This window comes from Sphaeramia orbicularis, chromosome 10 (genome assembly GCF_902148855.1).
Source record: "Sphaeramia orbicularis chromosome 10, fSphaOr1.1, whole genome shotgun sequence".
NCBI classification, from domain to species: domain Eukaryota; kingdom Metazoa; phylum Chordata; class Actinopteri; order Kurtiformes; family Apogonidae; genus Sphaeramia; species Sphaeramia orbicularis.
In genome coordinates, this window is record NC_043966.1 from 21,740,127 (window position 1) to 21,884,305 (window position 144,179).

Sequence of the window (144,179 nt, forward strand, 5' to 3'; positions counted from 1 at the left end):
TAGGCCATTTTCAGACTGCGTATGCGAGTCAGTATCTGACTACATTGGTCCCGAAAGTCCACTTACTTTTATCAATGTGTATGCAAATGTTTCATGTATGAGTACTCTACTCAAGTCCAGCTGAGAAGGTAGTCCTGGGCACAGACTGTGTGGATTCCAGTACAGAACGTTGCAGTGTGAAAGCAACTGTACCCGAGACCGGAAGTGACCTAATCACCACTCTGACAATAGAAGTGACCTAATCACCATAAGACCATAGACAGTGCTACTGGTGTCTCCTGATGAAGCCTTGGATCCACGTGGCATGGCTTCAAGGGATGATTTGCAACTGCTAGCATCATGCTGCTAACGTTACCCTGAGAACCTATCTAGCTGAAAAATATTTTGATCTAAATTTAGGGGAGACTGAGTGAAAGAGGGTAATTGCGGTCCCGTAGCAAATTGTTTGTCCAAACAAGGTTGCTGTAGCGAGTCGTAAAAGATGGCCGACCGAGATAAATACTTCTACGTATGCATGACTCACATCGTCCACAGACTCAAAGCATCCACACGGGCTCGCCTTATCCTCAAACATGCTAACCAGTGGCAGCTGCTCGTCTTTCAGACAGGGGAAGCTAATTTTTGGCTTACATCAATAAATTTGTCAAGTTATTTAAACATAAATTCGGCCCTCCGTTCCTTTTTAAGAAAATGGTCAGTGACCTTATCGTACCAAGTAGGCGTCTTGTCAGGTGTTGATTTGCCCTGCTGTTTAATTCAAAGTTTCTCCTCATAAGGAAGACTATCAAATGGCTTTGCCAAAATTAGGTCGACAACATTAGCAGTCTGCCATCATGTGCACCTCGCTAGATAGCTAGTTCATTCCGACTTAGCCAACAGTATGACTGGTTTAACTATCTACAAAACGATATTAAACTAGAACAAGAAATGATTAAATTATCTAACTGAAACAAGAAAACATTGAAATTATGTTAAATTGAAACAAGGAAGTACAATGAGTGTGTTTTATTCACTGTGCAAGAAATGAACAAGTAATTTCATAGTGGTTTCTCTGATTTCACAGCAGAATGTGCGACGGTATTAAACCGAACTGTGTCAGTGAAGGAGTAGATCTCAAAATAGCTTTCAATCAAACGGGATTCAGCCTTTCGACTGATCATCCAATCAGCACGTGGGATTCTGGCGTCCAGCCCGGTCGAGCTCCGCCCACAGCTCCATTCACTCCCAGAGATGCCCGGCGTCCGGGGGCGGGACAACATCGTGGCATTTATCCAATTACCGTCAAGTTTTGAGGCAATGAAAAAAACTGTTCCACTCAGTCCCATTGAAGCCCAGAGACGTCTACGGACAAATGCACTGAGCAGAGGTCGAATGAGAAAACAGCGCAACGGGAATGGATGAGAAGTGAACAACATCACGTCCGTTGATTTGTGATAAAGCTGATTCTGAACGAACTCATCTGTGAGATGAACGTGTTCTAACACATTTGTAGTCAATGAAATGTCAACACAACTGAACATATTTAACCATTTAATTTTCATAATTTTAGGGGAAGCCAGGCTTCCCTTGCAGTCTATGAGAAATCGCCTCTGATGCTAACAGATAGAAAAGTATTGCCTCTGTACAGAACAGTTGCTTAGGTTGATGACATAAGGGTTTGTCTCTTCCGCATTTATTGGATAGCTACAGAATTCCTTCCACACCACCTCCTCTCAGCCCTGTAATACTCACTCCTTCTCGGGCACAGGCCATGGTATGTACTTGTGAACACAACATCTGCAGGAAAGGTGTGATCGTATTCAGGTACAGCATGGATCCAGATACCCAGTCTGAAAACAGCCATAGAGAGAAGTAAGAAATTTTGTATACATATAAATCTATAATTAAAATTAAAATGTAATATTTACATATTTACACTGTGGTTGCACATGCACATGGTGTGATATGGGGGATGGGGGTTTTACCGAGAACTGTTATAAAGTCTGATGGCTATGGGCAGGAATGACCTTCAGTATTGCTCCTTCTTGCACTGAAGGTGTAGGAGTCTAGTGCTGAAGAAGCTGAAAGAACTAAAAAACACAAAGGAAAAGCAATCATAAGAGAGAGCTACTGCAACTCGCGGCCACTCGTGCAGCGATATTTTGGATTATGCCTGTAGTTGCATTAATTTGTTGCCTGGAGCTTGTACTGACGATGGGAAAGTGGGACCGCTGCATCAGGTCTTCACCATTACATCCCAAAGATTCTCAATGGGGTTCAGATCTAGACTTTGTGATGTCCATTCCATGTGTGAAAATGATGTCTCGTGCTCCTGAGCCACTCTTTCACATGCTGGATGTAGCCGTTGATTCCTGGCATTGTACAATATTGATGCTCTCTATCAAACTGATGGTTGATTAAGAAATAACAAGTTGCTTATTGCATTAAATAACTTGTTGCAGCTAAAACATATTAACCACTGCAGTAACTATCCAAAGGAAGGCTCTTAAGTAGTTACTTTTTTTGACCAGGCTAATGTTAATGTTGCACTTATTTCAATTCTATTCTCTGTTATGCTTGGACTAAATGGTCGCAGCTGGGTTTCCAAACAGGTACTACATATCTAGTGGAGCCTGTGTTTATGTTTTGCAGTGTTGTGGATGTTATATATCAAGCTCTTTGTTATTGGCTGCCATCATTCATCATCCAAGTGATATTATGTATGTATTGTGTTACTGCCAGCATTTTTCAAATCACAGTAATGTGACTGTTAATTTGTGGTTGAGATGAAATGCATTTCTCCACGCACGTGTCACGCTGAGAACAATAATGGATAGATTAATTCTTACATGTGAATAAAAGAGAAAGATGTGAGTTCAATGGGAGACATGGGAGTCCAGAAAATGAATTTCAAACATTGTTTCAACTTAAAGACTTTTTCAGTTTAAGACATGATGGCATAATTTGGCTTTTTTTTTTTTTTTCCTCAATATACCGTGCATTTAAAGCCATATAACATGTGACACCGCTCAAAAAATATGTAGATCTGAGCCCTCCTGAGGCTTTCCTAATCTAACTGTGCCAAATTTCTCATCTCTTTCAACATTTTGCTGCAACAAATTAAGTTCTTGGGGAGGATGATTTGTACTCCCTTTCTTTAATAAAAAGGCAAAGTAAGCACATTTTGAGTAAGTCTGACTCCCAAGTCTAATTCTTTTTCTAATTCTCTCCAGGTCAAGCATCAATAAACGAACAGTGGCTGTACTTCACAATCCATTTCCCTTGAATCAGATAACTGAACTCTGAATGTGAAGCAACATGCATTTTCTGTTTGTTTTGTAAATGGATTTTTCATGTACATTCAGTTTGTTTGTAGCATGACTACTATGGCATTGTAATTAGCAATCTACTGTTGAGTAACCACCATTTTATTAGAATGAAGACTGCATTTAGATTGTGATTAGTGGATTTCATTTTACTTTCCATTCTTCTTTTAATGTAACCACATTCACATGAAAATGCTGTGGATTCATCATCAGCATCTGATGAGTTGACTGAAATTAGTTATTAACTAGAAGTGCATGAAGAGAAAGGCCAATGATGCACTCGTCTTCTCATTCGAAAATAGCCTATTACTAAACCACAAAACAAGCACAAATTAACGCCTATGTTTTCCTCATTTTTGACAGTCTGTATTTTAACTAACCTCCTTAACCAATAGTAACAAAGGTCTTCTTTTTATAATTTTCAATTTAGGTGATTTTTTTTAAAACATCATTCTACAGTCTAAATTCTCCTGAGTCTTTTGTTAAAGACAATGACAATCATTGCCGGGCTCCTCTGGTTTTTGTTGATTTTTTTTTTTTTTTTTAGTGATCTTTTCCAAAATTGATGGGGTTTGACCTTGCCCCATGTCCCACCCCTCCACCAAGTTTCACTAAAATCAGCAGTTCAGTAAAAACAAATAAACAAACAAATACACTAAATGGCTTTAGTTTGGTATAATCTGCAGTTATTTTAGACCAATGTTTGGGGGGTGTGGGGGTGACAAATTTTAAGGTACGATCACAGGCCAAATTTTAATAGGTTTTCTGACATCCTACAGATAAAACCACAAAATTGACAAAACAAATGGTGCCAGCCACAACAAACCCTGGCCCTCACATGTATTGTAGCTTATTTTGGCGTCAATCCAGCTGTTGTCATTATGTCTATGTGTGTGTTGATGTCAGCATATCAACTGCCTATAAAATAAGACTTTGAAAATTCATAAAAAATTTGAACTTTGACCTACTTTTTCCAAAATGTAATGAGACCTATTCTAGATCACTGGCAATCTTTAAACCCAATTTGGGATGCATTGAACCAATAGTTTTGCAGCTAGAGTCTTAACAAAAAAACTAACTGAACCAAAAACAATACCCCTTGCCTTCCCTTAGGAGGGTGGGGTAATAATAATCAATAGTAATGGATGATGATGGTTGTTAAATTTAATCAGTCAGTTTATATTTTGGGGATTTATGGGGATATACAGTACTTGCAGAAACAAAACATAGTATTCGTAATCATATTTTGATTAGACTATACCTATAATTTTGTTAAAAAACAATCGCTGTCTATTTGTTTCCACAGAATGAGCTTTTTATATCAACAGTGTTGGAACTTCAAAAATTGTGGTGGCATTTTTCAAGTGTTTTTTTTTTTGTCTTTGTTCCAATTTATAGCAGGTGGCATCCATCACTAATTTGCATTTATGTCTCTTACTACATACTACAGTATATGTGTCTTAATGTAGACTCCATTTATTGTCCCTTTGAGGAAAAGCCTGTGGCGGACAAAACATTGCACTTTTTAATATGTTTAACATTTTTATGTCCATTGTAGATGCCACTATGCCGCTAAATCTCACAGTTTTTTCATGTGTGTAAGAAAGTTAACATTGCATTATCAAAATATAGTTGTTTATCCTTTTGGCTTATATGCATGCCCCTAAACTACTGTGGATTAACCTCATACCAGATGATGTAAAGAGTTCACAGTCCTCATCTACCTCTGTATAGACCTAAACTATGATATAATGGTGTGCTACATCATGGAGTCAAGCCATGGGCCAATATAATATATTATGGTATAATAAATTAGGCCTTAATGTAAAATCACTGCAGAGAAAGCCATTTGAAACTTGTGCAAATCTATGCTGGATGATGAATAATTACAGTGAGATATGATGGCCTCTCTGTATCACTGCAGCAGCACACCTCTACTTGAATGCTTAAAGCAGCTCTGCTTCACCCACTGCAACTAAACAAAAGGTAAAGACTGACAAAGAGGCCTAACCACTGAGCACAACAACAGTCACATGTGATAGCTTACGTAAACAATGTCATAAAGAGATAAATCCATAATGGGACTGATGTTCATTAAGCATCACATGCAGCACATCCAAGCAAAATCTAAAAACCAGCCCTGACAAACGTCCAACGCTCCCACTGTGCAGTCATAGGCTGATAAACAAACATCTAACCACAAAGAGGCCATGAAAAAGAGTTTTACCTTTAGAGGAGTTTCTTATTGTCTCTGTGTTGGTGAACTCTGATCAATCAAATCCCCTTGTTCCAAACCCCCCCCCAAAAAAAACCCCACCAATTTAGTTTCTGTAGCAAGTGATGACAGCTCATTCACTCAGTTATGGGTCGTGCCATTGATTTTTGGTGTCTCCAGTGTCACTGTTGTTAATAGCAAAGACTTACGTATAACTTGTTTGTATTGATAAGTAACCCTGCTCTTCATTTCTGAGCTGAACAGCAGTCCAATCACTCTTTTAAGTGTAGATTGAATCCACACTGCTGTCATGGCCGTGTAGGTGAGGCTGATGTGGTCATTCTTTCAGCCTGTCGTCACTCCTGCCCTGCTGTGACTTCCATCTGATCTGTTTTATCTGCCCCACTAGAGCTGTCATTTGCCAGTCTTGCCAAGCAAAGACTATTTCCGTGGCTGATGACAGTGCTGATGCCAGTGGTGGGACTAATGTGTCTGGTCTACGTTACACTATCTTTGTTGCTGATGTCTGTAGATGCTCTTGGCTGTGATGCTAACTGATGACAGTACCTGTTGCTGGTGAGGGAACTGTGTCATAGACATTTCTCTCAGATCCATACAGAGTGCAAGACAGTCTGTAAGGTTATTCCCCAAGCAGATGCCAACAAGCACACTGTATATCAGGCAACACATCTGTTTTCCTGTCTCACCAGGGATAGCGGTGATATTTCCAAGTTTGGTAAAAGAGACTGTCCAAAGTTCTAGACAGGTATTAGTTCAAGACAATTCTAATTTCAAATTCTTCATTTCAGTTCCTTCAGCGTACAGACTGGGGGTGTCAAACTTATCTGGGTGTTGCACATGTCTGAGTTACCATGGAGAAAACAGGAACATAGACACAAGGGGGGGGGTTGTAAGAAAACGACAACATAGATACTGGTACATACTAACTAGGTGGACAAGAGCTGGGGCACCGTTAAAGGGGGGATAAACATGGCAAATTCAGTGGGTCCAGCATTCCCGGGGGGCCTATAGAGAAGTGGAGGTGGTCCAGTGGATACAGGTTAGAACAGTGGTTCCCAACCTTTTTTGGCTCGTGACCCCATTTTAACATGACAAACTTCTGGTGACCCCAGACATTCAAAACAGAGACTTTTTTTTTTTTTTTCAAAAATTAATTTGTTTTTGATCATGTAATAGTTTGCTATACTGTGTTGCAAATAAACATTAATTTTAGACGATATTTAGTCTATATAATGTATATTATTATGGACGGAGGCAGAGAAGCCAGGTGTAGATTAGTGCACAAAGTGAGAATTTTATTTTCCTTGGTCAGGATATGTACAGTCAGTCCAGCTTGGATTTACAAGGCTGACAATTAATACTGAACACACAATAACTCAAACTATGAATTATGAAAGAGCTGCAGCATCTGAAACCAACAACAACTAGAAGCACTCGGAGAGCGCAGACCTCCGCCAAGGCTGATCAGTGGCCCCCCCTGTGGGCCCCCCCACCCCCGATCACCACCAAAATTGAATCATTTCTTCCTTATCCCATTTCCAACAAACCCTGAAAATTTCATCAAAATCTGTCCATAACTTTTTGAGTTATGTTGCACACTAACGGACAGACAAACAAACAAACAAACAAACAAACAAACAAACAAACAAACAAACAAACAAACAAACAAACAAACAAACCCTGGCAAAAACATAACCTCCTTGGCAGAGGTAATGAACATTTGAAAGATAAACAGTACCACATTGGGATTGTCTCTCTCAACTCCCCATATATTTTTTATTTGCAATTTTTTTGGGTTTGTTTTTATCGATTACTAGAAATTTCAGGCGACCCCATTTGAATTCCAGGTGACCCCATGTGGGGTCCCAATCCCAAGGTTGAAAAACACTGGGTTAGAAGTTGTGAAAATTTCGTGTACAATCAGCCGTATAATAGAGGGACAGATGTCGGGAGTCAGATGTTGAAAGCATGTTAAGCCCCCCCCGCCCCCGGTCCATAATGTTTGCCTTTCATGGGGCCCACAATTGGTAGCGACGCCCCTGGACATGAGCACTACATTTCCATTACAACTGCACAGGTTGAGGTTTCACCCACACAATACGTACAGTTTTGGCTCATTTTAACATAGGCTAGTTCTAAAGGCAAACCAACAAACCATGTGATTACCTCCGCCAAGGAGGTTATGTTTTTGCCAGGGTTTGTTTGTTTGTCTGTCCGTTAGTGTGCAACATAACTCAAAAAGTTATGGACAGATTTTGATGAAATTTTCAGGGTTTGTTGGAAATGGGATAAGGAAGAAATTATGAAATTTTGGTGGTGATCGGGGGTGGGGGGGCCCACGGGGGGGGCGCAGACCAGAAAATTTCATCAAAATCTGTCCATAACTTTTTGAGTTATGTTGCACACTAACAGACAGACAAACAAACAAACAGACAGACAAACAAACCCTGGCAAAAACATAACCTCCTTGGCGTGGGGGGGCCCACGGGGGGGGCCACTGATCAGCCTTGGCGGAGGTCTGCGCTCTCCGAGTGCTTCTACTTTTATCTACGGAGCAAAAGCATGACAACTTAATTTGACGCATACGTAATAGTTATTTTGATGCTGCTGAAGTTGGTCCCTGGACAGCAGGGGATCTAAACAAGAGTTTTAGGGACTTGAATTAGATTCTATGCATCTGTTTTTAAGTTAAAGAAAGACAGTACTTAAAGCCTTGACACATGGGCATTTTCTTTCTTTCTTTGTATTGTATGATGAGGAAAAAAATATTAGACCATCAAAAGTAATCAGAAACAATGGTTATGCAATCAAGTACTAACTCCTGTGTGTATCATGTGACTAAAACAGACAGAAAAGAAAACATGGACGACTTAAAGCATTGTTTTTACAATGCCATAGCTATTGATGTAAGAACTGAAGTGATTTTGGTTATTATCAAGAAAACATGAAAAATGTCTAGATATCAGCTCTTAAATTAAACTACTGTGAGCTATTTTTGTTGTTATCATATTTGTCCAAACAAATGTACCTTTAGTTGTACCAGGCCTTAAAATGAACAAGAAATTGAAGAAAACAAGGGTGGTCTAATAATTTTTTCCACAACTGTATATTTTTGGAACTGGTTTTGTCCCCATTTTTACATACAAAACAAAAATGACTTGGTGAGAAATGTGACAGAAAGGGTTTGTTTCAGAATGGGGTTACTTTTTCTAGTTTTTCCACACAATTGGTGAAGTTATCAAGCAGTAATATTGTACATAACAAACATCACATGCAGTCAGGGGCAAACATTTTGATTGTTTTCGCCTCCGGTGACTCAGTGTTATTAGTCAAAGGAATAAAAATTTGATTGGAAATGTGTAAAGCACTATCCTCAAACAGCTAGGACAGGGTCAGGATAGTTTACCAATGATATTCTGAATAAAGACTCAAGATGGTAATCTGTGGGTGTAAACATGTCATGGCCTTGGAGTCTATGAAAGGAGACATGAGTTTGATCTGTTTGAATGGCTTCAAATAGAAGAAATGGCTCAGTTCACTGAGTAAACAACTATTTGGTGAAATTTGTGTTTGATTCACTACTGTCAGATGACCTCTATGATGATCTTTATCAATTTATCAAGAGACTAGCATTTTAAGACCATTGACCAAACACAGATGCATTTTAACATTTTTTTTCTTATTTTTTATTTACCTTTATTTTATAAAGAAGTTCCATTCAGATTAGAAATGTCTTTTGCAAGGGAGACCTGGCCAAGGTAGCAGCCATACAGACTCAAAACTATATAAAACAGAAACATAATTCACAATGAATAAAATAGAACAACAAATATTCAACCATAACGGCCTCAAGAAAAACATTGACATTCCTCCTTCACAGCATTCTCCATAATGCTTTTGAAATCATTAACAGAGATGAATATTTGTAGTTGAAGAGTTTTTTTTTTATTTATTTTATTTTTAAATCTCTTTACTTCTTTATAGTCACAAAACTGGAAGTGTAAATAACCACTTACCAAAGATATTTCTAATCTCTCCCATCACATCTAAGAAATCATCCATGTTGTACCACAAGACAAACGTCGTAAACTTTAAGAGAATGTTGAGCGACATCAGGGGGGTTTACACGATTGGCTGTGAGGGATCCACTGAAGCAGAAACCAGCTACAGGTTAGTTATTACATTTTCATTGATTAGCCACTGTGCTTTCATCAACAGTGAAACAGGTCAGATTGGAATCCTTCGTCCTCAGTCTAAATATCATTGAATCTTCTGTTGGACGTTGAGTTGCTATCAGGTCGACAGCGTCATGTTTAACCATCATCGTCACTGGTTGAGCTGATGCTGAGACAATGCAAATGTCTCTGGACCACTGTTGAAAATTTGCATTGCCACTAGTTGGAATAATAGTCAGTGCTTCTTTTTATGCTCTTACATCTATGCTATGACCAGGCACTTATATTATTAGTGAGTGAATTACATCATAGAAGTGTTTTTAGAACTCCAAATACACATGATTATGATTATGTGAAGTATCATGCCTTCTTCTGCCCTGATGGATTTGCTTCCCCTAGATGTCAGAAGCTATGTATCTAGAGTTTTTTTCTATTCTCAGAATCCTAAAGCTGTTTTTCTTTTGTCTATATTGGAAACTAAAGGATAACTGATGTGCAGTGCCATTTTTATACCAATGAAACAAGGAATATTTGTGTTGCAATCATAAAATACAGCAGCTTCCAACAACAACAATGACTTTTACAGGGTTTATCATCCGATTTATATTTGTCTTAAATAACTTGTGTTGTATGACTTTTCTTCCTTTTCTGCTTCCTGAGAAACCTGAAATAAGTTGTAATTACCCAGGCTTGTGTTTTATTACTATACTGATGCATCACGTACACTCAAATTTCTCATTTCCTGCTACTCAATTAGGTGAAGTGCATCCCATATTTTTTGCAAATGAGGTATCCTGTTTGAATTTTGGCCTCTGAACTGTTTTCAAACATATACACGTCTCATTTTCCTTCCATATATATTTTTACCCTCCCAAAACTAAAATTATAAAATGCTTGCGACCACTGATCTGAATAAATATCCTTTGAAAATAATTCTCTGATGGTTCACACGTAAGATGGAGGTTTTCCTCATGGGAGAAGCTTTTACGGAGTTTTTCAAAGTGATACAAGAAAAAGCTATCATTTGCATTTCTTTGGTATGAGCTGTGACCAAGGATACTGTGCCTCTGAAAACAACACTTCCTGTGACATTCCACAGTTTGATTCTCTGCAGTAACCTTGGCAATTGCCTCAATCACTGTGAATTAATTCCAGTCATGCCACTCCCTCCCCCTCCCCTGAGTTGTATCGGGCCCATGCATCGTACTACTGGCCCTGATTCTCCCTGAATACCAGCCAAGCCCAACGATTTTGAGGTCCCCAGGCCCCTATTGGTATCTGTCTGCCTCCTCTCCAAAATGGGCCAGTTCTTTGTCTGCGAACACTTTTTAGCTGCCAGACTGTGGCAGATTCAGACCTTTTTTTATTTCCCATACCCACAGGTGATGTCAAAGTGTGAGGGATTTCTTTGTTTGATAGTGTTAAGCCCTGCAGAGTTTTTTGTATTTTTTATTTTTTTTAAATTTACATTGGTGCATAACGTGTGTGTGTGTATGTGTGTGTGTGTGTATACACTGCAGTGGGACCGATGCTTGAATAAATATACATTTAATGGCTTTTGTTTTCATAGAACTCGAAGGATGAAACATTCACAGTGGCAGTTACACAATGATGTATTCTTAATAAACACAATAAAACTGTTAAGCATGGCATTTAGGCCTGAATAAAAAAACAAAGCTTATGTTGGTTCAAAAGAAATTTCTTATAACACTAGTTGCTTTTCCATTGGATATCTGCACAAAACTTTACCAATATTTACTAAATGTCAGAAAAACACAAGTGCGTAATGTTGGTTTTTCCATTAAATCACAAATGCAGTGATTTGTTTATTTATTATCACGAGATGACACTAGAAGTCATTCCATAAACATGGCGTCAAACGTGAATATGGTGCTGATTTACAGATATATTCATTATAATTACATATTACCCCTCTATCTCGTACTAAATTAAAAAATGATTGGGTTTCCTGGTGTGTCCACACATACCGCGACATGTTTCTTCTTCTTCGCTTGTTGTAACGTATGTCAACATCCATTTTTTTAATTCACCCGTCTCTAGTTGTGAAAAAAGGTCTTTGTATTGCAGTTTTGCATGATATACCATTTGTGCTACGTCCGAAAAACCACCTCTTGCCAGCGCAAAAACCTTTAATCAAAAAATGAGACTTTTGGCAAAATTTTCATTTTTCTGTTAGGTAAATTTTTATGCCCAAGTTATATTTGCACAATTTAAGGGTCAATGGAAAAACGACTAGTGTCATCATTTGGTGATTAATAGCAGCAGTGTGCATTTGTATTTCTGGATAAATGTACAAAATATGATACTACTTTTTTTTTAAGAACACTCAACATGATCACTGCCTACAGTCTGAATTCAGAGCCCCACTGGCAAACAGCAACTGCATCCTCCTATTGTTTGTTGAAAAAGGTTTTATGAAACATAATTGAGTATAGTCACATCACAGCAAGGTCACGGTTTCAAACAAGTATTCTTTTTGTTCTTGCATGCTCTCAGTGGCTGTGTGGGTTTTCTTTGGGTATAGTCCAAAGACATGTGGCTTTGGTAAATTCGACACTATAAAATTGTCTGTAGATGTAAATGCGACTGTGTATGTATGCGTTGTCTGTTTTTGTTAGCGCTGTGATTTATGGGTTGCGTCTCTAGGGCAGATACTGTCTGTGTCTGTGCTGCATCAGGCTCCAATCCCCCCTTGACCCTCAACAGGAAGAACAGGAGAGATTTGAAGAATTGGAAAAATAACAAGTCCTGCATTTTTGTTATATGTTGGATATGTATGCGTTAAAAGAACTACTTTTTTTTAATAGAGTAAAACACATGATATGTCCTTTAGAGTCCATTGTTGGTGATTCCTTTCTCTACAAAAACATGAATAATAAACTGTGTATTCTGTATGGATTTTTGTCACTGAGAAATGATGTATGTATGCCTATGTAAAGGAACTATGACTGGGAGGAAGGGGGGGTGGGGGTGGGGGTGAGTTTATGGTAGGAGGTTGTCTTGGACCAAAGGCATCTGTCTGGGAGTGGCTGTAATTGGCTGTAGTGTGTGGCGTCTCATTAATATGGAGCCCAGGGGAAGGAGACAACCAACTTCCTCCCCCTGTGTTTGGTTGTTTGACTGTATCTCCATTGATGCTAAACGTAGTGCTCCCAGGGCACCTCATGCCTGTTGCCTGCTTCGTTAAAACCAAGAAAATGAATATTAATGTCACACAGACTGAAAGCTGCAGTAGCAAGAGGGGGTCGTCACTCTGAAGGCTGTTACTGACGATTTCTGGGTGTACTTAATAGAGTCTATTCAGGAGAACCGATCCTCTAGTAATGCATGCTCTATCAACATGCAAGTGCTGTTGACACCTTATTTCCCTATCAGTGGGGGATCTTGGTAAATATACGGTATGGGAGAAGTAGCCAGGAAATATAACATGAGAAAATATGACTCATATGTTACTTTTAATGGCTACATGGAAAGACAGTAGCCATTTTTACACAGAGATCCCAGAAAAAAAAAGGTGAGATGGTGATCCCACCTTTTTGCCACCACTGACTGATTTCCACAGCCAATCCAAAGGATCCAACAAAGGTGAGACAGGCTGGACTTTTACACAGTGGACCTGCTTTTCGGAGTCAAAGTAGCATTGACGCAGCGCATAGTGTGACGTATAACTTGCGTGTCGGAAATACCCCAAGCATAGCGGTGCTGGCTTTCAAAACAACAATGGAGGATGAACAGAGCACAGCGATGTTTATTGTAGCAGCGAAGATTTAGGCTACATTCAGACAGCAGGTCTTCATGCACAATTTGGATTTTTTTTTTGTGAAATCCAGTTTTTTGCGTGCTTGTTCATATAACAAATTAAATGCGACTTCTATCAGTTCTTAGCGCTGTGTTTACAGAAGTAAATATGGATGCATCTCATATCGGCGTGTGTGTAGCACTGATAAAGTTTTTCTACAACCGAAGCCAGCACCATTACACTCAAATAATTTTAAGTAGAAAATTAAAAAAGAGGAGAGCCAGGTTTTTTGCTATGGCCTTTTGTGGTGCAATGGCTGCTACTTCTGTACAACGGAGTACTTGGATGCGGAGTCGGAGTCAGGAGTGGTGGGATAGTGATGTTAGCGGCTTCACTGACACAGACTTCATTTATAATTTTCAAATGACAAGAAGAATGTTTAAATATATTTGTGACCGCCTCTCTGTAACACCCTCACAACAAGACACTCCTCTCTGGCGACCTATATCTGTTCGCAAGCGTGTTGCAGTTGGGCTGTACTGGCATTTCAGTGACATAAAGGTCGGATCAATGTGACCTGGCTGTTCAGACTCACGCCGCATTGCAAAATATCCAATATCTATCAGATTTAGGACCACATATGAAAGTGGCCTGGGTCGGATTTGAAAAAATCGAATTTGTGCCATTCAAACTGTCTTTAACAGATCGGATACAGGTCAAACAGCAGCAAAAAAATCGGATTTGGGCCACATTTGGCTACAGTCTGAACGTATCTGTAGTAATTCAGATCTCCCCAGTTCGACATCTTTCTGGTCATGTAGATGTTTGTTTACTGTTCACGGCCCGCGCTCATTTTTAAATCCCCTCGGCGCAGGGGTCGATGCGCAGAACGAGGGGTGTTCCTTTCACATTGCGTTCCGGAACCATGATTCCACCTTTATCATGGCTCTCTTACTACCTCCAGAGGTCTTCCAAAGCCACGATAAAGGTGGAACCAAATATCCCACCATTTTGTTTGCACCGACGTGGTTTGGGAATAAAGGTGAAATATTCCCAGAGCAGAAGTGCTGTATAAAAGGGACGAGTGAAAGAAAGTGTTTGCATTCTAATACACAGAGCAATGTGAAATAAGTTTTACAGACTTCTTCAAAGGTAGTCTTGATCTTGGGAAAGCTGCAAAAAATGTTTTTAATCATTACATTATTACATTTGCTGCTGTCTGTTTTCACATTACCAATACTAGTCATAATCAACACCAGTGAAACAAGCAACCAGACCAATGAAGGTGATGAACTTGTCAGACTAACGTGACATAGACTGGATCAGAATCTCCCAGAATGCTATTGATTTTTTTTTTTTTTTTTCTTTTTTTTGTTAGCACCTCACCTCAAGGACATGCACAGATTCCTACATTTAGTTACCTGCTGTCTGCTAACTCTGTCTGCATTCAAACTCAAGAATTCAGCGAACACCTGAATTTTTAAGGGCGTGAATCTGCAATGCAGCAGTCAGTCTTAAAAAGTTGAGCTATGTGTGAACTTCAAAAAACTGATTGCTTCACTGAGGGCAGAACACCATGTTTAACTTGTGTTATATATCTATTCTTTCCAAGTGTCTGCTGCCTGTAATCAGTATACAGCACTGAAGAGTTTGTTGCAAATAAGAGACTATACTTCCAAACCTTACAGCCACAAACACTGATACAGAACAACAAAATAGAACAGTTCCTCAGATGTCATGTGAACATTTGACAGTATGTGAGTTAAGTTAGGAGTAAGTGACTCCAGTGTAGCATTGTTATATTATATACTACAAACACCTCATTAATGTAAAGGTGAAAAGACTGTTCCAAACTACTAACGCATCAGTCCCTCCACCAGACTGCTATCTGTTAACAATGAGCTGATGAATTATTAATTATAGAATACATAGAATCTCACAAGGGAGCTACTCTATATCTTCTGAGCAGACAACCACATAGGGATATTCAAGGTCAAATAAAATAGGTTTCATTGCAAGCTGTGTGAGGATAAAGACACTGGAAAATACTTATAATTGGTTTAAAATGCTGCAATGTGGAAGGCTCCCTACTAGCCCTGCGGTCATATCGTCTCTTTCCAGTTGAATTTCAACTGCATTAACAAAACTTCAATTAACCATCAGGGGTTCGTCTTCTGGCTCACCTTCCTAATCTAGTTTGATGGAAGCAGTTAAAGAATCAGCAGAGCCAATTTATACTGCTGCCACCTTCGTAGTGAATGAGAGCAGATGATACATGTAGTCATCATAACAGTGATATTCTTTAACTGTCACACAAAGTCTGCAAAGCTACCTGCAGACCGCACTGTAGCCATCATCATGTAGTGTCACACTTTCTTAACCCCTTCTCTCTCTTTTGCTTCCCCAGTAATTTGTTGCTCTATAAACACTGCCTGGTGTAAACCTGATGTCACACTGGTTAATAGGATCTGACCCCTGATGTTTAAATTATTAAGGTACTTTGAAGAGAGAAACCCAACAAGCCTCCCTAATTGATACACCCACACACAAACACACAGTGCTGTGAAAGTTGTGCAGTTCTCCAGCATTGCAGACGTTTCTCGGGCCTATTGCCATTCTTCTCCCAGCAAATTGGAGGATTTTAATGAGCGACCACCCTGTCTCTCTAACATTGTCTGCGGCACAGCCATCCACAGCTGGACTTTAGGGTCTGAAAGACCTTCCATTATGTCCCCACAGTAAATGAGATGAACTGCAGTAATAGATTTTCTTTCAGTACAAGATGAGTTCTTTTCTCTAATAAGTTTCCTTTGCAAATTTTACAAATCACTACACATCACTAACTACACTTTGGATACTTTGCATTAATATTTATTTAAAATAATCATGAATCTTGTAAATTATATTAATAAAAAAGACTGTAAAATAACCTTTAAATTTGAGCCACCATTAAATCACTCTATGTCCTTAAATGTGGCTTGAATGTAAAATTACTGATCAACACATACAGTGTCAGTGCCAGTTAAGTTCAGCACTTTTCACATTGATTTTATTTCTTTTTTTTTGCCAACAGAAGCAGTTTCACTTTTGAAAAAACTGGCTCACTTTAGAATCCTAAATATGCTGGGTAAAATAATCATCTCATCAATAACATATCAATTTTGTTTGCTTCAGCCATAAGACTGTAATTCTACTCCATCTTTTTCCTCGAGGGGTATGTTCGGAGCACTTTAAGGACTTGAGGGTCCACCGCCCAGAAAGCAACAATGAGCCGAATGTCATTTGTGAGTCCCATGGTGCGTAGGTAATAACATAATAGCATAATTGCCACACTTTCTTGAAAGTAATCTTTTAGTCTTTATTGGCACAATTGCTCTCAAATATCATACCACAGCTAAACTATGGCGTACAAATTGTGAGGTGTTTTTATTGCTGTCATGGCTTTTGTCTGTTTTGCACAGAATAAGAGCTGCTCTGAAGGGCATTTTCATGGAACAGGGATTTGATGTCTCTTTTAGAATGTGATGCAGACAATACCGGAGCACAGTCGCACTGTAAATCACAAATAAATAAGTAGGTGAGCAAGTACATAAAGAAATAAATGGGGTCTTACCACATATAGTACATACCCCATGCTGCTGTGGTCAGTAAGAAGAAAATAATCTGTTTGACTCAGTTGTTTCTTCAAATTTCACAACCACCCACAGTAAAATGTTTAAAGTTAGAGTCCTTATTAAGTTTTAATCAAAAGAATTTCATTATTTTAGTCTGAACTGAACAACAGTTTCTGACCTTACACCTTTTTTTCTATTCATATAGTACAGTAATGAATTCTCAAGTAAATCTCTCTCAACTGTTTGACTGCAGAGTTTCTTGTGCCTTTCTTCATAGGGTGAACAGCTTTCCGGTTACTTCTATAAGGGCCAATAGCTTCAACATTTTTATGCTAAATCTTCAGCAACCATCTGCTGCTGTCTGTGTACATGTGTCGCTGTGTAAATTAGTGTAAATTAAATAGCAGGAATTGTCACATCATGAATAAACGGGAAATATCTCATTAGCATGTGTCAGCGTGATGGACATTAAATAACTTCAGCAAATTACTTCAGAGGACGTGACAAAAAGCAAGAGCTCACCTGTAAGACATTAGACTAAAATGAGCACCAGTCATACCTCTTAAAATATAACAGTAAACCAAAGCATAGTCATAATAAAACAGCAATAGTGATAAACATAGAATACTAAAATCTGAAATACAAATATTTTATTCCTAGGTGTTAACAGTTAAAACCATTTAACTCCATAAAATCACTCACAGACCTGAAACCTCTCAGATCAGAACTATTAATCAGTAAGGAATGGTCATGTTTTAATTTTAATTCATTAATCTTCATTATTTCAGTGGAAACACTTCTTGTCAATATGTGGAACATAAAAGTGAAGGGGTTCTTGCAACTGTCAATTTGTCAAGCAAGGTACGAGTGATTTAATACTCCCTCCATATGCTTAATCATGTAAACACACAAACATGGTGGTGATTTGTTGGCTGCCAGTCTTGCCCACATTCAGGGTGAGCCAGTGGATGGATCAAGCCAGCTGGATGTTCCAGCTCCAGTTTCACTTTAAAACCATTAATCCAGGCCTGTCTTTGTGTATTTGCTTTGTTGTTATTTGAAGGAAAGGGGGGAAAAAATCCTAAAGTGTTTCATTTTGCTGCATCTTCAGAACATTATGTATATTTTCACTGAATGCTGGATTTTGCAGTGCCAAAACAAACCCACACATTTGGACCTTTTTCCATAATAATGTTTAAAGGAGGTGCATACATTTGTGCTGTAAACCTTTTGGTTAAATATAACTATACCAATATAACAGTGTGAAATAAGTAAAAATCACTGCTAACTTGCATAAAATAAATAAAATAATCTGAATCTATCTGCAGAGTATGACATAAAATGTGTAATTAATCATAACTTGTTTTCTGGCCAGAATGCGAACATTTTTTTCTGTGCATAAGAAAAATAATAATAATAATAATAATAATAATAATAATAATAATAATAATAATAATAATAATAATAATAATAATAATAATATATGTGTGTGTGTGTGTGTGTGTATACAGGTGTGTGTGTGTAGGTGTGTGTGTGTGTGTGTGTATAGGTGTATGTATGTATGTGTGTATGTATATGTGTGTGTGTGTCATTTATATATGTATATTTGTTCATTTCAAGCCATATAAAATAAAAGCAGAGGTGATGTTGAATAAACCATTTATATTCTACATCCATGCCAAGTGTGAATATGTATGAGTTATGCACTCAAACTCCATTGTTGTCTATTTATGTAAAGTAGTGTGAAGAGCCAGGTTCAAGTACAGGTATATTCAAAACATATTTAGAGCTAGCTTAGGTGCTACAGTTCAGACTCTGTCAATTCACAGTGCATGAAATGCTTGCAAATTCACAAATACTGTATATCCAGGTGATGACCTGCACTGTGTAGAATAGATGTAACCTGCTATAGCACTGGAGGTTTCCTACATTACATCTGCGTCTTTACGTCAGTTAGACACATGTTTTCTACACTGTAAGAAAATTCATCAGCTACCTGTAAATATCTAATGTCAATAATCCATTTTTTATGATAAAAAGTCTGAAAAATTTGGCAGTAGGTGATATGTTTTATCTAATGCTGTCAAATGCTCAAAATTTTTAATCAGATTAATCACAGAGTTGCTGTGGACTAATTTCGATTAATCACTATTGAATATCATTCATTTTTAATCTATATTAACCGTGTTTCATTTTGCATGCGCAAACAGACTCAAGAAAGAAGGGAATAAATATGCACTTAAAGTGTTTATTAAACACCTTCAACAGTTTCTGTAAAACAACTTGAAACAACTGTTCCATATTGTTTTTTTGTCCTCATATTTCCATCCAGAGGAACGTGTTGTTTAGCGTCTTCCATCTTTATGGGTTGGTTCTGCTGCCTGTTACAACCGGATCAACTGCCCATTTGCGCATGTGTGACGATAACTCTACTTGGACAAACTGCCCCAAATGTGTTGTCAGAGACATTCAGAGTCATTCTGCGCTGCAAATGGATTAGTTATGTTCAAATTTTTAAGCAGATTAATCATGATGATGGATTAATCCGCGTTAATTTTGACAGCCCTGGTTTTATCCTGTATGTGCATCTGTATGTTGCAATCAGTTTTTGACACTTATACCAGTGTTTCTCTGCAGCTTTTGATGGAAAGGGGAGTCATTATGGATGTTTAATCCATGATTTCAAAAGGTTAAACTTTGCTGCTGTGTGATTTGAACAAATATCAAACAAATGAAATGCCAAAGTTGGTGCCCCTGAACAAATGAAATGTCAGAAACAATACCTTGGCTCAAGCCCTCTGTTTCTTGGCTCATCGTTTCCAGGCGGTCATATTTGTAGTCCGACATAAGAGGGCAGATCAAATAGGCTTTCTTCCACAGAGATGACCTATTAACACCCTATTATTTGAACTGCTGAATGAAAAGTGCTGGGGTCCCCTTCACCCACCATAGAAAGTTAAGGTCACAAAGTAAAATTCTCAGGTACTTTTCTGCATCCTTTGGCTCCTGACTCTGCTTTCTCCTGTTTCCTCTGCCTGGCACAGTGCCTCGATTCCTCCCAGTGTGGACATTCTCCCATGCACCAACTCTGACTATCAAAACAACAGTCATTAGGCAAATTTGCTTTGGTGCAGGATTACGTTAATTATCATGGAATTATCACTTCATTAAAGCAGGCAGAGATAAATTATCTCTGATGAAATGAATGCAAAATGAGGAAATAATGATCAGACCTAAAAAAAAAAAAAAAAAGAAAGAAAAAAAAATAGATAAAAAAAAAAAAGAAAAAAAAAAGAGAGACTTCTTGTTGAAGAAAATCAAGTCATTGTGTTCCAGAGAGTTGGTCCCTGAGAGGCATTGCACCACAACGCAACATGACAGAGCAAGTGGGTTTCCACAGAGAGGAGTGAGGACCACCCACCCCTTTACCCGATGCAGTCCAATTTCCCTCCCTAAGCCTCTACAGAGCCTGTAGTTTTTCCCTGCAAATTGCAAGTATCATTAATCATGCGAAATACCAATTTTAATGAATGCCTGCATCAGCCTAGTAACACTCTTTGTTTCCTGGGCAAAAGGCTGAGGTGCTGCAGCAGGGGGAGACTGGGATTTTTATAGATGTAATGATGTTGTTTTTTTTTTTTTTTTACTTGCTTGTGTTTTTATGGTCACAAGCTTTTCTCTGTTGACTTCACTGCAACCAGGGTAAATTGGCGCTACCTACAAATAACTACCTAATCATGGTCGTATCATCTGTTTGCTCATACAAAGTTATTTACACACACAAAAAAAAAAACTTATAATGATCGCTTTTTCACAGAAAGGTAGGAAATTTGCATCAAACCTCTTTTCTACATCTGTGACTGTACTCTTAACAGTATATGTATCATAGAACCAACCTCCAAAAGCACTGGAATCATGCAAATTTCCTGTTGAACATATTATTGACATGAGGAGAAAGTAAAACCCTCTGGCCACTCACATATTCTTTTCGTAGTCTTGCCTACTAAGTCCAACACTGATGTAAATGATTGCACCACTTCAAGGACAGTATTCCCCACTTGACTTAAAGTCATTGAAATGATCATATTTCTATGGCAACATTACACAGCTGAAAGTGTGCTCTTTATTGCTTACAATACTGCAGATGTGCCATGTTTAAGAAGCAAAAGGGTTCCTTTTAAGCTTCATACATTCATTCGGAGTAAAATCCTGCTAGTGGACTGAGGGGAAATATAATCTCCAACATCTAACCTTTTATTTCCTGCTTAATTAATTTCTTTAACCTTGCAACACAGTTGTTTTTAGCTTGAGCAACTGTGTTTTTCCACTGGCTTGATGATCTATTTATTGCTTATTCTTGAGGCAAAAGACTATAATCTGTGATGTCATGTTGATTGACAGATTGTTTCTCTACAAACTGAAAAGGCTTTTGTCTAAATGGAGCACAATATTTTGGTGATATGAGGGGGCACCTTAATGTTGCCTCAATTGTCTCCAAGTGCTTTAAAAACATTCAGTGCCATCTCTGTGTCATGAAAAATGCAGCAAATCTGTCTCTGACAAAAGCTATAGGGCTTGTGTGGGTGCAAGTATCAAAATATTCTCCAAGTTTGTATTATATTATAAGAGTTAATAAAACCTGACCGGATTAGTGAGAGTTACACGTGTAGTATTTATCACCATTGCCTTCAATAAAAAATTTTCCAATTCCAGTTCAGTAGTCTACAGTATAGTGGCTCAGACTTTGGACTTGATAAACTGCACCACTGCTGGTATGGACCCTACAAAGTCCCTCAAGGATCTAATGGAGCATACTGTTCCATAAAAATGCTAGTTTGCCTTGGAAATTGTGGTGCAGGTTCATTAGAAGTCATCGTGTTGAATTTGAAATGTAATCTCCCAAGTGAATCAGGGAGGGAGGCCAAAAGAATCGCCAGTGTGGGGGAGGGAAGTTTTCTAATACCCTCCCTCTCCCTATAATGCAATGTCGGTGGTAACAGAGGGCCTTGAACTGTTGAGGTTCCTGGGGAAAAGCTCACACTAGGCTACTTATTCTTCATGAGGTCACATTAAACAAAGACACTTGTTCCCAAGGGTTTTCTGCGACTTGTAAAACCTGAAGTGTGTAGGTGAGACTGAATACAACTTTCCATAGAGAAAAAGCACATCAATTTGTCTTCAATAATCATAATCCTAAGGGATTGTCTTGCATGGTTAAACCTCCATGAACACCAGGTAAACAATCAATGAATTATAACATGTGACCATTGTGTCGTGTTCAGTACTGTTTGTTTCTGCAAATGCACATACTATTGGGTGCTTCAATGAAACTGGGTACATTTTGGTATCTGGCACTTTGCCAGCTTTTTAGACCAAATAATAAAAGAGAAATTTAGACATATTTCGCCCCCAGGATGTGCCTAATGATGACTTCAGATAAATGCAAAAAAAATTATACTCTTGCTCTGAGCCATCCCAAAATTAATGACTTTTTAATAAAACACTGGGGCCAAAAATAGGACCAAAATTGGGACATGAAAGGTACCAAGGTGTTGGGGCATTTTATCTGGACCACATGGCTTGAAATGGTTTTATATACCACTATAAATAAAGACACTGTGTTAAATTTGATGATACTAGTGTTTTTTCTAACCCAGACATGCAGGTTTTTCATGAATCAACAGTCTCATTCCACATATTGTGTGTACCTGATCGTGTCCACTTGTGTTACATGTAGAACCTGCCCAGTTAAATGCATATAAATCACGAATGATTTTACAACAGTGGTCATTTTTGTGAAACACTCTCCCTTGCATAAGTAGTTTGATTCCCAAAATGTACCTGTGAGAGAATAAAGAGATATTGAAAAAAAAAAAAAAAAAAATAGTAGCGTGTAATTGTCATGTTCTTTTGACTGTTATTTGCAGATTTTTGTATTAAATATATAATGTAAAAAATTAGAATAATGTGTTTTATCTGAAAAATAGTTTCTCTTTCATGTCAGTAAATATTTATTTTTAAAATAGACCCAAAGTGCTTCCAAACTTGCTTCTTAACATTAGTCTACATCTGGTTTGAATTTTTTGCCCCCATGTCCTGTTTTTAGGGACCAGTTTCATAGAAGCACCCAGTTTATATTCATACTGATATATTAATAAAACATGAAACATAAATGCATGTTTTATTACAAAAAGAGTCAATTTACAAACAAATATCACACGAAGTGACCAGAATGATCCTAAATGTGTAGGTCTATACGACAAAACTTATCAAAAACTGAGTGAACTGAAATTTTAATCATTAAAATGTAGATTAAATGTATAACACAGAGAAAATTGATGACCAAAAATAAATGTTTGTGTAATATTTATTGCTTGTTTGTAAGGCTCCTGAACATTTATGTAATATTTGAATGCAAATGTCATTCAGTGTTCATGCTCGATTTGGCTATCTTTTGCAAACAGTGACACAAGAATATTTCGTCTTATCATTATCTTCATTTCTTCGTCTGCATTGTACTGTAGGTCAGTCTGACACCCTCCTCCATCCTTCTGAAATCAGGCTAAAAGTTGTCTGGGTTGTTTGGCTAGTTCTTGGAAAACAGGACAGGACGCAGCAAGGGTTCATTTTGCAAAATAGTGTTGGGAGAGAAGTTGTTTTTGTGAAACATGTATATGAGGGAGCGTGTCTTGGTATTAAAATGACTAAATCCCTACAAAAGAAAACAGCACAAAGACGAGTGTCTTTGTCAAAACTTGCCATTTTCCGGATGTTGCTGCAGCTTGGAGGTTCTTGTTCTTTCACATAGCGAGGGGGACTTTCAAAGCGATAACGCACAGATAGTGGAAGGAAGGAGAATGATAATCCTGCTGGTGCGTGACAGAAATATTCACCTTGATTCTGTACATTCAGTGAACCAGACTACCTGAGGAACATGAGCAATGAAATTACACAGCAAAAACTGGAAAAAAAGAATTAATGTCAATATGTCTTGCATGTGTGATTCATGGTCTAGTCCAATATGACAAATTAGAGATTGGCTTCAATGGGCTTCAGTATCTGTATAAAATACAGCCCTTCGTTGCTTTTTGACCCTCGATTTGGGTTGAAGTAAACAAAAAAACAACAACAACAACAAACAAGTGGTGCCTTGCACAACAAATCCCGCCCCCTGGATGTATTGTAGTTTATTTTGGCATTGATCCAGCTGATGTGAGCATATCAATTGCCTCTATATGTGTGCCAAGTTTGAAGTAAATTGAAACAAAATTTATGTTTTTATAGACGTGAAAGTTCGGCCATTATAAGTAAATGAGAGAAAAAGAAAGATTTTAAAAGTTTATAAAAAATTTGAACTTTGACCTACTTTTCCCAAAATGTAATGACATCTATTTTGAGTCACTGGCAATATATAAACCAAATTTGGTATGAATTTAACCAATCGTTTTGCTGCAAGAATATTACAAAAGCAAAGCAAACAAACAAACCGAACCACAAACAGTACCCCCTGCCTCCCTTTCGGTGGATGGGGTAAAAAGCCCTCTAATGGGAAACAGGATGATATAAGAGCCACAGAGGAGGACAAACAGTGCAGTGGATGTTATGTTTACAGAAATGTAGATAAACAATGTTTATAGAAAATGTACACATATTATGCACATCACACAGAATGCATAAAGTGTCAGTAGAATGATGATGAGCAGCATTTCTGCACCAACAAGAGCAAACCTCGTCCTTCACACCTCCATCTATAGAAGCCAAAAGGACAGGACGGGGAATTATATATGTGGCCACAAGTGTTGGTAAATCTTTAGATGTTATATGCTGAATATTCCTAATACGGTGTTCACAGGAGGGAGGTATACTGCTGTGCTGACTATCCGTATGTCGAGTAACAAATTATATAAACCACCTACAAAAAATCTGTGAAGATGTATTTGTGATGATGCAGCTACTAGACACCACGGCCAAAATGCTCTCTTTCTATTCTTACACTTTATTCCAGACACCATTTCATGTTCTTCTTTTGTGTTGAGGAGAAATCTGTCCTGAACAATTTCTACAACTTAGGCTCAACAAAAACCATGTCCAATTTCTTCTACCAGCTGCACTAGAAGCTTTACACACCTGTAGTCAAAGCCCTAGGCAATCCATTTACTATTGTTCAGAGATTTAAATAACATAGAGAACAATAAGTAGCGTGCTCTCTACACACCGTTCCAATTTCAGCTTGCTGAGTAATCTCTCATTCTTCTCTGCAGAATGGTGAAATCCATGGAGCCCTTTTGTTGTCACTGCCTCTTATAAGGAGCAGATCAGCATTCATTTCAAGCATCCTTGACTGAGTAGTATGCATAATATGGTCAATATTTATTTGCATATGCATTCATTAAATGACTATTTTTTATTCATATCATATGTACGTTGTTTTTTTTTTTTTTATATGTATATTTCCATATTCTGTGAAGAAACACACATATATCTATAGCCTGCTTAAGAGTGTTATTTGGTTAATAAGCATTATATAATAGGGAATTTACATTTCTTAGGAAAAGTCTCTAGAACACAGTCTTGATGAAGGTTTTTATCAGAGTGCTAATTTACAACAGCAAACATTGAAAAAATGCTGTAATACTGTCAGAATGACATTTACATATCAGTATAAGCAGGGTGCAATTTGTAAAAAAAATAAAATAAAATAAAATAGAAAGGGAAAAAACAAGCAACCAACAGGCCTTATTCTTTTTTCAATTAACAGTAGGCGAACAGTTGAACATTCATCTTTAATGCAAACTAAAAATACATGAAACATTTATTTTTCTGTGATGGCCACACCTGCGATGTGGGAGATGGACTAATTAAGTTTCAGGACCATGGATAGTGGCCGATCACACCAACATTGTAGAGGATTTATGGTGAACGGGAAATTCAATCAGACTGTAAAACATAACATAAAACCTAATCGATTAAGATTTCACATCATGTCAAAATAATTCAGCTAATTAGATTAAGTCAACAGTTTGTTCTGATGTCAGACTTCATGTATTGAACATGTACATCGGCGCCTGCAGATGTACGTCCATATGGCCTGATGTGTGTACCTCACATGTTCTGAGTGACATTTGAGAGAGAGACAAAGAAAGAGAGAGACACTGATATATACAGAGGGAGATAGATAAGGTATGTAATGTATTTATGTGCATGGGCACGTTCACAAACTCAGTGCTCAAAGATTCACATATTTAGTCCAAATTTAGTCCCCCAGCCACCAAATATGGAACTGAAAAGATTTAAAGGACATTCCAAATAGACACCAACACTCAACATTTGTATGAATATACAATCTTTCCTTTGCTCAGTGGGAAGTAATAAAATACAAATGTGTTGTTACTGTAGTTATATAGTATTTTCAGGTATCTGCACCCGAGTTCAGTAATGTTTTTTTTTTTCTCCTTACATTTCAATACAAATCTGCTTCCTACTTCCTTTGAAAAACTGTTTGAATTTCTAGGAAATTTCTGGAGTCCTTGTAACATTAAGAGTTATTTTATGAAAAAGTTATTTTGTTTATCCATCAGTAACTAATAACTAGTAACACACAATAGCACACAAACACAGAGAAAATGCTCTGCTTGATGACACTGATATACTTAATGTTATTTGAAGTTAGAATAATCTTTGCATTTTATTAATGTCCCATGAGGTACATGTGGCTTTGCATATGAACAAGTGCTACTGTTTACTTTTAGTTTACTTTTTATTACTTTGAGTACACTTCCAAGCCTGTAATTTTACTGCAGTAAAGTAGAATCATTGCCTTTTACAGTGTGCATCTGAGAAAAAAAAACAACAAAAACATGCAATAATATTAGCATTTGTTTTATTGTCATAGACTATAACCAACCCAGAGTATGGTGTTTGCATTTTAACACTGACGGCCTACTGGTTAACTTATGTTATGGCTTCTTTATAATAACTATTGTGACCTAAGTAGCTGCTTGCAGTGCTGTACTTTAGCACCCCAATTGTTTTTTTGTTTTTTTTTTTGTTTGTTTTTTTTAGATGTCTGAAAACAACTGAATAAAAAAGGCTAATCTCCATCTCAAAGCATCACTTCATGTAAATAACAATATAATAGTATTAAATAATGTATGATGGTTAATAACCAATATTTTTGGATCAGATGCTACACATTTTTGTTCTCTACTGTAGCTCTGAAAGAAACATCCCTGTTCTGTCACAATGGGACATCACAGGAAAATTAATTAGGTGACATGCAGGACAAAACAAGAGGTTTTCATATTCCAGCTGCCAAGCCTTTTGTCTCTCTACTGTTTAAATCACTTTGTTTCTCTGCCAGCTAAATAGTAATGTATATCTTTCTTTAAGCTCTCTATGCCTTTATTACAAATGTTTTTTTCTTCATTCACGCAACTTAATGCTTCAGGATATCTCAATCAGTGATTATACACAGGACTACAGCACAATGGGAAACTCAGCGCCGCTGTTGTAAATATCATTATCGAATGTCTTGGAAAACAGCTTTATTTATCAGGTAAACAAGATCACAGGAGAGAAAACTATGACTTTGTTTAACCATATTTTCATGATGTTTTTAATCGCTTGTATGTAGGTGAAGCATATAAAATTAACTTACACTGTAAAGGTAAAGCAATTTAGCTGAGGTGTTTTATCCTTGTTTTTGCATTTGCAGTCATATTTGGTATAATTCAAACATGCACAGTCTTCACTGTAGGCATAGGCTTTACTCAGCTCACTCACTGTGTGCTCCCACAGAATGTATTGACACAACACACTTACCTGAAAAATCTGAGGCTAAGTTGCAATTGATTTACTTTTGGGGTAATATTAGCCTCTGGTCATGATCCAAAATTTGCAGTGACAGTACAACATTGGCAAAAAAAAAAAAAAAACCCAGCCTTTGTATCCTTAACCTGTTCCACCAAAAACTCAATTCACTCAAATCCTCTGAAATGTTTTTTGAATAAGGCCAATAGTTCAGAGACACACACTTACACATAGAAAAATAACAAAAAATGAACCTAATATTTTATCGCTGCAGCATCATCTTCATTATTACAACTCAGGTCTTGCAGAGAGTTGAACTTTATGTGCCTTTCTTTCTTCTCTGTCTGAGTACAGCTCCTCTGGCAGGGAAAATTAAAACAGAGAGCAAAGGAAGAAGCACTGGACCATTTAAAGTGCACTGCTTGCTGAAAAACATTATGTGACAGTTGCAGAAAACACAAATGTAAAAATCAATGTTATCAAATGTATACAAGGTGGTCAATCAAGGTTGTTGAATTCAGTCAGAGCATGAGTCACGCTGATACAAGTCAAAAGCTATAATCTTTATAGTTTATTTCCAAAGCAGTGCAGAAATAAATTCTGAAAACAGGCTTCTTTCAATCCTGCAAAGATTTTTACAGTGTTGCATATTTTAGAAAAGACTTCTGTCTTCTAACATACCACTTTTTTTTTCTTTTAACACTATATATATATATATATATATATATATATATATATATATAATCTCACTCAATTGCCAACTATCTTTGTGGATTACTATAGCAGAGAACAACTGATGCAATCTTTTTGTATTTTACCATAAAGAGCATTCCAGAGAGAGAAAACATACTCGATTTGGGCACAAATATGGTCAGACATGTCCCCTGAAATGTCTTGAAATAAATGTCCATGTTTATCATTCAGTCAAACACATTTCTGGTGTTTTCTGTCACCGTTTCAGTCCCATAGGACAGAAAGGTTAGAGAACGTACCTGTGCTGGGTAAAATAAATCATTGGCAAGCAGAGCAGGGAGTTTAGGTCAAATAATCACCCCTCTGATAATGAACGTCCATGGAGAGGGCTGGTGAGATTCATTGCTGTGCTCCCACTGACAATAATGGAGGCTTTCAAAGGCCACAGTCTTTAATTTCTTGTCCCTGCTATCAGCGTTTTTATCCTCTGGAGAGGGGGAGGTCAACTGCCCCTGTTCTACAGCCCTAGAGCCAGCATCCTGGGCATTAAGGGCTGAGAGAGGTGGAGGAGGTCAGGCTGTGATTGCTCCTGGAGATGGCAGGCTGAGGGGCACTGAGGGGCTCAACGGACCCTTCCCAGACAAAAGGCGCTTTATAGAGCGGCTCCCAGGTCACTTTTATCAGGGCATCACTAATGGTTATGATATGATCTGTCTAGCATCACTTCCAATTAAAGCTAGCTGCGGGAATGTGGCAGTCGCTGCTCCCCATCTCACTGAGGGCTCTGTAGTGTTCAATGAATGTACACTATTGTTTGAGCCACTCATTTCAGTGGCGATCAAAGTTCCATTGTGACGACCACAAAGGGAAGTGGTCACTGCCCGGCCTATTAGATATGTAGTTGTGGTGGGGAGATGGAAAGTGTAATCAGTCTTCTTACTGATAGCAATGACCAGCCCACTTCTCATAGTGACAAAGACTAACCTCTTTCAATACAATATAAAGAAACAACAAAAGGTTATTCTTCTTGTTTGGATAGCCTTGCCTTTCGGCCAGAAAATAAACGTCCCTGAGTGTCTCCATAATTTCTACAAACTTTCTCTCGCCTCACAAAATATAGTCTCTGAGCTAATATTCCATTCTGAGAGTGTTCCACTTTCTGATGTGACTGCAGCAAAGCCGTGCACCTCCGCTGGTTAAGTGCCGGTGTCCACCAAGGATTTGAAGTCTCCAAACAGGCGCGGACTAAGAGCTGTGCAGATGTGGTGTGAGGACACACACAGGGTGAAGAAACCCTGTTCTGGGCCACTTTGATTTTTCTCCAGCAGTGATGATAATCGTCTTGCTTACAAGTGTGAACCTGTGGAGCAAACCATTATCTGTTTTGTAGCTGGCTTGGAAAAGAATAAAAGTGCATATTTTAAATCACCAGGCTTTGAGAATATACTTAATAGTTCAAGTTTTCAAGTTTAAAGTGTGGAAAAAAGCTGCTGTTAATTAAAAAGGTTCTCTTTTAATGTTTGAATGATCTTCTCTACCTTTTGACTCTGATGTCTCGACCACTTCACCTGCTTCTCAGTCGAAGGAAATTAGAGAGCAGACGTGAACTTAAGTGCCCAAAGTCAGTGTCTCATTTGCATGCACGCAATAAAATGAGTTTGGCAAACTGCAGCAGACCAGGGAGAGACAGTCATAATCTGTGCTGCATTTTGGGCCATAGTTATTGAAATAAACAACCTCATATGGTGCCTTGGAGTTTCCAGCTGCATCACATAACAGATGAAGCAGAATAGTAGCATTATTCTGCAGCAACAGACAAAACAAAGGTTTTAACAAGCAGCTGATATTCCAAGATGGTAAAAAGACGTTGGTGGTGTGCTACTTCAGTGTGTCAGACTTGTTAGTTAGTCACCTAATCCCATGGTGAACTTCCACCAGAGGTTAGTGAATAGTCATAATGGTCATAATGAGGCAGGAGCAGCTGCAAGCCCTTTGGACTGAATGAGGTCACTAGAGCGACAGAGATCAGTGTGGCTGATTGGGGGTTGAATGGGGCTAAAAAGAACAGACTACAAACTAGTTTGTGGTTGAAGGAATGCAAGACTATAAGGCCTTCCTCTGGCTCTTTTTCAATGCATGTCTGTGTCAGAAATAATCACTTAATTGTTCTCTGATTGTCCCCCTCACCATTTTGCAAAATGATAATTGAAAACATTAATAGGATGTTAATAGGATGTGTGTCCTGGTAACCTTTGATATAAATCTTTCTGTAATGGAAAATATTCTCCACATGAATCAGTAGTAATTAAATATGTGTGGACTAAGCACTATTTTGGGGGTTTACAAATACAGTTCCTGCATTACAAATAAGGTTTAACCTCAGGGACCCTTGCTGATATTAATGACTTAGAGTTGCCGTATATGTGAAATATTTACGGCAACATTCTTCTTCTTAGCCAGTGTTTTTGGTGGTTAATGATAATGCCACTGGTTTCTTTGGAATGAATTTAAAATTCATACTTTGCCCTTCAGTTTGAGGCAGAAGCGTACCTTTAGCTCGGGCGAGTTTGTTATGTAGACCCAGGGGTCTAAAGACTAGTGAAAGGGCATGAGTAATTCATATGAGCAGGGCAGGTCTAGAATAGTGGCGTTGCCCAGGAGAAGAGAACTTAGCTGGAAGAAAACAAGATCCTCCTTATAGACTAATGGATGTGTTAGCAAGTACGCTTTCAGACCAGCTTTCATGTTGGCTCCACCAGAGGGTATAGAGGGAATGGCAAATTAATTATAGAAATGAAGCCAACCTCCTTTTCTTATCATGGAGGGCAGCTGTGTGGCAGCTGTGTGTTCCCCCTTGCTCGTTTCCCTTTTTTGCTTTCTACAACGCTGGAATAGGTCCTGTTCTACATCTATTCTCTGCCTCTCTTCATCAATCCATACAAACTAACTCTAAAGAAAGATCTGCTGTCTATGGGGGAGGTGAAAAGTGAAGCTTTTATTGAGTGAAAATGTCAAAGAAATTGTAGCAGAAAAGTGAGAAGTAGTCAGGTTCTGTCTTGCTTTTCAACTTCTTCCATGGGTTTCAGACCCTTCCAGTCAAAGTCAACTAATAAATCAATATTTCAAGTGGGATCTAATGTTGTAATGACTTTATTCCCTTGCCTGTAAAAGCCCATTAACCACCAGCTGAATCTGAGTTTCCATGACAGCCTTCATAGTCCTGATCAGCATCTGTATTGTCGTGTTTCGAGAGAGAATTAGGCATGTTAAATGTCTCAAAAAATGGCATGTGTGACCCACTCTATAAAATGAAAAGTGCACTCCCATCAGAAACAGACACTATCACACACTCACCTTACTTGTTGGAAAATTCCCAAAGGTCTGCTTTGGAAATAATGGGAAAGAGTAAGAGTGAATGCATAGAATATTAATGCAGAATTGAAGCCAGCCTCAATTCAAACTGTTAATTTCCATTTTATCTTGACGGACCGAAAAGACATAATTTAATGTGTTATTACACTGTTTCTCAGGAACAGTTTTTCCACATCATATTACAGATGTCAATGAAATATGGCATCAATTAATGCACTGTAAAATATATGTATAAAACTTGAAGAATTTAGTGCTCACCTATTAGCTATGTGAAGCCTGTAATTAAGTTATTGCGATTCCAAGATCATGTAAAAAACAAAAAAGACTTACATTGAGACAAGACAAGGAAACAAAGCAGAGAACATTTAATAGTTTAATTATAAGCTGCTGTATACATTCAGTGATTATTCCGATTTTCATGTTGCCAGAAGCCATGGGTGAGACCAGCAAAACATTCAGCTACAAGATCTAGTTTGTTGTATGCAATTTTGTCCATTTTCATTCATATTTTTCCACATTGTACATAGTTTACTGCAAAGCAACATAAAACCACATTGCTGATGTGCAACACGGTTCTTCCAAGACCTTAGTTCATTCAAACACGATTCCACCCAGTCTGTTGTGTGGGGCTTGTAGGAGGGGAGAGCCCTGTTTATACTGCTCTGGTCTCAACTTTATCTTTGAGATCAACTGAACACAGATGGCACAGGGTGACAGCAGTGCTGAGCAAAGCTAGGTTGCATGTCTGCGTACCCTCAGCTGAAGCTAAAAAAGTCTAGTTTTACCTCGATTGGGCCCAATAGGAAAGCCGACTCATTGGATAGTTAAAGTAGGTGGAACCCTTTTGCCAGCTTGGCGAACACTGGGAGCTGTTCTTCCTCCTCCTTAGATACTAAGATTAAGCAACATCTTGCAATCTGTAAGGTTTTGTTTGCATCTTTTTTGGTTTCTTTTGCTATCTCACTCTAAGCTCATTGAACTGACACACTAATGTTGGTGCTGAAATCGCTTTTTTTTTTGTTGTTGTTTGTTTGTTTCTTTCTTTTTTTTGTCTTTTACATTTTCTAGTAGCCCACACAGAAACTTGATGGCACAAGAACTGACCAATAAGAAACTCTTTACAACAAGGTAAACTGCAAGTCAACAGTTGCCAGGGGTCACACAGTAAACAAAAAAATAATCCAAGTTCAGTTTGAAAATAAAAAACAAATCAGGTTCAATATAAAAGCAAAAGACAAATGAACAAAAGCAAGTTAATTTCAAGTATAACTTACTCATAAAATAACTACACAGCATTAAATATTCTCATTATACATTTTTAAATTATTTATAAAATATATTTTGGCATATATGTTTTTTTTATTTTTGTGTTTGTGTAACAAACGCTACTGTAGCTTCAGTTGAACACCAATGTTTATTTGTTTTTTTAACTCTTGAAACAAAACATTAAAGGGATTGTCACATAACAACAGGTTATTAAAAATGATAATAGTAAACCCTATACAGAGTTTCACATAGCAAGACATGAGTGACGATCCCTTCTATCCTAGCCCCATAGTCAAAAGTCAAAAAAAGTACAAGACCAGAGCACAAAGTTCTAATTTGTGCTCCACTGGCTACAATCAAGGTTGGGCACAGGAGATTTCAAAAGCAGTAAGTCTTTTTTTTTTTTTTCATACAACTCAATTTAAACACAAGGATCTGTCTGTCCCACTTCCAGTGTTGAGAGCGCCAGGGCAGATAGTGAGAGTTCATTTAGCTCCATCCGTGATAAAATACGAATACTGTAAAGACCTCACAGTCTGATGACACTAGGATGTCCTCAAGGGATATGCAGAGAAAGTTTTTCTTATTAGTCAGGGACAGGAGCAATTGAGACTGCTGCCTCTCTTTCCTTCTTCTGAATGTACCGAGAACTGTTGAAGTAAATTCAGAATATTTTTAGATGAATCCTGTGTGTGTTTGTTGTTTATTACATTGACGGAGCTCACTATACAAAGGAACAAAGAGCGATTTTGGCAGCTAGAACAAACTGCAAAACCAAAGAAGGCAAATATCAGTTTGTGATACAAAAGTAGTTCAAAAGGCATAACTGTACTTATGAATTGGCACCTCAGGTGTCCAAACAAGTAGTGTCCTGCTTTGGCGCCAAGAGCTGGAGAGCTCCACTGGCCATATTGATGCAGTCAACAGTAACCTGCCTGTCCACTCATTGCAGACTGATAAAAAGACAAGTGAACAAAAAGCAAACAAGGAAAAAGTACTGCGACTACAACAAAGCCACATCCACTACCTTGGTTTGAGCACACTAGCTGCAGCATACTACAGTCCATCATCCTCAGCTCGAGCTGATTCTTGAGTAATGTACACTGCAAATGGGTGTGTCTCTACTTCCACAATCTGACCTTCTTCTGTGTACACACAGCTATTGCGGGGTATATATATGTGAGTTTACACTGTATGTGTATATGCATGTTGGTGTGTGTCATTGAGCAACTTGCTAAAGTACAATGTCCTTCAGGCGTTTGCTGCTGGGGGATTCCTTGTCTCGGCCATCGTGGAGAAGTGTGTTGATCTCCCTGACAGAAGGCTCACTGTCCTTCCCCTCCGGCTGCCGCAGCAGGCTGTGGTTGGCGATTCGCTCTGCGTCGCGACATTTCAGTGTATTGTAGGCAGATGACGGCTTGGACATGGGGCTCTTCAGGTGCACTGGGGAAGTAATGGGGCTGGCTGCCTCACGCCCGTTGCCAGCTTCACGGACAGCCCCTCCATTGGCCTTGGGGCTACACACCTGAGACTCCTGAGTCCGCTTTCCCTTAATCTCACCCCGTTCCACATCCTCGGGGCCATCCTTGCCGAAGGTGGCAAAAGTCCTCTTAGTGGTGCCATCCTCATAGTGGGGGACGTCCACTGTGGTGGCTTCAATAGACAAGGCGATGACATTGCGAGCATGCTCAGGTGACTTGGCACGTGCCGGGACTGGGACACGAGGCATCCAACAGCGGTCAGAGTGGCCTAGGATGCGACACTCGTCCTGGCAATGAAATCCTTCGCTAGGATCTGGAAAAAGAGAAAACATAATTGTCAGGTATAAACTTCAAACCCATAAGTTTTCACTTCAACTACTCATTTGCACATAGTTTTTTTTTTTTTTTTTTTTAATACAACAAAGCCATCATTAAATAACCATAACTCATGTTCATTCCTCAATCTGCACAAGACTGCAGTCCCGTTAACACCGCTGATAACTAGAGCTGGATGTTTAGAGCACTTCTAATATGCCAATTAAATTACGTATTGTTAAATCAAAAGTCCATTTGCAGCTCATGTATAATTGGGTTTTCTGTAGCAACACTGGATAAAAGGCAGGTTTAAACAGTGCAATCAGATATCTCGCAGAGAGAGACACCAGACGAGTTGCGGTGTTGTTGGCTGGTTCATCTCTCTTTCCTTCTCTGTCTCTGTCATCTGGCGCCGAGTTATAAATATGTAATGATGTTTAACGCTGGAGTGAAAAAAAGATTTGTCTGAGTCCTGTGTAAGTCTGTAGTCTTTTGGTCGGTCTTTGCTGTGCTGGGGGAAGGACAGACAGTCTCGATAATTTTCACATCATTAAAACAACCAGAGGTGTCGTGATCTCATAATCAAACTGAAATACTGTTTTGTTTTTTTCACGCAAACACACACTTAACTTGCTTGCTGCTTTAATTACTTGCTGAAATCTCATTTCACAGTATTATATGAAAGCTGACTATTGTAACACTATAAGTCCTTGGTTATGTAAAGATATACAGGCATTTATTTTCCAAAATATCTCTGTAGCACTGTTGTGGAGTGTTGTCTCCACCGGCTCCAGTCTGGAGAGAGAACCTGCCATGTAGATATGCAATGACACATCTCTGAGCTCCCCTACTGCTTGTCTTATTCCTAGCAAGAGCCATCCTCCATTCCAGAGGCCCAAGGTGACAAGAGAGGATTGTGAGAGGGATTGCCATCGACCCAGATGCATACGCTTACATCTGGCAATCGCAGCTTGACAGATCACCTAATTAAAATCACTAATGATCTGTTTTTCTCCCCTCTTTGCTGCACTCATGAGAGGCACCTCTGCCTAGGCCCTTGGGATCGATATTTAAAGATTGGAGACAGGCTTTTCAGGGACAGATATGCCAGCGCTGTCTCTCATAAAGTATAATCTGATGAGACTGACAGATAACATAGTGACTAAATGACTGAATGAACAGTATAGTGTATCATGGAGTATTTGACCATAAATATGTGAATTGAAATTCAGGGGTAATCATGCCGTTACGTGCAAATCAGGAAAACCGAGTAGGAAGACCAAGAATGACCACTGTCTACATAAATAACTGATGGTCGGACAGGCAGCACAGAAGCTCCCTTTGATCAGTTGTGCCTCTTGATGCTTATACTGCACCGACTCATACTGACACACACAGACATTCACTTCTCTCCAATAAATGCAGATTCAGCCATCCTCTTGCTTCCAGCTACTGCATTATGATAAGCAAATGTAATCTTCAATTCTTCTTCATTAAATATCCAAGTCAACATCTTCCTGGATTCCTTCCAGTAAAAAATAAACATTTATGTTATATCCTATTCTTGCCCATTTCAGTGTATATAAAATTATTTGATAAACTGAAAATCAAGACCGGCCAACTGAATATATTTTCCTGAACTGCACTCCAGTATGGGTGTACATTTGCATGGATGCTGATTGTTGCAAGGAACCACACTAGCTGCAATCAAGGAGACAAAAGGCATGAGGCTCGGGGTTTGTTTGACAAAAAAGGATCCAATCAGAATGTAATAATGTAATCACAACAGAAAGTCTTTAACAGGTACTAGGAACACAATAGAGGACGATGAATAAAAAAACCTACCCACACAGTAGATTAGATTGTCTATCGCAGTAGTGTTTTTAAAGCTCTCAAATAATGTTCTTTTTTAGTCCTATGTATTTTGTTCTTAACAGTGTTGTGAACTTAAGCTAACACTACTTTGTGACATATTTTCTTTGGCAAATATTTTTTTTCCTTAAAGATTATTTAGATTTAATAACATGTAGGTCATATTAGGATCTTATTTAATAAATAATAAATGTGGAAAGTTTTGTGCTTATAGGCAATAAAATATTCGGGAGTTGTAAGTTAAATTTGAAACTTCCACACTTGCTCTATATTTAGTGAGCTGAAATGTCTCCTAAAATCTTATTTGACATGTCTGACAAAGTAGATCTTTTTCTTCACCGATTAAAGACCTACAAGCATCATCTTAATGAATGCAATTTCCTCTAAATACTTTAGCTTTTTTCTTTAGCCTGGAGCACTTTCTAAAGCATGAAAAGCCTTGAGGCACAAAGAAATATACACAAGTTGTATGCACTCTACTTAGCAGTGCATGCATATGCAGTGAATAAGGTTCTTTCTCTTTCCTTTAGGGGTCTATGGGAGAGCAACTGGGTTGTAAATGGCATTGTTATGAAAGCCAAGTGCCATTAACACTCACACATCCTGCCTCTGCTTAGAGCTTCATAAAACGCAGATGTTGCTCTGAAAGACTCACAAAATGGAAGAGAAAAATTTAAATAAAAAAACGTGACAGGCCATCGACCTCTAACAAAATACAATCTCCTCCTATTCCAAAAAATGAGCAAACTGTAATAGTAAGAGATGTATTAATGCTTTTTACAGCAGGTCTCGGAGTCAACAAGTACAGAATACAAGACAGTGAAATCACCTCCTGCTGTGAATGCGTATTCAAAGTCATCAGAGAAATGAGCTTGCCAATCACATCCAGGAACAGACTTAAAGTATAGTACGGTGCAGGATGTCGTTGAAAACATTTCCTATCTAGGATTTAATACCTATTAATTACTGAGGGAGTACCACCGGGAGGTGGAGGTGTTTTTAAGTGTTCCAAATGTAAAATACAAAACACTCTAATGATAGTGGAACAAAAATCCATGTATCAAGTAACATGACGCTGCTATCAAATGAGACATCACACTTTAATACTAAATTAACATCCAGACTGTTAAGTGCACTGGGAAGCACTTCCAATATGTGTACTGATGAATGTGTGGTGTTAGAAAATAATAAATATTGCTACTTCAAATGCAAAATCCCCTTGTAGTGCTGGCCATGTTTTACTGTTTGTAGCTACCTGGAATAGCTTCACTTTGCATCAGCAAGGGGAGAAAACCCATATTTCCTGCCATTTTATCTTGCATCTGCAGGCTGCCAGCAGCCGATCCAATTCTCTTTCTTCCCTCAATCAGAAGGCGTCTTAACTTCAACTTACAGCAGACAGATCTTCAGCTTTAGCACAAGGATACTAGAATCTGACAAGCTCATTGCTCAGTTTACCCCTGTGCTCTGCATATAATGATCCCTTCATGTCATATAGCTGGAGGTTCTATTTGTTTGCTGCTAATGTAGCAAAACAGAGAAATCAGCAAAAGATTAAAATCCCCCCGACACAAAAGCAAAGGGATGTGTGTACTGAAAGAAGTAACACCCTGAAAAACTCCCTGTGCTTTCACCAGTTATTTTGCGTCCTGTTTGGCTAACACTGAAGCTTGGCTTGGAAAACACTGGTGCTTTTCTCTCCAGAACTAGCACACACAGCCTAAAGGTGGGAAACAATGATGTAATCCTATAAAATGTGTGTAAGCAGCCACAAGAACCAGGGTGTCAGATTGGAGGGACACAGACAAGGTTGAGAGGATGTGAGCCCAGATTCAGGTGACAGAATCTTTACTCTGTATTTCTTAGTTTAACTGGAGCCACAAGGCGATTGGGGACTTGCTGTATGACACAATTCAGTCAGTTTGGTTTTACAGCTAGATGAACCCTAAAAAGAATTTGGAACAGCATTGTGGCATTATAAATCATTTCATAAAGAATGTCTGCCACGTTTGGCTTTAACTACTTTTTTGTATTTTGTCTGTGTGCTGACATTTTTGTTGTAACAGTTAGAATAGATGGCCTGATTCTGTTTGTCATATGAAAATAGATACTCCTGAACAGACAGCCAGAAAGTATAACATAAATGTACTAGTGATGTAGCTGTTATGTATGAAATAATTTAGAGCAGTTCAAGCCAGAATATGCTTTACTTGCAAACAGCAATTATTATGGTTTATGTGTCCTTTCATTGCTGTGTCAGTGGTACTTTAGGTTGGAATAAAATCCAGAAGAATTAAACTGCATGAAGTTAAATAAACATGATTGCCATCATGGTGACCTCTTTGGAGCCGGTCTGTCTCCAATATCTGAGTGATGTACAGATAAAATTTACAGCTAAAATGCCATCCATTTTTTCTACTCTCATCTTGGTGTTGCAATGTATCTTTGACAGTGAAATGGCTCTTTCTAATTGCTCTCTATATTAATTTTCCATCCTGGCAGCCACATGGCAAAGATTGATTAAATCTAAATTGTTACTACAGAGTGTTGATGAAGCCTCTGATGCAGAAGCTGATGGAGGTATCACAGGGGAGGAAAATTCTGAAATACAGCATCCTCAAAATGAAAATGACTGTCTTTGGTTGGTTGGTGCTTAGGTCTGAAAAACTCCAAGTCCAATACGTGCTTGAAACCTAACAGGCTTGGCTCTGCTTGATCCTAACACTGGGGATGGAGCTTAACATCCAGTCTGCCCTAACTACAGCAGAGGACAGTTCAACGGCCAGCTGAGGCTGAGGCTTGGCCAAGCAGCCTCCTACACTACTCACCAGGGAGAGTCCAAGCACTGCTGTCATCCTAGCCAGCCAATTCAGTCTGTGGGCCATAAATCAGCCTGGAGGCCTGGCTCCTGCGGGAGCGGCAAGATGGAGTGTGATGGTCTTGTTTTTACAAACAGTAGAGGGGCACCCTTACTGCGCCACGCAAGCCATCATTCTCTGCACAGCACTGAGTCCTCTCCTTCTCCCCACAGCATCTGGTTCAGTCACATCAAGCTACCCCCCCCCCCCAACACCTCAGATCCATCCATTGTAGCTCCCTGGGCAAACCTATCCTTTATGCTTCTTGTCCTCATGTCCTCTTCTTTCCACTCATCAGCACTGCTATCTCACATATATTGGAGTAATTATATAAATCCTTCACCAAAATTTTTTTTCTTGGATTTCAGTCTGAGAAGACTACTACCCTCCTGTGCCCTCTGCTCCTCTAATAAAATAATAATTGTCAAAGAAATAAGACTCACTGGGCAGCTGTGTGAGTGCTTGTATAACTGGTGGAGTCAAAGGTTCATGCTATTCTCATTTTAGTATTTTACAATCAAGAGCAGCAGGAATGTCTAATCTATTCAGCACTGAAGGAGGAGTCTGAGGTCAGGTTTTAGCTTAATTTTAACAGATTCTTCCATTTATGATCCTCTACAAGCATTCATCAGTGATTGTTTTAATCTTTAACAACAGTTCAAAATGAATTCAGCAAATGTTTACCTCCTCTGACTCTATTCTCTCCCTTGCTGCTAGCCCATCCACCCTAGCGTGTGCATTCTATAGCAGGTCTTAGTATAAAGAATGAATTTCCAAACTGATGTTGACAAACAATGCACTAGCTTCTAAATTGGTACAAACAGCATCTGTTTAACAGCTGTGTAACAGCAGCGGGAGGAAAAAAGCAATAGCTATGCTGTTTTATAAATCACTATGTCATCGCATAGCGCTGTTTTGTTCAAAAGCTAGACCACTATCCAATGGACTGGTTGATGCAGTGGAGGCTGGTTGTCATGATGACATACGTGGGTGGTCTGGTCTCAGTGCCTTTACAACAAATACCATTTTAGTGAGTGGATTCTTTCATTTTACTGTGCCCAGTTCCTACCACCAGTGGCACCAAAAGGTCACCATTCTTAAGTAACATGTTTTCAAACTTTGGCAGCATTACCTTTGGTTTACACTCTGACAAAGTCCACGCATGGAGCACCAGGGCTGTATATTATCATATCCTGTGAGGTCAGCCAGGTTTTTTTTTTTTTTTAATAACTGACATTGTGAGTTCATAGCTGCCTCAACAGTTACTCTGACACTGGATTGAACTAAAACAGATATACACTCAGATGTGGGCCGCACTACAAAACAATTAAACTAGACTGATCATAAAATAAGAGGCCACCATCTCTGCTCTATTTCCACCTTCATTTGACAGTTGATTTAACAGGATGTCAGATTATGTCTATGTAAACAAAAAACACCTGTATCAAATCAAGTAAATGGTGCTTGATAATAAACCATTACTGTATTTTTCTGGTAAATGTGTTTTTTAATGATGAGTAAAAGTTCATTAAGGGTGTTCAGGTGATATGTTTTGGTTTGTGCATCTACAGATAATTACAGATTATAGTATGCCCCTGTTTTCTGCTAAAAGATATTGGCAACCATATTGACGTAATTGGAAAAAAAAAATCCATTAAATAACTTTGTGCTAATAAATGGGATCATTTTGAGGGTATATAACATTTTCAGTAATAACTTCAATCAGGAGGAAATTTATCTTCAGGTTACAAGGATCTCTAACATAATTATTTTGATTATCTATTAAAGATGCTTGTTCGTATACAGTAATTTGATATGGTTAAAGCTAAACGGATTATAGCAGGGAAAGGCCGGGCATGGAGGGCATTCTTGAAAGATTTGCTGATTATAATGTCAGATCTGTTATGGCCAGTTTTTGTACTGCAATGCACAAGATTTGGTACCTTGCCATTTCAGTGAGCTCTTGACCTTAACATCTCGCTGCAATCCTGAGGCTGGAATTTGATAGGAAATGCGTAAAAGTGAACAGAAAATAAACACGCTGAATGTAACTTGGTATCTACTATTTTCTAATATTTTGTATTTAATTTATAAAAAAGTTATGTTACACTGTGATGTGAAGAGCATCCCTGTAATGACACAGTGAATGTCAATTCTCAGCTACCAAATTGCCCTTCTAATGACGGGCTTCAAATTAACCTGTGTTCTGGCGCTCCAGGCCCACAACAACAGTACAATGCACTCCCAAAACTCAGCACAGCAGGCCCCTGGCGTACCAATTGCAGACCTGCCCATCCTCCCTGCCAGCCAGACTGCCTGCCTCTGTCTGTTTGGCTCGTTTCCTCCACAATGCATCGGCAGAGGACATCTTTAAATACACTGGAACAAATGCAGCATTTCTGTGTTTAAGCTTGACCGAACTAGCAAGCTAATTTACTCCTGCACCCTTGAGTCTGAGAAAAGCAAAGGGGATGGAAACAGACTCTTAAATTACATTTGTGAATAGGGTTGTGGGGTAGATGAAAGCATTGGAGGAAGAGCGCAAGAGAGGAGAAGAGTTGGCCTGAGGATGACAGAACTATGCTCTGTGATTATTAATACTAGAACTTTGACAAAATAAAAACAGGTGAGTCACTGAGGCACTTGATTTGTTTCCTTTCTGGGGTAAATGAAACACAACTAATCAAAAATAGATGGAAAATGTAATGGTTTCTGAGAATCTATAATCGACAACCTTTTCCAACAATCATAAAGAATAATGATTATCCCTAAAAACTGCCATCAAGATAAATTTTTCTTTTTTGGATTATTTTCCCTGATCTACGCGTTTTTTTTCCTCTTCACTTACTGATCTGAAATAAACACCATACTTCAGCATCTGTCACTGTGTCTACATCCACACAACTGGGGACAGCACACCAGGCAGAATACCAATATCTTAGGATTTCCTCTCCCTCTGTGAGCTTCAGCAGGGCCTCAAATGAGTGGCCTTACATAATTAATATAATGTGCCTTCTCCTTCAGTCATGTTCACTTTGTGTCAGCTAGGACTATGTGTTTTATATTCCATTTTATCTTTTTTACAGAAGCACCAGCGTGGTCTGTATTCTATCTATCAATTTCCTGCTTCTTTGCCTTCTTGCTCAGAAAAAAAAAAAAAAAAAAAAAATCTACCCTTGCTTTTCTTCCTCACTACTTTAACAGCCTTTAGAATTAGGACAATGTAACATGGAGAGACTTGTGGTATGTAGTGTGACAAGCAGATTAAGCCCAGCATGGAGAAACCTACAGAGAAAGACAGGGTGAGTCACTCCGAGACACTGATCGTGGTTTGAAAAGTCAATCTATTGTTTCCTCACAGAACCACATTGACGGTGTCACTCAGGGATAAGCAGCAAATTAAAAAAAAAAAGGAAAAGACTGTGAGGCTCATGCTGTGCAGAGATGCATTAGATTTATACCTACTGGGAAGAGGAGAAGCAAGAGAGAGCACCTTTCTCAAACTTTCTATTTTCCTGTCACAAAGGCCATTCTATTTGGCATCAGGGAGGCATGCTGATTCTCCCCTCTACTGTGTTATTCGCCACAGTGAGGCCTGCATTATGATACCACTTAATATCATACCGTCAGAACCAATGTCCGTAGTATTAGCCACCCACGAGTCAATGGTACACTAAATAGAGGATTTTCAGTAGTAAGCCTGTACAGGAGAAGAGCACCAGTTCGTATCTAAGACATCCAGATTGAAATGGAGGTGGAAGTCTGGTCTGAAGAAAAGAGAAGGAACTAATAGGCACATCTTTTCTGATTTGAGGAACATGACTATAGCATACATAAGGATGATGGCAGGGGTCTGACACAGTGGTAGTAATTGGATTTCGCAGGGCCCTGTGCCCACTCATGATAACATGCTGAGCTGTGACATGAAAAGTCCTTATGTGTGGCGAGGGAGCAAGGTGCAGCAGAGTGGAAGTGACAGGTGTCAAAGATCCAATTCTCCCACTCCTCTCAATCCCGAGTTCCTTTTCTTTGGAGAGAACCGGAGAACAAGCCACCTCTGTGGAAAAGCCAAACACCAAGCTCCGACTCTCAAGCTCATTAAGCCTATGTAGAGCGCACAAGGGGAGAAGCTAAAGAGCAGAAGGCAGCGCCGCAGATATAAGAGGTCATGGCCTGATTGTTTTGCTTTACTTATTTTCTGATGCTAATGTGAGCAGAATGCCAAAGCCCAGGATTTCTATGGTGGAGCCGGAGACCACACAAATACGAATAAGACCCCACAGTGGATCTTACAGATGGTGGGGGTAGTGACTGTCCACAGTTCCCTTCCTGTCGTTTGCATACATTCTATCTGTATCTTTAACAAGGACTGCTGAGAACAGGCACATCATTAAAAAGAGACATTCTGAGACTTTCTTGTCTGCCATTACACTTAACAGCCAACCTCTCCCATTACCTTTTATCCTCCCCTTTAAGGAGGTAGGGGACAGCGGGGGTTGGGAAAGCTACGTTTGATTGGCAAGATGCATCCACAGAGTGAATTTTATCAGTCAAGTAGAGCCAAAAAAAAAAAAAAAGACCTCATTCTGAAATGTACATTCTGGCTGCTAACGCTGCATTTCATACATAAAGAGATGAATGTAACATTTACCATATGCCTACATGATTCACATTGTCCTGTTTTTACATAATATATTAATGTGATATGATAATTAGATTAATACCCAGAAATATGTGACTTAGCCTAAAGGAAACATTGTATTTCCTCCACAATAGAAAATGAGGGCCTTTGTGGAATAATGTGTTTAATGTGATGAATTTACTTTAATTTGATTATCCACCACCAGCAGCTACGCCAGGATGCAGAAACACCACTCTGCATCCTGTTCAGCTCTTGACCTTTCTCACACATGAGTACAGTGAGCAGACATTAGCTGAATATGTTATGAACATGACACAATAAGCCTGCTTAGCAAGTAAACCAAGTGAGGTGACAAGATTATGCCTCTACATGTCGATCTATATTCAGCAGAAATAAGCGGTACTTGTCTTATTTACTGTATTGCTGTATTACTGTGTGTTATATTTTGAATGAGGAACAGCCAGTGCCTAGAGCATTAAAATCTGGTAGGGTCTTGAATATGAAGACGTGGTGAAAGATAAAGTCTCAGCAAGGTCTACTGGAGACTCACAGCCAAGGAAAGGTCACGGAAGGCACCCTGGGTCCACATATACCTCTGTGGGTCCCTCTTCTCTGTTACTATGCCTTCTTGCACTCATCAATAGTTTATAATCTGGGTCACCAGCAGCCACAGCGAGCCTCCCACTATTGAGACTTACTCAAAATGTAGAATTACAACACAGTGAGCTCATCCGTGTAAGGTCATTTAGGGGACAGCAAGGGAACACTGACACTAATTGGTGAATGAAAGATAGTAATGATAGGGGTGGTTTGGATGACTTCTCTTTAACCTCTGTTTAACTTCTGCTGAGTACAAATCCAAAGAGCTCATTCTGCCTTTGCTATGTTTTACAGTAGATGCAGGATCTCTGCAAGAAATATTCAACATTTCAACAGCTATAAAATGTTACAGAATAAATCATTTTCACTGAATATACATGAGGAGAGCAAAATATGGAAATATTATAGCAGTGTGCCTGAGGTAGTAACCTTTTGTTGCCACAACTGAGGAGGAGGACATAACTTTACATATCCCTGCTACATATTCCATCTGAATTATAATGTTGTCAGGAGAAACAAGGTGATGAGAACCGAGATAAAAACAAGGATGAGATGACAAAGGCATTGGAATAGACAAGGAAATGAAAGAAAAACAGAACGAAGGAAATCTCAAATGGATATTAAAGGGGAGGGAGGTATAGTATTTTTCCCACAGAAAGGAAGTAATAGGGGTTAAAAAAAGAAATGCTCATTTGCAGCACCACCAGGAGACCCCTCCTTCTCTTCCTCCCCTACCCCAGCTGCAGTGATAAATGTCTCTTTGTATTCTGGGACAGAAAACTACGAGCTACAATGTACTTGTCAGGAAGACAGCTGATTTTCCCCTTAAACAGAGCAGAGTATATTCTTAATCTTTCCTTTCACAGAGGGAGAAGATAAAACAAATGCCTCGTGCCAAGACACATAATGCCCAGAAAATCTCTCCCCATTCACATACATTTTTGTGCCCGTGCAGTTACGGCTGGGCTCCTGTGTGTGCGATGTATGCGTCTGCAGCAGGTGTAGCATAGCACGTGCGACTGTAATGCTATTGTATTTTTCCTAATTTCACAGCATCCTTATCCCCGCAGTATAGCTATGGTTCCACTATGAGGGTTCCAAATGGAGTCAGTGCTACAGGTAATGGAGCTGATTATAGCTATCTGGGCTATGGGCCAGCTGCCAGACTCTGCCCTGCCTGGAGGGAGCACAGGCTGCCTGGTGTCTGATATCCTGGGATCCCTGTAATACAAGCCTTGCTTTGGCAGTCACTTGGTGACTATTCTGCCCACTTCCAGCCACACACTGAGTATTCTTTGAGTTAGTTTTATTGTGTATAGTATGTCTTCATCAGGTTGTTTACTCCACATCGTATCAAGCTTTAGTCAAACTAATTCAGCAACAAGCTTGTGGTAAGTCATGCTATAGCATAGATTACTGAGGGGCTCTTGAGAGGAAATCAAGAGGATTTGGCCTAGAGTTACACTATCTGCCATTCTTTGTCATGGTGGCAAGCTTTACCCTTGTGCACACAATCTGCATGGCTCACATGGACCCAGACAACAATGGCTAATTAGTTTTGATGCACTCTCTGGTAGTACTACAGTTAACTTTCCAAGCTGATCTGTGGCTTTCATAGCACATATTATAGACCAATCTGTTCAGTTCACTTAAAATGTATCAGAAATATTGTTACATTAAATAGTCTATATTTGGCCCAAACAGAGACTGTTAACCAATACAAATGAATTCATGTGACTGATGGTGGGTGTAACATATCTATTCTCTGTTTTATTTTACATGTACATTCCTGCTGGTTAGGGTCAGGTTCAACCTTCCCTAATACCCTGACATGTATTCTCTGTTCACTTTTGAGCGCTTTGTTACAGGCCACATTTACTTTCACATCAAATTTCAACAGAAATAACATGTCACTCCATTAAAACCCGTCTCCATTTCTTGCAAGGAAATCTAATTTGCCCAGGCTCACTGTCCCTTTGCTGTCACAAAGGTGGCATGTCATCACCTCTGCACTGTTTGAGGAGGCCGGGACATGAAGTACTGCATGTGAGAAGATGCTTTGTTAACCCCTCATTACGCTGAATTTACATCAGACAAGGATAACACCACTTTAAATTGTAAAATTCTATTCAGATTACAACCAGCTTTCCACACCTATTGTATCATCTCAGAAAGGAACTAAATATAAGGTAACAAAAAAGAGATTACGCCCCATAATAAATTAGGATTAAAATAATATCATTAAAGATTTATACTGAGATTATTGGGATTAACTGGATTCCTTTTGTGAATTAGCTCTCCAACACCAGTTAGAACCTCCATGATCATCGAGGCTGAATCGTTTACGCCCTCTGTTTCAACACGCTTCCACTGCTGGCTGCGTATTTCAGAGAGGATGGGGTTGTGTCACACGGTGACCTCAGAGAATTAAAAACACAGTGGTGCATTTAGGGGCAAATGGCCACTGCCTTGGTTCCGCCGACAAAAACTAGAATCAATCGGAGCCTCAAAAGGCGAGTAGACCTGAAACAATGCAATACCTCTGCTACTCTGATTTCACTCCATTTCCCCCTATATAGTATTTCTCTCTTCTCTCTTGTGCCATCTCTTTATCTTTCCTCCTCTCTTGGTCCCTTTTTTTCCCCTTCTTTACTGATTAACCTTTAACGACACACCTGAAAACACACACCTGCATACGCACTCAATTGCTGTGCACACACTGGGAGAAAGATTTAGAATTCAGGTACTCTCTCCTCTCTTCTCTTTAATACACACTCGGCCCCCATCAACTTCAGCACATTACCTGTTCTTAATCTCCCTCCCTCTGTCTGGGATCATCCTGATCCCCCTGTTTTCCCATCTGCTGTCGATTGGGGCCCAGCTTGGCTAGGTGTTCAACAAACAAATGTGATTCACTTGGTTTCTGCGGAGATTATGTACACACCTAGCATGCCACAGCGTCATGAATAAGCAATGGAGATCCGGAGCCCTATTTTCTCTCTGTGTCTGTGTTTCCTCCCTCTCTCTCTCTCTCTTTCTGTGTCTCTCTCTCTCTCTCTCTCTCTCTCTCTCTCTTGCCCTGCTGCGTTGTGAACTGAATGCCAGGATTGTCTAGAAAATGAGCTGTCAGTGGAGGGCCTGCAATGAGATACATCAGGCTCATTGTGAGCCCTAGAAAATAATGAACTATTCCCATTTCTCTCTCTGATATGTTCAATACGCTATCCATGACAAGTGCAGAGAGATAAGCAGTCCCCTCTTGAGCTGATTAAATACACTGGGTATATTCAGGAGAGCTTTGGTAGAATGAGGGTTCAAGGGATGCCATTATAGTATTATAACGTTACTATATGTTTTGCATCTGAGCCGGAGATGAAGACCTTTTGCATGTGTTTTTGTTTGTGTTATGTGCAACTGAGGAAGAGCTGCTAGAGGCAACACTTGTAAAAACTTAACAGAAAATCAAAACATGTCAAGTTTATTTAAGTCATTCTTCACATCTGCACAGTTATTCCCTTTTGGAATTATTTAAAGAACTAAAGGGATGGGCTTATGCATGAATTTTTGTGGAATTTTTGAGTTTGTAGATTTACTTATGCAAGTACTGCAAACAAATACTACCACGAGGCCAGAGCTATTTTTCCCTAAATTCTGAACACACAAACAGCAGTGTAGTTTTTGCAGGGACTGACTAGTTTCACACAGAGAGACATATAACAAAATGAAATAAGGAAAAAAAAAATTACATCTTCCCGTTAAGTGACAGAGGTCGTTTCTATTTTACACAGAGCAGAATCAATATTGCTCTGCTCAGTTTTATTACATTAGGTGTAATTTCAATAAAACAGTGCCAGAGACCTCAGTGAGTCACAAAATTTCATTCAGTGATGTAAGCATGACAAGAAATACGAGCACAGATGGACACAGCTTGAAATGACATTTTATTTCCTTACATATCCAGAAGTCTCTACATCTCAAAGGCGAAATCTGCATCTTGGTGGTTCATTACAAACCTCACTACACCTGCTAGCAAGCTTTCTCTGGTGTGTTTGAACATGCAATGTGAGCACTCTATCTTCCTTAATGCTTGTATTGCGCTGAGCTGTTTGTCACTGTCAGCCATTTTACCTCCACGGGTTCTACATTAGATTAGGCAAATCCAAATCAAAATGGATGGTCCCAGTATAGAGTTTGTACATTAATCTAATCATAAAATATCATAACGCAACACGTGTTGTTGCCAGTTGGAATCACAAGAAGAGTTTTGATACCTAATTCAATCAAATGTTGTTTGAAAATCAGTCAAATCCTCTGGCATGTTTCGAGTTATCTTGGAGTGAGAGAATGAAAAAAAATCACTCGTACCTGTCAGAGAGATTGTTTCCTCTTTTTATTTTCCCTCACGAAGACTGCTTACTAGACTCACAGCTCATCTCTCCATCTCTGTCTCCCTCACACACAGACTCTCTCTCCCACTCTTGTGTTGTCAGCACAGCCCTGTTCCTGTTGCCTTCCTGATTCTGACACCTGTCAGCATTTTCGTTAGTAGATCAGAGAACTGCAAACTAGAAATGTTCCCGTGTTGAATTTAGGGCAAGTTTGCAGCAGAAACATGTGAGGTGCCTTTACTCTTTCTTTAATTCAACAGGGAAAGGGAACTGCTTGACTGGCACAAAGTTGGGAGATGTAGGTTTGGGATGTTTGCAGCCAGTGTGTGTGTGGAGAGTGAGGGTGGAGGTGGTGGTGGTGAGGTGAGGTGGGGGTCTAAAATCAATTAGGAACAGTGAAACCCTACGGATCTGTTGATGGAAGATGGGAATTTGGAGAAGTCTGCAGCCCACGGAGGAGGCTTCCATTCCTGGGCTCCAGCTTCAGGCACACACCCATAGGGAACGAACAGATAGATGAGAGATATTCTCCAGAGGTGGAGACCAAGGAATATGTCAGAAATAAAAGAAGCCTGTTCCCTGTTCAGGCTAATTGAGCAGTCTAAGATCCCTTTGAGTCTAATAAGCCAAGAAGACAGTTTTTCCTTTTTTTCTTTTTTTTTTTAACAAACACTTACACATTGACCTGGAAATCATTTCAACGCCAACACCACAAACCTCGAGACTTAAAAATCGGACACTGTTGCAGAGCTAGATACTCTCCTCGCCCCCCCTACAGAGATAACTAGAGCAATTTAACAATACATGAATCTTAATCCTTAAAAACCATGGCTCATCCATATCCGCGAGGAATTAAATGTGAGCTATGACAATCAAAGGAAGTTGAAAAAATAGATCTAGCGCTCTTTGTCACCAGCCCCCTCAGAGTCTGTTCCCTTGCTTCTCCCTTGACACTAATGGTTCTACAGAGCCAAAGCTAGCATGTCGCACATTTCAACCAAATCCCCCTAACTTCACAGACATGCCTATAAAGATAAAGAGGAATTCATTTTGAATAGCTCTTCTTCTTGGTTTATAGTTATAGTGATATCATCCATTTTTATTCTATTGGCAGATACGAGGGAGCCATTACATGTTTAAGATAGCCTTTCCTTTATAGATTTTAAGAGATTTAATGTAATTTGTTCTTCAGATACTTCCCTAATCTAATCCACTGGGTGAGGATATTTCAGGTCAGGTTCTCAAAAGAGCACACACTCCTCTTTAGATTCTTGCCAGGGATTCAAGAAAGAGGCGTTAACTTTAAAATCTCTTCACAAGCACTTCACTGAAAGTTACCTTGGAATTGGCTAGTGTAGGAATAATGAATAGCGTTGCTGAAACAACATCACCGAAGAGAAAAATGAAACAGAGGTGGACAAAAGCCAGATATCACACTCCAGAATTGATACAGCAAGAAAAATGCCCCTTCAGATGTGGACCTGGGTTAGTTAGCAGCCAAATCTCGTCACAGAGATGGATTCCCACATGAAAGGCCACAAGATGATGGATATCCGGGGTCTCTGTGCAAAGGTAACGGCATGTCTCCTGGGCAAACAACACCTTTACATGGCAGTGGGAATGGTAAACATTTGCACTGTAAAAGCCTGGGAGTTTAACCCTTCCTCCTTCCTGCTTCCTTTTGTTCTCAGCACTTATCAACACAAGAAAACAGAACAATAAAAACACATAAAAAACAAGGCTCTTCTATCTTTGGCTTGTGTATGTTGTTGTCCTTTGGCAATTGCAGTCTCTCAACTTGTTTTCTGCTTTAGCTGGCAGGAGAGGTGCACTACACAACAGAGCTGCTCCCAGAAGACAACTAAACAGCAGGGTGTTTAGTGTACATGCCTATTTGTTTTCTGACAATTCCCTGTATTCACTCAATAGAACTAAAGGATGTCCATTTTGTCAATTAGGATAGACGAGCTCAAAGTAAAAACCACATTGCCACATGACTAACCACCGCAGTTCTCACATTAAACAATCCTCGACTGTTCATTTTCTGCCTTCATATTCAAGTCGGTTTTTACTGATGAAAATGAAGCAGGAAAGAGCGGAAGCTCGTGTTCTCCTGAGGTGAAAAAAAGAAGGGAAAAAAAGGATGATGTAAAAACCTCATACAGTCGAGGAGACGGATTCAGCTGTGCGTCATGCTGAATCTGCCCATCTCTGTCAGCCCAACATGCCCTTTAACTATGTAATTAGACCGTTGAGATGGTAATAGAGGGACGATTTCATTTGCTATGTCATTACATTTCTGTACGTGTAAGGATCTTTGGTCAATTCATTTAATAATTATGAACAGCCTCTCATTACTCTCTGGTGTGACCACTGCTGCTGACTGACTTTCAAACAAAGGAAGGAAAGATTTCCACTGAAGCCATTTTGTTAAATCCTTACTGACGAAAATTACTGGCCAAAAGTAAGTCTGGAGACGGCCACGCGGAAAAAAAGACTATGAAATAGCATCCTCTAATTGTAATTCCAAACAGATACTTTGTTATTATCTATTCGTTCTGGTCAAAAGAATGGACAGCACTGTGAAATAGCCTCTTGTTCTGTTTACTAGCAATGTGTTCTGCATTACACATTCAAGAGGCATGCATCTATTTTGCTGAAACAGATACAATCATTGGTGGTGTTAATGAAAAAAGAACTGCCTCAGAGAGCTCTCCCCACTTGTAATATTCTTCATGTACATCATTTCTAATTGTCTCCAATAATGAGATCCCACTACTAGAAGACCTGTCAGCATGCATTTTTTACAGGCATAGGAATTTTGCGGGCTGTAAAGTAATTACAGCTGGCAACCAATAGTCAGCAAATGCACTTTTCATTGTTCATTACTGTCCAGTGCAGCTGAGGGAACACCCAGTACAAGTCCGCTGTAATGGTCACCGTATACTTTCTAACCCTACATGTGCTAGATCTTTATTTCTGGTATGTAAAATACAGAGTATATTCTTTAATGCTTTTATTTCCTAGTTAAAGACAAAACAGCCAAATCTCTCCAAACGAAGCATCTGGTTGATTAAATATGCCAGAGACCAGACAAAGAAAGGCCTACAGATGTCTGTTACCTCTTCTTCAACCACACCCACACACTTCACAATCCACTGATGAAAACAGATAAATACAAAAAAAAAATCACATATTCTCCATTCCTTTATGCATTTGATGAAGTACGATTCCTTTCGTTATCTCTTGCTCATTAAAATTTCTCCCTTGAAAGAACTGAGAAGGAAAAAAGTGGAGTAGCAAGAAAAGTAGGCAGCATTACTAGGCCAGTGTTAGTAAAAAAGAACCAAAATTTTATCTATGTTAAGGGAGGGAAGGAAAACTAAATTTAGCATGAGTCCATGAATTGAAGCACGGTGCGAGTGTAAAGTTCAGATGCAGTGAATGAGATCCTTCAGCGCTGTTCTCCTGAGTGTGCTTTCAGGAAACGTCCAGCGTTCCTGTTCACTCTGAATAAAACTGGCTATGTGACTCATTCGAACATGTCTGAAATATTCACACACGCTACTCTAAATCTTGTGTCCTACTGAGCCATTGCACCTGTGTATGTGGTGTTTCCTCTGAGCTCGGTAAATACCCTCAGGTGCATATAGTAACATCCAGGTCTGCTCCAGACATCTTTATCCTGCTTTTTTTCTGCTCGCGCTGCCTCTCCCTGACCCACTCTTTCCTCAGTCTGACTGGCAGTAGTTAAGAACGAACACGACCCTTACACTGACTTCTGCCAAGCAAGAGGATGTCTTTTTAAACGGTGAGTCAGAAATGAAACATCAACATTAATTCCTTGCTAAATGATCCCATTGAATAATGGATGAGGGCACATGAAGATATGTAGATTTCCACCTTCTACCTTTGTGAGCCTAATTGCTGCCATTCAAGCACATCTGAAGTCGGCCCCCCTTCAAGTGCGGACATGGCGACTATCAGTCAATAATGTTGACTAAGCCTGTATCAAAGGGTAGCCTGTGCAGTCAGAGATCCCTTACATTAGCTGCTCTAGCAGGACATCAAAGACAAAACTGTGATGTTACTCATACTTGTACATCTGAGGCCTGCAATGAGCATAATGCACCTTAAAAGACGCTTTGCCTGCATAAAAGGGCACAAAGGGACACATAAATGCACCGCCTTATCTTGGTATTATGCTGAAACACACATATAAGCACACATTTTCTTACCTTGGTCTGGCAGCTGGCAAACATTGGGGGGGACGGTCATGTTCAGCACGTCATTGACAGCCGTGTCAACATAGTGTCCTCTCTGGACATCATGTTCACTGTCGGTCTGGTCGCTCTCTTCATGGCCGCTGTCCTTCAGACTGTTCCCCTCCAGGTCCTTGAATGTCGATGTGCTACATGGGGGCCAGGAGGGAGGAGAGCGAAATGTTGATTAACTGTCACATCACCTTCCTTCACATGCTCTCCTCCTTCCCCTGTCTCAGTCAGTTCGTGACGAGCTGTCTATCTTTCTAATTCTGTCCCGTTTCACGCCCTCCCTGTTATTTCAAGTAGCTTATTTCCATGTATCCACAACAGTGTTTTTCTCCAAGTCACTAAAGTTCCACTTTCTGTACCTGTTAAAGCAGAAACTTTCAATCTGTTGAGAGCCTTTTTTTTGATTGAAGTGGACATTTTTTTAACTTCACAGATAACAGGGCCGCTAGGGTTGTTTCAGACAGGGAGGGACATTTTGGATGGATGCACTGTCTTCAAGGACATCGCATTGAGCAAACAGGAGGCACTCACTCACTACAATCAAACAAATACTGCAGTAATCAGGAATTCCTGGAAGGAAGATGGATGTACGAAACGCTGGAAGCATACAAACTGAGCATCTGTCTTGTTTGGGGCTCACAGTCAATAAAGAGGGTGGAGAGAAGGGGGTGGGGTGGGGGGGCACAATCAACAGCTGCAAAGTAACAGCGTGATTTCCCTTCATTTGATTTCCATCCCACTGGAACAAATTCTGGTTTACAAACAACACTAAATAGGGGTGAATATATGAACATGTGTTCTTGCAGGAGAGAAAACTATATGGATGGGCTTTCATATAAGGGGAGAAAGGAGGTTAGAGATTAGAGGCGAGAACAGACACATACACAAAAGTGTGCAAACAAAGAGAAAGGTAAAGAAAAGTGAAGGACAGTGCAAGGTAGCTGCATTCCCAAAGCCAGACCCAGCATTCTCCAGTCTGCATGGGAGAGAGGACTGCAGTGGAGGTAATGCTGGCGCTCTGATGTTATCACTGTAATTGCACCTGTCCCAGACCATAGGCTCCCAGGCTCCTGAGGGGATTTCTTTGTAGTGTGCTGCAGAGGCCCACACTTGAATGCTCTTTGTTTACATTAATGCAGGGAATCTTTTGGGGGGAAATTGCCATAATGGGTTTTCAAAAGGCGCGGATGGCCTCAAACAAAAGAAAACCCGGGTAGATCCATAGCTTCAGGTAAAAGGGGAGGATTATAGTTTTAGACTGGGCCTGTTTACAAAACCCTCTGTGGCTGGAGGGAATTATTACATGACCCCGTATCCCACCCCTATCCCCCATCCCACATTCCACAACCCTATCTAATATCCTAGTTAAGGTGAGCTGAAATCCCAGATAGCCTTCACATCCACAGTGGAAACAGTTATTCTTTACATGTGCAGCCAAAATTTAAAAAGACACAACAATCGACTATTCATGAAACTTACTGCCTTACAAAACAGTGAAATTAAAACACAAGGGAAATCACTTGAATACTACTAAGTAGTTGTTAACCTGATGTAGCGTCTTGCTAATGAACTGCCTACGAAAAAATAACAAGGTTATCTGTAAATGTGAAAATCATTACTTGATTCCGCTGCTCTGTGTAATCTAATAATCTAAAAGTATGATTTGGTGTTATAGTAAATACAAACTAGGTGTATTATAGAGAAGTGCATTTAATCCCAAAATGTTATTCTTGCATTACAATTACAAAATGAGCAAAAACACATGAAAGAACACATGCAAACTGCTGCATCTGTAACTGTGTCCTAATTAGATAACACAATTACAGATAACAATGGTAATGAGGTGCTGGTAACAATTCCTAATCAAGACATACCTTTTAATGAGGTGGGCTCTGCTGTTCACATAACTGGAGTCGATGGAATAGTTCTCCGTCTGAAACACAGCAATGCAAGGGGTGGGGGGGTTGTGGTTTGGGGATGATGGGGGGGCAACAGAGAGAGGTACTTTTAATAATGAAAGCAACAAAAATAATGTTACCAGTAATTGGCTTTCAGTAAAAATGTTATTTTACACAAAGGCCCCGGTGAGCAGCCTCTGCTTTCAAAGGGCTGAATCCTATTCTCTTTCAAAGCACACACACAGAGAGGCTGACTGGGAGTTGAGAGCTGAGGAGAGTGCTGCAGTGAACGCTCTTCACCCTCCCTGCTCTGGATCCCTTGCTCTCTCCCTCCCTCCACTGCCGGTCAGCCCACAGTCTTTAAAATGGAGTCATTAGGGAAGCCTGACTATCATGCAGACAGAGGGAGAAAAAAGTTTTCCTTTTTTCTTCTCTGAACTCTTCACTTTTACCATGTTTTAGAAGACATTAATGTAAGAATATTAAATAAATAACTGCAAGAGAAGTAGATGAAATTAAGAGTGTACCAGGGGAATCTTAACTTTGCAATTGCAGATGAAAAGGCTTTCAGAATATGCATACGATAGATCTCTGACCCACATTAGAGAACACAGTTCAAAGGCATCCTACATTCATTTTTTTTTTTCAACATTTATTTAGCAAGGAGAATGTCTGACGAGTAGGAACACATGGACAGATGCGGCAGAGTACACTGAGCAGGTAGCCCCTCCTATGTCTGCAAGCATCTCCTCACACTGGGTAAGATGTCAGAGGGTCAAAGGGTATCAAAGCCTCTCAAAGGTTTTCCTAGTCCTGTGAAAAGCCAGGATACGACCCCTTTGACAAAGTTTGATAAGATGCAGGTGTTTCCAGGAGAAAGAAAGCAGAGCATTCACTTAAAATTCCACCACACAGATACTGTATTCCGATAAAAGGTGTGAGTCAATGGCTGATTTCCGAAGGAAGTCTACAGTACCGGTATCGAAACCCTGTTGAAAAAAGTCACCCCCATGATAAGAAAGGTTAATGCAGGCATTGAAGCACAGTTGCTGATTATCATGTGACTAACACACTTGACACAACCCTGCTGTTGAGGCAGCAGTAGCTCTGCACAGCTGTCATACACAGTGACCAAACAGATTTGGATTATTACGCAGTGTGCACACTCTCGCCTTATTAGAAGTTAATGGGGTTTAACATTTTGAACCTTTTCATCTTCTATGTCAAAGAACGTCGACAATGCCCATAAATGTGAGCAATGAGGACGGGGAAGAAGCAGAAATGTCACACAAGTCCCAGTCTTGGATCTCTTTTGAGATGAATAAAAAAATGCATAAATAAGTAAAAGTGAAACTGTCAGATCACAGCAGCAATGTGCGGTGTTTACCTCTGGCAAACAGCTCTTTTGACCTGTTTGCATTTTATGAAAAATGTAAGAGCTTGTTAATGCAACCAAATATGTGTCCCTGTTTGTTTAGATTTCTGCTACAGATGCTTTTATCTTTCGTGGAAAATATATGCTCTCTGGCATTATAACCTGACTGATTAAGCTTCCAATGTCGCTGTAAACTCAAATAAATTTAATGTGTCACAGACCTTTTCATTTTCCGTTATTTTCAAATGCAAAAAAGGTCCACCTTCGATCATCATGTTCCAAGCTGTTATTTATTTACATATTTTTCGCAATTTCACCTATCTCGCCAATTATTTTTCCTTTAAAATGGTATGATAGTAATAAGCATCTATGCAAGGGCAGCACTCTTGACTGGAGTTTACTAAATTATGATGCAATGTGTTTGCACTGAAGGTTAGCATCACTCCGTCTGCTTTTTACCACTTACCCCTAATTAAACTTTAACTCATTACTATAGAGAAGATTATTCACAAAAAGGAATTTAATTAACATTTTATTATTAGCCCCTTAATTTGAAGCACACCGTGTTTGTTCTCTTGTATTGTCCATGGCTCCTTTTGTTCCCATTCAGTTTAACTCCATTAAATATCAAAGGTAACAGCAGGGGCAATATAATACATTTCAGATTAACCAGTAATTAAAGCTTAACACATATAATTTAATTAATTTGTAAATCCTGCCATGAAATGTATATGAGCTACTTTACTAGAGATTAATATCATTTCTTAAACAGAAATAGATATACTTCTATAACTGATGTGTGTGGATTCTTTTATTATACACATATACTATTAAATGTGAATATTTGGGGGAAGGGTTTCACCTGTGCTGCACTCTAGTCTCAGTAAACACAAATTAAACTGTCTTCTTTTCTACAGTAGCTGCGCATCCAGTCAGAGACTAATGAAAATGCAAGGCATGAGTAACAAGGGGAAAACTTCATTTAAAAGACAAGATAGAAAATTTCTTGTGAATGTCACTGTGGCAGCCGGTTGTAATTGGTTTGGATGGCAGGTTCTGTGTGAGCACGGCCTGGAGTGGAAGGCAGTATGCCCCTCTTCCCAACCTGTTCCAGTCCTGAAATGGAACTGTACTTTCCATAATGTAATCCTCTCTCAGGGTTTTTACATAGAGCCCTTTTAAGTGCTGTAGTAGGTACAGGACAAGCACAAGAAACTCTTTATATCATTCAACCATTTCCCTCACAGTCTCCCCCACCTTTACCTCAGCTCTTCTTCCACACAGCAGCCACTCATTAATCAAAGGGTTTTGAGGAGATAACCACATTTCCCCTATTTATCAAATTGTCAGTGGAAATAAACAAACACCCAACAAGTGAGGGTATAACCTTGGGCACTGATGAGTCACTCAAGAATGCCTATTCTGAGGCAGAATCGGATGCATTAGCTCTGGCTTCCTGTAAAGAAATGCAATGTCTGCCCCTGCATTTCTGAGTGACCTCAAATTGGAGGACATGTCAATATATCATGCTGGGAGGTCAAGTTTCAGGCAAGAGGATGAGGACTGCTTAACTACAGCTAGGACGCCACAAATGGCTACTTAATCAGGTTGGACAATGTGTTGTTGTGATCTGAGCGGCCCCAGTTTGGCGGCCATAGCCACTCTATCCCCATAATTATTGTTCCGTTACATCTGAGGAGTGGAGGGAGGGATGCAGTCCCTGGTGTCGTCCAATGACTGATAGGTAGTGTCAGGATGAGCAGGAAGGGAAGTGCAAAGAAAGCGGAAAGAAACGGGGGAGAAGATGGGATGAAATGGGTGAGACTTGACCTGCAGGAGACTTGCGGTCCAGCTGCAGCCCAGTAGGTTTTCCCTTTTCACCCTTTGCTTCTTTGTCTCCAGTAAACCTGAGGCACAGGGACGCTGGGCTCACTTCTCTGCCACTGAGAGGAAAAGCAATCTCCTCGCCTAGTTGCTGCCGTAAGATTTGATTTGCCTTCCTCCCAGCGTGACAATTGGTTCTGTAGTCGGGATGCAAGTGTATTCATTGTGTAGGGGCATGGGGAGCACCAGGGAGACGAGCAGGGGTGGGGGAGTGAAGACGCCAGTTGTTACACCAGTAAACACCCGACAAGTTCAGCAGATGTCACACAGATAGGAGAGAAAAAGAGAAAAATATGTCACACAGCTGCCCTACTGTTTGTATTATCGAAGCTGATACAGCATAGACTAACATTTAAACATGGAAGCAAGCTAGGAAAATATGAACAGATGTAGCATCATGCACTAACAACATGCTATTGTGAAGTAAAGGATGCATAAATTTGTATCATTACCAATCTGTTCAGCAATCTTTCTGTAGAATCCAATTTATAGATATTTTTTCCATCCTTTTGTCCACAAATGAGCATGGAATTACTTTAAAAATTGGACTGGCAGAAATACTTAGATGTTGATAAATAATTCATGGACAAATTATTATTATTTTTAAACATTATTATTTATCATGTAGCACAAGTACACCCTCCATGAGCAAAGACAAACAGAACTAACATTTGAGATGGACTGTATTATTTGAATGGTGGGGTGTGTGCAATACTGTATCTTAAAAAAATTGAGCATCGACAGAGAGGAAAACTGATTACAGAGGACAGTGCTCTGAATGTCTGTCATGGATGCATCTCTTTAATGTCATCAATTTGACTGACAAAAAACATCCATGGTTGTTGTGGACACAAAATGCTCTTACTGCCACACTAAAATGCACATCTTAAAAATACAGACTAGAGAGAATCAATTAAAACTGTCAGATTGAATTTTGCTGCTTTGTTCTGTGTTTGAGCAGTCTGAGGTTGCCGCTCAGTCTTCATTTGTTGTTACTGCTGCTTGCTCCTAGACTCCCCTTGGTCCCGGAAGGAAACGCTACACATAATGTGCCTTGTTATTGATATCCCATTGCTAAAGGAAGGGATGAGGGAAAGAGATCCAGCGGGGTTTACAGGGCAAGCTAAATGCAATTAGAAAATAAAAAAAGTGTCGTTATCCAACTTGGCAACGGAGAGAGGAGGAAAATGAAGTAAAAACTCCCCAGTCTCAAAGTTGCTCAGTTTATTAAAGTGCTTGTTTACAAATGCACATAACTCCCCTCATGGACGTTAATAGTGCGGATGAGAATGTCCTTTTAATCTCCAGGCTGCAGGTGACTTTCACATCCTATACATGTCTCACTTGATTCTTTCACATTCTTGCATACACAGGCTCTGTCTTTGCACATACACAGGAGCGTTACTCCAACAAGCCCTTGCGAGAGTGACGCCAACCCACCTTGCCTAAGGGTGTTCACCCAACAGCACTGTGAGCCGCTCACACTGTCTGACTGACACCCATGACGAAGACACCGACCACCAACACCTGCTCTGAGTGGCTTTACATTTAGTCTACAATACAAGAAGGAAGAGCCACTTTAGCCCCTGCACTGGAATACCCCCTCAAAACTACCACCTTTTTACCCTCTACCCTGACGACCATCATCACTACCTTCTTCACGATTATAAAATTTCCCATAGATCCTCTGCCATCTGCTAGATTATAGATTTTACTCTTCCTTTAGAGAGGGCAGGGCCCCTAAGGGAGGATCAGCGGTAAAAAGGGTGAAAGAGTGCCTGAGGCACAGCCATGGTTGTGGATCAGATTACATTTTCTATTTCTGCCTGCTAAGGGGGCCCGCCGTGATGAATACAGAGAGTTGTTACCATTTAATATCAACTGGCTCCCCTGCAACTCAAATTATACACAATCAATTGTGACAGAAGGGTACATGTGTGACAAATAACCTGCCACATTCTCTGCATCATTTCACTTCATCACCCATCAATTCACCCTAAACCCGGTAGCTCATTTGGGGATCAATCATATTATGAACAAGAGTGATTTTGTGGTGAGAATGTTTTAAAAGCTTCCTCGTGGGGCTCTAGTTAATACATTTGTGCACACCTTGTGACTTTATGAGTTTCAGCATTTTGTGCAGGAAAAATACTCTGCTATAATGAGGTTACTGGTGTCCTTGACCACATGTGGTAAGTGTTGGGCATTGTTTCAGCAAACTACACAACAGATTTTCTGACACACAATGAAACCGATACGTAAACACAACACCACTTCCTGCTTGTATTTCCTTCTCATTTTTCATGCCTTCCCCTACAAAAGTGAACAACTATTTGTCCATTCTGACCAAAACAATTACCCCTGCTCTCAAAAGTAAAGAATAAAGAAAAGCGAAGTAGTAAGGCTATTGCTTTTTTTTTCCACCTGTGTATGACCCACACACAGGAAGCAGCAGATCGTTTGCTGTGTTATTTGGAACAGAGACAATAGTCCAGACCAGTCTCCATCGCACTCAGTCCTACAGGCTCCACATAAGTCTAGTTAGTTGAGATGGGACGTGATACATACATTGATAGAAACAACATTCATTATTCATGAGCTTCTCAACGTCAAAGCTATTTCCCTCCCTTTCAGCATGATGAAAGATTTTAAATAATAGGCCCCCTTTGCAGACGTCTGCATTCCAGTGTAGCAGGCTGACGCTAAAGAGGCTTAAGCGAGAGCCGTTGTCTTACCAGGGAATCACCGCCTCAGCCCCAACGTGTTTCGATATGTTGGTAGACACATGGCTTCCTGGGTCTGTGTTTTTGTTTTGTCTTTGTCTTAAGAAACAAGGCTGGGTTTTTAAGCCTTTCAGATGGAGTTTTAGTGTCCACTCATGCCGTGTCAATGAATAGGGGTCTACAGTGTCACCTCAACAACATGAGGCTGGATAATGTTTCACGTAACACCTGTTTAGCGCTCAGAGCTGCATGTGTTTTCAAGCTGAGTATCTCTATGAGATTAAGATTCATGGTTTTGCAGAGTAAAAGGAGGAGGGAGGGGAAAAAAAGACTTGAATATCAACACGGTTTCCTCAAAGAAATCGGCTTACTTTCTTAAAGCCTGTGGAGCCTAATCAAACTCAAATAGCGGGAACTTCCCCTTTAGGCAAGTCTTGAGGGATTTTCTGTAATTTGGATGTCAGACCGAAAAGTTTTCACACTCCTCTCATCCCAAAATCTGTTAATGTGTATATGGCGCCACATGAGAGACGTAGGTGGTGATTTTTTTTAAGACTACGGAAACATTAAGAGTAACACCTTATATAGGTAGATACTGTGGTTTCCGGGCCCCTCTGGGAAAAGGCATTGCAAACATTTAATTTTTCTCAAAGAATTACTAGATAGCGTGTTTTCTTCTCTGTGCCCTATATTAACCAGCGTTGAGGGGGAAGGAGGGTACACTAATGTAGTGCACAGGGAATTCCCAAAGGTTTCTCTCACCTCCCCTGGGCTGGGCCTTAAAAATAAACATTCAGAACACTGCAGATTATGTAAACACATTCCCTTTAAACACTTACAAGTGTGGAGTGAGTGAATAAACAGCATAATTTTGAGTCACTTTTTAATGCAGCAAATTTAGAATTAATTTTTGATCAACTTAATGCACACGAGGATGACAGAAATTTGTGAATCTATGAAGAGCAGTAATGAAATCGCACACAGAATCATGGCGGAGCAATACTGTGTAAATCCTCTCTTAGCTGCTTAAAGGTGGCTGCCTGTCACATCACCACTGCTGTAGTCTCTCTCTCTCTCTCTCTCTCTCTCTCCTTCTCTCTTTTTCTTTCGCTCACTGTGACAAGGCATCTTTCCAGACATTTTAGTTGGATGGAGATTTGCAGCAGCTCATTACAGACTGGGAGGCTCTGTGAGCGGATGCAGTCACTCGGAGATGGATTGAGTGGGTCTGTTTATTGACATGCCTTAATCTGACACTGGGTAAAGGGAATGAGTCACCGCCTCCAGACACACTACCACATCACAGCCACTCCGGCAAATAGGGAGGCAGCACCCAGGATACAAGTGGAACTTCATCAGTGCTCATTAATCCAACTACCCCAGGCCACTTGCTCAAACAAACCATGTTTACACTTGTGTGTTGGCTGGATGGAGGGGTGATGGAGCTTTTCAAAGGGCATGTGTGCAGGTGCTCGGATCTACAACGCACACATACAAATGCCCACACTGTTACCACACACAAACACATACAAACATGTACTCCAGACTCCACCTCATCAAAACCTACTGGCCCCTCCACAACGACAACCTCCTGAACACAATATCTGTGTACACCAGCTGGTAAAACTCACTCAATGCATTATGTCTCACAAATCAGGGCTGGTACTCAAATCAGAGGTAGATGATCGGGCTTGATGCCAAAGTACGCATCACAGAGGGGGCTTTTTATTAAACAGATGTCCATACAAGATCTTTAGCTTACGTCACAACAAGGCTATTCCTATCAGTGATCCAGCTACAGAAGACTAGTTAGCTTTTTGATCCTGTTTATTGCCGCTTTAATGTGAAGCACATCTGGTGTTAATATTGGGGATGGTCTTTTCTAGACAGCTGTCACTACCGGGATTGACAGCAGAGCATTAACTGCAAGCACACCACAACTGCATCTGTAAATGTGGCTTGTTAACACGACTATGACAGACTATCGTGAGGGTGCATGCAGAGCAAAACAACACCCAGTATTATGTGTTCAAACCCGTTAAATTAACACTGTTATTTAGTAAACTGCCTGACAGACGAAACCACTCAATGTTACACCGAATTGCATAGTCCAAAAAAAAAAAAAAAAAAAAAAACTTCGGCAAAAACAATGCGTGAAGTATGTAAACCAGTCTCAAACAAAACAAAAAAATACTTTCTTGAAGGTTTATATACATGCATACACACAGTCACACAGGCTAAACAAGCACGAGGAAAACACCGTGCAGTGAGTCAGACAGAATAACGCAACACAAACAAAAAATTACAATGTACACACACAACGTACATATACAATCACAGTGGGGCAGAGTCTGAGCGGAGCCTGCTGTTGCCTCCATCAGGGACTGGGAGCCCGGCAGCTTGAGAGCAGGGCCAGCAGAGAGGGGGCCAGATGCAGCGGGCTTGACCCACTCATTCGTTAGGGGGGGAGGGAGGGGTGGGGTGGGATTCAGGCAGCTGAAACACACAGGGATTAGCTGCACTGACTTCATTTAATTTAATTTGTATTAGGGCTGTCTTTGGGGGCAAACATCGTTTTTCACTGCGGGGGGATATACGGGGTCATGGAAAACAGCAACAGACGGTGGATCTCTGCCTCCTACCCCTGCAGTGGATCCACAGGGGAAGGCGAGACACTGTATTCCCACACCTCGGGCACACATAAACACATTGACTCGTACACATTTCCAATTTCCTCCTAATTATGTCTATATTATGAAGCCCAATCTATGCAGTTTAAACATATCTTAGACGCTGCATAAACCTTTCCACAGCCTGACATTTTAAAATGAAGATCTTGAATCCTTTTGTTCTGCCACCATGAACAACATGTAGTAATTTTCAGTGCTTATCAAAGCTCTGCCTTGTGCACTTGTATGTTTGTGTTTGTGGTTGTATGTGTGTGTTTGAGAGCTGAAAACACACACACACACACACTAAGCTGTTATCTACCAAGAACATATCTTCGGGGTGGATGTTTATCTGGGCTGATGCAGATTGGAGGAGTTCTCTTTGTCTCAGTGCAGTGGTACATAATATTATTTGTCTTTTGTTTTTTTCATCATTTATTTCTCCTAGACTGATATAGTTTGATATCCCATAGTGGAGAAATCCTTTTAGTTACCCTCAGGCATCTAATGTGCTTTTACGTGTAATCTGGGAATTTAATAAATGAAAAGGAGAGGGAAAATCTGTACACAATCGAATAATTCAACTCCCTTTTGTATTCCCTGGAACATGACTTACAGTGTTAAGCAGAGGAGGAAAACAACTGCAGTGTGTGAGTGAGTACCCAACATGCCTCCTCACAATTTACAATAGCTCTGTAGAGAAATATGGTTGCAATCAGCCATCAAGTCTGCTGTAGCCAAAGCCTGCGGTCATATGAAAGCTTTGTCTCATGCAGGTGACATAGTCTGAGAGAAAGCTAATGTACCATGCACTAGGAAGTAGTAGTTTTATTACAAACACGTCCAAAAAAACATTTAAAATGTGTACGCCGCAAAAGCATTGCTTCGTCTCAACTAGACAGAAAGAACTGTACTGCTGGAGTCTGTTCAGGACTATCAGGCGCTCACTAGCAGTCATTTTTTTCCTCTCTCCCCCAGCCCCTATCAAAAGATGTTACTGTGTAAAATGTCAAAGAAAAAAGAGGCAAGAGAAGTAATCTCCTTCTCCTTTTTGATCGCAAGTGGAATAATTGGAACCCTCTTAGGCTCATTACATGAGTTGCCCGCCAGCCAAAAGCCGGCTCCAACTGCCCCTCTTCATTCATGTTCAAGCTTTGAAAAATATCGCTTCCTCTGGTAACAACTCTTTATGAGATGCAATGACTAGAGGTCCTCGTACCTACATTAACGGGTAATCCCACAATGCCTTTGAAAATATTTCAATCTTTCAACTACCACTGTCAAACATCGATTCAGAGCAGTGGGAAGGAAACAGCAACAATCTGGCTGTGTAATAATGGAATTATGCATATTGCATAGCACTTTTCACCCTCACTCTTTTTTGGCGATGCTGTTCTTCTCAATTACATAAGGTATTGCATACATGTAGAGAGTTAATTTGAATCCATATTACTAATAGCCTTGTCTTCATTGTTATTACAACTATGCTTGTAATTATTGTGACTCTAATTACTATTACTGTATTACCCAAATTAACCTTATTCCGGGTTTAGATCACCCGCACTGACGGTAGCCAAGACATGCCTATGAAGAATGGCACCAATGTCCCTTCAGATAAATCCAGTATAATTAGCTGTGTGCGTTACAGGGCCTGTGTGATGGTAATAATTAGAGCTACTGTAGCAAAGGTCATGCAAAACAATTTAGAGAGGATGCCTTCTGCATGGATAATGGATCGAGAGGGGGAGAGACATGAGGGGAAAACTCAGACATACGAGAAGTCTCCTCTTTTCTTTTCTTTCAGATACAGAAGATATGGTTATTTTACTTCCGCACTTGGCTCATTTTTAATGCCATGCACTCAAAATAATAGAAACTGAAAACCAATTTTAATGGCAAGTAGACTCCCAGCAAACATAGTTTAAATGGATCCATGATTAGGTTTGAGGAAAGTGCTACAGGCTGCATCTGTGAACTTGTGTCAGTAGAAATCGATTCAGTGCCTCTGAGGTGTGATAGTTGCCCTGTTACCCTGCTGTTGCATCTGGTTATTAGCATGGGAGCGATGTGCGTATGCTTAGCCTTAGTTATCATTATTAATTGTGTGAGAAAAAGAGACAGAGCCAAAGATATACTGCTCCACCCAAGTGCACAGGTTAATGAGCTGAGTCAAAAATGTTGACACCGAGGTAAACAAGTCCTCGCACGGAGGTACTTCTATTTCTATTCTCCCCCATGTGATTTGGGTTCTGTGTAACTCCCAGAATGCTCCTAAGCTGAGAGAGCTCATGGTTCACAGCCTGCATCCACAAGGAATTCACTTTGCTCCCTCACCTCTCCAAGATCACACCTTGTTGGGATAAGTAACAACCTCACACTCAAATATAGCATCTCAAACAACACATATGCTTATGTGTGCTAGATTTGCCTCTATTCCCGATTGCAACACCAAGCCCCCCTTTCCCCTGACTCCCAACAACACTTCATTAGCAGCGAGTGATACAAACAGCCTTAAACTAAATCAATCCTGAAGCCTCTATCTACAAGATGGGTTCACCTAAACAAACATCTATATGTCAACAAGTTCATGATTAATGCTTGTTTAACTGCTGTAAAGAAAAAACACCTTTGTGGCAAAATATGCAAATATATAAATGGAGTATGCTGCCAGTTATTGTGGTGAATGTTATCTTAGTGAATATCAAAGAAACTGCACTGGCCAATTTTTAAGAGGACTACCAAGGAAATACAATTTCTATCTTGTGACAGTAATAAATGTGGTTAATGTTAAATATAGCCAAATTTTTAAGTTCCTTTCATAGAAGCTTAGCTCACTTTATCTTTGACATATGTTAAGATTATTTTTAATGTGCTTCTAAATCCATTTTTCTGCAACCAATGGTGGAGCCATTTTGTCAAACACATTTCTGTAAAAGTGATTAAAGGCAACAAGCATAACACTTCTGAAAAAAAAAAAGAGGAAAAAAAAAACTGGCTGGACAATTTGCTGCTTTATTCAGTTAGACTAAACTTGCTGATGAAATTCACTGGGGTGGAAGGGGAGGCATATGTTAAGATCCATATGCGTCTGAGACTATGAGGTTTAAAAAGCATAAATTGTGATTATCATTGATCTCCTTCGTCAGATGCCTAATCTCTATGACTCATATCCACACTGGCCACATTGGGTGACGATGAACTGTCCTCCCCCACATCTGAAGTCCCAAACAAGTGTTGAGGGAAGCAGTGATAAGCAGGTCCTTATCCTTTTAAAGACACTCCCGTAATCCAACAGTGGTGGGAGGAGGGAGGGGGATTCAGCTTTAAGGGACTTAGTCTGGATTATAGCTAGTCCTCTAAATTAAACCAAAAGTCAGCTTTCTGCAGTTGCTCATGCAAGCTGGCGACTGGCTTGTTACCAACGCTACTAACAAGGCAAACGATGGAGGTCTATAATTAGAAAATGCTTTCACTCAGCCACCAGGCATACAAATGTATGTAATGACACAGGCAAAGTCTATCCAGCGCCACCTTAACTAAATATTTTGCTATTCTCTCCACTGTTTTTCTTCACAGCTGACCTACTGAGACTATGCTCAAAATGTCTTCTGTACTGTGTACCTGGCTCCCATTGCCAACCAGCTTAGCTACAGACAAGCTTCTCAGCCAGGGCAAGGCTGCTCTGTCCCCACTGATGCCGCTTCCACCAGCAAAACAAGGCCAAATCTGGGGCTTAGAGGCTAAAATAATCATTACTGGGTAGCGAACAAATGAAAAGTCAGAACATCACTCCCATGTATGTACTCCCTCACCACCCGTGGTATTTTCACTGCTGTCCTATTGCACACAAAGAAATAGAGGACAGACACACATTAACATTTAGCATGGTCATAAGCAATGCAATTTCACTAATAATTCAAAGAGGCATTTCAGCTAAAACAGTGTCTGTTTGTTTTAGCATGTTCGTGTGTGTTGTGTGCTGTAGTTTGACACATTACTAACCTTACAGCCTGCATTGATGTGACGATTCCTACAGCTGCACATGAACTCAGCAGCATAGTGACCTTCCTGCTGTGCTCCCCAAGGGAACATTCAACTGCTTTTATGTAAGCACAAAGATTGTAATATAATTTCTCTTTAGCATGTATAGGCATAGTGCATTATTGTAAGATAACCGATTCCTTATTCTTTTTTACATTCTTTATTGCATAGTATGAGTCTAACAATGTTATTTATGCACTTAAAAAAGAGGAATAATAAAAATTGTGTTTCTATTTGTCTTGTAGGCTTTAAAAACAACATTTCACAGTGCAGATTTGATGTAAATACGCAAGCTTGATTACCGTTTTTGAATTTACCAAACCTGACAAGCATCAATAAAACTTAAGCATCTTGAGCATGATTGTAAAATAACTGTGATTATTGTTGTGTATTCTTTTGTCTGTTCTTTATTGTATAGTATGAGTCTAACAATGTTATTTACACACTTAAAGAAGAGGAAAAATAAAAATTGTGTTTCTATTTGTCTTGTCGGCTTTAAAAACAACATTTTGCAGAGCAGATTTGATATAAATACCTTAAATATGCAAGCTTGATCACTGTTAATGAACTTACCAAAGCTGACAAGCATCAATATAACTTAACCATCTTAAAATAAAGGGTTACGTCATCAAAAGAGACAAATTTCAAACGGTGCAGAATGAAGTAGAAATATGATATTTGTGACATAAGACGTCGTCATTCAGCTGTTTTAATACAAGTATATGGGGATGACTATCATGATTACAGAGAATAAATGTGCTTAGCTCCAATAATTATGATAAAGCAATTACGTAATAACTGTGACAAGCCTAGCACTCACTAGCTCTCCATAAGACTGAACTGGAAACATCTACTGAAAAAGAACAGGTACAGGAGAGTAATCTTGAACTAAGGAGGTTAGTGGGGGAAAGTAGCGCACTCAGTCGTCTGACAGAGGCCAAGTGCTTTTCATTCATTAACTTGGCCGGCTGTGCTGTGGTATGTCAAACAGTGGACGTGAGGGGAAAGTCAAAACTGATGTCCCATTGTGCACCGCAGGCAGACGGCGACTGAACCCTGAATATTGTTTTCTGATGCCATAAGAGAAAACACAAAGAGGTGGGTAAAGTCATTATCAATTCTCTTGGAAGGCAATCATAAGTATTATCATTAGGACCGTTTTCATCCTCTGTGCTCAGAACAGACTAGATATCTAATCTATTCGCTGGCACACATTCTTGTCTTTCCAACTTGACCTGGTATCGCTCGAGCAAAGAAATGGCTTCCCGCCTCCTGGAAACTAGATATGGGCGTAAATAATATGCCTGGGCCCTTTCTGAAAAGCCTTAATCCCAGGAAAACAAACCTGAGTGAAACAGGCCCACCTGAATTGCTTTCAGAAGAACTAGATAATCAAAATGCAAAACAGGCTTTGATAGAAAAATGAGCCGACTTCTAACAGCAAATCCCCTACAACTAACATCAGCAAATTCTCTCCCTAAACTTTTATTTGTATGCTGTGTTTGGGTTTTTAATGTAATCACACACTGCATATGCGGCTCCATCAGTGAGCGATTCTGATTTATGTCAGCCTGAATCAGACTGACTCCGTGGAGCTCTACAGACATCATGAATGAGAAAAATAGCCACACACTGAACACATTAGGGGTCCCACCATCTCCTCAGACAGGGGGACAATGGGGAGGGGAGCAGAGATAAACAGGGGGGGTAACAGGGGTGAAGGAATGGCTGATGCTGATCGGGCACTGAAAAAAAAGAGTGAATGGGAGAAAAGAAAAGAAGAGGCCCAAGACACTGGCCACACAGGGCAGGGGGAACGCAGGGGCTCTGAGAGGCCTATACTCGGTCATAGCCCATTAGGCTGGCTGGGTGAAAATGCTACAGCTCATTACATGCTCTGCCACTGTTCTGTGGATGAACAATGCACAATTACGCTACCCTGCTGCTCCTCTAGCCATACTGCTGCATGCCTCTGAGGCGGCTGATATTGCTCCGATAGTGGCTCGCCTGCCAACAGCCTCTGTGCTCATCAAACATCCCATACATGCGCTCCCTAATGCAAATCCAGGTTTATGTCTAGAAACAAAAGAACTGTATGAATTCTCTCAAATGAAAGGACTGGAGAAACAGGAAAGTCTCGCTAGTGGCGACAAAACAAAGGTATAATGTAGCATTTGTGTGTGTAATACGATGACGTTTGCTCCCTTTGTCTGCTTTAAATTCTTGTTCGCTGCACTTTAAAGACGCAGACATGTGACAAAAGAGTAATTCTTTTCTTTCCATCTGAATTAAGTGCCTTCCAACGTTATAATTAAAGCCAGGTGCAGTTGCTCATGTACAGTTTCAAACACGGCGACAGTTAGGATGGTAAAGTAAGCAGAGGACGCTGACATATCTGCAATGCAGTGAATAACTAAGCTAAGGATTCATCTATCCACCAGCAAATTGGTTCACTTCAAGTCTTTCTCCTTTCCAATTATGCATGCAGAAGTTGACATTTAATCTGATGGGGGAAATGCTAACTAACATCCTCCTGCTTCCTCTTTGTTTTAGGCAAAAAACAGGACACTCGGAAAGGTCATTCTTCCCTGGTGTCAGAGCTCGCTGTTTGGAAAAGTTTCCATTCAGAGCAAGTATTGTTATGTTTAACAGAAACCCTCCCCCATTTCCCTGTCATTCAACACACATAGTATCAGCACTCAGGAGAGAACCCTGGGAACTTTCAGCAATGTGTCTGGTAACCCCCGAGACAGGACAACAAAATATTATAGACCCGAGATGCATACATTTTAATTAATACATTTCCTCCCTCCACATTGGAATGAAATTAGTTTTTTGTGTACTCAAAAATGAATGATAATTACTCCAAAGTTGTAATGACTTTTGCCTCACTTGCCTTACTTGGTGAGAGACATTCTAGTTTTGTTGTTCTGCAACAGATAAAAAGGGAAGAAAAAAAACAAAAGAAAGAAAAATGATTTCCCTAAACACTGATTGAGAGTCTCTTGTTATTGTTGTCTGCAAGGAGGGATGAATTTATTGAAAATGTGCAGATTTTTTTTTCTTTACTTGCAGTGCATGCTAATACATGTTGCATAAATACCTCTGCTTTAATATTCTTGAGCTGGAGGGATGGAGGTGGGCATATTTTTCTTGACATATACTGGATACGACAGCACAAGTAGTGTTAGGAGCTCCCACAGCAAATAGATTTTACTCCAAGCAATAATAAGTCGTAGAGTTTGTGTTTTTAAATATGTAGACTGACCTTTCCAATTCTATATTAAAATAACTGAAGGCATTTTGAAACATGGGCAGTGCAATCTGTAAAAATGAAAATAGAAGGGGCTTTTTTCATCATCCTGGAGTCTTTTTTGTCATAACTTTCTTTGACAAATATCAGTTTCACCTCATTTTTAATATCATTTCTTGCTCTTTCCAATCTTTAACGCTGTATGCTAATTTTTGCCACAAAAATTGCGAAATGTTGCATCTCACCAACTCAGTGTCGTAAATGTATACATGTTGCAGCAAAATGCTTTCGGTTGACTTGAGAAAGACGACTTCCGTGAAAGAAAACACAATGTGGCATATTTGTGTCAGAGGGTCTAATTCGAGAAATAAAAAAACAACGCTGCGGGAAACTCATTTAAATGGGTAATTACATCCACGCAGCATTGCTTGCAGGGCTTAACAAGGTGCGTAATGATGTCCCCTTCCCCAGCGATAAACATCATCACTATGACCATTTCCTTCACTCCATTTAGTCCTCTCTCATTTACGGGTGGAACCATCAACCCAATGCCATTACACCCCTATTGTATTTATGTACTTTAATAGTTGGTAGACTAATACCATTATGTGACTGCAGTAGATTTGGTTGCTTCCATAAGAAAAAAAAAATCTTTTTTGTTACCATTTAATAAGTTTATTTAAAAAAACAAAAAAACAAAAATGAGTCCCCCATCATGGAGTTTTACTCTTAAATACACTCATTTTCAACACTGTTATTTTGAACCATGTAAATTTATCTAATGATGAATGGTAAGCGATATGTACAATATTGAGTTAATGTTTTATTTTGATGTTATCATGTGTTTGCATGTGCCGCCTGATAGCTACCGCGGATGCATTACATCGAAGATGTCAACATGATAATATTCCCCAAAGCTGTTTCATGGGAGCAGAGCTGGCGTCAAACAACAATCCTGAATTCTTATCCTTTTCTTTTTTTTTTTTTAATATCAGCTTCAACATTTTGCAGGTACATTCAAATAACCACAATAGTCTGATTTTTTTTTTCAGAGGAAGAATAGACAGTAGTGTGAAAAAAGTTATTGCCTTCCATATTGGTTGATTTGGCTTATGTAACAGCATCACTCCCTTGTCCTAACACCACGTTTTATAGAGAAAAATAACACATTTCAGGCTGTAGCAATACAGATTGTGGAAAATCATTGGCATTCTATAAATAGATCTCTCTCTCTCTCCTTTTCTTTCCTTCCCTGTCTCGGCTTGTTTTTCATGGACCGTCGTTTCTCTACAGTATTACTTCCCATGTGTGCTCCTTAGCAGTCACATATGGTTAAGGGCACATACAGTGACATGTGGACATCAAACGCCATCACTCATGTGTTTTGACTCTTGAGCTCTTTGGCTGGATGCAGTGATTCCAAGGAGAGGGTGGCAACCCAGAGGCCCTGCGTGGTTCTGACTGGCTGCCCGGGGTTATTATGTCATTTCATCGTACCTCTGCAACATTAAGAATGACGCGTAGTGTTAGGGTTATGTGGGTTGGGGTCAAGGCTATAAAAACCCAACCATGTGTAAAACTAGTGCTGGTTGTGCATGGAGTGAAAACCATCTTGTTGAGTAATGCCACTTAATCACCCTGCAGCGTTATCAGTGTTTTGTGTAAAACATGATGGGAGGAGCCAGGCGAGAAATGTAATAAGAAGGCGCAGAGTACATCACTGTCACCCTGTTAATTTGTTTCTGACAGGCAAGGCTTTATTTCACTGTATAAACACTCACACTTGAAAAGCAGAAAATTTCCAAAGTCTCTGCCTTACGCATAACCTCTCTAAATAATTAACAGGTTCATCTGCCACTCAATCAGCGCGCATCTGAAGCTTTTGGAGATGAAACGATTCTTTCTCAAATCCTTTGAAAGGAGGAGACTTTAAAGAATGCAACATACACATCCCACTCGTACAACAAACCAGAAAATGAATAAATATATAAATAAAAAGCACCGACTTTTAAGCTCAGACAGCCGCGTATCGTCTTTCCAACAGCATATTATCTGTATGTCTTCATATCTGTTATTTATTTCCCCTACTATGATGAGTCTCACTTATTTGACACGCAGAGCAGAGATGAGGAGGTTCTGTATCAGTGGAGAATCTGACTATTTACTCCAATCATAAGGGTTTATATCAAGTAATTGGCTACATCTTCCTCAGTTTCTTATATGATAACTGTATAATGATTTCAGAAAACAAAAAAATGCAGTGCTATATTTCTGTTTAGATAAATAGCAAACATATAGAAATCATGCTTTAAATATATAATTTTAAGTTATTCAAATGTTCATGCTGTTTTAAATTAATGTACAATGACATCTGAGTGTAGACATGTTGATTAAAAACTATAAATACAGTCAACACTCATCTTCTGCAATGTAGTTCTGAGAAAATGATCCAGAAATATAGCGTCCAGGAGATTCCAGTTGATGTTCTGAGTATTTTCTATTCATCATGTCCTGGTCGAACAAAGAAATCAGTGCTAAGTGTGAAGTTGTTGCTGTGTATTAAAGGTAAAGCCTAATTTATTCCTACTCTGTCAGTACAATCTACACATAAATCTGTACTAACCAATTAAATAAAATCTGTAAAGCCTTCAAAATAATGATATTTAATTTTTATATTGAAATCAGTAAGGTGCTAAGTAGAGGGAATATGTCTTACTTGATATACAATCTCCCCAGTAGAAAACAGTGAATCACATTAAAGGTGTAAAACTGAGAATGATATAAAATTACAGAAACTGTTCTCTGTCTTATTAGCAACGTTTGCAGCTAGACATATCATGAACATAAGACAACACAATATTCTATAGAGCATTTCATGTGCAGAATCACAAGCATGTTGGATTTAAAAAAAAAAAAAAAAAAAAGCTTTGCGTCTCATTTCTCCTTCTCAAAGACTTCTGAGTGGGTCATAATGATGTAAATGATAATGTCACAGCCCACATCTCATATACATGTGTCACTCCATAAGAAATATTGTGAGTGTGTGTGTATTCATGAGTTTGTGTGGGGGGAGATTGGCAGTTTCAACAGATGTGTAGTATGCGCTGACAGCATGACATCTACTTTGCATGCTCAATATGACACGTTTGAATGCTCCCATGCATATTGTCCTGATGTGAAGTGATAGCGAGGGATGTGCAGCCTCGCTGGAACCACTCCCTGTTGTCTCTCCAACATCAATATCAAAATGTCTTCCTTACTAACAGGGAAAAACAGCAAGAGTGGTGGTGATACCCTGTCAGTTGTTTTGTTTTAATTTTAATTTTCTCATTTAGGCTCCTTTGGTTGACTATGAGAGCTGAACAAACACAGACTATACATCCATTTTCCATTTGTCAGGATCATAACCTCACAGACACAGACACAAACACACACAACAACACAACATCACTGGAACTATCATTGAAACTTGTGCAGCTCCAGTAGCTCTAAAGAAACAGTGTAGCGAGCAAGTGGAGGATGGATGAATTGATTATCAATTAACTAAACTTGTGAAGCGAATGGACCACTGAATACTACATGTTTAAAAGCATGTAGCGCACCGACCGACTGCATTTTTTCTGATTCATTTATCACCTTTTTCTGATTCATTTATTATTCGCGCAAAAGAAAAATCTGTAATCTCTAACCTGAATAAGGCTGATCAATAAAGTAAGATATCTTATTTTTCCTGCTATGCTCATTATCTAGAATCACAGGTGAGCAAAGCCTTAGCATACATTACAAATTCAAAAACACATTCTAGCCAAAGGCCATTCCTTTACTGTATAATTGTCTCCCCTACCAAGTGATTCACTATAATTAAGCCATGGAAGACAGCTCTATTCTCCTGTGAGCGTTCATATTAGTGCTACCACAGGCAGGTCTAACAAACAACTCACAGCTGATGCTTTTCAAAACAATGGACAGGGATGTTGAGGGAGGTATATACTGGTACACGTTCTCACAAGGGAGAATACAATATACACAATGCAATTGCAGGTATGAGGCCTTTGGGGAGACCTGTCACTGTTATCTTGGCCAAGTCTGCGGTGTTTGTGTCGGTGTGTGTCTGTGTGTGTATGTGTGCTTTGTCTGGAGCAGGAAAAGCTCCAGCTGCTCTGACATAAGCAGGATGCTCGCTGCCCCACATAAACTAACAAAAGAGAACTTTGCATCGATCAGAAATATAAGTTACAAATAGACACTACCTCCTATCCTCTTTCACTCCATTAGCAATCCAAATCTGACCTCATATCTACACGCTGATGACTATGATAATTTTAAACTACATGTTTGGAAAATAAACAAACATCATTGTGCCCTAGTGTAAAAACAAAAAGCTTCCACTGAGGATAAATGAATCATGGATAATTATGAGGTTGCCCTCAGGATGAAAACAATTTTTGGGACAAAGCAGCCTTAGTAATCACAACAGTGGAGCCACTAGTGTGTCCTTGCTAGTCAATGGGATATGGGTTGAGGACTTGTGGAGTCAAGTGGTTTCAAGCCCAAACATGCTCATTGTAACAAAGCAATTATCAGTGATTTCACTGCTGTTTGTTTGTGCTATAAATGGCATTGTAATTATCCTGAAACCATGTTTTATTTAAGTGCAACATTTGTACATACTGTAGAGCTCTAGAGTCTTTTGCAAATGTCACAATGGGAAGGAAAGAAAACAATGACAACTGTTGATGTGCTGGGGTTACTTTATCGGAGGGTAAGCCATGCCTTTCTCTACCGCCACTTCTCACCCACTTTCTCATACACACACACACTCTGTTTTCTCAGTCCAGGGAAAAAACGCAAAAGCCGGGTCAAAGAGATGTTTGTCAACATCATGTGCAAGGCGGAGTGAGGTAGAAGCTGCATGCTAAACAGGCTCTGCTTCTATCAAGCCAATCAACTGCCTCGATGAAAATGAGAAAATGTGGTCTGGCCTCGGACACCTGGCACTGAGACTCATTCAGCTATGCTCACTTCTTTGCTCCTCATCTCTCGATCTGCCCTCACACAGCTTTATCAAGACAACTCCGAGCCCTGCATATGGAATAATCAAGATCAATCTTCAACCCTATTCGTCTCCCTCTCCACTTTTTCATTAGCTAAAACAAATAAAGACTCCTCTAATCCTGTAGCAAATGTGTTTCTATTGGATGGTTAAGCTACAGCGACAGGATGCTGCTGAGCCTTTTAAGAATGTTGGTTGATTTCTTTTTACAGCCAGCGCCACATTTTTGGCTGAGGAAGAGGGTGATGGTGACCTGCATAGAACTACCAACCAGCAAATGCAATCACAGCATACGGGTCACTGCATGTATGTGCTGAATCCCCCACCTCTGCCTCCACTGACAGGATAAAACCACAGGACAACCCCCCTGCAACATTCCTCATTCTTTCCACCTGTGTTAGCCATGCATACACACACAGAGCCGGCTTAGACAGGCCCAGTAAATCAGCATGCCTGTAAGTAGGTCTCATTGACCCCTCAGGATCCATCGGTGCCTGGATCTCTCTGGATCTTCCAGTCAATACATCAATATCCATCTTGTGTTTCTTGTTTTAAGACCCCCACTCCCAGCCCCACACCCTACTTTCTTCTGACTGAATGTCAAACAGAGATTGGAGTCATCAATTACAAGCGTATGCGTGTGTGTGTGTGTGTGGAGGTGCAGTTTATTTGTTGCTGTCTATAGGCGTGAGCAGGATGGTGCCAAACACATTCTTACACAAACACACACACTGATATGCTTTTTCTTTCACACACACATAAACAAAAATGCCCCTTACTCCCATGAGATCAAGGAGAACTGGGTCATGAAGAGAAGGAGAAAGGCTGCCTAAGGAATCCAATAGACCAGTTTATACATACAAAAATCTATAAAATAAAGATCAGCTGGTCTGCGTACACGCTGTCAGCTTGAATGGTCTTTCAAGTCAGCTCTCACCACCTTGCTGGAGCCATGCATGGTATGTCAGGGTAATTCAATGGCTGGATGTGCAGAGCGGCCATGCAGTAACACTGCAGCCAAATGGACGACGCGCCGATAAAGCATTTAAGCAATGATTATTCATTCTGCTAGCACCTGAAATGACGTGTGGTGGAGCTGATTAGCTGGGTCAATACATCTGGCAGGTGCTCAAACTCCTGTTCTTTTTGCAATAGCTCAGCACACACAAATAAAAAAAATACACAAGTGGAGTAACAGAAGCCGAATAATCCACTTTGTCAGGCCTCCAAATTCTGCTTGGCAAAGTGCTCTCATTCACAGGTCAGCTTTAGTGCCTCAACACCTTGAAATGCCTCGAAGAATTCCTCTAAGATCGACTGATAAATCGTCACACGTGCCATTTAAAATAGATCAGCTTTCCATCAATAAAGGAAAGACATTTGACTGACTACACAGAACAGTACAACAGAAGGCAAAATATATCACTAGATCTTTAGATGTGTTGTGCGGTTTACAAAATCTCTGCATCCCATTTAATGACATGGAAAATCTAATTTTCTGTTGTAAAGAAATAAGAGATTTGACATGCCAATTTGTTGTACACATCAGCTTTGTCTTGTGTTCCCTTTCTTTTTGTCTTTTACCTCTATAGCCCAAAGCAGCCCAACCAAACATTAAGAATAGAGCAGAGTGTATTGTATCTCACCTCTGGCAGTGGCATGCCGTTGATGATGAGGTCTGGCTGTTGGTGGCCCTGCCCAGTGAATGGATGTTGATAGCCATGGTTGGGAGCTGCATTGCGTGAGTTCTGGTTCTCCACATTGAGGAAGGTGCTCTCCGAACGCCTGCAGCCCAGCGGCAGGCTCTGCTGGTGGTAGTCGAAGTAGTTGAGCGAGGAGGTGAGAGACGAGCAACTCACCACATTCATCTTGTCTGTTTCCTCGACGTCGCGTGGCACCAAGCGGATGTCATTCTTGCTCAGCTTCTTCTTCTTGCTGGATTTCTTCTGGTTGCCATATGAGTACTCCGCCACCCTGCGCAAGTAAAAGAAACTGAACAGACTCAATAAAGCAGTGCTCTGTCTTCCATTCCATTGTCCATACAGTCAAAAAGCTTGCCCACCATGCCAGGAAGGGCGCTGTTCGACCATGGATACTGCAGACAAAGGCTCATTGCCCGTGACCAGGGGTGGAACAGCACACTTAAGTGACTTCCTACACCCAGTTCACAATTGAGTTGTCATCCCTTGTTTGTTTGCATTTGCATGCTCAACCATGGACATGTCACAAACAGGCAGACAATATGCAAACATGCCAAAACCACAGAAGCAAAGCAAAAGATCACATTTGTACTGAGCTGTGCTACCGGTATATGCAATCATATTCAAAGCACATACAGTAACCCACACTAATTCCATTTTTTCTTTCATTATCAAGCGAACCCACTAGCAATATGGAGTGCAGGAGAACTGCAGATTCAAATTCATTTAGCTGCTCTCAGTTCCTGCTGCAAACTTGAACTGAGTAATTTGACTTTAATAAGAGCAAATGAGCAACACAGCCATGTTTTATCAAAGGATCCTCAGACTAGGGGAAATATCCATTCTTCGCACAGCCTTGCAGTTTTACACAGGAGAACACTATGCTATGTTCTCTATAGTGATGACTACAAACTTCACTAAGCATATTCTGTGTAATTTCGGGTGTTTTTACCATCATCATTACTTCAAACTCAGAGAGAAGTAATTTTTTAACCTTACAGCGTGTAGCATATGGTTTGCTGCTTTTTGAAATTCACCACATAACTATAGTTACACATCCTGCACAAACTGCAATATCTGGAATGTCTCTGTATAAATATGAGCCCCCACTGGCCCCTGTTAGTCACTAAAATGCCTTTCTAATTCTCCGCCACTTCTAAAATCGCACTGGCTAAGATGCGGCATTGTAGTTTTGATGATATTGGAGATTGTCTTTTTCATTTTTCTTTTAGATTGCATCTTGAAAACAGCTCCTGCCCCCATTCTGCTCCTCTTTGATTTAGAGGAAACAAAATTGGCAGCTGCAAGGCTAGAAAATACTCTATCTTTTTTTCATTTAACATTTTAACATGTTGTCTCTCTGGTCTGTGCCCAAATTGAAATCTGGGAGAGGAAATCTTCAGAGTCAGACAGACTGAAAGAGGACAAGCGATGAATTCAAGATAACTGCCCTCAAATTCAAGGTGGCAACTGAGAAGAAGAACATATCAGTACTGATTAAAGTACCCAGCAGGGAGGGTGGCTCACACAAGGGAAGTCAAGTACTGTAAGCTTTATGCATTTTCTGTTTGTTGTTGACCATTATTTTCAAGATAAAATGTATAAATTTATTTATTTATTTATTTATTTATTTATTTATTTATTTAACAAATTATACTGTATTAAGTAATTGTTTTGCTTGAATTTAATTGAATTTCTGGATTAATTTAAATGACTCAGAGGAAGTGTATGATAACACTATATAATCTTTTTCCTCATCTTATCAAAATGTACTCTGTCATGCTTTACTCTAGGATTTCACCATTTAAGCAGAAAGAACATTTATTACAATTTCACGAATTCCATACATTTAATATATTTAACCAAAAAAACTTTCAACCTAAAAAAAGAGTATATAGAAAACATCACTTTAAATCAATAACGTTAAATGAACAGAGCAATATTTTGAATTAGAATTGATTTTGATGACTGCCTGCTTGAAAATCCTGTTACTTTACTTCAAATTGACAAAATTATGTTTGGAGCAAAATGTCATTATAGCTTCAGGTTAAATTTTCCAATCCAATCTATATGTAAATTTATAGTTGTAATATGGCATAGGGAAATCAAAGGCAGAGCTGATGTTCAGATTGATGAACAAAACATAAGGTACAATATGAAAGATCTGGAAAAAACAAAAAACAAAAATAATCTGTTCTGCCTCTTTTCTCTACTGTGCCATTTAATGACTGGTGTTAATTCCGTGCTTTTATATAATCATGATGAAAAAACATTGGTATTTGTTTTTTAATTGTTGCTGAATTTATTCTTACGTTGCTCCTAATGTTTCAGTCATCTATAATAAGGATAGATTATCGCTGATAACAGCCAACCAACCACGCTGGACGTGAATAATAAATGTCTGCTAGTTCTATTGAACTAGTAGGACGTTAATTGTCAGGCAACACACCCGCAAATTGAACATGACAGTCCGGCCGTCATATTTATGAGTCAATTGGTTACAATGGAAGGATTAAATCAATCAATCACATTCCTGCAACACGGAACAGTGGGTCTCAGCTGAATGTGTCTGATTTAAAAGCAGTTTCTCGTCTGGGTTAAAGCTTTGTGTTGTGGGGGGAAAAAATCTGCAGTCCTCACATTGTGGCCTCTACATGCTGCATGACAAAAGCAATTCACCGATAACTCGCAGCGTCAGGCACAGACGCGGACACACGCACATGCTCGCCCCCTTTCTTTAACTCTCCCACCCCCCTCCCTCTCTCTCTTCTTTCCTCTCAAACACACACACATAAAAAACAGCAACAATAACAGCCACACGGGATATTTTGTCAGTACCTGCAGTTGTACGTCCGGATCTCCTTGTTGTCCCTCTTACACTTGACAGCCACAAAAATCATGGTGACAAACAGGATAGCAGCAATAGAGCCCAAGGCGATGATGAAGATGAGGGACAGGTTTACAGGTCCAATAGACTCCTGTGCGTTCAGGTCTGGGGAGAGGTACACAACTATGTAGGCCGAGGCGGATAAGGAGGGTTTGCCGTGGTCCTTTGCCACCACTGTTATCTCATAGGTGGATTTGGCGTTTTCTCCAAACATCCTAGTGGAGCGCACCTCTCCATTCACCTGGTCGATCTCAAAGAAAGCCCTGTCCCCCTCTGAGATGGTGTAGGTCAGCCGGCCGTTCTCCCCCTCGTCGTAGTCGTCTGCTTTGACCTGGGTGACCATGTAACCCACCCCAGCGTTTCTAGGAATGGAAACCTCCGCCGTGCCATTAACCAGAGGAGGGTTCGTCATAACAGGTGTGTTGTCATTGACGTCCAACACCACAATACGCACGGTGGCGTTGCTTGATAAAGACGGGTTTCCATTGTCTCTTGCCAAAACTTTAAAATCAAAAGTCCTGGTGTATTCATGGTCGAATGATCTCATGGAGTAAATGCGGCCTGATGGGTTTATACTGACATATGTGTTTACATCCATGTGCTTAATCTCACCAGGGACTATGGAGTATGAAACTGTGCCATTCATTCCCAGATCCGGGTCTTCTGCTGCCACTTCCAGCAGACACGAACCAGGGAGGTTATTTTCCATCACCATCTCCTGATAGTGGGGCTTTAGGAAAAGGGGAGGGTTGTCGTTTTCATCCGTGACTTTGACAACCAGTGATTTTGTGGCGCGTAAAGGGGGGATGCCACTGTCCTCGGCTTGGATAGTCAGGTTGTATGTGTCCTTCTGCTCTCTGTCCAACCTGCCATCCACAAGTATAGTGGAGAAGCTTTCATATTCTTGGAGCCTGAACGGGACATTCCCCTGGAGCCTGCATTGCACTTTGCCGTTTGCCCCAGAGTCCTTATCAGACACCCTCACTAATGCAATGACATATCCACGCTGCGCGTTCTCACTAACTTCGACCATCTCTGTGTTGAGTGAGAGTAAACTGATGACAGGGGGGTTATCATTCATATCCATCACATTCACTGTTACTTTGCAATGAGCAGGGATGGAGTTTGGACCTAAATCTTTGGCTTGGACGTCGATTTCGTATATTTGCGTTGTTTCATAATCCAAAACGCCGTTGACTGTAATGATCCCAGATCTGGGGTCAATTTTGAACGCGTCCCTCGTTTTCTCGGTGACGTAACTGTTGAATGAGTACACAATCTCTCCATTAGTGCCCTCGTCAGGATCCGTTGCGTTCAAGTCTATGACTAATGTGTTGATAGGGGAGTTCTCCATCACATTCACTGTGTAAACGGGTTCGTCAAACACAGGGTTGTTGTCGTTCGAATCAATTACTTTGATATTTAACTGGACCGCACCTATCTTTGGAGGGTCTCCTCCATCTTCTGCGCTTATTTCATATGTGTAGTGTGACTGTGTTTCCCTGTCTAACGATTTTTGCACCACAAGCTCTGCTATCTTGGAGCCATCCCCTCTGGTCTTTATTTCTAGTCCGAAGAGCTCATTTGGGGTGATGGAATATGACTGCACTCCAAAGATCCCCGAGTCCGGATCGCTTGCCCCCTCTAGGGGAAACCTGGTACCAGGGGAGGCATTCTCTGAAATTTCAATGTCAATGTGGCTCGTTGGGAATCTGGGTGCGTTATCGTTCAGATCCTCAATTTCAACTTTGATGACACAGATCTCCATAGAGTTGGACATCACTTCTAGGGAAATAATGCACTTTGGGTTCTGTCGACACACTACGTCCCGATCTATTTTCATTTGGGTTGTAAGGATTCCGCCCGGACTGAGTTCCACCCATCGCGGTTCAGAATTGGAAATAACCCTTAAATACGGAGGCTGCGGTGCAATCTGAAATCCTTGCTTTAGTGCGTCCTTTGTCACATTTCCAATCACTGACCCGGGCTTCATCTCCTCGTTTATTCCATATTTAAGGTTGATAACAGCCTCAGCCCCGACCCAAAATAAGAGGAACACAACAATTAATTGTATTAATTCCATATCCTTGGTTTGCATTATACCTGTTGAGTTTTTCTCTGGCTAAACCTTGACAATTACGCACAAGAACGCGTATCAGAGAAAGCAGGAAAATGTTTCAAATGGATCATCTCATTAAAAAAAAAAAAAAACAAAGAGTCCAGTGAAATTGTTTGAATGCCGGATAGCTCTTGGAAATGCAAATTATATCATGGTTCGGAAGGTATAATTCTAACAAGTGCCTTAACCTACTTTTCTCTTCTCAGGCAAAGCACATCCTCCGGTCTACTGCAGCGAACGAAACATTGGGGACGACAGACCAGTGCAAACATGCTGAATCTTCTCACAACAGTGATTTAACCGTGTAAATCCGTGCAGCTCTTATCAAGCGGCAAACTGGTCTTACACATGACTCATGTGAAGAACTGTCCATTTTCAAGTGGACCGAAGAGGGGGAAAACACTCGGACTGCATAGGCATAAAAATCAGAATTCCTGTGAGCAAGTCCAGAAAAATTCAAATCTTCCGTGCAGATAAAGTAACGGGGCTCAGAAGTCCGTGTTAAATACTCCGCTTTGACCGCTCCGGTGTGTTTGATATATTACAAGTACTGATAAAATGTCCTCTTTAAATAGGCTTTTAAACTGCACATCTGGTGAGGGGGTTAAAAAAAAAAAAAAAAAAAGCTTATATGGTCTGCAGACATAACATAATTCAACAGCTCAAGTCCGGATATGTTTGCTTAAAGAATAAGGGTGAAATTGCAGGAATGTCTCATCACATCACTGAAGTCCCGATTACCTTTTTTTTTATTTCCAGCAGATTTTAATCTTTCATCCCATCCGCAAGTCTTGAAGCTTTTACTTACTAATTAATTTCCTCGTATCTCACTTGGAAAAAGGCTGCACATATCCCGATAATTAGTCCATGAAATAGAAAAAAATCCGTTGAAAATGTAGCCGACAGCCAGTGGGAGGGAACGATGCAAGAGCCTAGTGGATGTACAAAAACCATTTCATGTTGGGCTGCTGCAGACTAGAAGCACAGTAGCCTATATCCAGCCTGGTAGAGACAGGGAAAAAAAAAAGAAATCACCACTCGTTGCCAGTAGGCTGTCTAGTTGACTCCAACAAGCGCTCCTCTCGCTTCACTGGTGCAAACTGGAGGACGCGCAGCTCAGAGCCGAGCGCTCAGTCTCAGGACCCGCAATCCCCTCAGCCAATCAGAGGTTACACAGGAGGGCTGGAGCTGCTGGTGGGTGGGGCAAAGTACAGCAGTGGTACACGGCCAACTACCTGTTCTCTTGCAGATGGACGACTCAACGGGCAATCACGGAGTACAAGTTGAAACACGAAGCTGTGTATTAGATGATGGTTAGATCAGTGGTACCAAAAGTGGGGTATGGGGACCCGTGAGAGTCTTTCACATGGTTCCCTTGGGTCCCACATGAAAAGAATAACACACTAATTTCCCCCAGCAGAGCCAGAGAAGGGATGCTAAGGATATTTTTCACAGACTTATTCCTTCTAGGTTTCTTTCTTACGAAGATCCCGAGGACAAAAAAAAAAACTTGCTGCACTTTTTCGGTGGATTATTATGGACCTGTCGTCTGTGGCATTGTGGAAGTTAGCAGCATCCCTGAAGAAAACCTATATCTAATCTGAGGCAAACTGTAAGCCTGTTGATCTACACACTGTTGCAACTGTAAGCATTGCGTTACATCAGATGAATTACTCTGTTGCGTTAAATGTGCGCCATTCTGAACTTGCAGGAGTCAGGCTGAGGCAATTCCCAATGATGAACAAGCGATATAGATTATAGTTTTCATGTAGCAACACACTGGGAAAAAAAATCTTGCCATAGGCCAAATCAATATATAACAACCCGCATTTTTTCTCTGTAGACATAACGAAAATCAAAGAGTTTCCGTCTAAATATTACCCCTGAGCGAAATGCGTCATTTGCACCAATACACACACAGGGACATATACTTAAACACAATATATTATAGCCTCTAAAATGTCAAGAACACGCGCTGGTCAGTAATTGGTTTCAGTTTAAGGTCACAACCAATAGTCCAGGCCTCCTTCCCGTACCTGTTACTGTCACAGATATATAATGAATTGATTTTGGCACTGAATAATTTCAGATTAAAATGTCACCGTTGCGCGTCAGTTTAAAACGGATCGTGCGTAATTATGAAAAAAAAAACAAAACAAACAAACAAAAAAAAACGTTTTATTCTGAGGGAAAATAAAGCATCCTCGCTTGTGTTTGTCTGTCGCAAAGTCCATATTGATAAAAGGTTAATAATGAGGTGGGTGGATTCTAACTTCTAGTCCGTCGGTAATCATTATAAGAAAAGGAGCTCCAAAGCATTTATTAGCTGTTATTCAGTGCATGCATTTCCCCTTATCTCCGTCTAATTCAGGCCGACGTCACATTGATGCTCCTCAATTCATTCCTCCTGACACGTCAGCCAATAAAACTAAGAAAACTATTCTTGCCACTGAAAAGGGATGAATATAAAGTCCCTCTGTAGCAGTCCTGCGCATATTGCACACTCTCATCAACCTCAGCGAAATCTCACTCTTCTCATTCACACAGAGCTGACACACACACTCACACACTCATACTCACTCACACACACACACACTCCTCCCATGCAGCCAGTTTTCCTGCCTCTCACCAGCACGTTCAGCCGCCATCACATCCTGTTGAGGGCAGGCCGATTTCAAAGTCACAAGGGTGACACCTAGCGTCCGCAGCTGCACCAATCTGTTCCTCAGTTTGTCCATTTACCCCCAGACGGTTCTCACCCCAATGAAAAACAACAGTGTGCCACAGGAATAACAATGAAACACCCTGGCAAATCAATTTCCTTTTTATACTAGAATAGAAGTCGTCAGTTTGACCACAATTAATTTGCTGTCCAAGGGGTGAATTAGAACTAAGCCATTTCCAATTCATTGTTAATCAATAAAGAATGATGGAACTGTATATGGAGAGAAAAATAAAGTCATTGTTGTAGTTGAAGTTCATGTTTTATACTTATTTGGCTTATTATTTAAGAAAAAATCTAATCAGAAGTTTGAGCTTTAATGTCAAATCCACTGCAGGTGAAGATTGGCATAAAACCTCTACAGTAAATAAATAAATGCTGTATTAAACACTTGATCGCCACCATCTATAAAAAATAATTGTGTGAAAAGTAAAATAAATAAAATAAAAATAAATAAATGAATGACTGAAGCTGCAACATCTCCAAATAGAGTCGGTGTTTAAATGCCTCAAATATTTGTTTTGTTTTTTCTTTTGGAAAATATTTTCTTCTCTCTTATACAATGCAATCACATCTTTACAAACAGGCAAGTATCAACAAAGCAACTCGTTTGTTCTTTCAAGAAATATTGCAGTCGCATAAGGAGCGCGCCAGAAAAATCTTTAAGCTCATAAATTCTTAATGTCAGCAAGTTAAACAACCGTAGGCGGTGGCAGGGGACGTTACTTTCCTCTGGGCTTTCTTATGGTCGTACGTATGACATAGTGCATTGTGCATTTTGTATTTTTATCAGTCTGACACAGTCTTACAGAGGCTTGCACTGTCTACTCAACTGGAAATTGAACAAGTACAAGTTCTCTGGGTTAAGAGTGTCAACTGAAATGCTGAACAGTAAAAAGTAGGGTGTCTATCTATCTATCTATCTATCTATCTATCTATCTATCTATCTATCTATCTATCTATGTATCTATCTATCTATCTATCTATCTATCTATCTATCTATCTATCTATCTATCTATCTATCTAGATGAATTAAGATTTATGATTTTTGTCATCACACTCTGTCATTTTCATCTGTTTATATGAATATTTTGGTTTATTTTCTGCAACGCTATGACTTTGCTCATGGCCACAGTTTGGAGTTGAGACTTCTGCATTTAACCCTACAATGTTAGGGTTATTCCACATCCTCAGGCCAACTATGGACTGAAAGTTTTTAGCCTAATTTGGAGTGCTGCTGAGTTTAATAAGGGCTAAGAGGGTTAAAAATGTTGCTGGTAGTTTTACCCCTGCAGTTCATTCTGGTAAAATAAATAAATAAATAAATAAATACAACAGCATTGCCTGGAGCAGCACGGTTGGTCATAAACTATAGTGCAGTAATTTAGTATTCGTTCTCTCTGTGAGCGGTGGCGTACTGTATTTCATTTATGAGCTACAACCTACCTCTATACACTTCCGGCTGTTGATGTTTCTTTGTGTCCTCTATTGATTTTCCCGCTATGTTTAAAATCCTTAAATTTTCCTTTGTAAGCGCTGGCACATTGACCGTTTTACATTAAAATATTGTAACCGCCATCACTTGGTTGTTGAATGACAGAGCAAAAACTCATTGTAAGAGCACACTCTGTTTATCTGCTGCTGATTCATTAAACCATGAAACCGTCAGTCGTTCCATTCCAGATTAGTGTCTGAATGACAACACTTTATAATCTATAGTTTCTCCATTTTATCACTGTTATATGCGTAAATGTGTCACTCATGTGGTTGACGTAAATATGCTGAATGTTCAAAGCGTATTATTTAGTTCCATATTTGAAAACTGACATTCATACATTCAAAGATCATTGTTGGTGTTCTACATTTTCTCTAATTCAAGCTATTTTCTAGAAAGGAGAAGTAAACAACAGCATAAAATGGCAAATTATTAGTCTGAACACACTCAATTATGAAAATATGTATGTTTTTCGTATTTATATTAGAGGAAAAGATCAAATTTAGGTTTTCTGGCAATGCAGATACAGACACATAGTATTGATCCCTAGGGGAAATTCACCCAAATACAGTATGATGACTATGTATTTATACCGTTTACTTAATAGATGTTTAACAGCACATTAAATGGTGATTCATTAAAGTAGGATGGTAGCATCGGAGCTACAAAAGCTTAACATTTACTGTAGCATCATTACATGTGTGCATTTAGCTCTTATCGAAGGTGCTGGTAGATAAACATGGAGTGTTTACTTAAAATGGAGGAACAAAGGGCATTACTGTGTAACATAAGGGGGAAAACATCCTGCAAAGATCATATATTATGATGAGTTGGTGTTGTTTATTTCACTGTAATTATCTCCATCAGGGAGGTTGTGTTTCATTGTCATTTGTCTGTCTGTTTCTTTGTTGTTCTATTAGTGTAGCATCTGCACTTTTGGATATATTATCCTGAAATGATGATGATAATGATGATTAAATGTCAAAGTCAAGAGAAAATCTCCAAATTCCTGTATTTTTAACATGATGTGAAACGATCGTGTCTTTGTCAAAACTCATCTGATTTGATGCTAATATTTTAAGTACGCGTATAAGATCTAACACCACAACAGGTAGCCTGGCCAGCCATCTGTCTTTCTCAGTAACCACTTTTACACAGAGATCCTGGAAAAAAGCAGGATGGTGATCCCATCTTGTTTCCACTATTGACTGATTTCCATAGCCAAGCCAAAGGTGTAACAGAGGTGAGACAGACTGGACTTGTACACAGCGGACCTGCTTTCTGGAATCAAAGGGGCAGTGACTCATTTTTAAATCCCCCCAGCGCCACAGAGACAGCGGACGCATATGGAGGCACTGGCATGGAATTCTGAGGTGGGCAGCTTCGTGCCCACTTTGTGCCACAGCTTCATGCCATGGTTGGTTGTTTTGTTTGGTTTAGTTTTATTGTAGATACTTATAATATATTTATTTATTCATTTTGTTAATTAGACAATTGTTGTAACTAGTCTGTACTGACTGCTTGTCAATATTGGATTTACATTAAGGATTGTCTTCTTTTGGGTAGAATGGGATTGTGGGAGGGACAAAAAGAAAAATGACAGAATGGAAGTCCTTTTTGTCACATTGCACATTCATACCTGTGAAATTGCTTTCAATAAAAAAAAAAAAAAAAAGAAAGAAAATGGCATGTAGCCGCAACACCAGTGGCACCGAACCATACCAGTGCCTCTATATGTGCCCACTGTCTCACCCGTGCTGGGGGTCACCGTCATCAAAATGTCACACCTTCTCTGCGGAACGAGAGGTGTTCCTTTTAAATAGCATTCCACAATCATGATCCCTCCTTTACCATGGCTCTGTCACTACCTCCAGTGGCGTTTCAGAGCTGCAGTAAAGTTGGGACCAAATGATCCCACCATTTCGTTAACACAGACATCGTTCCAGAATAAAGGCAAAATATTCCCGCAACAGAAGTGTTGCATGAAAGGGGCTAATGAGAAATCCGTCTGGAATCGCAGGGCTTCAATCCAAATATGAAGGCAGGACTAACAGGTGCCAAGTAAACCAATCACAGATAAGAATGTATCACAAATATAAGAATACAGTGTGTAATCTGTAATTCAGTCCTTATTTTTTGAATCAAGTAAACAACCAACAACAGTTGTAAAGAGATTTGCGGACTTGGAACTGACTTTGACTTACAAAACACCCGCCCCCTAGACATGTGATTGGTTCGGTATAGAATAGATTGTGCATATTTCACAGCGACTGGCCCAATTCCAGACTATTTTCTCAGTACTGAATACACTGAGAATTGGTTGGCTAGGCTCCACAACAGGTGGATCTTGTAGGGTTGAAGGTAGAGGTCAGAGAAGACAATTTAAAAAGAGATCTGGAATTCATTACCACTCTGTTTGATGAAATTAAATTAAGTTTAAGACACAAATAAGGAACTTAATTGGAACATCATATTTGTAGGGTGCATGGACATTTGTAGTGTATGTTTGACTTCAGTATTGTATTTTGTTCAAGAGATGTAGGCATGAACTGAGCATAATATGTGATTGATTATTCCAGGTATAGGTTATGCATCTAAGAGAATGTTTTATTTCTGTAGATGAGTGTATGTAAAGGTGGACTCTAGGAAAAGTAGCGCTGTACTGGAGTCTAATAACCAATGAACATTCTGTGAAAAAAAATCTTGAGATATAGTTATTTTAGCCAACACTATGCCATCAGATGTTGCTTTAGCTGTGGTATCGTTGGATCATTGTCTTCCAGAATGAAAAATAGAAATTTTGAATTCATATCAAATTGAATTTGCATGAACGATAGCATCGTTATGAAATGTATGTGATGATATGTTTATGGAAATATTGTTTTGTCTAGTTCAAGCTACTTACAAGTATGTGGCAAATTATTAGCCTGATCCCATTTGACCAACTGTCAATCAAGGTTATAATCGTTAACAAAAATGAATGAAATGACGAAAACTAAAAAACATTGAACATTGAAAAAACATTTTTGTTAACTGAAATAAATAAAAACTCTAATTAAAAGAAAAAAACGATAACTAACTGAAACTGTATTGTGTGCTTACAAAACTAACTAAAACATATAAAAATTATGGATACAATTCCCTTCGTTTTCGTCTTTGTCAATGTCGGACTGATAACAAATTGATTTATTTCGCTCCAGCAGTTTGAGCTGGTGACACCATATGACACTTCACAGTCCGTCATGTCTGGTCACTGGTGGTTTCCAGTCGTCTTCTGGTCCCCACTCTACCTGGAACATACAGACTAAAGCTGAGACAAAGCAGCACAGTCCTGTCTGGGATTTACTTTAGTGATGCATGGTTTCAGGTTTTTTTTTTTTTTTTTTTTTGCGCACTGTGTGTGCGCGTGAGTGACAGAAACAGAGTGGAGCTAAATGATAGCGTCAGTGTGGAACTAGCATCCAGGTAAAAACTGGAGAGTTTATCACCATGAAAAGGCCTTCTAAGCCCTTAACTGCACAGTTTAGAAGAGGAGAAAAGAGGAGGATGAAAACTAATCCAATTACAGAGGTATGGGACCTGTTATAATGTTAAAAAAACGTTTGATGTTACTAGCTACAGCTAGCTGAACTGAAATGAAGCAAAGTTGGCTAATAATGGAACTGGAGATGATTAAGATATGACATATCTGCTAAGGTGTGGTTTACTGATGATGAACTGGGTTATATATGTTTCTATCTGGTTTAACTGCTGGTTAGCTGGTTTATATATATGTTTCTATCTGGTTTACTGCTGGTTAGCTGGTTTATATATCTGTTTCTATCTGGTTTAACTGCTGGTTAACTGGTTTATATATGTTTCTATCTGGTTAAACTGCTGGTTAACTGGTTTATATATGTTTCTATCTGGTTAAACTGCTGGCTGCTTTGTGCATCTCCTCTCACGCTTTGCACATCTTCGCATTGTTTTCACATAAATTACACTGTGTATGGATCACACACACACACACACACACACCCAACCTGCTATAGGGAATTTATACATCATAATGTACATGTGTTTGTGTCTCTGCTCAGTCAATGAGCCGCCCTAACCTGACCCCCAAATAAAGTGTCCAGAGTAAGCCGCTGATTCACGCCTCACTAATTTCTTTGAATAGGATGGTGAGGAAGATAAAATATATGAAATAACTAATACTAAAACTAAACTAAACTAAACTAAAACTAAGCATTCAGAAAAAAACGATAACTAATAAAAACTAGCAAACCTGCTCTAAAAACTAATTAAAACTAACTGAATTAGAGAAAAAAAAGTCAAAACTAAATAAAACTAAACTACAATTAAAAATCCAAAACTATTATAACCTTGCTGTCAATCGAGATAGGTAATATTTTAGAAAAAACTACAGCTTACATAGTCACATTCCACTGTATATTTACCTCCAGTTTTGTTTTACATTATAGATACTTAAAGCACGCTTTGATATATCTGTAACAGCGTAAGTCCATTAAGGCCACAAAGAGGTTTATTCTCAGACATGAAGACAGACGGCAGAGCGAGACTGTTTAAGGTCATGGGAATTTCACAACCTTGCACGGGTTTTTGAGCATATTGTATCTGTGCTGAAAGCTCGAACCAGTAGTTGAAAGTACACAGGGAATGGCTGATTTCATTTCATGTCCTTTTTTTCTCTGCTGCCAAGGAATCGCACATGTCTCTAGTCTGTCCCTGCTGCTTGCTTGGAAAGGAATATCTAAGCTCCTCTGACAGATGCTGGCATTATCACCCCTATGTCCTGCCCAGCACTGGAACTTGGCCCATGCACAAATATGGACTTACAGGAGCTAGCACAAGACTGCAGAGACAGACAGCGACGCATTGATTCCGAATGGGCAAGATGGCAGTGCTTATTTTGGCTGAAGATGACGTTATTATTATGGTCCTCATCCATACAGCTTCTCAAAAAATTGATTCCTCCTGAGCACCCCTTGCCAGAGGCATAAAAAGGAAGGGGAACCGACAGGCTTAATCTATGGGCCTCTCGTCAATGACGTTACGCCCTCGACTCCATTCCACACTGTGCCTGTCCATGATACATCAATTAGTATCAACTCTCACCATCCATCTGTGGTTTTACAGAGTCCCCTGGGCGCACCAAGATGGCTCCAGTACAACTCTACAGAGAAATGGGCATTTTTTTCTGCTTTTCTCCCACTATTTTTTTGTTGTGCTGGTGGTTGTTGTTGTGCTACTTTAATTTAATCCTGTTTTTAATCCTAATTTCCCTAAAGCACTGGCCTGGGACCTCCATCTTGGCTGAGTTGAAGAAGAAGTGGGCACAGCGCGGCTTTGTGTCATTCAATCACTCTTAATACCTCTCAATGCTATTTCTTTTCCCTCCCTTCACTTCATTGTGATTTGGCAAGTGGAAGTAAATCATAAATATTTGTGCTTGTGCCCATGTTTTGTTTTTATTATCTGCAGAAGTGTTTCTGTAGGATAGAGCTTTAACTCTCAAGACCCACTTGTTGCATACACCTTACTTTGCAGAACACCAAAGAGCTTCTTTTGATTCGATATGGTCTTTCTGAACAGCTTCTATCGGGATTGATGAAATTAATGCTCTCACCGTACCTGAGATAAGCAGGAAATGGATGCAGATGGTCCTGTATGGAGAATGGATGTGGCCCTGGTTACATACAAATGCAAATGAGTCCAAGAATTGTTGAATGTGGCTGTTTGAAGTTGTATGGTTGGTGGGGTTCCTGATCATCAAACGCGGCAGTGATTTAATATGCAGTTTGTTGATGTTTAAACAATTAATAATTAGTAACCCAATGACCCATTTGCTTCTGAAATGAAACATGTTTAAGAGAAGCTTGTTCTATTTGTGCATAATTGGTTTAGCTATTTATGCTGTTAGATGGCAATTAACAGACTTTGTGTACAGTCCTCTCGTGTTTACAGCCAAACGTGTTCTCACTGTTTCTCTTTGAAAGCCTGTATGATAAATAACAGTTTAAACTCTAAATGGTTATTTATTAAAGTACTCTTTTCAAAGTGGAATTATGGTTTTAGAACAGTACCCATTAGCTTTATTCTCGGTTATTTAAAATACTACTTCTCTAGTTTTTCACTTAAAACTAGTGTGGTATAATAAAATTAAGTTTAAAAGAGAAATACAGACAGTTTTATGGGCTTCCTTTCCCTGCCAAATAAATGTAGGCTCCCATCTGAGCAGGATGGGAGATAATGAAATATCTTTTTGGAGAGGCTCTAGAAGATATCACAGGCACAAATGATCACAACTATTTAGACATTTAAAAATATATTCACAAATCTATAATTTAGGATTTACCAGGAACATTTTGTTCTGCTATTGAATTCTGTCCCCTGCCTAGAGGCTCAGTGTAAAACATAGGATGTGCTTTATTCAGTATTTGATATTTGCCATTTACTGGAGTATTTCTCCCAAATGAACAATATCTCTTTTAACACATTTCATTTTTACCCTGGAAAAAAAAAATATTGACCTCTGCACAACATCCTTTTAAACATTCTTGAATGAGAAATCGAACATTGTACAGTAGCTTTCAACGCTTAAGGCAAAGTATTCCAGTAAAGAATATTTTTTTTAGTCAAGGTTTTTTGGACCAAGTCTGCAGTATTGATTATAGATTTTGGAGCTCCATGTTTTTGAACACTTATATTTAACATTCCTTCTCCATTTCCCTAGCATGAAGCACAATAGGTGTAATCACAAGCATAACACTATGCTGGAGATTTCAGTTTGATCTGATTACCCTACTCTGAAAAATCAATTGTCCTTGTTAGGAGGCCTGTAATGTTAAAGAAACAAAAAAGGAAAAAACAAACAAAAAAAACAAAACAGCCCAAACAATACTGAGACTCTGAATAGACAATAGACAGGATCTATGAACACACAAGTTTCTGTTCACCTGGCGTATGGTCAATTAGCTTTGTGTTGGTGTGTTTATTCAGTGTCAGCTCTGATTAATAGGCACAACATGGTGGATAGAACACCTGAAAATGTAGTATGGTGCCTGGGTGGGACATTGTTGCCATCTGATACCATCTCCAGAACACAGTGCTTATCTCGTCACCCCCTTGGGGGTGTTTACAGCTGTTTTCTAGTCAAGACAAATTAGCACGGCTGTGTACCTCTTTCACCCCCTCAGAGTGAGGCGGTGAGTGGAGACATTATGGTCACTACCTCTCAATGCGCTTGTGGATTAGTGCATTCATGGTCATGTTGAAGAATATTTGATAACATTTGTCAGTTTTAAATAAATGTGTTTGTTGAATGTTATTACTTCTGGTCAAAAGCAGGGAAAAACATATTGTTGGTGATTTATCCTTTCTATAATCTGTCTATCTAATCTTATATCCAAATTTATTTTGAGTGGCTCTGGCTGGTTTAGCTGTGGTAATACTCTAAATCCTGACTAGCCTGACCAGGCTGTGAGCTGTAGAACGAGGAAATGAGGTTATGTTCACAGAGGATAACGTCCCTCAGCACAACACGCATCACCTATCATACTTCTGTCTGTTTTTTAGACACAGTGAAAACCAGTTACCAACAGTTTTACTCAGGAAAAAATCGAAAATAAAAGGTTAGATAGTCGCACCATAAACAAATATTCACTTCTCTACAGTGAAAAATTAGGTTTTCTTGTGCAAATGGCATTTATACTGACCATCACAGTGTTGTTAGCAAACTCCAGGCGGTAAAGCACAGCCACCCCTGCGGGCACCCATATGTTGCCTACATGATAGATGCAGTCGCATTGGGGGTTCATGTTTATTGCTTTTCATAATGTGCCACCAGTGCCTTCATGGTAATGAGGACTTTGCCCTATGATTGTGCCAGTTTAAAATGCTACACTTCATCACCTTAATACTGGGCTTCAACAACATCTGATGGCATAGTGTCAACCTCCATAAGGCTGGCCACAAATTAGTAGACCTTGTTATTCCAACATTAGCCTGTCAACACCTCATCTTAATTTCACCACTGAACCACATCTGAACCATATAAATAGAGACCTTGAATGCAATGGCTGATTGTGTAGAGGGAAGATAGGAGGTGAGAGTGTGTGTGGGTGTAAGCACACAGGCGTATTTATGTCTATGCCACTATGTATGGATGTGAGTGTGCGTGTCAGCATGTGTCGAAAAGGCATTCTCCTCCTCAGAAAGATGTGAATTCTAAAAAACAGACACAGCGATAGAAATAGAGAGAGAGGGAGAGAGAGAGAGAGAGAGAGAGAGAGAGAGAGAGAGAGAGAGAGAGATGGCAAGAGAGCAACAGAGAGAAAAAATAATCTCATGCTATGTTATCCCTGCAAAACCTGACAAACCACCCCCGAGACTGATCTGGCTTAGCATTCAGTGTGGTTAGGGGCTTGTTTGTGCTCCTATGATTGGAGCAGGCTGGCTAAGTTGGCCTCATAACAGTCCAGTCACAGTGGAGCCTCAGTGGAGTCACGCTGCCTGGGGATGGCAGGCCTGTCTCTATCTGGCCACAGATATCAATAAAGGCAGCAGTGCAGTCTACTGGGAGGCTGGACAGTCCAAATTTTCTTCCCTGAAGGAGGGTTATTAATTGTCTATGTTGTATGTGGTCTGCTTGCACAACGTGATTTTTTTTTTGTTGGACATTCTGAATTCCAGGCATGTATCCCAGAATGCAATTAGTCCACCGCCATTAGATCAAGCGACACATGTCTTCTCGCCTTGTGCCTGGTCTGGAATTACGTAGAGGGGAGGGAGAAAAAAAAAGAAATTAGTATGGAAATTAGCTGTCTTCAAAGCCTTTGGCGTTAAAGGTGGTGTAAGGTGCTACAGGAAGGTGGCAGTTCCCTTTGCAGATATCTGAGTAAAAGAAAATGCAGGGATACAGGAGGATTGATTAACTTGGGAGACTCACATCCCTCTGTGCAATGTGGGATTAAGGAAATGGCACATGAAAGGCATATCATGCTGTTTAGTATATAGTAATTGTGCATCCGCTCCAGAGTGGTCTGGGTTGAGCAGATTGTATTTTAACATTGCACACAGATTTTTGATCCATAGAGAGTTGGAGGTCCTTAACATTTTAAAATAAACACATTGGAGTGTAATCTTTACCCTATAGTCCAATGGAAGCAAGCTCAAGCCAGAGTGGTAGGTCTGGCTTTCCTTCTGATCCTTTCATCACTTCCTCTAGGCAACAGCACAAGGGAAGATGACACATGTTGATGCTCTGCTGCTCTGAAATGGTAAGCCTGCTTTTTTAAAGATGCCACCAGTATTACAGGAAATATGTATATTTAATGACAAATTCAATACAGCTAAATCACTGATGAGAAAACATCAAAATACGGTTTTTGTTTTTGAGTTACTGCATATGAGGTAAGAGCAGACCTGGATGGCTGCATCCTCCAACTCAATGTCCACGGCAGATGGGATACTTTTACCTTCTACACACACCTGACATAGAAGTACGTGTAAAATAAGATATTATTGTAATTAATTAATTATCATGTTAAGAAGATATTATCACATTTATTGATCATTGTATTTGTAGTAAATATTTAAAGTGCATATAAATATTAGAGTTTATATTAAAAATGGTTGATTATGCAAATCTGATTGTGTTTGAGGTGACTAAAAAACTGTATGTGAATGGTTGGATGGACGTTTTGTGTTACTGTAAAACTATACAGAAAAAAGTGTGTTAACAAAGCAAAGGAAGCGGATTTAATTTAAGTATTAGTTTGTGAAAAGGGGTGGGAGTCTATAAATTATACTTCTTCCCCCTCCTTTTCGAGCTCAGAAAAATTTAGTTTGACCATGTTGTATGGTTCTTTGTTATCTGAGGATTCTATGTGCTCGAAATAAAACTACACTACTACTACTACTACTACTACTACTACTACTACTACTGAGGTCTGGTTGGTCTATATAAGCCAAGTAGTTTCAAAATAGGTTAGCCAAAAATTAGGATTAGTGAGCACCTTGGCAGTTTTACCAAATGAAAAATACAAGAAATGACACAAAATTCCAAGCAGAAATGAAATTAAGTGAAGTTATTTGACCTATATACTTATAATTAAAAGGACTTCGTATGTTTGCTACTCTGAAAAATGCATTATCATTTAAAAATGTGCAAATAGTATCAGACTTAAGGTTTATTATGGCTTGAATATTTAGCTGCAGCATGGTATCACTCTTCTATACTGTAAAAAACAAAAATACATGTTACTATAGAAAGATAGTTTTCGTCTCAAAGCCACAGTGTTTCATTTTATAATTACCTTCCAGCACATTGTAATTCAAGTGGTGTGAGAGGAAACATAAATACTACCCATTTCTTTGGGTGGGCATCTAATCACAGGTGTTTTCAGAGCTTTAAGTACATGATAGACAGCTGTAATTACCAATTGCAAATTCCATGAGATGAGCTTGGGAAAGTGGCTTTTCTTTTCCACAGCAGCGTGAAATAGCATCAGGTCAATAATATATTTTTTTTAATATATATTTAGCCTCATGATATGAACCAAAATAGAGCTGCTGGTGTTTTTTTTTCCTCTGGTTTCAGCTCTTTCCTATTTAACTGAGGAATATAAATATGCAGGACAACAATGTAAGGATGATCCATATTATGTTCTTATTACAACGACTAATGGAACTATGACAGAAAAACTGCAGATTGACACATCTTCCATCAGCTTTTTGTCCACTCGTAACACCTGAGGCATTTGAATAAACAACCACTGCTGTTTTTTCAGGTGAAACCGACTTTTGTTGATGAGCTTTTTGTCATTTAAAAGCTGTGGCTCAGGAGATAGAGCCGGTTGTCCACAGACCAGAAGTTTGGCTATTCAATTCCTGGTTCCTGCCCATATGTTTCAGTGTCTGTGGATATTGAATAGGAAGTTGTGTGTGCAAATGGGTGAATGAGTACAAAGCCATTTAGGTGCCAGAAAGGGAAAAAAAAAACCTGCAAGATATAATGTATGCCATTTTCTTTACTACTCGTGGATTAGTTTTCATTTTACCAGCCTTTCCAAGAGGGCAAATGAGGTCACTGAGTGTAATTGCAAGGTAAACAATTTTATTCAAATCAAGGTTATAGTTTCTTTCTCATTCGGTTTCTATATAGTTACATGTATTTCTTGAATTTCTTTTATGCCAAGCAAGCTAAAATAATGCTTTGCTGAGTACTTATGTCTAAATATTTAAGATAATTGCACTCTGTGGCTTCTTCTGGCTTCATTATCTCTCTTACTATACAGTGGGGCGGTGTTGCTTATTTTGGCAAGAGGCAATCTGGCCCTGAGGCTATGGGGATTCCTTTCCCCCATGTGTCAGCTAATGTTTACCGAGGCCTGAGGACTGAGGATGGATCACAGGATTTCATAATCCACTGCCCATACAGTGGAGCAAGGGCAAAAAAATAATTTTCTTTGTGTCAACAGTTGTTTCATTCATGGGTAATTTCCCCATAGCTAGCCTTATGCTGCAGGAGAGATAGATAAAGAGAGAGAGAAAGTAAGAGATTGCTGGAGAGATGTCCACACTCAAGTGCTTCGCTTCCCTGGAAACAGCCTCATGATTTTCTTGTAAAGCCTCACTATTTGTATTCCACCTGAGCTGTTCCCTTTCATTCATGTGTTTTGACCAAGCATGTATCTGAGTTTATGAGTCCTATATAAGTCAAGAGATGCAGATGATGTCAGCAATTCTTTAAAGGGGGGGGGGGGGGGGTTGCAGCATCTCTGGAATCGCTACTCAACACTTTTTTCTTGCTCCCTGGGCATTGGATATTTTCCAAGATGTAGTTCAGGATCAATGCACTGAAGTGAATTCTGAATGGCAGCAGTGTAGGTAAAACCCACTCAGTCCACAGCACAGGGTGTGTAAATCTGAATTTCAGAAATGTGATATGTCACATTGCATAGAACCAGCGTTTGCTCTTCTTTTTTACTTTCTGACTCTTGTGTTCAATGACCCAAGTCCTGTAAAGGGACAGTTTTGACTACCTATACTGAAAATTATACTCCCCCTAGAGGGCACAAACAGCTTCTTCTAGGCTTCCTGCAGCCACACTGTTAAACTTCCCCATCAATATGTGTTTTTACTACTGTCAGCGCTGCGGCCCGGTCCTCCTGTGCTGTGTCCCTCAGAGTTCACAAAAGCTGAACAATCCCTCACTGTTTGTGGGTGAGCCATCACGGGCCTTTTCAGACCTCAGGATGTACATTCAACGCATACTCGTGTACTTCGCTCTCCTTGGCTCTTGACTGATATCTGGGCTGCACAGGACTGCAAAAGCAGGATCATCTTAAGGTGGATAAAAAACGACTTTCACTATCATAACCCCGTGGATTAGCTGGTGCCTTCACTATGCTGATATGAAAGCGCACTGCATTGCAGACGCAGTATATGAGCATTGCAGACACAGAATGTAAGTCAAAGGTGCATTGTTGGCATTGAATCAGTTTAAATAGATGATTCTCTCACTGTTTACTTAGTTAACTCTCATGTTGGCAGAGAAGTGCATTTATTAGTTTGTATAATATAAAATAACACAGAAGTCTAAAAGAGGTATAATGCAGTGAATCTGCATTTAATACATGAATAATAGTAACAATTCAACATTAACCAGGAAGCAGAAACACCACTGACATGTTTAATCGGTTCTGATCATTTGACTGCTTGTGGCTACAATGCTTGATATGTTTAGCATATGTAATGTGCATAAAAATGAAGAACTGGGAAAAACTGCCCACACTGGCTTCCCACTTATAATTCTGACATTGGTGATTTCCTACATTTATGATATATCTCACTTGCTAGAATGAAATATCAACAAGTCTGCATTTTTCAAACCTGAGAGCCATTCAGTGGCACTAAAACAATATTAACAATAAGCAGGGGATTCATTTACTGTGAAATGAGATATATAGCAATAGATTCATATATCCTCTTTGACTAAATTAATTCAGTTACATTTAATAATTATTACATGGAATAATTCAGGTTACATTTCTATTTGTACTTTGTTATTGGGTTATATCAATAGAGCCCTAGACAGCTGTGTGCCATTTTTTGACCACAGCTTAAATGTAGTGATAAAGCCACTATAGCTCTGAGTCTGCCACTGTGTGATGTTTTACCATTCCAGAGGAAGTGCTGATGAAGTCTGTGGCCACTGGGAGGCAGAGGGTCATGTCACTGTACTACAGTTAAAGTACAAACAGGAAAGTGACTCAGCATGGGCTTTTATTTCCAGCTTTGAAGTAAATGTTTTAAAGGTGACCAGATGAGGTACTCCATCTGGACCTCATTAGGCTTAAGTTCACGTTCATGTCACTTACAGGTTGACATTATAGTGGGCTATAGATACAGAAATAGATATAGATATATATATATATAGATATGTAAAAATAAATATGTAGCATTGTATCTGCTTCAAGCTTCAGGACATAGATGTGAAATATAGACTATCTGACAGTCTTATAAGCCCTTTTCATGAGAACAAATTCATTGATTTAACTTCTTGGTTCTCATGTGTTTCATTAACTTTCACAAGAGAATGATTGATTTCAGCAGTGTGAGATCTAATTCAGCTGGGGGCATTGTATAAATTGAATTCAGGTCTCAGGTTGATGGGCTCTTAGAGGTAAGTATTTTTGCATCGGTTGTTGGTATGTGTGTGTGCACAAAGAGGTTTATACATGTCATAGTAAATAGACATCATGTCTGCACATGATGGGTTCATGTAACACTTTGTTTTTCTACCAATCTGAGGTGGGGGTGACATGTAGCTGATTTCATCTCTAGCTCAGACTTGTGGTGTACATCACCAGTAAAAAGATGGGATTTCTGAAATTATAAAGGAAACTGAAAGTCCAATGAATCATGAAATCAGTAGATAATGAACAAATTACTCAGCCCTCTGACCATTTTGACACAAAATCATCGACAGTAGCTCGTTTGTGTGTTTAAACAAAAAGACAGTGATGCCATTGACCAGGACAGAGGCTGCCCCATCTAAGCTCACAACCCCTCAGTGTTAGATAAGGTAGTAATAAGATATAGTCAAAGCCTGCCAGCTAATCTGATATTTCACCTCTGTGAGAGATAGGAAAGATATAAAAACGTATTAGGAGTGGGCACTAAGAGGATTAGAGTATGGAAACGGATGTGTGCCAGAGTTTTAATCCACTCATGCTTAACCCTTTCAAGCTGCCCAACACACAAACAATGATTATTTAGACTCGCTTTCAATGGAGCAGTTGCTCTTGTTTCAGACCAGTAAGTTCTTTTTTGCACACACACAATGTTCACACACCTCCCTCCCCCTCTCATTTAATTTGGTTTTGTCTGGAAAAAAAAGGTGAGCAGTGGACTGACAGAGCTCAGGTTTGATTAAGATTCTCTGTCCTGTGACAACACAGCATGGGCCTGTGTCTCCAGTGAATTACTCTGGATTGAAGATTGACATTTGATGGTTGATTTAGCAGCTGTGTATATGTGCTTGTGTGTATGTTCATTTGTATGTGCATTCGTTCAGGATCCCATCTGTGTATGTTTAGCTGTGTGTGTTTTATATTTCACATATTTCTGCATCCACAGACGTCCTTTACTGCGTGTACACCCAGCACTTCGTGGCTTAGTGCAAAATAATTTCACATAGCCACACTTCGGGGACACAAGACGTATAACCGGATTGCAGAGGGCAATTAATCTTCCTTCCACTTCCAGACGGCAGCTTTAATTTCGGGGTGGGCTGATCATAACCAGAGTGCTGTGTGAAAGGTGAAAAAACACGCATTTGACCTTTTGACATATGTTAAAGCTGATATTATTTTCAGCGGGGCAGTAGCATTGAGAAGCCTTCCAGGAGGGATCGTTGCAGTCAAAATGAAGACATCACTCTGGGAGAGACAGCTGTTACATGGGATATGAGCAGTCAAGCCTGAGAGAACAGTCCTGTTCTGTCATCCAGGTCTGCCCTGAAGGGTGGGCGTGCAGAAACCAACCAATCGTCGTTCTCTATTGAGACGTGACCCTTGTGACTGCAAGCGAGCTCGGAAGAAATACGTGTATGTAACCTTACAGAAGGGCATGACCATTAATAAATCATAGTCTGTGGTGGGTGCCAGAGACGGGGGGAAATAACAGGTGTCAATCTTCATTACATGTGATCTGCTGCCTTTCTAAATTCCAAATTATTTCCCAATTAAGAAGAAAAATGAAGGCAAGGATGCTCTTCCAATTTGACATCCTAATTAATTACTTCCTTCTCTTGAAGAATTGACTCATACTTCATGTCACCTTGGAGCCCTAGTGTGTTTTGCATTGCAAAAGTAGTCAAGAGAGTTCACTGTAAAAATAAAGGTTTGAATATTGCAAGAGCTTAACATGTATTGAAAAAACCATAATAACATAACGTAGGCTCTTTGTTTTACAATTCTAGTTTGTTTTTAAATGTGTGTATCAGTCTCCTAAATGTACATGTCATGGTGCAATGCAAAATACATCAGAAGTTTACAGAAAACACATTGCTTCTGAATATGCCACAGAGGCATTAAACTCCAACAACCATGATAGCAGAACTCACTGAAGACATAATTGGCTATGCTGTGAAATGGGCTCGAGTTTTATTATCAAATCAGATGTGGTGAATTAAAGCACTGTCTTTCATCCTGTCCTCTCATTTGTTATTTAGTTCCTTCATGCCATCCCTCCGGCAATCCAATCCCAGATTGTAACAAGCAATTTCATTCTTACAATCAATTACAGGTTGATTGTGAATGGTTTACTATGAGGAGAAAAATGTGAAAAAGATTGGAAATATGATTCTACGAAGTGTGCCAATACAAAAACTATGCCCTTGTGTTTTTCACTCATACCTATCTCATGTGAATACAACACACACATTGCATCCATACACAACACCAGGAATCTAAACTTCTTTATAGGCAGCACAACAGATTTTTGCATAATTTAATGTTTTAGTGTAACTAGTGTCCTTGTGAATAGCAGAGTGCCATAATAGTTTTTCAGCGTTACAGATGGCTTGATAAAAACCATCTGAAAAAACTTCTCTCATAGTCACGTCTGCAACATGACACGTTGTGGGGAACATCAAGCATCATTACAGCACTTGGCTCCCTCCGTGTACACCAGTACATCAGTCGGAGTGTCTTCTGCATTTGAAATTAATGTCATTCTAGCTTACAGCCAACGCCCTCCTTTGGTGCATTTTTTACACTTGCCAGGGTGATTACACATGTGATGCACTGAATCTGGGTTGCCCAGAAAGCACCAGTGCTAGATAGTCTGAGACTCAAAATCCTTTGCTCCTTTTGCCTTCTGGCTCCCTTGGCTCACCCAGTATTTTAGTTAGTTTTGAGGATTACCACTAAAGAAATATGTGTTCACCAGTAGTGCGTCCGTGTGTGTGCAAATTCAACTTATAGAGCGACTATGCATTTACAAGACTCTGAACTGCTGGGTTCTTTCTATAGCATGAATGGGAGGCTGTATTTCCCGTTTCACTGCTAAATATGACATTTGAAAGTTAAATTGTTCACATAACCTTGTAGAATTGACTGCAGAGCTTCTTGTACAGTGAACACTCTAAGCTGCAGCACTTCTCAGTCTTCCCGTGTCCCTGACTCAACTGCTTAGCAAATTGTCAGACAACCTACAAAGAGAATTATGGGCCCTGAGGGGTCTTGGGGAAATTGCACCACTGGCAGTTTTATCTGGGGGAGCTGCAGGGCCTAGACAATGCTCCACTTAAGTATGATGACAGACTAGAGGGGATGTACCCAGGCCCTTTCTATAAACTTCATAAAACCCTCACAGCTGAAAACTAGAACTCCTGGCATTCCTTGCTGAAGTTGTCGCCGTAGGGCAAAAGTCAAGCACCATAAATTTAGCTTATGTGCCAACTTGAAGACAGAAAACATATAATATTTCTGGATGTGTTCCATTAGTAAAGTAAATTGTAAGTATTTTGCCGGTCTATAGAACAGAAATAGTTCTCCATTCATTTGAATTGTGACAAACAACTCACTTGACAGCCTTCATGAATCCTGCATGGAAATCATCTATCATAAGAACTGGCTCTTAGTTGAAAACAAATCAAACTACAAACCCAGACAGCTGACTTACGGTCACAGGCTACAGCCAGCAGGTTGGTGTGCATTTGCCTTTGGTATGTTTACATGTAGTCTGCTGCAGGGGGATCATAACAGAGGAAGATAGTCCTCTAAATGCATGCACAACACATTTGGGGGAGCACATTCGCTTTGAAGTGGTTATTAATACACAGACAGAAAATTCCTGCAGGGATCAAGACGAGACACCAGAAAGACACAGTAGCTCAGTGTTGCTGCTTCATACAGGAATCTCATTTTTCTTCCATTGCTAGATTAACATGTTACAAAGCAGGAAGAAAAAAAAAACACAGATATGAGCAGGTTTTCAAGGTGTATATTTTCCAGTTTGTGATGACGTTCCTTATATTTCATGTTTGCAATGAAACTCTGCCTCCAGCTCCTCCTAAATAAATTTTCTTCTTATTTCCGCAACGTGCCCTCGGTGTGTCTTCTGTGCAATGTATGGAGAAGTTTCTCATTAAACACAGTAATGAACAGGCGTATCAGCAGCGGGTGAGGTGTTTTATCAATAGTAGCAGTAGCAAAGTGAACCAAGCTGCACAGCCTCAATCTTGACACTCAGCAGAGAGCCAAATAGGTGAACATTGGACTTTCCCCTTATTTCAATACTCAGAGTGAGAGAGATAAACAACAGAATGAGGCTGACTGTGTATGTGGTACTAGCGGAGCCTCTTGCTGCCTGACCAGTCCATGGTGATGAATAATGAATGAGCAGGACAGAAGCAGTTACCATTTGGAGACAGTTTCCTGATGAATGATTACTGGCTCCATTGGGTCTGTATTAGCATAGGAGATGAAAATGTCGAGAGGAAGACACATGGTTGTTACAGTAGTGGAGGCTGTAATACTTTTGACTGCTGAGCAGGCAACTCTTCTAATGTTATAATCAACTAGCATGGTCACCCATAAGAGACCACACATAAAACAGAATAACTGAAGATGGGTGAGGGGTGCATGAGGTGACATTTCAAATGAGATGTATTTATCTGTTATGCTATTAAATGGGTTGTCTGCTCCAGCAGAAATTCCGATTTATGCTCGTACCATTCAGTACAGCTGTTCCTTTAATAACCACATTCATTACTGGACGACATTTATTAACAAAGCAGAAAAAAATCTCTGCAACCAAAGTAAGGGAATTTAGTGAGGAAATACACATCAGCCCACCAGAATAATGAGGTTAAAGATAATGATCACTTTTGCTAAAAATGAAACAAAATGAGTTGATTTGTCCCTTCTGCAGATAGATAAAACCTGACTGCCATGTATTTTACTGTACCAGCCATGTTACTGTGTAGCAATGTCTGCCAGTGCTGAAGTGAGAGAGATAAGGATTTCATGGTCACTGCGTCTCCTCACAAGGTGGTTTTGGGGATGTAAGGGAGGGTGAGGCTTCACTCTGGCCCTGCAGACTGAGATGAAGTGTCCCTGTCAATGTCAGAAGTCTGTTTACACCTCGTAGAAGCCACCTATGCCACCACTTCTCGCCTCACCATGCAGAATCTGGCCCAGTTTGATCAGCTTTTTGAGTCGACTTAATCTTGTCAGGGCTGACAATGAAGGCTGATCTCCTCTGTTCTTCTTAGCAGCGGAATCAGCCTACAGCTCCCCCTATTCAAACAGGGACTAAGATTCCCACAGAATCCATAATCATTTCTACGAGGGATTTTTGGATGTATCAAACATCCTCAAGTAAAAGCATCTGCATTCATCCCTATCATAAGCTGGCCTGGCTGAATACAAAATGGCCATTCTAAATTCTGAAGGCTCCCTTTTAAAAGTGGCTTAGAAATGCATAGGGGGTAGAAGTCATATTCTTTTGTCAGTTGTTGAAAAGAGATGAGGAGACAAGTGTATTTTAGTACTCTCAGGGTTAGATATAGCAAAGAAAAAGCCAGAAAAGAGTGGAAGAGCAGAAGAGAGTAAGAGAGAGAGAAGGTGGGAGCCATCATTACCACAAGGCTACTTAAAATCCTCCATTGAGGGCACTTAATAGAACCATTTGTAATAGAGGCTTCCTTTCACCGCACACCATGTCGACAAAGTAAGAAGGCATTTGACATGTGGGTGGATGTGTTTAGAAAAGCAGCGGCTGTTCTGTCACCCAGATGTTTGGCCTCTTAAGGAACATTAAAGCCATTGCACAAGGTGAGCTTATGCTGCTCCTGTAAGGTGACAGATGCAGTTTAGGGACAAATCTCTGGTTATTCATTTATTTATTTATTTAGTTAACCAAGTCCATTTCTAAGCTAATGATAACTGAGCCATTCAAGAACTCAGGAGCAAGCATGCAAGCAACCATGACCTTATAAACAGATTTAGATTTTCATTTCAGGCCAAATTCACTGTCCATATTGAATCAAATGAAGGCTATAATGTAAGGAAATGTATAACCATAATGTTATATGATCAATCTATATTTGTGGTGGGACTTGATTAAAAAAATTAATCTAATTAATTAGTGACATTGTAATTAATTAACCCTTTCATGCATAGTGGTCACTACAGTGGACTGTTATTCAAAGCTCTTCTCTTGTATATTTATGGATTTTTATTTATTTATTTTTTTTAGTTCCATATCAGCCGACACAGTGGACACTTATGCATCATCCCATCCACTGTAATTCATACCATTACTGTAACTTTGCTGTTCTAGATAAACCGGATCTGCAGTAACATGTTTGAGTGTTGAAGGGGTGGGATTAAATAAATTAGACTTCCTCCCACTCCTTTTCGAATGTGCAAATGAAGTCATGTATATGTATGTTTTGTTGTTGTTTTTTTGTTTTCTTCCATGACCTCTTACTACCTGTTTTATTTCTAAACACTAAGAATGATTACTTTGTCTTGTTGCATATTCGAAATAAACTAAACTAAAAAAAAAAAAAATCAATTGCTTACTATTATTACTGCAATTAACTGTTTGTTTGTTTGTTTGTTTGTTTTATATATATATATATATTTTTTTTTTTTTTTGCATATTATTTCCATGAAGTGAGTAATAACTAGTATTAGAGTATGTTAAAATGTGAGAAAACAGCAGATTAGCAGCATTAAAAAGGTTTTTATTTCATTGTTTTCACATGATATATCAGTAAATCCATGTTTCTTTGCTTCAAAAATTAAACACATGGTGTCAAGCTGACATTTTTGGAACTCCATGAAAAACAGGTTCATAAGAAAATTTTTAATCGCATTGTTTTTTTCATGCCTTTAGAGGAATAAAAACACTCAGGAAATAAATGTTGGTTAAGGTTCTCATAATTCATGCATGAAAGGGTTAATTGTAATTTATTGTATTTTAATCCCATATCAATATTTGACAACAGATGCAACATTTTCCAATTCAAACAGTAGATGACTAAATCAATAAATACTAATACACAAATACTTATAATACTAATACAATCAAATCCTGTTTATTACTTTATATAATGTACTAAACACGTTTGGTTTGTAAATAAACAGCACTTTCAAGACATTTCAGAAGAGTAGTGAAGTGATAAATAAACATCCTTGGCCAAAAATAAACAGACCAACAGTTAAAGTGCCCTACCATCTAAAATGATAAAGAACAGAAAAACAAAAATGACTTAGCTGTCCTCAGTCCCTCTTTCCTTTTTACTTGCTTTTCAGTGTCATAAAGCTGCTAGAAATTAATTAATCAAAATTATCGCGTTATAAGTCCCAGCCCTGACATATAGTCGCGGAAAAAATTAGTAGGCCGCCCTTGTTTTCTTCAATTTCTTGTTTATTTTAGTGCCTGGTACAACTAAAGGTAAATTTGTTTAGACAAATGTAATTATAACAACAAAAATAGCTCATAAAACCTTAATTTAAGAGCTGATATTATTACAAAAAAAACAAAAAATCCATGTTTATTTTGATAATAACCAAAATCACTTCAGTTCTTACATCAATAGCTGTGGTATTGTACTGACAAAAACAATACTTTTAGACATTCCATGTTTTCTTCTCTGTCTGTTTTAGTCACATGATACACAAGTTAGTTCTTGATTGCATAACCATTGCTTTTGATGACTTTTGATGGTCTAAAAAAATTTTCCGTGACTGTATGTATATAATTTTGGGACAAAAGTGTATTTAGTGATTTAACTGCCTTTGTACTCAACATGTCTATTTTATTCAGACAATGTAAGATTTACTGCAGTAATCCTCATATTTTCTACATCAGGTTCCATTCAAACATTTCTGCCTGTTTGGCAACCCCAACCCTTGATGTTACATATTACACCAACTTTAGCCTGTAAAATCCATTTAGTTGTGATTTTTCCATGTGTTTTTAATCCTGTGCGCATATTTACTGTATTTCGTTGTACTTTTATAAATAGACAGAAAAATAAATATGTATGCTAAGCTGCAAAAACAGCACAGCAAAAGGTGGCCTAGGGCTTCTGCATAGTACTGTATATGTTAAAGTAATTATGCAGCCTACGTTACTTTTCTATTAAAAAGAATAAAAAATGTGTTAAGATATCTGGTGGCATTTATATTGAAGAGAATATTTGATTAAATTGCATCATGTGGGATAAGATGCAAGGATTAAATCAACTCTAGATTTATAAGTAAAGACATGAGTAGTGTTGTTTTTGGTAACGAATAAGGCAACTACATATTTATTTAAATTTTATGTTTGCGGTACTTGAATCAAACTTAATCGGATTTGTAGCTGACTCTGGAAACTATCTATATATTTAAAGCCAGGTAGCTTCTGTGTGTGTGTGTGTGTGTGTGTGTGTGTGTGTGTCTTGGGATTCACACAAAATCTGGAAGGAGCTGACCGCTGCAGTTTGGCACACTTCCGTAGTTTTGGTCAAGGAAAACAGTCGCGAAAATAGCAAGTTGATAGGACCAATATTTTGGGAGATATTAGTAATTTTGGAATACAGTAGCCTTACAATCACATTGCTATGCCCAGAACGCTTTGGTGGTGACTGCTGGACAAATGAGGTAAAGCACGCAGGAATACACAACAGCATAAAAACTACAGCATGTAGAACCTGTGGATACCCATGGGTTAGCACGCTAGCTCCCAATTAATAGAAACTAAAACATTTATGTAGTTTTTTTCAGATAAGTTGAAAAATTGTGTATCCATAGGTTAAATAGAATTTGGACCAGAAACTGTGAAAAACAACTCTTCACATACTCGAAATAGGTCTAATTTTACCTCCACTCAGGGCTGATGAGTCACACTCAGGAGCGTGACAGTTTTAATAGATATATCTTAGATACTGCAGTCTAAGGTTCCGCAGTTCAATTCCCACGGAAACATGTGCCCAAATGTATGTCACTTATCTTTGGTACAAGTATGAGCACAGTTCTAGTACACAGTCAGTATGTTACAGCAATTATTTTCTAATTATTCGTACAATGATTTTTCCTGAATTGTGAAGGAAAGTGAGTAACGATCAAAGGAATGAAACCTCTTTTTCAACAGGTATGATTCAGTCTCCTTAGGCCTGGCTTTTGTGAATGTTCAGACTGCAAGTGAGTTTTATTTTTTTTTCTAACTATAAAGTGAGCACACAATGGTCTGTCTATTATAATCAAGGAAATCAACTATACTGTATTCATCTGATTTCTTCTCATACAGTTTCATTTTTAAAAGGTAACTTTAACTCAGATAAGCAGGTATCATTCATTCATTCATTCATTATCTGAATTTGCTTTATCCTCACTAGGGTCACAGGGGTCAGTCAGGTGCCATTATCCTTCTTAAATATATGCATACAATACACGCATTTTACTCAGTCTGTGTGAGTCAAATCCTATTTTGAGACGTACTGTGCAGAATAATGTCTTTGCAGAGTTTGTCTGCTGAAGAGGGGAAGTATCTCTGAGCTCACCTAAGATCTGAGTTCAGGACGTATACCGTTTTGGAGTCAGCCCTGAGCAAGTACGCAACTTTTAAAATGCCACTGTGGAAACGTGAAGCTATCACTGTGCACAAACTGAAACTGAACATTTAGGATAGACATTCCATCTCCAGTATTGTCAGGCAAGTGAATATTTTTGGTAATTTCCGCATGCATTACAAGACAGTGATAGCAACAGTTAAAGTGAGTCATCAATCTCAGGTCCAATGTGGTCTACAGGGTCTGTAAGGTCCACCTCTGTATGAACACTGAGTGGAACTGCTTTGTTAGGTACCATGATGTAATGGCACTAATGTAAGGAATGATGTTTGTTTCAGACACAAATATAATACAAAACAGGAAAAAAGGGAAAAAAAAACAAACAAAAAGAAAACAAGACAAAAAAAAAAAAAAAAGATAGAAGTAGAAAATGGAACTGATGTGCCTGAAAGGGAGTAGGACAAAGCCACTGTTTATCCAGTCCTACCCCCCGATTCCAGTCCTCAGACCATTAGTGCCTAATCACATGTTATACAACATAAGATTGTGATTATCCACAAATATATACACACCCCTACAAACCTGTGCACCCATACACATACAGCCACACACACATATACATACACACTAAATTATATCTACATCTGTACACCAACCCACATCCACACACCCACACACACACACACACACACACACACATACACACCCGCACACCATAAAATATTACAATCTGACAAGTAATGATCACACCCTTCATTGATCCAGATATTGTAACAAAACCATTTCTTTGTACATTATTTTGAATTTTTGAATGTTTGGACACCACCTGTGGTCTACCCCCAACCCATTCCAAAGCTTAACCCTACACACCGATATAACACAAACTGTTCAAAGTGATAATGTATGTTGACAGGTGTCTGGATCAGCACTTATGTAGCTGTAAAAGTTCTAACAGTGTTCTAAAAGTGATGTTCTAATGTTCTAAAATACATGGTTGTTTCACCTTACATGTGTTTTTCTTGTATGTTTACATGTACTTCTTGGATTTTTTCCCCTTCCACTTACGGGTAAGGAACCAAATGTGATAACTTCATTGACCTTTTCAACACAACTATATATATATATATATATATATATATATATATATATATATATATATATACATATACTTTTTTTTTTTTTTAATTCTCAAAAGCAATAAATTCTTGCTATGTCCTCCAATAAAACACTAAAAATGAAAGTTTGAATTTCAGAGTATGTGTATGAGTTCCCTATAAAGGGCTGAAACTTTTGAAATAACCATTTCTTATTTTATGTGTTTTTAATTTCATATTTATATCTGCCTTTCACTACGAAACTCACAAAACAGAAGTTATTTATTGTAAACATAGTCCTAGAATCCAAAGTGATGCCTCAACTGTGGATTAAATAAGTTCTTCTCCAACAGGCAACATTTCATGTAGCTTTGCTGCAGTGCCAGACATACCATGGGATGACTCACAGATCTGTGCTGTCACCTCTCTTGTTCACTCCCAGCTCCTCTAATTTGAGATCTGGGCTGTGCCATCTCCAGAAGTTGTCTCCTCAATCCACTCATGTGGAATATGTCATGGAGTGCAACAAGAAGATGATGGCAGGAAACTGCTAGAGAGTTTTGTTGGGTAATGCCAGGAGAACAATCTGCTGCAAAGTGTCTGAGGCAGGAGTTAATAGGAAATACCTGAAGGGGGAGGGATAAAGGTTTTCTCAGCACTTAGTGGGCTGTAAAGTGACAGTGCTTGGTGGTATTTTGGGGGAAAAAATTCCGTAATTGCTTTGGAGTATATTGTAATCCAAGAAAAAAATAATTCGACCCCATTCTGTAGTCCAAATAATAACTGTGTGGCAGAGACTTTGACTAATCAGAGTTTTTGGGCAAGTGTGAGGTTTAATTAATTACATGACTGACAGCTGTAATTACTGATCAGTCAGGTCATTTATATATAAAGTTTTTGTTTTGATTTGGACCAAGAGGAAAGCATGTGGAAGGTGTGTATTTTTAAGTTATGGTGTTTCCCCCCTGATTCCAGCTCCTGCAGTTCTGACTATTACACAGACTATATATTTAACCCCTTACTGCCTAAATTTATTTACAACTATGGAAAAAAATATTATTTTGTTGCTGTGACTAAATTAAGTGGAGATTGTTAATTTGAATATAGCACCTACAGTAACTATGATGCAAATGAGTGATATTAGGCATGATTGCTATATTAGTAATTAAACAAATTCTCCAATCTCAGGTATATAAATTATTTTGCTGTTGCTGCTATTGATCAGTTATTCCAGACATTAATCTAAACACAACAAAAATCAGTAGAATGCCATAGAATAAATAACACAGTTAAAGAAACAGGGCGTTGAAACTGATCCACAAACTTCAGGGATCATAAATAAGCAGATAACATATACACACTCATAAAGAGCGTTGAGTAGCAAATAGAATATTGAGGCAAACTCGTGACAATAATCTACAAAGGGATATTTTCTGTATAACTTCATATCACTGGAAATGCATTTATGTGCCCCTCAAACAACATAAACAAACTAAATTGAGATAATTCAAATAGAAAGATAAAGCAGGATGAATAGCACTGCCAGCGATAACTGACATAAACAGAAACAAATAAAAACAAACTTGTATTTTAGCATTAGCTTTGTTAGTTTACCACCACAACAATACCATACATTACCATGGTTGTTTGACTTTTTTTTTCTGTATTAAAGCTATACCGTATGATGTGGCATTTTTACACTTTTCTTTTATCATCTTAAAATGCTCCTAATAAGCATGTGTCAAACTAAAATGTAAAAGAAATCCACCAGGTATTGAAACTCAAAAATGTTTAATTCTCATATATTTCTGATAAAAGTCTGACCAATCATTTTAGTCGGTCCGAATGAAATAATTGGCCGAACCTGGCTGAGCCTCCTGTCAATCATTCGTTACGCCCGTCCAGCATCCGATCCATTATCGCTGTCTCTGCATCCGATATGTGTACCTCTGAATCTGACGCTTCATTCGCGCTGCTTCTCCTGTCACGGACCACAGTCTAGGATGTGAATGGATAAAACTCAAATGCACATGTGGAAGGAAAAAACGGATTTATTAACAGAAACAACAACCAAGGGAAACAAACAGGAGTCTGATGAATGAAGGATGGAGATAAAAGTCCGGAAGTCTGGTGTACTGGACTGAACAGGTCTGCTTTAAGCTCAGCTTTTATGACCGTGGGACTCAGACAGGTACATGTACATGGTGTCACACAGTGTAGGATTATGTGGATGATAAATGTATGGACTATGAAACCTCAAATGTCCACGGAAAATTCGCAGAGGCCACGTGTCCACAGTGCGCGCACCCGTCGCACCTCATCTCCGTGGTGCAGTGAAGACACTGACCCAGTACTGCACAGACCACACTCTTAAATACAGGGTCTACTGATGAAACAGGGACCGCGGGCCCGTGGCAGGTGGATGATGTATCTGATTACTGAGGAAGGGGTCTGCAGACACACCGAAGCGGACCGGACCTCTGCCTCTGCTTCCTCCGCATGCATCAGGTGAGAGGGGGAGAGAGGAGAAGGAGCCTCAGAGCTCAGGCAGAGGGAAGTGGGCGGGGCTTTGGAGGGAGGCGGGTTGTTCATGTTCAAACTTTTACTAAGTGCTGTGAGAAATGCCACATCGGTAGGTATAGCTTTAAATCAAACACAACGCATTCCCTCTTGCCATGCAACATGTCAAATTGTACTTTGCTGCACTTGCTGTTTTAAAAGCACTTATCTTCAGGCTAAAAGTGTTTCACACAAGCAGCAGTGAAAACGAAGCATATGCCACAGGTGATTAGGAGAGCTAAGGGGTGTGTCAGCTTCTCTCCTTCAACTCTGGCCCTTGTTCTGAAGCAGGCCTTTGAGGCAGCGAGCAGGAGACGGCTCCACAGGTTGTGCGCAGAGGTTAGATGTCGGAAACTCTGGGCTCTTTTGGTTTAGAAACGCAGGTCTGTACAAGCATGCAAAATTGGCTGTGAGTTCAAAAAGAATCGGTGAGAGCAGGGAGTGGAGTTGAAATCTGTTTTTTTTCTCTCTCTCTCTCTCTTTGTCTCTGTTTGAAACCCACTCTATCTCCCAACCCTTTCCCACTCTCAAGCTTTTTCTAATGATGACTCTATCTGCCTCCCACTGGAAGGCGAAGGAGCAGTGGCCTCAGGGTCTGCACTACGAAAGTATCAGCATCTCAACTCATGCTTTTCATCCATTGCTTCTTGTCAAATCAGCCTTCATTTAACTATTTAGCCTTGAATATGAATAAGTGGAATAATTTAAAAATGTCTAGAATCTAAAATGTATTCTGTTTTTAAATCACCCCAGATTTTATTAGAATAAAATGTCATTCATCTTCCTTCAAAGGTGTCAAATGGATAAGGATATGAACAAAATATATTTGGGGAATGGTTGATGGAGTAACATTTATGTGAGATACTGAATAGAAAAAACCTTAAATGTGTGTTCATACTCGTGATGACCTGAAATTAATAAGAAATAAGTGGTGCCAGGCATAACAAACCCTGCCCTCACACATATTTTGCCCATTATAAGTAAAGTAGCGTACTGACCCATGGGAATCCATGGGTTCTAGCTGAGTTTTCTGGTGTAACTCGCAGATTAAGAAAAAAATATTATGTCCCTCATTTTGTTTTGTATTGAAATCAAAAGTAACAGATAAGAATGTATTACCTTATATATTTGTTTGAAAGGGCTTTACATCATTACTGTATGACTTCATCACATTCACATGACTTGATGATTTGACTAAGTTTATTGGTGTAACACACATTCTTTCTTTGTGTGCATTCTTCTGACTTCTGGTCTAAAATTAAAAACTATCTTATATCTAAATGTAATGAAAAATAGCTATAATATCTCAAAATGTACTTACACATTTTGAACATGACATACTGTATGTAATTTTGAATTTATTGTTAATTTGATCATTTTATTTGGAAAATTTCACTAACACAAAAGTAACTATACTGAAACACACCCAAATTTTAAAGTCTTTATGATTGAATTTGAAAAATATATGAAATCACTGGAATTTATCTTTAACAAGAAAGGCACAAACACTCTGACAATTTATTAAAGAATTCTTTAAAATGCACTGAATTTACTCTCTGCTATATATTTTTTTTTTCTTAGATCTTTATATATTAAATTTTTATTATTATTATTTGTCTTTTCTTCTTTGTGTTTGTAAGCCTTTGCAATATGTTAATTTATCTGTTTGAATGATTTTTCCTTTTGACATCTTGATGTTTGTTCAAAATGTCTTGATATTTTGTATACATCTAAATTTTCAATAAAGTTGGGGAAAAAAACAAAAAACTGGTGTAACACACAGATTAGGAAGAAACAGAATGGCCCTCATTTAGTTTTGTATTGACATTGACATGGACCAGAGACTTTTACACAGGACTGCACATGATGGTTTGCGAATTGTACTATTCCCAGTAGCACGTGAAGGCAGCATAAGACTTGTACACAGGACTGAACATGGGGGTTCTGAAGGGGAACGTTCATGGGCCAGGTCTGACCAGGGACCAACATTGTGGAACCGGGCCACAGTAAGAACCAGACCAACCTTGTTAGCGTAACACTTGGAAGTTTAGGGGTTACCCAAGAATTAGGAGGTCGTGGATGAAAAAGCAAGACGCAGAGACGGAATAACTCCACAGGAAGAAAACTTTATTAGCGGTCCACCGCTCTCTCTCCCCCGAACAGCACAACTCACTTCAGTTTCTCTCTACACCATACCCCTCCACCTATCCATTACAGTAGTCCCAATAACAGAAACCATATAGACCCAGTTAAATTCTACAAAGAAAACTAACAAAGCAAAAATAAAACATCTTACATTAGTGTGTGATCACAGCTGGACCTGGCAGTGCTGTTTTTCTGGATCCAGCCCCCCCCCCCATTTGCTCCTGTGAATGGACTCGTCCGCAGGCCACCTGTAAACCCAAATGACTCCAAAAATATTGGTTCTATCAATATGCAGTTTTCGCCTCTCTGATCCTTGACCCAAAATACATGCATACTCCAAAAGGTATAGCTAGCTCTGTCTAGTTTTTCAGTTATAAAGCTGATACAAATACACACACGCACGCACACAGAAGTCACTTTGCTTTTAGAACATAGATGTGGGGAAAAAAATGATTTAAAGAAGTTGTAAAAAAATTGAACTTTGACCTACTTTTTCTAAAATGTAATCGCATCTATTCTGGGTCACTGGCAATCTATAAACCCAGTTTGGTATGAATTCAACCCAATAGTTTAGCTGCTGGAGTGTTAACAAACAAAAAACCGAACCAAAAACAATACCCCTTGCCTCCCCCTCGGGGGCAGGGTAATAAAATGATGATCTCTTTGATTTGTCGCATATTCTTTGATAATATGCCAAACCATAGCATAGCTAGCTCCACAGGTCAAGACTCAGCAGTCCACCTGGATCTAAAGGTGAAGGGACGAGGCAATGAACACACAATGGACAGAGAAGACAGATGGTTTGAGAGAGGAGTGAAATGAGCTATGTACATGAAACTGGAAACAATGTCCCTACAGAGGTGATCTAAGGCATCACCCACGGTAACTGCCAAACAATGCAGTCTCCACATCCATCCCCATGCAGTGTCACACCCATTCATACCCATTTTGGTTGAGTCATGGCCCTGTGGGTATCTGCAACTCATCAGAGGTTAAACACTTGACCTCCCCAACAGCCACAACTGAGGAAGTCTGAAGGATGAGAGGGGAAACATTCCCAAATCCACAGCCTTTTACTTAAGCACTTAGGATTATCATGACCTGGATAACTGAGAATCTACAGACATTTTAAATAACAAGACAGAAAAATTCTCCTTCACTTACAGGATGACATTGGCTATAGGGCATCTGCCAGCTCATGCTTCATTTTGTGAAGTTGGATGGATTAGAATTTTAATGAGTGCAGAAACACAAGTTGTGTCTCTAAGTGTACTAATTAATAATAGTTCATGATATGTAGGTGAAATCAGGAAGGACTTTCAGGAGAGGACGACACACCGAATTATACAAAAACAGCAAAAGTAATGTATACTTCCCTCAGAATATCACTGTTACACAAGGGTTTAAACTTGCTTTATGATAGTGTCTCAGTAAAAGGTGAAGCGTGTGATATTTAGTGAAATCTAGAAATTGAGTTACTCTAAACTGAATTTCCCCTTACCTAACCCTTTAATGATTATTAACCCTCAAAGACCTACACAGCCACCAGTGACCAAAAGCAGATACTGATCTTAAATGTTTAATAACTTTTGAACCACTAATCCTATTAATACATTTGAATAATTGTGGTAAAATGCAGTTTTCAGCTTTTGCACAGAGGCTCCATAGTGGATGTGGAAAAGTCATCATTTTCTGCATGCAACAAGTAGCAAACCCATGCAATTTAACAAATGGCACTGGTCGGAGAGTTTTTTTTTTTTTTATGTTCAGTAAATAATGTATTTTGCTGAAAAGTTACTTTTTCATTCGTTTCCTCTGTTTATATATAATAATCTTTGGACTTAATGAATGTGTGAATGAATGTACACCGAGCTTTTATGAACATCTACATGATCAGTAAAGTAAAGAATGGGAAATACCTGAGCACCCATAGTTCCGTCTGTGTTGCCATGGTAATGCTATGTGTTGCTTGCAGCAATATGTATGCTATATGCAAGCAATATGGATGTTATGCATCCATGTAACCAGAACATCAGTTAACAGCAAAGTAAAACCAATTTTCAGACAACAGAACACAATCCAAACAAGCACTTAAATATCAAATTATCTAAAACAAGACCAGTTATGAATCCTTTCATAAATCAGCCAATGTGACAAACTTTGCACAGCTAAGCTATCAGGGAGCAGATCCACAGTACAAGCATTATTTCTCTATCACTAAAACTCACTGAACAACTAAAGAATAGCAAAAGTAACAGCTGTAATGATTACACATTTCCCAAATTTCAAAACTTGGTTCTATATGAGAGAAAATTCTGTTATCAGTGAATCCATTGTTTTGTGTAACATTAAAATGATTCAGCCTGGAACCAACCAGGGCTTAACCCTTTATCAAGCAAGTGACTAGTTTTGGTAATTTCCACCTACATTACAAGACAGTGGCAGTAACAGCTACAGTGAAAACAGTTGAGGCAACAATGTCAGGTCAAATGTGATCTATAAGGTCCACCTTAGGTACTATGATGTACTGGTCTAAAATACATATTCCTTCCTTCTTACATGTGTTTTTCTTCTATTTTTTTTTTTTTATATTTATACTTACACTTTTGGGCACAGAACCAAATATGGTAACTTCACTGACCTTTTCTACATTAAAAAATATTGAAACATTTCACAAAAGTAACTAGAAAAGCACTCGGAGAACGCAGACCTCCACCAAGGCAGATCAGTGACCCCCCCCCCCCCTTTGAATCACCACTAAAGTTTAATCATTTGTTCCTTGTGCCAGTATCAGCATTTCCTGAAATTTTCATCCAAATCCGTCCATAACTTTTTGAGTTATCTTGCACACGGACAGACAGACAAACCACCATTGGCAAAAACATAACCTCCTTGGCAGAGGTAGTAAAGTCTTATTGTATCCTGCAATAACACACTAAGGTTTCATTTTTGAATTTCAGAGTATTTCTATAAGTGCCCTATAAAGGGTTAAAACTGGGGGGCAGCTGTGGTCCAGAAGGCTGGAGAAGCAGCAGCAGCTTGTGACCAAGGGGTTGCTGGTTCAACTCCCCAGACTGGTCTCTGTGCCCCTATTGCCCACAGTCTCTGGTGTGTTCCTTCATGTTCAGCTGGTGATGGTTAAATGCAGAGGTTCAGGTTTGGTGTGTGTTGCATGTACAATATATTCACTGGTGTAGTGGTCCCTGGAGAAGTGGGTATACTCTCAATTTTTGGCTTCTATTTTTTTTTTTTTTTTTTTTAAAGTCCAGAAAAATGCCATTTTAGAAACAGTGACATGTCAGACTACTCTATTTAATTTACCCAAAAATCTGTCTGTCGTATTGGCTCACTATTATAAAATTATCATGACTTGATCAGGAGCAGTTTGTAGGTTTTACTGGTCACACAAGCAGCTCCATGAATGTAAATGGATTCAACATGAGGCAAACATAGGATAACAGTAGCCTTTCATAACGTTAGCCTTTCATATCATTAGCCTTTTATAACGTTAGCCTTTCATAATATTAGCCTTTTATAACGTTAGCCTTTCATAACGTTAGCCTTTCATAACATTAGCCTTTCATAACTTTCATAACGTCAGCCTACTCACACAGTTTAACTATTGGCAACCTCTAAATGTGCAGTCATATGTCCAGTAGTTTAAAACAGTGACTCATTGTGAAACCACCTTAAAACTTACCTCAGAATTATGTGTTCCATGAAAGCAAGTTTTCTCGATATTTGTCACTCATTTGAAAGACCTTTATTCTGCCTTTCTCGTTCGCATTTCCAATAATTGTGTATTTTTTAATGAGAGATGCAGTGGCCTGTCAATCAACTGGAGGGGCACTGGCACCTGCGGTGTCCAGTCAGGTTCCAGAGGTGGCCAGCGCTAGTTAGCAACATTTTACTTGGCATAATCCACCCTACTCTACCTCTGATTGGCTCATCAGTCCTCATGCCTAAAGTTAACCAATCTAATCAGTGAGGGTACTGAGTACTGGCCAATTAGAGAAAGATTAGGGCAGTTCATGGCTTCACCATCCTAGGGAAAAAAACGGGCAATTTGGCTGCAGATACTACTGACTGGTGCGCATCAGGGGGATTTAGAAGGGGGTATACCCAATACTGACTGAAAAATAAGTGGGTATACTCCGTATACTCCCATATACCCTGAACTACACCTCTGAATATATTGACAAATAAAGATTCGTCATCTTCTATTAAAAGAAAAAAAGAAGAGAAAGTGTAAATGTAGCCACTGTAGAAACAAAGGTGATGCAACAGACAGAACACTGACCCAGTCGCAGCATTTCTGCAGTTAGATCTTATGTTATCTTACACACACAGACCATTTAATTCGAAGCTGTAGGTTAACCAGTCAAAACAGTTCCACATCAACAGCACTGCAGAAAGTCTTCAATCACATGCCATCTCTTTAAAGTCACTTCTTTTGAAATGCGTCTTCCAGAAAGTGAAAATACAATGTGAAATGTTGTGACAGTGAAATTAAATTTTCTACGGCATGAATTCTGTGACCATCTTGTAAAAACATAAACAGAATGACCCTGTGTTCAAAGAAATAAAACATACATAAAGACTTACTTGGAACGAATAAACGGCAGCTCTTATTATGTGGAAAATCAAACCATCTGCAAACTGATTTCAGTAAAGGGCGTTGTATGTCACACCAGTTCTTATGGCATTTGGTGTGCTATACCTACGCATTTTCGACCTTTTGCGTGTTATTCAACGTCATTTGATTGCGTGTCAATTTACACCAAGATTTCCAGTTCACATAGTCCTAACCCTCAGGGCTGGATTTACTAAAATCCTAATTTGCGAGCACTAATTTGCGTGTGCAGTCTACAATTTTGCATGTGGGGTTGAACTGCGGTTTGCAGGTGATTTACTAAGACTGATTGGATAAATGACAACTGGTGCAAAGTCTTGGAGACTGCTCTATTTAAATGAGCATTTTGTCTGCACTACTGGTTGTCGTCATGGAGACAACACGCTGTAAAAACTGCCCTGGGATACGCCAGCACTAATGGCAACAGTGTGCCGGAATGATCGAGACACACAGAAATGTAACGTTGGAGGAGTTTTGTCAAAGAAGGTATTGCATGACTCCTCCTTGTGACTGGCCCCAATTTCATCCCCTAGTTCATCAAGAAGTTCTAAAATGGCATTACTGGACAGTGGCGCTGGATTCATTTTAGAAGTGGGGGGGTCGTGGGGTCACACGTACAGTAGCCTAATGTTGGTGCATATTTTTAATCACAATCTTTAGATCAAGTGGAAAAGTAGCCTTTACAAGAGTCCCATAAAGTGTGTGTCTGTGTGTGTGGGGAGGTGCATTCATCTCAATTATTTTTTCATCCGTCTTTTCAAAAATGTTCACACGAGGATGAAAATGCGTTGTCTGCATCTTGTTTCATCATTTCGATGTCTCCTTCTTGCAACAATAACCACTTCCATGTGTGTGCAATTACACATCCGAACAGTTTCCACCTCCCTTTGAGACGTGTTAAATATAGACACAGTTTCTATGAGCAAAGTAACTTTGCATGTGTTAAATTAATATATTTACATTTTTTCCTCCCAGCACATGGACAATTGCTTGTAAACGCCCCATATTTCATATCCATTGTGGCAAACGTACTAACTGGATGCAGACACACTATTTTACACCTTGAAAGATGCAGCCCTTGGTGCGCACTGTCACTAAATCAGTTTGTAAAATTTTTGTGTGTGCAATAAGTTTGCACACATTTTTATACACGCAGACCTTCAGTAGATCCAGCCCTCAGTGCATGGTATTTGACACTTTAATTCAAGCTGAACAGGGGGTTAAAACGGCATGAACATACAGGCGGAAAGCTTATAATATACAGATAACACGCCAATTAAAAGTGTCATGTATATTTACATGAGTCATGCCATCTGTGATAACACTGAATCAATCAAAGGGAATGGTTACCAAACATAGTACACTGTTTAAAGAGGGTGGAATAGCAACTAACATTAATGACCTTACTGATTTGAAAATTAAAAGAATTTACATATAACTCAGAGGGTTTGGGAATTGTTGTTGCTGGTATTGATTACATAAAATAATAAAAAGAGAAGAGAAATGAAAATGCTGACCATATACCCTCACTTTGTATGAAGGTCCATGGTCATTTGGAAGACAAGAAAATGGAAGAAAATGTGAGACAGAACAGTTTTGGATGAAACAAACCTTCATTTATAGAATACCAGACAATAGTAAATGTTGACCACTGGGTCATTGTGCAGTCTGCAAGAGTAAAATTAATAAACACCATGTCCATGCATTTTTCTAAGATATTACAATTTCTTCTTGATTGATTGATTGATTGATTGATTGATTGATTGATTGACTGAATAATTTTAAAAACTGTCTTCTAACAGATTCACAAATGCAACGGTTGGGACTGACCCACATGGAACCTATCCAAGTATCCTCAAAAACTCATTAAGAATACACAGAGCTGTGGACACTAATAATAACAACTCTGTGTAAGAGCATTTTCTCCCATTAGGTTTTATAAACCTTAAGTTTCATAATGATTAAAATTTTGATAAGAATGTCAGTCCACCATACAGTTTTATACAGATTGTGACCCATGATTCATTTCTCTGCAGAAGTCAGAACCCTGCCTATTATAAGACATATTCATTCTGCTTTGGTCATGCGTGTGCAGTGGAAATGTCTTTTGCATCACTGCAGGAAATGCTGCAAACTGAATGAAAGGATGATGAAGTTGGAAAGGAGGATGACCATTTTCAAGGCTGGATACTTTACTTATTCAAATCAGATTTAATGCATAATGCATCCAATAAATTTGTTTAAATTAAATTCGTAAGAGAGAGGTTGGAAATTTATTTGAAATGTCTTTATAGGAGAATAACACAAACTCTGCATTTACTACCGCTTGACTCTAACCTATAGTTGGTCATGCAAAATATCTCTTAAAGCTGTATCCCAGTTCCTAATCTTGGTTAATTTTCTTATTTGCTAGTCGTGCAACATTTTGAGATCAGTGAAGCCAATGATTGGTTTAACAGGAAATTGGAATTTGTTTGTATTTGTGTCCTTGCACCTTTCAAGGACTGATTTAGGCTATTACAAGTTTATTTGCAAAATGCTTGTGGGTCTGAATTTAATTGAAACCCAATTAAAATCACAGCATGAAAACGCTAATAATAATCGTCAAGGGTTTGTCTTTAACAAGTGAAGTTTATAGAAAATGCCTCTTCCTGTTTACTATTTTCATTTAGTCTGCATTTTGATTTAACAGAGGCCACATAACACAAAAACAGAAGAGGAAGAAGTGCTCTCACATCAGCAAACTGACAAGGAGAGCATCTCAAACGTCAAACTGGACATACTTGATTCTTCCAAAAGCCTTTGTCAAATGACCTTGCAATACTGACAGGCATTATCGGCAGCAGGTTCTTGGTTGTGATATCTCAGTGCTTACAAGAAAAAGTACTTGTGTTCGCTTTCCCACTCTGACAGCAGCTTTTTTGGTTCAGCAAACAAAAGTTCTTTCAAAGGTTGCACTCATTTAAGGGCTCCCAGTTGGGCGGTGACCCAGTGGTTGAATGAAGTGCGGACTCATTTTACTCTATGCTCCTGACTTGCTCACTCTATCAGTAGAAAATAACAGCCAACAACACAAACAGTAAGCATGACAGAGGAAAGTCTGAGGAGCATGTGCCCTCTGACTCAGTGACCCAAAGTGCTAAAGAATGCATCAAATCGTTAAACTTCCATGAACAAATCATATGTCTTGATCATATAGATATATTTATGTATTCACCGCATGAAATCTTGACTAAAAAGTATCTTTGCTTATAGATATAACTTTTATGAGATGTGCTTCACTGAACAAAAACAACCATCCCAGAAAGTTCACAAGCTGAGCTTGTTGGGCATTTCTTTCCATTTCTGTCACAAAAATCCTCATAGTTTAAGTTAAAGCTTTATCTTTCTTATCCTTCACATTTTCTGTGCTGCAAAGTTGTTGAGGCATGACTTTAGATTTAAAACTTTACTTTTTTATTGAGCAAGGCATAGATAGACATAGTTTGTTAGCGGGCACATGGCAGCAAGAGAAGTGAGACCTGACCTATGCAGCCTTTTCCCTTTTCTAAACTTTGCAACAAGCTTTGATTCCACAAGTGAGCCATGGTCCGACCAAGCAAAGCACAGGCCTCTGCAGATGAGGAGTTGGGTTATGGATATTTGACATTCATGCTGCGCTACTATTCTGATCACAGACAGATTAACATGGTCAGTATTTTCCCATGGTTACAACATCCTCCTGACATACGTATATTATAAGGGCATTTTATTTATTGTTATTAAAAATTGCTTATTTTTGAGTGTCTAAATCTCTTATTTTGCCCAGTTAAGTATTTTTAATGATTAACAGTTAATACATCATAATGTATTAATTGTTGTAAAATTACTGATTTGTTCAACATCATTTTATTATAGCAAATATTAATCTCAATACATTTATTTGACCTCCACCTAAATCATTAGTTTCATTGTCAGTAAAGTTATGATGTCTTTTTTAAATTATATTTTGGTATTAATTGGAAATAGAGCTTCACACTAAAAATAAAAAAAGAGACGTTTATTAGTTTTACTTAATAAACATTAAAAGCCCTTTGCTTAACATTCTTAAAATTATTTATTTTCAAATGTAATAAATTACTTTGTACAGGATCCACAGACAGAACAATATGACATTTTACTGTCAGGGCAATTGCATTTTAATTCTAATATAATAGGTTACATTTTACATAAAAAAAGAAGAAGTGTGAGTCAATTTATGTTCTTTGTCAATTACAATGGTGCAGTGGTCGACAGGCCAGCTGGCACACCATAGCAGACCTGATTTGGCCTGTGGGCATTAAGTTGAGTATCCCTGCTCTATGCGCTGCAACCCAGACCTCCAGTCCCTCCTGTGTACCACCATAAAAGCAAAGACAATAATACAGTACATTCTGCAGTGCATGTGTCTTTCTTTACAGTGAATATTTCTAAAGCTGCACAATCCCTTTCGGCAATGCACAGTTCATGGGTGTATAGTATATGGTGCTGCTTGATAGAGAAGCCTGGCCACAAATCTCACTTGCACCAGTGCCTTGGGAAACTGACTGTATTTCAGGCTCCACTATAAGGCGCTTCCAGCTGTGTACTAAGTAGAGCATGTGTGGTTTATGAACAACATGTCTGTGTATTTGATTTCTTACTATTGTGCACAGCCCTCTGTCATATCAAAAAAGAAACCTCTCCACAAGTTTATTTTTTAGTTTTTTCCAAGCCAGCAGAGGTTATAAGTCAAATTAATTAGAATGACCTCTCCCACAGATGGAGAAATTACCATGTGGAAGTAAGTCCTGGTGTTAACAATGTTTCTACAGTACATGTATTGTACCAGAAATAGTGGGTGGGTGGGTGTCGCGGTTGGTTTGGAGGTTGAGATGGCTGCCATCCGTGTCTGTTTTTACAGTTGGTGAAAATGAAGCCTGCTGGTGGAGTGAGGAGAGTGGATGTGTTGCTTTGAAGCAGAGCAGGATAGCTGTCAGAGTCAGTCATGGATGGGATGTTCCTATCCACAGCCTATTAGAGAGCTGTTTATCAATGCAGCTGCCAATCAGCAAAACTCCTGGTTTGCCCATTCTAATCTGGACTTCATAACCACTACATATGGTGCAGGTTCTGTTCATTATGTTTGGCATGGGCTCCCCTGTCCCACGCCTAATACTTATTCTAGGAAGCTGTAGGTAAAGTATGCGACACAATTGCAATGTTCTCAATTGTGAGTGAGTATGAACAGGTGTGTGTTAGTGAAAGATCTATCGAGGTAGACAGAATGACATCAGAAACAAAGATACTCTACATTAGTTAGACCATAAAAATATCATCTTTTTTTTTTTTTATAATGTATTTTATGTATATATTCTTGCAGCATAGTGCTATCTGTGGACTCACACTCATTTGTCATTATATGTCAACAAGTAGGCAATTAGATGCCACTGGGCCCTCTGTGAGTTGTGGTTGCAGCTGTAACATAAAAGTTTGGAAGAAGTGCAAAACAAAAAACAACAGATTATTTTAGCAACACATGGGGAGGTCAATCAATTAAACAAATTAATTAATTGAGCATGTGCAGTGATTAATTGCAATTACTTTATTTTATTCATCTCGTTAAACTTTTAATATCCACTCTCTCTCTCTATGGGAATCTAATCCAATATACCTGCATTAGACTTCATTTGACAAGGGACATGTTGCAGTGTCTGTGTTGAACATGTGGATAAATTGTGAATATGCTTAAATCCTCACACCAGTATAGCTTAGGGTCAGAGTTTATTTCAGCCATGATGTTTCAATCACCACTGCCTGTCTTCAGACATACACAGAGAAGTCATGTACCTAAATCCATCAATATTAACAGTCATGCCATTGATGGTTTTAATAAGTGAATGTAATTTGCCACAGGAATGATTTAGTATGAAGTAACTGTTTTCATTATGCTATGTGTCCTATCAATGCAACAATACAATAGCACAAATATACACAAAAGAAGTAGAGACAAAAACACTATATATACACAAGAAAAGGGGCATCGATCCAATATTTAGTGGGGAATCGGTCAACACGGCTGCCTTGAATAATAAATGCATAGGCCATGGTGCTATAGGGGACCCATAAGAGATACAGTATGGAAGGCTGGTCTCAAGTTATAAATAAAATGTAATTTTAATGTCAAAAACATGACTTAGAGGCACTCTAAGTCAATCATTGTAAATCATTAAAATCACTGTAAATCACTGTAAATCCAGAGAATGTTACACATATGTTCACAAACATGTACAAAAACAAAAGGTATACAAATAGATAATAACCTAATTATTCATGCATAGGGTCATAGTAAAGTCAAGTCTGTGTGTGGATCCAAAAAACTTCTTATTTCAGTCAAAGATTATTGATGTCTCCTCCTCTGTGTGGTTGTTTAATAATAATGTAGTAATAGTTTCACTGCCCACGCATCTCAGTGTGGGATGTTATGTTTTTTATCTTTTCCCTGATTTCACTACGATGTTCTGCAATCCTAGTCTTTAAAAAATTATAGCAGTCTTTCCAATGTTAGATAGTCCGCGAACATAACCATAACCATAACACCAGCACCAGCCCTGTTCCTAATCCTGATTCAACGCTGACCAAGTGGATGATAAGAGGTGAAAGGAAAAAAAGCAATTATTCCTAACCCTTACCCTACAGCAGCTCCAAAAACATGGGAGTATCTCACCATAACTAGTGTTTGTTTTAAGGGTATATTGACTCTGGTCCACACTCAGACAGTAATGCACTGTAACACTGGATGCCAAGTGCTATAAAATGAAAAAAAAAAAAGAGAGAGAGAGAGAGAAGAGAAAGTCCACCATTACTGGAGAAAACAACATATTTCACTTTCATGTGATTGGATGTTTAAGAGTGAAGCCTATAATAATAAGTCAGAATAAACATAAAATTCAAATTGACTATTAAATAATTCAGACAATTGTTTAATAGTATCTTCACTTTTTTTTTTTTTTTTTTTTTAACAATTTTGAACATTTTTTCTCATGTGAAGTGCAGATTTCCAGTAAAACCATCTATGCAAAACAGCTGTCAAAAGTCTCGAAATGCATGGACCTTATCTGCATTTAGTGCCATTAGAATTTCCAAACCATTAAGGTCATTACAGTTATATATCTGGGCGCTTCAATGAAACTGGGTTCATTTTGGTACCTGGTACTCTGCCAGCTTTTTAGACCCAATAATAAAAGAGAAATTTAGACATATTTCCAACCAGGATGTACTGAATGATGGCCTCAGATAAATGCAAAAAAATATATATTGTTGTTCAGAGCCTTCCCAAAATTAATGAATTTTTAATAAGATATTGGAGTCAAAAATAGGATCAAAATTGGGACATGAAAAGCTACCTAGGTGTCAGTGGATTTGATGTGGAATACATGGCATTAAATGGTCTTATATACCACTATAAATAAAGACACTGTTAAATTTGACGATCCTAGTGGTTTTTCTAATCTAGACATGTGGGTTTTACATGAATTTCAGTCTCATTCCAGGTTTCGTGTGTAACCCATTGTGTCCACTCAAGTTACATGCAGAACCTGTCCATTTAAAGACCAATAAATCCTGAGTGATTTTGCAACAGCAGTCATTTTTGTGAAACACTCTGCATTGCATAAGTAGTTCAATTCCAAAAATGTACTTGTGAGAGAATAAAAAGATATTCGAAAAAATAGTAGTGTGTAGTTTTCATGTCCATTTTACTGTTACATGCTGATTTTTGTATAAAAATAATGTAAAAATGTGTTTTATTTGAAAAATACTTGATCTTCTATCTCAGTAAATATTTATTTTTGAGATAGACCCAAAGTGCTTCCAAACTTGCTTCATAACATTAGTTTATATCTAGTTTGAATTTTTAGCCCCTCTGTCCTGTTTTTAGGTCCCAGTTTCATAGAAGCACTCACCTGCTTTGAAGGCAAACATTTCTGATATACACTAATATAACTGATAATAATAGATGTGATCAAGTCAAGTCAGTTGAATTTCAGAAAGGTCCACAACGGTCCAGGAAAAACAACAAGGAAAGATTCATAATGTGGTTAGGGTTAGGGTTAGTAGTAGTATTCACGCAGTTACTGACACAGACCTGACTGGTTGTATTATCAGACCATTTCAGCTGTTGGACAAACATATACACCCTTGTATAGTGGTGGTGTCACATATTCATCTGTTGTTTAACCCATAAAGACCCAAACAGTTACCAGCGACCAAAACCATCTACTGATCTTAAACGTTTAATACCTGTTGATCCATGAATCAATACATGTAAATAACTGGTGTAAAATGCAGTTTGTTGTTTTTTCATGATCATCAGATATGACCCATTTGGACCTTTAGCGGCTCCGTAGTGAACGTGGAAACACCGTCATCTTCTACAACACTGATTCACTAGTAAAACTAATGGAGTTGGATCAATGACAGTGGATGGAAACACTTGGTTTATATTCAGTTAGTGGTATATTTTACTGAAAAAGTCACTTTTTCTGCATTTTTTTTCTATTTTTAATATATTAACCTTAAACTTTAATCTGATCTTTTCTGGACATCTACATGATCAGTGAATTAAATAACTGAAATACCTAATACCTAATACCTAAAATACCTGATTTTTGACAAAAAAAAAAAAAAATACAGAAGGTATTATTATAATAAATAGTGATAAATCTCTTAAGAAAGATTAAATAGACAGAAAAAATCATTTGGGAACTGACACAAAAGTAGCACTGGGTCTGTATGGGTTAATATAAAACAGAGAACCTCCACTGTGTTTGAGAATGAGAAATACACAGGAAGAAGTATTTTTGTGAGGACACCACTTCACACACAAAATATCTTGGTGTTTGAAATACAGAAAATATCATCTTTATACTACTGAGAAACACTGGTAAATAATATTGCCACTTGTAGAGACACTGATACCCAACACCAGTTAACTGGATCAGAAAGGAAACTAAGCACAGATGGGTTCATTTTATTTCATTTTCAACATATTTTAAATGAGTTATCAAAATAAGCGACTTAATTCAATATCACCGGTGACCTTACATTACTGATAAATATTTTGAGGCATCGATTTGGATTTGGATTACATTAAGGTGATGCCATGTTTTTTGCTACTATATATAATCAATAAGTTCTCATACTCTCCCTGGAGTTTACTATGACCTCCAGGAGTTCTTATTCTTGTTAATTCACAGTGTAAAAGTAAGTCGCTGTATTCTTAAAGGGAAAAACCTGTGACTACAATGAACTTTTCTTACATTTTGAAGTTGGAAAAGTATGATAGGAACTGAAGTCAAAAGTATCTTTACAGCGGAAGAGTAAAAGGTGAACACTTCTGCCCTTCAGCAGGCCATTGCTGGATCCGCTTTGCTTCTCATTTGCATCAAGTTGAACTCAACTCCACTTTCTTTTGTGCAAAAGTCACTGAGACATCTGTCTGCCGCTGCAGATGCTTTGTTGTCTTGCATTCATTTAAAGTGGATGGACGTCACTATCTTTGTCCCTTTTGTTGTCGTTGTGGGCGTGAGCACAAAGTGAGACATACTTGATCTATAAATATGAAATGGTGTTGATGCCTACTGTAAATATTTGCCTGTTTGTCCGTTTTTTATGACTATAATCAAGCATAATGACGCATTAGTCACTTTTCCATTGGACATCTGCGCAAAACTTTACCGATATTTACTAAATGTCAAAAAAACAGAAGTGCTTAATGTCAGTTTTTCCATTAAATCACAAATGCAATGATTTATTTATTTAGTATCGCAAGATGACATGAGGGATCATGCCATAAACATGGTGACAAACGTAAATATCATGTTGATTTACAGATATATTCATTATTATTATATATTACCCCTCTATCCCGTACTACATTAAAAAATGATTCGGTTTACTGGTGTGTCCACATATACTGCACCATGTTTCGCCTATGGTAACGTCCGTCAATATCCATTTTGTTTTTTATTTATGTGACTCTAGTTGCAGAAATATGTCTTTCCATTGCAGTTTTGTGTGATATACCATTTGCACTACGCCTGAAAAACCACCTCTTATGAGCGCAAAAACTTTTAATCGAAAAACGACAGTTTGGGAAAAATTGTTGTTTTTCCATTATAGGTCAAGTTTTATGTGTAAGTTATATTTGCACAATTTGAGGGTCAATGGAAAAGCGACTACTGATACTGCCGCCTCCACTATCCATAGTGTGCTGTTGCTCTTTGTCACTTGTGGAAGTGTTATTCCATTAGGGGTTGCATGATTTTAAACTTATGCTGTTTTTCAACACTTTGCTGAGTCTAGACATATAAATGTAATCTCAGTAAGAATTTGGGCCGAGCCTGCAGTGGTTAATAATTCAGCTTAGAGCTGGAGGCTTGCATTGAGGTGAACGATGCAGCGGTCTTGTTAAACATTCATGTTCTCAGCTGTGCCTCGCCCCTTGAAGGCATTTGACCGCTAGAGCGATAACTCAAAAGGTAAAGGCTTCTCATAGATATTAATATCAATTTGATGTCTGCGCTGTCAGATCTGCCCCTGCTCAACAACAGGGATGTGCTACTCAGTGCCACCATTGTTTCTTCCTCTGTGCTGCAAAGGCAGTGTGTGTGTGTGTGTGTGTGTGTGTGTGTGTGTGTGTGTGTGTGTGTGTGTGTGTGTGTGTGTCTATGTGCAAGTGTGCTGACAGGCAACACAGTATGTACACTTTCATTTGTTTTCTGTGGCCCATTTTCTTGGTGCACAGAAAATGCTTAAAATTGGAGTATGCTTGTCAATTATGCCTGTATTCACTTAAAATATCACAGAAAATAATAACAAGGTGTGACACCACAAGCTCGGCTAATGCGCTCCACGCTCGGCATCATTAGGACATGATCTCAGCTGGTGAGTGCGGCTTTGGCAGGTAATATTCAAAACAGCAGCTGCCCTGCACTCATGTGTAAAGAAATATGAATGGGAAACAGACAAGTTTAGCTTTCATTGTAGAAAACAACAATGAAGAATCAGCAGGGTAGCAATACAGACATTGCTTGAGTGGAACAAATTCAGATTGTATAGTCACTAGTGACAGCAGCAACACAAGTTTTCAAGGTGGAGCTTTTGTCAAATGTTTGTTTCTCTGGCAAGGAACAAAAACAACAATAAAGACAGAATTTCTTTCGGGTTTTGCTCGAGAGAAACTATATCCATATGTTAAAGAACTAGTACATCAATATCAATAATGGATGCCAGTTGAAGAGATTAAAGCAGTTTTTTTTTTTTTCCAGATATTTAAAGATACAGTGCAGCATTGTTGAACTGTGACTGGTTTACTGCAACCCCGAGCATGTTCATCAATCATGCTCACAGTACAACAACACAAATTAGTTCTTTTTGGGTGGCAGTGATTTATTAGAACGGCATCTGGATATGCAAGACTAAATTGTTTTTCGGCACTTTCATAATTCATTTAATTCTCCAAACAACAATTTTCTGGCAGGTCAGTGTTGTGCTCTGGGTTTGAATATTTCAAAATAGTGGCTGATGTAATTGTTTTTGTACTGTCTGAATAAGGAACTGAATCTGTGGCTACTGTCGACAACTGGTAGTCTATTCAGGTAATTTGACAAAGTCCCCTTTCAGTTAAAGGTATCTTAGAGGCCATAGGTTTCCCTCCTACAGAACAGGAACAACTAATAATCACATCCTGAGACGACAGTCAAATCTGCACATCGTCACATCTATGCCTGTTTAGATGTTTTGTAAAACAAAGATCAGCTATATTCATACATTAGATATTTATTATGTATTAACATCACAAGGATGTATTTTAAAACTGGTACTTGATGTATTAGCCAAAATTCTTGTTACCAAGACAAACACATTTGCGTACACCTTTCTCTGCAGCAGACTAATATTTTTCTATATGTACACAGCTTTAGGGCCCTGTTTACTACAAATTATGTTTATATGTTATAATCTTGTATGATTTTTTTACAGTTAGGTAATTAAATCTACATTTTTCTAACAAGCAGAAGTCATAGAGAGGTTGTCATGTTGGACCATATGTAAAAAATTAGAAGATTTTTTATACGAGATCAGTTCAGACGGCTACTTCAGTGTTTGATTATGCAATCTTTTGCTTGCCTTAACACCTGACAGACCTTTAAATATTTTTGTGGTGACTTTCAAATGATTTTTCCCTCTACATTTAACCTTAAAGTGATTCATCACCATTTATTAAAATATTATCCTCTTGATTTTCCATTTTCCTATATTTAACTTAATCATCATGTAGCTGTTCATAAACACTGAAGTGAATTCATCAAACTTTTCATTAACTAAAACCAAAATTCAATATCTACAACTGCTGACATTTGTACTACTAATTAAACTACATGGGTTTTTGTTGATGGATCAGTGTTGCAGAAGATGACAACTTTACACACTCCTGAAATGCTGAGCAACTGCATTTAACCTAAATTATTTTAATGTATTGATAGAGTTAGTGTTAAAAAACATGGTAAACATTGAGGCTTGTGGCTACTTTCGGTCATCATTAGCTGTGTAGGTGTTTCAGAGTTAACTAAGTGCTATAAGTGCTTGTATTGTGTATATACTGTATATACAAGGCATTTCCTTATTGTGTTGATAAAAATGTATTGGCATAACATTTGTCCTACTGTGTATTTGTTGTATTTCCAAATAATATAGAATATTACAGGGAGTAGATTTGTTTTTCTCAGGGCCAGGGAAGGGCTAAGTGCCTGGCCAAAAGCTGCACACCCTGCCGGTCTTTCAGTTGACCCCATACTGAAATTGCTGTCATTTCCAGCTTGTTTTCTACCACAATAGATGGTGATTGTGTGTGTGCGTGCGTGTGTGTGTGTGTGTGTGTGTGTGTGTTCATATGGTATGCATTTTCTTTTTTTTTTAAATAAAACTTATAATTCTTTTGCAGGTTGTATTGAGGGTAAACAAAATAATCAGAAATGACTTTTAAACACAAGATGTAACTCACAGCCAAACACAATCAGATATAAGAAAAACTGTAGAAAAAGGGAAATATTCACTGCAAACCTTATTCAGGCTATTGCTTAGTACAGTTCATTCTGTCTAAATTTGTTGTGAACTGTTTTTCCGAGCCAGGGCTAATTAGAAAACATTTAAATAGATTTTAGTACATTAAAATAGGCATTAAAGTGTATAATGGAATATAATTAAACACCAATTTTAGTCACAACTCTTCAAAACAGGCCTTGTAGTGGAAACAGGATTGAATTTCTATAGCAAATATAAAGCTGCTGTCCCTCATCATAGATATGTGTTTATGTTTATTATATTATGGAAGAGTAAATTGGCAGTTGGTGCATTTATGCTTCCACAAGACAAATGTCCCTTATCTTTCATCATGGATTCCTACATCAGTTTTGTCTTTACAACAAGGACAACCACAGAATAACAAACTCTCAGACATTACTGTTACCCTTGATGTTTTTGTTTGTTTTTGTTTGTTTTTTTAGAAATGTGCAACCTGGAGTTTTCCTTTTCATTTTGTGAACTCAAAAAGAAGAACTGATCCTAATGTCAAACAGGTTTTATTAAAATTTTGCGTATTTACCCACTGCTAATAATGGCCACATTCTAACCTCTAAATATGCATTGCTTAACAGTATGTCCTGTCTTCGTGGTCAGACACATTCTTGTGATAAAAGGTGCATTAATTATGGTATCACGGATTCTGGCCATTAAGAGCAAATTTTCCTCTCAAAGGAATGTACAGTGTATTCAGTGCTTTGTGGTGTGGGTGGGTCTATTTAATGGAAATGCCTAGAAGTCTGCATTTTAACACCAAGGCTGTCAAATATAGATATGTAAACATATGAGACTTCACGCAGCGAAGAGGACACAAGGGGAGAGATCTATCAAATAGATGACACCCGAGGATTGTCTTTAAGCTTTCCTGGTGTTGCACACATAAATTAGCACAAGCCGAACTTGGATTAGTCAATTATGCCCGAGGCGGTGATTAGTGTTTAAACACAAACGTTTTGGAGGGGGGATTATCCCTGTCAGCCTAGAGAAGACCCCAACCTTCACCTCTACAAGGTGACAATCTTGACTTTAGCAGGAGTTTAAACCATAACTGAAATCAAATGAGAAGATGAAAACATCACTAACGATGGCAGATTTGCCAATTTTTTTATCATAAACATTGTGTGGCCACTGTAATTGTTGTGACAGTTTATGTTATTTGTTATGATGTCTCTGTTTTCAAGCTCATGTGTTCTTATGAAAACACAGTTGTTGTTTTTTTCCTTTGGCGCTTTGCTTTTTGCTTAATTTTCAATTAAAAAAGAAACAAGGCTTTTATTTTTTATGGCACATATCAGTCTTAATTTGGCAATCTTGGCAGGGTTTTATAAGACTTGCTGTTGTGAAATTGAAGGGCTAGTGTGTTTACACATCCTCTGCATGGTGTCATTTTTGCCATTTGGTGAATGTGGGCAGTGTAAATTTCTCACCCTCCCTCAGTTACTTTATAGAACGGGCTTTACATAGAGGCTATTCACATACAGCATAGTAATGATTGTCTTTGTCCCATTCCTGTCATGGATTACTATAGATTCTTAAAGGGTTTGGCCCGTGGCACATGGAGAAATATGTATTCACCTGTTCCACACACCATCATAACATCCCTCTGCCTTTATCCCTGTCTCACCCTCTTCCTCTTCCTTCCTGTCTTACAGTCTACTAATGTTGTTTATCTTTCTTAATCCACTGTATCTGTTCTTCGATTTTCTTGCTCACTCACCCTTACCAGCTAAGTGATGCAAGGCGAAGTAACTCATGTGGGAATTAACAGGTGAAATGTATGCACCTCATCTCATGCATTGCTGTGCTGCATTACACCCTTCCCTACTCAAACACTGCTCATATGTTTCTCACGGCTGGCAAACAATGAGTTTATATAATTAATTTTCAAAGACATTATTAAGCTAACCTTATATTATAGAGGAGAAGGGGACTTAAGCACTTTTCCCCCTAACAGCAGGGGATTAAGGTAATGACACAGGAAGACAAAGGTAGACAGGTGGTCTGCATGAAATCTCTCCCCTCTTTCATACAATGAGGAAATTAAATTATAAACCTCCACTAATCTCTCTCACAAAGGTTTAGAAGAAATTCCTTCACCTGAAGGTGCACTCAAACCCTCCAATCAGCAGAACTTATAAAATCTGATTTACATTTCTCGTCAGACACTTACTCCAGGCAGCAGTTCACTGCAAGCACAACAGTACATCTCTAAAATCGGTAAAATAAAGTTTGACTTTGTATATTACATCAACTTTTCTTAACTGAATCCTGTAGAAATTTTTAAAGCTGTGCCGAATGCACGTGCAGAGTCTAAATCAGTGTTACAGGCCTTTTGAACATAAAATTGCCTGGATTTAAATATCAATACTCACTGTGAATGAAGTAAAAGCACCTCCACTGAACCTAAACCTTCATTTTTAAGTACATGGTGATAGCTCAGCATTGCAGTGGCAGCATGATCATATTCCCTAGCAACAGGTGATGGGGCTGTGCTCACACTTCACACAGAAGCCTGCTCTCCACACAATGATAACTATTACACTCACATACACAAAGCTGCATTTTGTGCAATGCACAGTGTATATTTTTCACCTCTATACGAATCTACATGGGGGTGAGTGTCAAGCTGCATGATTCTCTAAATTTAGTTCAAGGCCGTGCCAGTCAAGGAGGTGAGCTCATAACTGTCAAAGCCTGTGAAAGAGAGGTGGAAAGAGACAGGAGAGCACACACAAGCCTGTGGATGCCGGCTGCATTATTCTGTATGGAGGAGCCCCTCAGCATGTTTATACTCATTCAGTGAGACAGCTGTGGGCATCTCCAGCCTGCCTATGCCTATGCTTCTCCTAGGCTCTCTAAGCCAGCCCCATTCATCATCCTCCAACAGCCCTTCTCTAATTGGGCTGCATCCCCACCTGCTGTCACTCACCACCTCCTCCACATTGAGCCGGAAGAGATACAGATGTACCTGGTCCGGCACAGCCCTGTCGCAGAATACCAGTCTCTGCATTTGAATTGCATATGTGGGCAGCTGAGCCTCACCAGCTACACTGAGCTGATCCCAGGCACTGCTCCTGTCGGTACCTGCCTGTCCCTCTATCCACAGTGCTTTGGAAGCCTGGTAATGATGTGGCCTATCAGTTTAGTTGGAGATGGGCTACAGTGCTTCAGGGCTGAAGGCATCGTCATGGGTACCTTTGTCCCTCTGTCTAACAGGGACATTAAACATTCCTCTGTGTTGGGCACCATACCTCGTAAAGTTTTGCGAGGCCTAGTTTCATAATAGCTCTTGTTTTATTTGAGTGGAGCCTGCCACTTCAGATAAGAAATGCAGATACCCTTTAGCTGCCAAGCACAGCTAGAAGACATCTAATGAGCCTTTGAGATTTCCTTGCTAAACCTACCATAAAATGCCGGGCGTGCATAGAGATGCAGCTTCAATTTGTCTGAGAGGAATTCCACGGTTTCAGATTTCAGCATAATAGACAAGACACCAACGAAAAGTCTCATTTGCTCAATTTGATTTTATTAATAAATAAAGGATTACCACTTTTGTTCAACGGAAGATTGGGTTGAGATTTGAAACGGCTTGGCTTTGTCTAGTTGAGCTAACCAGAGATTTGCATTTGTTCAGCTTTTTCTTGATTCTGCATTCTGTATACTTTAACTTCCCTGTCAAACAATGCAAATATCATTGTCCAACGCTATTAGTTGCTGACAGAAAAAAGAGCGATGAATTTTTATGAGTATCCCATAAATGCACAGTTATGAATGGCGATAGTTGACAATAAGCACGTTTGGTCACTGGGTCATTTGTTGACCATGTATGTCTTTGTTTAACTCACAAAGACCCAAACATCCATCACCGACCAAAAGCATCTACCGATCCAAATTGTTTAATACCTGTTGATCCACTAATTGTATCAATCCATGTAAATAACTGGTGTAAAATACAGTTTGTCATCTTTTCATGGTCATCAGATATGACCCATGTGGACGTTCAGAGGCTCCGTAGTGAACGTGGAAACACCGTCATCTTCTACAAAATTGTTTCACCAGTAAAACCCATGGGGTTTGATAAATGACAGTGGATGGAAATGCTTGATTTATGTTCAGTTAATGATAGATTTGACTGAAAAAGCCACTTTTCTGCAGTTTTCTCTGTTTTTGGTCAAATACACTTCAACTTTAATCTAGGTTTTTATGAACATCGACATGATCAGTAAGTTAAATACAGGAAAATATCTGATATATACAGATAAAATGCATAATACAGAGGATAATATTATTATAAATGGTGATAAATCACTTAAGAAAGGTTAGATATAGAAAAAAAATTTCATTAGGGAAATGACACTAAAGTAGCACTGGGTCTTTATGGGTAACTGTTAATGTTTCCACCTATTTCATTGAAACTTAAGTTATATAGATGAACAATGGTGGTTTGGTGTTACTTGCTACAACAATAACAATGACCACCAATGAAATGTTTCTTAGAATGGAGTCTTAAGTATGAAGACAGAGTAGTACTAGTACATTTTAAATACTATGCATGTACTTTTTGTTGTTCAGCATCAACAAATGATGGATCTACTATTGTTGAAGTCATATGAAAATGCAAATTTCTATCAAAATTTGGCAGTTAATTGATTTTAAAGTAAACACAAACCACAATGACAAGAATGCATAACAAATTGCAGTGAAGACGCTCATATCCGTCTTCTACATTTAACTAAATGCTCACTTGCAATGTTTAATTGTACGGTTGTTCTCTTGAAACCATATGCCGCTGCCATATCCTGTCTCGTAACTTTTGAGACAAGAAAGTTTGAAATGTCAATTTTTATGTTTTAGGCTACATAAACATGAATACTTGGCTCCTTCCTGCAGACAACATTATGGTTTAAGTGATCTAACCATAATGAGGCATCAGCTGTACAGACAAAACACAGGATGTTCACTTCGACAATAAAAACGTGGAGCAGTCATTTCAAGTTGTTGATGCAGAGAGTTCTGCAGACAGTGAACAGATGATGAATCAAACTGTGAATTTACAATCCCTTATGTCTGTCCTAATAAACACACTGTATGTTGGACTTGCGGTGGATGATATTTCCAAGAAGTAAAGCAACTAGTTTTGTGGTATCTTTCCATTACTGACCAATTTTCAAACCATAGTGAGGCGGAACTGTCAAGCAATTACATGGCAATACAGGCTCTGATAGTTAGTTTTAGAACTACTAATAAGTAATTAGGAACAACTAAATAAAAAACAACAAACATAGTGGTGACTGAAGGAACAAGACAGAGACTTCATTTTTTTTTCCCCAAATGTTTTTATTGAAGAAAAATAGGAAACTTCCAATCACAGCATTACAATTTACCTTCCTTTTTGATACATATATGCATATATGCACAAATTTACACATATACAGTCACGGAAAAATTATTAGACCATCAAAAGTCATCAAAAACAATGCTTATGCAATCAAGTACTAACTCCTGTGTGTATCATATGACTAAAACAGACAATGTAAGAATTTTTTTTTTTTTTTTTAACTAATTTTGGTTATTATCAAGAAAACCATGGAAAATGGCTGGATATCAGCTCTTGAATTAAACTTTTATGAGCTATTTTTGTTGTTATCATTATGTGTGCCCAAACAAATGTACCTTTAATTGTACCAGACATGAAAATGAACAAGAAATTGAAGAAAACAAGGGTGGTCTAATAATTTTTTATGTGACTGTATATACATGCACACATGCATACAAAAACAACAAATGAAAGAGTACTCTAATTACAGTGTGGCAAAAATAAAAATGGAAATAATAATAATAATAATAATAATAATAATAATAATAATAATAATTAAATGTATAATGAAATAAACAAACTGCACCCTCCCACCCCACCTCAGCTCATCCTGACCAGTACAAACTAATGGTTACTTATGTATTATAAAGTACAATAATAGGCACACATTCAAACTTCATATTTAAAGGTGCCATATGTAGGATTGTGGCCAAAACTGGTACTGCAATCACATTCAAAATACTGTGGAGCGTGGTATCCTCTCCGCCTCCCCCCAGACTGGAGGTTGCCAGATCCAGCATGAGTGTCTACTACTTGCGTTTCCACTAATCCTTGCCACCACACCATAAATTTCATACAAACAAAATCATCACCAGACTTATAATAGGCCAGGACAAACGTCCTGCCCACTCAGATGAAAGTTTGCAAAGATAAAGGAGACAGAGAAAAGGTAAATGAGCCTTAAGTTTCACTTTTACTTCCACGAAGTACAAGCGGCACGGATCACTACCCCCCCCCCCCCCCCCCCCCCCCCCCCCCGACACACACAGTATTATAATAAACTGGCTGACCCCTGACCCCCCCCCCCCCGGCCGAACCACCGAGCCCCCCTTTTGGATTTCGCACCACTACATGAAGAGGTCACTTCCACAGAAAACACTGGACGACAAGGAACTACCATTTCAGGTGACAAGTCCTACACTGGTACCCAGTCTCTTCACCAGTCCCGGACCGGCAGTCTCTTCACCAGGGCCAGGAGAAGAGACTGCAGCCCGGCCCCAGGAGAAGACACCAACGGTCTGGGACCTGGGACTGGGACCTGAAGAGACCGCGGCCCCAGCTCTCAGTGGTTCTTTTACCAGTGGTCAGACAAAGGCAGAGCCGGCGTCAGTCTTCAAATTCTTCTCTGCTTTCATCCATCTCCATATTTCAAAATCATCTCCTGTACATATCCTTGTTTTGTTTCTCACTTTGTTGCGACGTATTTGGGAATAATAAGAGTCCTTTTAGGTTTATTAACGTCAGACATTTATGATCAGAAATGTTCCAGCTGCAGCTCAGTGGGAACTGGCAACATGGATGCTGAAAGGCTACTGACTCTGTGATTGGAAGACAGGTGATGGGTGGAGCACCAGACCAAAACACACAATGAACATCATTTAGGGGCTGACACTTAGCTTTTCAAATGCAAATATTCTGGCTGGACTACTACTGTCAGTAATATCAGTATTTGAAATGACAATGATTCCTTAATGTCTGGTGATAGTCAAGGCCATTTTATAATTACTTAGAACATAATTCCTACATACTGCACCTCTAACTCTCTCTACAAGTCATCCCATACATTAAAGCATTTCCCACAACATGTACAAACCTATATTAATAGAACAGTAAATTATGTTTAGAGAATGTTTTGATATATTCTTCTCAATAAGCATTTTCAATCAGTCAAACAATGAAACATAGTCTAAAAAAGAGAAAACCATCTGTTGAGGTCCTGCCTAAACTGCTGCACAACTGTGAATGAAGCAGATGTTTATTTGGTTTTTTTTCCTCTTCCACGACACAGACTGTGAGGCTTGACCTTACTATCAAACATTTGTCTTAAAATTCAGGAACGACAAACATAATTTGTGGCATTCTGGCCAATTAAGATAATTAGAATAAGCTTTATTTGTCATGTTGATGTTCTAAATTTTGACATCTTTTTTTTACTCACCATCAGTTAGTTACATAGTAGTGGCATATTGGTTTTTTATGAGTAATTATGAATCACTTTTTAAAGCCTTTTTCTGTATCTGCACGAGCTCTATGTTTACTAGGTCAGTACAATAGTTAACCATCAAAAATATCTTAATTACTAATTATTAATAGTAAATATGATCATCCTTCCAAGGTCAAGACTCACGACTGAATGAACTGAGAAAGACAGGAGTCTGAGTCTCTTATTTTTCATACACAAACAGACTTTCAAGGACTCACCACATACAAGCATTTAACCCCCCCCCCAATCCCTGTCTGCCTCACAACATTCTTCTTCTCTTCCTGTCCCCCTCCCACAACCAAATCCATTGAAAAAGTTCCATCACGTGACCACGTGTACTGTGTTTATAATGTCTTATGTCTAATGTATGTGATGTATGTGCTTGCATTATCTTCACTGTAATTCTTTCGAAGGATTTGTGTTGGGTGCATGCGCATGCAGCGACCGGTAGTGACCAAGAGCTTGCTGCAAAACAAATCTACCCACAGGTATAAATAAAGTCACCTTGAACCTTGATCTTACTAGTCTTTACAGGCCTTACAAACACCACAGAATAGTCAGTCTCCCTTAAAAGCAATTACCATATCAATTTTAATGCAACAAAACAACAAGTGTCTTGTAGAAGTTTTGTGGCACTGAGTGGCGAGGTTGCAGGTTGCAATCATCTAAATACTTCCAAATTTTTCACTATAGTAGCCACTTTAGATCCTTCATTAGAGCCACTGTTTGTGTATGTTCATTCTGGGCTTTGGGGGTAAAGGGATATTAATCCTGGTCCAGACTAAACACAAAATGGACATACAATTTTGATTGATTGATTGATTGACTGATTGATTGATTGATTGATTGAAATCTTCATTTCAAACATGTAGACAGTGAAATCAAAGCAAAATCAACCAACAAAATATCAGTAATACATAAAATAATAATACATAAAAGGTTGATAAGTACACAAAAGAAAAAAATTAAATTAAAAAAAAAAAAAGAAAATGAAATTAAACATGCTCAAAAAGGAGTAGGGAAAAAGTAAAAAATTATGTACTCCCACCCCCAATCTCAATAGAAAAAAGGAGAAGGTTAAATCCTATTGGATCTAATGTAGAAACATAGTAATGCAACATGGTGGGCCTTGTACAAAAGACCATTTTTTATTTTTGTGTAATTATACACACATAATCATAAAGATGCAGTTCCATTTCTTCACCATATGTTAAATGTTAGTTCTTTAAATATCACTCAAAAGAATAAAGCGAGGTCTTGCTCACAGAAGGTTTGAAAATGTATTTAAAGTCATTTTCGTCATTACTCTGTAAAATGCAAGTCAACTGATTGTTGTTTATTGATTGATTATACTGGCCCTTTCATGAGTATTAGGGTGAATGTGAAAGCTAGCTCAGATGGTGGAAGTGTGTTTTGGTATAAGGGCCTAATGTTAACTCATTACATTTTCACCCACATACAGTACCTCAAGCCATGTTTCCATCTGAACGATGCCTTATTCATTTTGCACCAGCTATGAGATTAATAGAACCCAACTACTGCCAGCAGCTGCACTGGGTTGGAATATGGCCTTGAATTTGTATAAGGGTAAATCTGAGAGTGTGGGTATACAGGATGTTACAGATTTTCTAAAGTTGGACTCCTGTCTGGATGGTGTGTAAGGACTCACTGAAATCCTCAAGACTCGATTAGGAAGACTAAACCAGAACACCTGCAGGTTCAGTCTCTGAGATGACAGCATGACTAGAATTAATGGTGGAACAGTTCACGGATAATTCTTGTCCATGTATGTACAGTAGTTGACTTTCATCACCGCATTCATTCATTCAGAAAAAATCAAGAAAAAAAATATGAAGTAATTCATTCCTTATGTTCCTCTACTTTTGTCAGCACCTGTTTTTTTTAACCATAAGTTGTGAAAAAGATGCTGCCTGCTGTGAACATCATACAAACTATGATGTTCATATTATATCATCATTTTGTGTAAGAACGCACTTCATTTACAGATTTTATATAATCGGTGCAACTAATTTGTTCATCATCAACAGTATGCAAAATGTATTTGGTCACTGTTTTCTCAGTATATACTAAATGCATAAAGCAATGCATCATCCAGGGATGCATCTGTATGTACTTCAATCCCCGTTTCAAACACAGACACTCGCACAGGAAAGAAAAACATCTGTGCAAGCCAACCCCCTGCTTACATACACACAGATAAAGCAGATGTACAGTCTGAAACTATAATCATATGTATAAACTCATATGGTACAATAAAATGTACAAGACAGTAAGTCAAATACCAACATCACACGTGGCAGATTTAGTGCCAGATGTTAAACACGTAAGTGTTAACAAAGAATGGGTTAAACATTGTTTTGACTTTGCATTGCATTGTTTTCTGCACATCTGACTCAGCTTTAATTTGTAGTCTAGGGGAATGAGCGGGTCACCAGAGCAGATGTATGA

The 144,179-nt window shown here is 39.0% G+C and overlaps 1 protein-coding gene across 7 annotated transcripts; it reads right to left on the reverse strand.

Moving 5' to 3' along the window:
* Window positions 1-32,323: 32,323 nt before the first annotated feature.
* Window positions 32,324-84,368, reverse strand: pcdh19 (protocadherin 19). 7 transcript variants are annotated; one of them, XM_030145205.1, is made up of 5 exons: window positions 81,095-84,368; window positions 78,416-78,530; window positions 55,535-55,593; window positions 53,625-53,797; window positions 32,324-35,024 (listed from the first exon to the last, which is right to left on the reverse strand). In XM_030145205.1, the coding sequence occupies exons 1-5, from the start codon at window positions 83,239-83,241 to the stop codon at window positions 34,465-34,467; spliced, it is 3,054 nt and encodes a 1,017-aa protein (XP_030001065.1). In that variant the 5' UTR covers window positions 83,242-84,368; the 3' UTR covers window positions 32,324-34,464. The 7 variants fall into 7 exon arrangements, with proteins under 7 accessions (XP_030001065.1, XP_030001061.1, XP_030001064.1 ...); XM_030145201.1 differs by having other exon boundaries at window positions 53,625-53,809; window positions 78,203-78,530; XM_030145204.1 differs by having other exon boundaries at window positions 78,416-78,548.
* Between the last annotated feature and the right edge of the window lie 59,811 nt (window positions 84,369-144,179).

Excerpts from the sequence above, each read along its gene's own strand:
- pcdh19 (XM_030145199.1), bottom strand. The coding sequence starts at position 83,241 with ATGCAAACCAAGGATATGGAATTAATACAATTAATTGTTGTGTTCCTC. Across the intron at positions 78,549-81,094 it reads ATCCGGACGTACAACTGCAG|TTTCTTTTACTTGCGCAGGG; the intron begins GTACTGACAAAA and ends GAGTCTGTTCAG. Across the intron at positions 53,810-55,534 it reads AGAGCCCACCTCATTAAAAG|GCCCCCATGTAGCACATCGA; the intron begins GTATGTCTTGAT and ends TCCTCCCTCCTG.